The sequence below is a fragment of the Eucalyptus grandis genome, chromosome 8, assembly GCF_016545825.1.
Source record: "Eucalyptus grandis isolate ANBG69807.140 chromosome 8, ASM1654582v1, whole genome shotgun sequence".
NCBI classification, from domain to species: domain Eukaryota; kingdom Viridiplantae; phylum Streptophyta; class Magnoliopsida; order Myrtales; family Myrtaceae; genus Eucalyptus; species Eucalyptus grandis.
In genome coordinates this window covers 55,289,404-55,427,444 of record NC_052619.1, presented here as the reverse complement: position 1 = coordinate 55,427,444, position 138,041 = coordinate 55,289,404, and the positions used below count along the sequence as shown (strand labels likewise).

At 40.5% G+C, this 138,041-nt stretch overlaps 14 protein-coding genes and 1 pseudogene across 32 annotated transcripts in view; 4 read left to right on the top strand and 11 right to left on the bottom strand.

Annotated features, from left to right (window-relative positions):
- Positions 1–12,866: 12,866 nt before the first annotated feature.
- LOC104417506 lies at positions 12,867–16,620 on the bottom strand (annotated as a pseudogene).
- A 4,747-nt stretch (positions 16,621–21,367) lies between these two features.
- LOC104417505 (potassium transporter 19) lies at positions 21,368–24,381 on the bottom strand. Its single transcript, XM_010028768.2, has 7 exons — positions 24,205–24,381; positions 23,837–24,062; positions 23,461–23,709; positions 22,967–23,278; positions 22,715–22,882; positions 22,375–22,629; positions 21,368–22,239 (listed from the first exon to the last, which is right to left on the bottom strand). Exons 1-7 carry the CDS (start codon positions 24,379–24,381, stop codon positions 21,368–21,370), a joined length of 2,259 nt encoding a protein of 752 aa, XP_010027070.1.
- An 8,784-nt stretch (positions 24,382–33,165) lies between these two features.
- On the top strand, positions 33,166–42,444 carry LOC104415121 (cullin-1). The gene is made up of 20 exons (XM_010026376.3): positions 33,166–33,340; positions 33,899–34,066; positions 34,173–34,272; positions 35,252–35,437; positions 35,597–35,644; positions 35,736–35,939; positions 36,026–36,103; positions 36,216–36,305; positions 36,402–36,482; positions 36,566–36,628; positions 39,672–39,707; positions 39,795–39,881; positions 39,958–40,107; positions 40,193–40,248; positions 40,348–40,468; positions 40,563–40,724; positions 40,919–41,062; positions 41,211–41,429; positions 41,519–41,686; positions 41,788–42,444. Exons 2-20 carry the CDS (start codon positions 33,933–33,935, stop codon positions 41,887–41,889), a joined length of 2,229 nt encoding a protein of 742 aa, XP_010024678.1. The 5' UTR covers positions 33,166–33,340; positions 33,899–33,932; the 3' UTR covers positions 41,890–42,444.
- Positions 42,445–48,095: 5,651 nt separating this feature from the next.
- Positions 48,096–49,443, bottom strand: LOC104415118 (protein SRG1). The gene is made up of 4 exons (XM_010026374.3): positions 49,183–49,443; positions 48,851–49,098; positions 48,441–48,768; positions 48,096–48,359 (listed from the first exon to the last, which is right to left on the bottom strand). The coding sequence occupies exons 1-4, from the start codon at positions 49,441–49,443 to the stop codon at positions 48,099–48,101; spliced, it is 1,098 nt and encodes a 365-aa protein (XP_010024676.2). The 3' UTR covers positions 48,096–48,098.
- Positions 49,444–52,747: 3,304 nt separating this feature from the next.
- LOC104417504 (pentatricopeptide repeat-containing protein At4g15720) lies at positions 52,748–54,569 on the top strand. Its single transcript, XM_010028767.3, has one exon. The coding sequence runs from the start codon at positions 52,749–52,751 to the stop codon at positions 54,567–54,569; it is 1,821 nt and encodes a 606-aa protein (XP_010027069.2). The 5' UTR covers position 52,748.
- A 1,040-nt stretch (positions 54,570–55,609) lies between these two features.
- LOC104415116 (cysteine-tryptophan domain-containing zinc finger protein 7) lies at positions 55,610–66,212 on the bottom strand. The gene is made up of 14 exons (XM_039300146.1): positions 66,056–66,212; positions 64,859–64,931; positions 64,639–64,766; positions 64,144–64,527; positions 62,675–64,029; positions 62,616–62,626; positions 62,210–62,584; positions 60,099–62,047; positions 59,836–59,993; positions 59,083–59,243; positions 58,131–58,288; positions 57,361–57,556; positions 56,122–56,398; positions 55,610–56,027 (listed from the first exon to the last, which is right to left on the bottom strand). Exons 1-13 carry the CDS (start codon positions 66,161–66,163, stop codon positions 56,235–56,237), a joined length of 5,220 nt encoding a protein of 1,739 aa, XP_039156080.1. The 5' UTR covers positions 66,164–66,212; the 3' UTR covers positions 55,610–56,027; positions 56,122–56,234.
- Positions 66,213–78,176: 11,964 nt separating this feature from the next.
- On the top strand, positions 78,177–85,970 carry LOC104415115 (sucrose nonfermenting 4-like protein). Of its 2 annotated transcripts, none has more exons than XM_010026368.3 (14): positions 78,177–78,428; positions 78,736–78,972; positions 79,117–79,204; positions 79,889–80,068; positions 80,461–80,595; positions 80,688–80,747; positions 81,175–81,264; positions 81,657–81,791; positions 82,448–82,592; positions 82,671–82,844; positions 83,305–83,368; positions 83,483–83,552; positions 84,557–84,650; positions 85,347–85,970. In XM_010026368.3, the coding sequence occupies exons 2-14, from the start codon at positions 78,863–78,865 to the stop codon at positions 85,442–85,444; spliced, it is 1,443 nt and encodes a 480-aa protein (XP_010024670.2). In that variant the 5' UTR covers positions 78,177–78,428; positions 78,736–78,862; the 3' UTR covers positions 85,445–85,970. The 2 variants fall into 2 exon arrangements, with proteins under 2 accessions (XP_010024670.2, XP_010024669.2); XM_010026367.3 differs by having other exon boundaries at positions 78,178–78,428; positions 80,452–80,595.
- Positions 85,971–87,223: 1,253 nt separating this feature from the next.
- LOC120286757 lies at positions 87,224–90,726 on the bottom strand. Of its 4 annotated transcripts, none has more exons than XM_039299239.1 (4): positions 89,340–90,726; positions 88,940–89,052; positions 88,503–88,714; positions 87,224–87,383 (listed from the first exon to the last, which is right to left on the bottom strand). In XM_039299239.1, exon 1 carries the CDS (start codon positions 90,527–90,529, stop codon positions 89,624–89,626), a length of 906 nt encoding a protein of 301 aa, XP_039155173.1. In that variant the 5' UTR covers positions 90,530–90,726; the 3' UTR covers positions 87,224–87,383; positions 88,503–88,714; positions 88,940–89,052; positions 89,340–89,623. The 4 variants fall into 4 exon arrangements, with proteins under 4 accessions (XP_039155173.1, XP_039155174.1, XP_039155172.1 ...); XM_039299240.1 differs by lacking the exon at positions 87,224–87,383 and adding an exon at positions 87,589–88,327; XM_039299238.1 differs by lacking the exon at positions 87,224–87,383 and having other exon boundaries at positions 87,589–88,714.
- A 6,408-nt stretch (positions 90,727–97,134) lies between these two features.
- Positions 97,135–100,694, bottom strand: LOC104415109. 3 transcript variants are annotated; one of them, XM_018861354.2, is made up of 4 exons: positions 99,334–100,694; positions 98,935–99,047; positions 98,492–98,712; positions 97,135–97,350 (listed from the first exon to the last, which is right to left on the bottom strand). In XM_018861354.2, the coding sequence occupies exon 1, from the start codon at positions 100,512–100,514 to the stop codon at positions 99,381–99,383; it is 1,134 nt and encodes a 377-aa protein (XP_018716899.2). In that variant the 5' UTR covers positions 100,515–100,694; the 3' UTR covers positions 97,135–97,350; positions 98,492–98,712; positions 98,935–99,047; positions 99,334–99,380. The 3 variants fall into 3 exon arrangements, with proteins under 3 accessions (XP_018716899.2, XP_010024653.2, XP_039156431.1); XM_010026351.3 differs by lacking the exon at positions 98,935–99,047 and having other exon boundaries at positions 99,334–100,693; XM_039300497.1 differs by lacking the exon at positions 98,935–99,047 and having other exon boundaries at positions 98,596–98,712; positions 99,334–100,693.
- Positions 100,695–103,206: 2,512 nt separating this feature from the next.
- Positions 103,207–106,846, bottom strand: LOC104415112. Of its 4 annotated transcripts, none has more exons than XM_039300494.1 (4): positions 105,403–106,846; positions 105,005–105,117; positions 104,570–104,781; positions 103,207–103,457 (listed from the first exon to the last, which is right to left on the bottom strand). In XM_039300494.1, the coding sequence occupies exon 1, from the start codon at positions 106,599–106,601 to the stop codon at positions 105,450–105,452; it is 1,152 nt and encodes a 383-aa protein (XP_039156428.1). In that variant the 5' UTR covers positions 106,602–106,846; the 3' UTR covers positions 103,207–103,457; positions 104,570–104,781; positions 105,005–105,117; positions 105,403–105,449. The 4 variants fall into 4 exon arrangements, with proteins under 4 accessions (XP_039156428.1, XP_039156429.1, XP_010024659.2 ...); XM_039300495.1 differs by having other exon boundaries at positions 105,439–106,846; XM_010026357.3 differs by lacking the exon at positions 105,005–105,117.
- Positions 106,847–109,619: 2,773 nt separating this feature from the next.
- Positions 109,620–113,258, bottom strand: LOC104415114 (transcription termination factor MTERF9, chloroplastic). Of its 6 annotated transcripts, none has more exons than XR_005545730.1 (4): positions 111,848–113,258; positions 111,449–111,561; positions 111,014–111,225; positions 109,620–109,868 (listed from the first exon to the last, which is right to left on the bottom strand). XR_005545730.1 is itself a non-coding variant. In XM_039300498.1 (2 exons), exon 1 carries the CDS (start codon positions 113,020–113,022, stop codon positions 111,895–111,897), a length of 1,128 nt encoding a protein of 375 aa, XP_039156432.1. In that variant the 5' UTR covers positions 113,023–113,258; the 3' UTR covers positions 109,620–109,868; positions 111,884–111,894. The 6 variants fall into 6 exon arrangements, 1 of the variants encoding a protein (XP_039156432.1); XR_005545729.1 differs by having other exon boundaries at positions 111,884–113,258; XR_005545728.1 differs by having other exon boundaries at positions 111,449–113,258.
- A 4,381-nt stretch (positions 113,259–117,639) lies between these two features.
- On the bottom strand, positions 117,640–119,322 carry LOC120285858. The gene has a single exon (XM_039300496.1). The coding sequence runs from the start codon at positions 119,129–119,131 to the stop codon at positions 117,986–117,988; it is 1,146 nt and encodes a 381-aa protein (XP_039156430.1). The 5' UTR covers positions 119,132–119,322; the 3' UTR covers positions 117,640–117,985.
- Positions 119,323–123,216: 3,894 nt separating this feature from the next.
- On the bottom strand, positions 123,217–125,703 carry LOC104417503 (transcription termination factor MTERF9, chloroplastic). 3 transcript variants are annotated; one of them, XR_005545726.1, is made up of 2 exons: positions 123,773–125,702; positions 123,217–123,703 (listed from the first exon to the last, which is right to left on the bottom strand). XR_005545726.1 is itself a non-coding variant. In XM_010028766.3 (2 exons), the coding sequence occupies exon 1, from the start codon at positions 125,495–125,497 to the stop codon at positions 124,364–124,366; it is 1,134 nt and encodes a 377-aa protein (XP_010027068.2). In that variant the 5' UTR covers positions 125,498–125,703; the 3' UTR covers positions 123,217–123,703; positions 124,317–124,363. The 3 variants fall into 3 exon arrangements, 1 of the variants encoding a protein (XP_010027068.2); XR_005545727.1 differs by having other exon boundaries at positions 123,217–123,683; XM_010028766.3 differs by having other exon boundaries at positions 124,317–125,703.
- A 5,820-nt stretch (positions 125,704–131,523) lies between these two features.
- Positions 131,524–134,178, bottom strand: LOC104415107. Of its 2 annotated transcripts, none has more exons than XM_010026347.3 (2): positions 132,896–134,178; positions 131,524–132,343 (listed from the first exon to the last, which is right to left on the bottom strand). In XM_010026347.3, the coding sequence occupies exon 1, from the start codon at positions 134,105–134,107 to the stop codon at positions 132,965–132,967; it is 1,143 nt and encodes a 380-aa protein (XP_010024649.2). In that variant the 5' UTR covers positions 134,108–134,178; the 3' UTR covers positions 131,524–132,343; positions 132,896–132,964. The 2 variants fall into 2 exon arrangements, with proteins under 2 accessions (XP_010024649.2, XP_039154957.1); XM_039299023.1 differs by having other exon boundaries at positions 131,524–132,227.
- A 2,385-nt stretch (positions 134,179–136,563) lies between these two features.
- The window catches only part of LOC104415106 (zinc finger CCCH domain-containing protein 34), a 17,086-nt gene continuing 15,608 nt past the window's right edge, over positions 136,564–138,041 (top strand). The window contains exons 1-4 of one of the 2 annotated variants that reach the window (XM_018861358.2): positions 136,566–137,066; positions 137,181–137,353; positions 137,674–137,881; positions 138,024–138,041. The exon at positions 138,024–138,041 is cut by the window's right edge and continues 140 nt beyond it. In XM_018861358.2, the coding sequence (XP_018716903.2) occupies positions 136,976–137,066; positions 137,181–137,353; positions 137,674–137,881; positions 138,024–138,041 (490 nt within the window). In that variant the 5' untranslated portion in view covers positions 136,566–136,975. Of the gene's footprint in view, positions 137,067–137,180; positions 137,354–137,673; positions 137,882–138,023 lie in introns of both variants that reach the window. The other variant, XM_018861362.2, reaches the window with a different exon arrangement.

Below are 138,041 nucleotides of genomic sequence, written 5' to 3'. Positions count from 1 at the left end.
TCACTAGAGCGTCGCCGGCCCTTGTCGGTTGAGCCGTGGCTAGGCGAGCGGCCTCGCCCAGATCTAGTAAGGCCGAGCTCGCCCAGCCATGGCTCAACTGAGCCTCGTGGTGGCCCGGCGAGGTTGAGCCCCGTTAGCGGTTGGGCAAGTTTGGCCTCGCCAGATCTGGGTGAGGTCAAGCCTCGACGAGGCTAGGCGAGCCTTGCCTGATTAAGCAAGCCTCGTCAATGGCCGAGGAAGCCCGCCTGGCCACCGGTGAGCTCGCTGGACCTCGCCCTAGCCTAGCGAGCCTCCAACGAGCTCACCGAACCGGTTGTCGGTGACCGACGGTGGACGGCAGCGAACGGCAATGATGGCGGTGGTAGCAGATGAAAAAGAAGAAAGAGGGAAGAAGAACAAGAAAAAATAAAAGAAAAAGAAAAAATAGGTGCTTGATTCTAGAATTGTTCCCGGGAACAAGATTCAACTTTTTGTTTATTCTCGATTCTACTTAAAATTTGTTCTCGGGAACAAAAATTTTATCAAACGCATTTTTGTTCCAAATATACTCCTGGAAACAAAAAAATAGAAATAAGCACGGTTTGACAAGTTGCCAAACAGGCCCTAAGTAACCATGTGACACAATCCTCCTTGGAAAGGGTTGATTTCACGTGCGAATTCCGCCCTCTTAGCACAATCGTGTTCTTATTGATATTGTTAGTGTGCAAATCCGTTGACCAATATATCAAAAAGATATCAGTATAAAGGCAAACTGTGAACAATATAAAGAGAGAAATACTAACACTAAAATATAAATTCGTTGGCAAAAAGAGGTGGCGAATCCTTTTCACTTATAAGATTGTAAATTTAGCATGGAAAAGCAACACGTGATCTCTTCTAAGAGTGCATTCATCATCATCATAAGAGTGCATTCATCATCATCATCATCATCATCATCATCATCATCATCATCATCATCGAAAGTAAGTTACGATTAGCTAATAGCCATGACTTAATCATCATTGTCACTAGGAATTTTGTCAAAAAAATTTTAGAACTATTATACAACAGTCAATTTAGTTCTAAAATTTTCAGTTTAGTCAATTAGTCATAAATCTTTTGACGATTTTTTTTAATGTGGTCTTAAAGGTTTTTTCCACAAATTGTGGCTAAAAATCACTAAAATGGCAGTCTAGTCAATGCTGCACATCCTACATTGCAAGATTGATGCTAAGCTCAATGATTTTAACAATTTTTTAAAATTTTTAATTTTTTTTTCCATTTCCCTCCACTAGTCAATGGGGGCCTCAACAGAGGGAAATAGGGGGAAAAGAGAAAAGAGAAAAGAAAGGAAAATAATCAGAAATTTATAATAAAAAAAATTGCAAATTCCTACTAAAAATAGTCAAAAAAGTACATAAACGAATCGTCAAAAAGGTTTAAGGTTTAATTAACCAAATTGAAGAATTTAGGATGGAATTGACCGTCGTATAGTAGATTTAAGACTTTTTAAACCATTATCCCTCGTCACCATTTCTATCCATCAAAAGAAAACCTACTCACTGAACTTTATTACTTTCATTAGAGAGCGATATCTTAATATCTGTCTCTTTAGATTTTAATTTAATAAAATTAAGGGAAGGTTAATGCAAGTGTTTGCCTATGGCTTCTTGTAGTTTTTGAAAGATAATATTTTTTATAGTTGAATCCCTTATAATCTCTCCATATCGATTTATAGTATGTCTTTTATGAGTTGAAATGTTGGCAGGTACTTTTTACAGATAGTAAACTTCATCATGTAGTATAAACTTTTGTTTTAAAGTGATTGAAGACTTTGAAAATTTTATTATCTGCTAAATATTGAAAGCTTCTTTTTCTCATCTTTTTTTCCTTTTAATTTTGCAAGGATATATAAGCATCTTCTAAAAGAATGTTATTAGAATGGTTTAATAAAGTGTAATTAAGTCATATAACTTTTGAGATCATTCTGACAATCCTTAACCCTTCGCCATTGGCATTTAGCAGCCAAAAAACTCAGACCCCTTACAAAATTAAGCAAGTGTGAAAAAGAGTTTCTGTTGATCATTAATCATCTGACACGATACAATGGATCAATTGAAAAAAAAAAGCTCAAATTTTGGCTAAATTCTCGTGTGAATAAGGTTTTAAGTAGAATTTTAACCAAAACTTAATGAAACCTAAAGTTGAACTATCGAACTTTGGAACCGTAATATAAGGCCATTAATTCAACCCATATAATCTGTTATCCGAGCCCTCAGCCCAGCCCATGTCTCCTATATCCCAAGCTCAGCCCATCTTCATTTTTCTCTTCAACAGATCGTGCGTAAGAGGAAGAAGACCAGCGACATTACCAAAGAAGGGAGATCTCCGCGAGAAGGAAAGAAGGGAGAAAAGAGAGAAAATTTTCGCACGCTCACAATCCTCACGACTTGTCAAGCCGAATCAACACCATTTTGCAATGCCTGATAAGTAATCAAAGCCTCTATTCATCTAATCAAAGTCATTGTCGAAGTTATCGCATGAAATTCAAATTTATGTCAATTTGGAGTTGTTGCGTTTGATTGAGGACTTGTTAGGCTACGTATATATATATATGAATAGTCTAGGATGTTGTGAATTTATAGCAATTTACGGATTTCAATTTGAACTTACGGTTTGTTCAAAACGAAATCTTGAAATTGGCCACACATACTTAACATATTTTTTCTTTTAGTCGAAAATGCTTCTACTTTTCATTTACTTGGATAAGTTTGGGGCAATTACATTAATAACATCAGCGCTAAGTAAATCAATTAAGCCAATTGGAGGGTAGCTTACCCAGTTTGGAGGGAGGTAATGCTGTCGTTAGGCCCTTGCAAGCCAGTCGGCGGGCCTATTAGCATCTCTGCTGCAGTGGGCCAAAGTCAGGCCCGGAAATCTTTTCCTTTTCTCTCGGATCCGATCCACCAGCCCTACCACTTCCCAGTTCGGTGTTGTCTCTTCCTCAACAGCTTGCACGAGCAACAATGAGTCGAAGTGTACTTCAAAGCCTTTGTTCGGGCAGTTTGGAAGGAAGTCTAGGGTTTCCAGAAGTGCCGTTGCTTCCGCTTGTTCAGCTGAGGCAGCTGTTACCGTCTTCGCGCATCTGTCCACCAAGCAGCCCCGATAGTCTCGGCAGATGCAGGCTATGGCGCTCCTGTGCTCAATTCTGCCTCTGTTTCGTTTGAGATCTGGTGCTATTGAGTTCGATCTGGGTGCCGTGGCTCCTTCTTCCTCCAAATCTGGTGAGTTTTCTGTAATCTCGATAAAGGGGGCTCCGTTTTCATTCCTGTTCGTCATCCCTTCAGCTTCGGCCTCGAGAGCGTGGGTTGTGCAATTTTGACCCTCCTCTATTATTTCTTCCAGTTCTAGATCTGCTCGGTTCAATCTGGTCACCGTGTCCCCATATTCCTCCAGATCTGGTAAGTTTCCTGCTGTCCCGACCAAGGGGGCTCTGTTTGCATTTCTGTTTTTGGCCCCTGCAGATGCAGCCTCGAGAGTGTGGGATATGGGATTTTGACCCTCCTCTGATGTTTCTTCCAGCTCCGTTTCGCTATCCAAGGCTCTGTTCGAAGATCCTGCCCAACCTTCCTCAGTAGATATTATTGGGCAATTCTGGTTCTCTGCACTATCATCTTCCGATTATGGAGCACCAACAACAGAGGAGTCGAGAGCACCCCTGTTCTCAACCATATCTCGCTCCTCTCTATTCTCGTCCATTTGGTTGCTCTCTTCCCCAACAACAGAGGAGTCGAGCGCACCCCTATTCTCAACCATTTCTCGCGCCTCTCTGTTCTTGGCCATTTGGTTTCTCTCCAAGTCTGGTAGTTCAACTCTCTCCCCCACATATGAGGCGTTTATATTTATGCTCAGAGTATTTAGTGGTGGCAGTTTCCATCTCGGCTTTTGAGAAGTTTTGGTTTTTGCTGCAACTCGTTTACTGTTACAACTCGTGTAGCTCTCATGTAGTGCGATTGCTTTGGATAGGGTTTGCTGTGAAGACAGGGGATGGTGCTCGAAAATAAACCAGTTTCGATCTTTCCAAATACACCACATGACCGTGGCAATTAAGTTAATATCTCGATCTCTGTTTGAGTCTTCTCTTTGGGAGCGTAGCCATTCATCAACTCGTGTTAACCCAATTCTGGATATCTTTACTTGCAGGGGACTTGCTCGCCATAACTGGGTAGTCCAAGGACATAACGGGAGCGCATGTTCAGCAGTCTCAGCTTCTTTCTTACAGATTGGGCATATAGGATCAGGTACAATTCTCCTCATGTGCAGGTTTTCCACTGTAGGAAGTGCATTCTGGCAAGCATTCCATAGAAACTATTTAACTCTAGGAAGAGTATTTGATTGCCAAATAAAGTTCCAGAGGTCTGGCTTTGTTTGATGAGAGGAAGATGCTATTGTGTGGAGAGTGTTGGCTATTTGATTTCTGATGTGGATATATCCGCTTTTCACCAAATAGTCCCCTGATTTGTTGCTCATCCATACTTGCTTATCTGCTGTAGAAGGTAATCCAATGGGAGTTTCCAGTATTTCCTTGACTCTTTAATCATCAAACATTGTCCGTAACATACTCTCTTTCCATTTCCCATCTCGTTGTTCTATTAATGCCTCCACTTTTTGTGGTTCATTTCTTGTCGTTGGCCCTCCAATAATGCCGCTTCTTAGCCATTTATCTTCTCTTATTAAAATAGATTGTCCATTGCCAACAGCTCACATCACTTGCGGAGTGATCGAGTCTCTCCCCGAAACAATGATTTGTCATTCCCAAGACGGTCTACTACCTTTTCCAGCTTGCCAAAAGTCACATTGCGGGTAGTAAAGACCCTTCATTAGTTGGCTTAGAAGTGAAGATGGCTGCTAAGAAATCCGCCAAGCTTGCTTGCCTAACATTACCTTATTGAAATCTAAAAGATCTTTAAAGCCGAGCCCTCCTTCCCCTTTTCTGAGTTTTAAGTTCTCTCATTTCTGCCAATAAATTCCAGCAGCTTTGTTCCCATTCCTCCACCAAAAGTTGGCAATTTTCTTCTCAATGGTTTTACAAATTGACACAGGGAGTTTGAAAATGGACATAGCATATTGTGGGATGGCCTGTACTATTGCTTTAATCAATATTTCTTTCCCAGATTTTGACAGCAAGTTATCCTTCCAACTCTCTAACTTCATGTTGACTCTCGCAAGAATCCATGCAAATATTTCTTTTTTCGATCCTCCCCAATCCGATAGAATTCCTAGATACTTCCCTGTTTTCTCTATTTCTTGGAATCTTAGCATCTCAGCCATATTTCTTCTCAGATTCATAAGGCAATTTTTACTGAAATGGATACCAGATTTGTTGAGATTAATGGCCTGTCTTGAGGCAAAACAATATTGGTGTAGTATAGCTGCCAAATTCTGACATTCCACAACAGTGCCATGGAGAAAAAAAAATTGAATCATCCGCAAATAGCAGGTGTGATAGGCTAGGACAGCATCTGTTTAGCTTAATTCCACGTAGAGTGCCATCTATAATTGCTTGTTTCATGAGGAAGGATAGTACATTGGCCACTAGAATGAATAGATATGGGGAGATTGGGTCACCTTGTCGTAGTCCTCTGGTAGGCTTGAAATAAGGTAGGGATTTGCCATTGAAGTTTATGTTGAAAGAGACTGTGGACACACACTGCATCACCCATGTGACCCATTGTTCACTAAATCCCATTTTCCTCAAGCAAGCTTGTAAAAAGTTCCATTCGATTCTATCATATGCTTTTTGCATATCAAGTTTAAGAACATCTTGGAACTTACTCTTCCTCTTATGTGTTCTCAGCTTATGTAACACCTCCTGAACAATCAAAATATTGTCTTGAATTTGTCTTCCCCCCACAAAGGCACTTTGTTCTTCGGCTATGAGGTCTGGTAGTAATTGTTTTAATCGATTGGTCATGACTTTGGAAATGATTTTGTATATGAAATTGCACAGGCTGATGGGACAGAATTGTTCTAGCTTTTCGGGGTTTTGGACTTTGGGAATAAGGGTGATTTGGGTTCTATTCATGACTGGGTTTAGCTGTCCTGTTTCAAAAAATTGCTTTACTTCGCTGAAAATCCCCTGCCTTACATCTGGCCAATGCTTTTTGTAAAACAGCCCATTTAGACCATCCGGTCCTGGAGTCTTGTTAGCTCATAATTGCTGCATTACCTCTGTGACCTCCTCTATTGTAACAGATTTTACCAACCTCTGGTTCATTCTTTCATCTACTAAGGTTGGAATTTGTTGGATGACAGGTTGAAAGTCACACGCCCCCACAGACAAGTACAGACTTTTGAAGAAAGTTTTAGTCATCTCCTTCAAGTGCTGGTCTCCTTGCACCCATTCATCAGTTGCATTTTTGAGTAAGGTGATTATGTTTCTATTTCTTCTCTAAATAGTTGTTGCATGGAAAAACTTTGTGTTTCTATCACCCCACTTTAACCAGTTGATTCGTGAGCGCATCCCCCAAAACATCTCCTCTTGCCGCCAAAGCTTTTCTATTTCCTGATTAATCCATTTTGCTGTCTCAGCTTCGTTATGTACACCTTTTCCATTAGACAGCCTTCGTAATACATTTTTCAGCTCATCAATTTTCTGTTTAGCATTATGAAATCTGTGACTGCTCCACCGTGCCAACTGTTTAGCTACCATCTACAACTTTTGAGCTAGATTCAGCCCTTGGGATTCTCCTTCAGCCCATACCTATTTAACTAGCAGCATACTGTCCTCATCTTCTGCCCAGAAAGCTTCATAGCGAAAGACCTTCCTTTTCTTATTTTTCCGTGCGTGTAGGGATATAATAATAGGGTTATGATCAAACCTTATAGCTGGTAGTGCGATACTCTCTGCATTAGGATAAGATATTCTCCAATCTAAATTGCAAAGACCCCTGTCAAGTCTCTCTTTGACGAATTGATCTCCTGATCAGTTGTTGGTCCAGGTGAAGGCGCAGCCTTTGGATTCCAAATCCATTAGTGAGCACTTGTCGAGAAAGTCCTAGAATGCTTTTGGTCGGTAGTTTTCCGCTCGTTTGCTACCTACTTTCTCCCAATGGTGCAATACCTCGTTGAAGTCCCCAACACAAAGCCATGGTAAGTGGTAACTTCTGCTGGCCCTGAAAATATCCTCCCACAGTTGAACTCTTTCACGAAATATGTTAGGGGCGTGGATGAAGGTGATCTGCATTTGCTTTATGTTTTCCTTAACTTGACATAGAACACTTATATAATTCTTTGAGAATGAGTTGATTGATAGCACTACCTATTCATCCCAAAAATAGCCGACCCCACCCCCTCTCCCCCCCCGCGGCAATTCCTTCGGGTTCACTACAAAACAATTCTAGAATTTCAGCCTCCTCTTTAGCTGATGAACTTTTTGCTCCCGATTTTTGTCTCCATTAAAAATAAAATACTAGGCCTTTCTTGAGTCACTAAGACTCGTAAAGCTGAAATTGTCGAGGGTGTGCCCAACCCCTGACAATTTCAACTCAATAATTTCATGACTCTTTCGGTGGCTTATTAGGGCTAGCCACCAAAGCCCATTGATAAGACTTCTCTGCCACCTCAATCGGTATCTCTATCAGCTGAGTACTATTTAACTCCAATGCTTTCGAACTTTGCGCGCCATATGGGCAGAAACGCTTTCCTCTCTTTGCTAAGTTGTGCTTAGTACCTATTTTCGCCTGATTATCCCTTCCTCCCCTGTTTCAGCCTCCAACATATTGATTTCTGCTTCCTTTTGTTGTTTTTTGTAAAATATCATCATAGATTCTTCATCAATGTAGCAACTCCCTCTCTTTTGTGGGCTTTTATTTCCCATAATTTGTATTTCTAACTGCTGTGTGGCTGGATTATTATCCTTTTGAGTCATTTGTTCAACATTGTTCTGTCCCCCTATAATGTTGAAATGTTGACCCTGCTACTGGTTGTTTGATGTAGAGTGCATGGGGGTTTCTGGCACACTTTCTGTTTCTTCAAGGATTGGCTCTTGTTTGTCATAAAAGATTTTCTCGTTTAGTTCATGCACATCCACTCGGAGCCAATTCCCAAATCTTCCTAGTAAGTCATCCGGCAGCCTTGACTTTTCATAAGGAATATCCTTGCATGCAATAGCGTAATGCCCTATTTTGCCACATGAGTAGCAATAGTGAGGAAGTCTCTCATATTTAAATTCAATCCATAACTTTGTCCTTTCTAAATTCACAAGAACTCCCGTCTTTAACGGATTTTCCAGATTCAGCATCACCTTTGCTTTTCCAATTTTGTAATGACTATTGCCTCTAGCTTCCTATTTCACCTCAATGACTTCCCCCAATTTAGAAGCTATGTCCCAGATAACTTCATCAGTGACTGTCCCGAACGGTAGGCCATATAGATTAACCCAAAATGCACAGTGGGTAAACTCATAGCAAATTTCAGGGGTATCTGGATCACATTCCTGTAGTACTGATAAATTACTAGAGAAACACCATGACCCGATATTTAGCACCCTCTGTTTTTCCTCTTCCGATTAGAAAGCAAATGAAAAATACCCTGGTCCGAGTTAAGTGCGTGTAACCTTATCAACTTTCCATACCCGTGTCATAGTGCTCACAAAGGCTGGGAAATTCACATTTGGTCTAGAGTATAGCTTGCCAAACACAGTTCTCCGGTATTCATTCAATTTTTCTTCTGAGATAGCACTCTTGATATCTACAACATCATCTTCAGACCATAACTCACCTAAGCTTTTGCACAGGGCAGCTAGACGCCGTTCTTCCGCTAGATGGCCTTCCATTTCTTATCTCCTGGATTCGATTGAAGGGAGCTCCTAATGGGAAGTGGCATCAATGGGTTGGGGGGATATGAGGGTGAGATGGTTATTAGGGTTATTGTGGGGGTGAATGTTCAATAGGTGTTTAAGAGTTGGGTTTCTTTGGGTGTGTTCGGATTAAGGGGACTCGACTATTACAGCCGACTGAATGTTGGGATGGAGATGAGGTTTGGGGAAAGGATTAGGTTTTGGCAGCGAAGACAGGGAACGGGCCTTGGAGATGGGGACTTCTACCCAGCTGGTAGCAGAGGGTTCACCATTCCGCATCTCATGAGGGGGGAGATAGGGTTTAACATTGGAGGAGACAGATCTTACCGTGAAGATGAGGGGGACTACCCATCTGGTAGGGAAGAACTCGCCATTGCAATAAGAGCAGAGCGGAAAACAGCCCGCAGAGCTTTTTTCTTCCTCAAAGATAGGGTTTAACACTTGAGGAGACAGATCTTACCGTGAAGATGAGGGGGACTACCCATCTAGTAGAAAAGAACTCGCCATTGCAGCAAGAGCAGAGCGGAAAACAGCCCGCAGAGCTTTTTTCCCCTTGTCTCAATACTTAATAGATTATGAATAGTAGATTTGGGGCTAAATTTCATCTATTTTTGGCAAGATTTTGGGTTGGCCAAGTTGGGATTCATGTAGTACATTGAAAAGAATTTCATTGACTATAAGTTTGTCTAAAATTGAGTATGGTAGATGAAACTATGGCACCAACAAGTTCAATGCGTGAGCTGTGCATTGTAGACACCAATGGTTGAGCTTTTCGTTGGCGCGTTGGTGTCATTTATCAACAAATAGGCATAGTTTAGTCAATCATTTGTTAGAATATTGTTTTACTCAATTTTTGATATCGTTTCTAAATTAGTTGTTAGAAATTCAAGTGCATCAGCTTGAGTAACTATAGATTGGTTATCAGCTTTCTCAAGTGAGTGATATTATTTCTTCTATAAATTTACAAAACTCGTGCTTGATAAATGATAAAGTTTTAATATAATATGAGTTATTGAGAGCATGTTTCTCGCTAAAATGGGACCAAACTTTTACTACAAATTGAAAAGGCATTGGAAAGTCTTATGAAGTAGTTTTTTTCTTTTTTTTGTTGGTCCTACTCTACGTATATTCTAACTCTCATTCTCACACTTTTGTTCTGCCTCTTTGCAAGACATGGAAGTCGAAACTCATATCTAAAACTAAATCATCCCCACCCAAATCCTTCTGATAAAATAGGAATTCGAACCCCAAACCTCCCATTCTCATATGACAAGGATGGCCACTAGGGCAAATCCTAGTAGTTTTATGGAGTAGTTTGCAAGACCATTTACGAATGCTTTAGCTAAATGTTTTGTGAAGGGAATTGCCAAAAGCAATTCGTATCAGTTGCGAAATGTTTTATGAAATAGTTTTCTAATGTTGATTATGAGTTGCTGGAGAAAGATTTTGGTTGATATTGTTCATATCACTATGATGAGAACCCTTGGGGGGGGGAGAGTATGCCTACTATTTTAGGACGTCCTTTTGGACCGAACCACTAGTTAATATAAGTGGTAGACCTAGCCAAAGGGGGTAAACGTGGTCGCCTTTGTCACAACGTTAAACATGACTATAGTTTGATGATGGGCATTAGATTAGTTGATGGAATAAACCATTGATGTGCGATTTAATTAAATTTGTCAATGAACTAGACTATTGATATTTTTTATTGTTGAGCAGGTTTTGCTAACTAATCTTGTACGTATAAAGTTTTGTTGCAAAGCTATCATACATTTTCGAAATTTTATGTATATTGAATATTGAATTTGAGATGGTAAGTAATGACATACTTTTATGATAATACATAGTGATTGTTCGATCCACTTGAAGGAAATAAATTATTCACTGAGCCATGATAGCTCATTCATTTCATCAACTTACTTTTCCGATTCTTCAACGAGCCGCAAGTAAATGGTAATCATTATTGATAGCAATAGGAGGACTTTCGGATAGTGGAAATTTTTCGGTACAATTTGTATGTAGCTAATGAGCTTCTAAGTTAGTTTTGTTGACTATGTGTATATATCATATCATATAGGTGAATTGTAGAAAATTCAAATATTACAATCAACTGATTTTTTTGTTGTATATATATGGATATATATATATATATATAGTTATGTTAAAGCTACGTCCTTTGGAGAAAGGACCGCTGTGTCATGCCCCTATCCTTATGAAAATCGGGATGTGATAGGAATAGTCACGGCCCAAGTTAAGTCATGCATAGACCGCTCTTTTGAAACGAACAAGAAGAAAGGGGGTGGAAAGAAGGGTCATGATTCTGCATGACCAAAAGCTAACCCCCAAAACATTTTCCCCGTTCATCGTATTCCCTCTCTCTCCCATTCTCAGGCTGGTCTCGCTGCAATTGCGAGTTTGTTCTTCTCTTCGTCGTCGTGGCATCAGGTCTGTTTCACTGTTACACGAACCAGGTCACTCCTTCTCTCCCTGTGCCCTCTTTACACAGCATATCGCATTTGCATATTTCAGTTTAAAGTGGTTACGTGTTTAGAATAAGGTGTCGCTTATGATGTCCTGTCTCAAGGCATCATAATAAGACCCTATTTTGTTATTACATAATACGGCTCGGCTTATCTACTTTTCGTGATGCGTACTTTACTGCTTTATCCTAGCTTTTTATGTTTTTTAATATCTTGATCGTGATTGTTTATTTATTTGGTTGCCCACCATGCGTGGTCACTATTTGGTGGTTTAGGAAAATAAAATGGATCAAAATCACATGCAAATATCTCCGAAATAACACAAAAAATGTACCAAAAGGGCACCAAATAGACTTAGCATAACAAAGTACCTGTTCCTAGGATCTCTAGTCTATTGGAAAGTGAAATAACCTCCCACATTTCACTTGGCTCCTAACCAGCCTAAAATAGATTAGTAGCAACTCCATAGAAGTGAAAAAACATATTAATCATAATGAATCAAGTCAACAAAATGTCGTGGAATAGTAGGATTTGAGAAAACTCGTGCTCACAACTTCGTGTAAGGCTCTAAATGCTCTCACATGAAACGTTACCATCATAACGAAAACCCTATCTACCATTCCAAGGAGGATTGCAACTATACATACTAACAAAACAAAATTCAAAACATATTAACAGATGACTAATGATGTTTGAAAACATGAATCTAGAAGATAAGATACATGTAAATAAATTAAAGGACAAGGATGTGCGTGAAATTTGTAATTAAAAAGAAAATGTTTGAAAAAATGATACTTTAGTGAACAAGTTTTAGATGGAAATGAGATAAGCATATATTAACATATTATAAGTAATGATCATCTTGACTTTTCTAGAATTCCATTTTCCCATTACAACGATGAACTATCATAGTTCAACTCATTATATATAGGATGGACAATCATCATCGTATTTTAAAAAATAATTTCTGATTTTTTTAAGGGAAAGTCTCTTTCTTGTGTTTAATTAGAAGTTTTTTGTTGGTAAAAAAAAAATTGGTTGACTCATTTCAAAGCAATTCAAACACTACATACAAAGGAAGATATTCTTCAATAGTAAATTTTCACCGAAACAAATCGTGGTTGATATATATCTCAAAGGACATCAAACGGGACTACAATTATACATTAGAATGTGGAAATCATTCATCCATAGCTGTAGAAAGGCATAAAAAGCTACTTACATTCTGCACGCAAATATTACCTAATTTCATCAAATAAATGTAAGTTGCATTTAATACCGACAGTATGTTTAAAACAAATGCGTGTTGGAGAACAATTTCACAAAATATGAAATTAAACACTCGCTATAGTTTGAATACCGTGAGGTAAGTATAATAAAGTAACACAAACTTTGCTTAAATAGTCCCGAAAAGAACAAAGTAGATAACCGAAATAATTCACGAAGTTGCTCAAATAGTCTCTAGGCGTACAAAGTAAACTACCGAATATAAATTTTCAGTTTCAACTATATCATACACTACTAATTAAAGTCATGGACATTGATCACTAGATCTCATAAGTGATCCCTACTTTCAGCAGCCTTTTATGGGGAATGCCGAACACTTCCTCTTGCTGCCTCACGTTCCTCTTCAGCCAGTTGGACAGGTAATTGATTACAAACCTTTCTGAGCAGCTTGAACCACTCGACGCTATGACCTCACTCTGAGCCATTAGGTACTTGATCCCTCCAATCTTGATTGCTTCATCCAGCAATCCAATCTCTCTCTGCACTCTCCCTTCATCGACCGTTGCCATTCCATGGTCATTAGTCTCGCCTCGCTGGTCGGTGGCGGGTAGCGCGTCGTTCCAAATGAAATCCTTCAATCGGTCGATCAAGACCCTCTCGAATGATTGCTGCTCCATCTTGGCATCCCGATATCCATATCTCACAACGCAACGATATATGCCCAACTCCTCAGGCTCCACCTGTCGAAAGACGAACCGCTCCTCGAGGGGCACCTTGCTTATGGGTAGCGACTTGATTGAGACGAAAACAAGGATCGAGTGCAATGCAGGTACATTGGCGACGTATTGGGTGAACACTGGGGAACGCCATGGACGAGCTCGGTGTAGAACAGAGCGACCGCAGGGGCCCGACGGATGTTTGTCTTCGACATGATCGTGACAAGGGTTTCTCTCGAGACCTTGTTCTCAAGCTCATACTCGTACTTCTTTCGGTATCCATAATTCCATACCAACATGATGGTGACCATCACGACAGCGAAGACAAGTGGGACGTAACCCCCATCCACAAATTTGTAGAGGACCGAACTTAGAAACACATACTCCGTGAGCCCGATGGTGAGGATGTAGAGGATTACAAGGAGTATGTCGGTCTTCCAAATCATGACCATCACAATAACAAGGAATGTGGACGTGATAGTGAAAACAAATGCAACCGCAATTCCTGTAATAGAGATTTATGAATAAATGTGAATTTTTCTTTCGATAACCCCAGTTAGGTAGCTTAATGAATTAGGGAATCTGCATAAGTAGACTAAATGTGTGTGTGTATAGTATCATCCTTTTTGCTTACCATAAGCATTGCCCAACTGCAATGTCGTCTTGAAGCCAAGGGTGACGCCAACACAGGCCAACATGAGGAGGGTGTTGACCTCAGGTATGTAGATCTGACCCTCGTGGTCTTTCGAAGTGTGCACTATCTTTACGCGGGGGAAGCACCCGAGCGCAACCGATTGCTTCACTATGGCATACGTGGCCAATATCATGGCTTGACTTGCTATTATCGCCGCCAACACCGCGATCACAAACATTGGCCGATACACTGGTTCTGCATCAAACCAATAGATGGATTCATTCTATGACCTGGCAGAATAAATTCTACGCATCAGATGAAGTAGCATGAGGAAGCTTACTCGGTATCGAACTGTAGAAAGTGCTAGCAACATCTTCAGTGTGCTTTCGGAGATACGCCACTTGACCAAAATAGGCAAGGATGATTGAAGGCAAGACAACTATGCATGAACTCAATTGAATTGAGAGAATATTAAAGTGTCCCAGATCAGCAAACAATGCTTCAGAACCTATAATCAAAGGCTCAGAGCGTAAACCCACAGTCAATTCATTGAAAAAAAAAAGTTACATATCTTGGTTAAAATGAAAAAAGAATTGACTAATAGATTATTTATTTCAGTGATGTTTAGCTATATGTTACCAATTATCAATAATTAATCAATGAGAAGATTAAACATTTGGATTACCGGTTAGGCAAAGAATGACCCCTCCAAGAGAAATCCATGCATCCTTTTTGTTCCTCATGAAGTAATGGACAATGTAGAGCGGATTGACGGCTCTGATCACTCCCGGGTCATGTTTCGCAAAATTGTAGATACCAATGAGTGCAATACTGAGGAACCATAAAGAGATAATTGGGGCAAAGCTGTATCCGACTTTGTGAGTCCCGAACCTTTGGGCTTGAAACAAAAGGATCAAGATCACCACAGAGATCCACATAATTTGATCGTCTCCAAGTGAACTTGCAGCTTCTCTTACACCGCTGATAGCCGACAATACTGCCTCAAAAAAAGGAGAAAATAATTAGAACCATCTATCAAAAATTAACCAAGAGAACTAATTAGATCAATAGAGAAGCCAAGACAGTAAATATTGTCGTTCTATATTGTAATGTCACCTAGTACTGAATGTACTATGAAAAGACATTAGGATAGAGATATTTATTCATTTGTTTTATATATTAAGGAAAAATAAAAAAAACCTATTGGTTCATCATTTTCTTATTTTAAAAAAAAAACATATCGATGATAAATTACTGCCGGATATGCATGGTGTGAGGATCCCATCTCCTATGACCATGGAGGTGCCTAACATAGTTACAAACAAGAGCAAGTACTTGGCTGCTTTTCGGGATAAGTACACTAATGGTGCCAAAAGTTGTGTATGGCGCTCACTTTGGTGCCAAAAGTTTCTGTCGGATCACTTAAGTGCCAAATCGGAGGAAAAACGCTCACTTTGGTGCCACCGGCGAAAGATTCCGGCCTCCGGCGAAAGATTCCTGCCAAAATGATTTTTTTTTTTAAAAAAAAAAAATTGATAAGCCTTTAAATGACGTCGTTTCGGTCCTCCTTAAGAAAACGACGTCGTTTTGCCGTCCTACGTGGATGGCTTCATGGAAACGACGCCGTTTAGCTCACATGGGGAAGAAATTAGGGTTTCGGCGAGGTTGAAGCCGTGGCCGTCGTCGGGGTGAAGCTGCGGCCGCCGAGTGGCCATCATCGAGGTTGGGGTCAAGGTCGGGGTCGAAGCTACGACCGTCGAGTGGCCATCGTCGGGGTCGGGGTCGGGGTTTGAGCCGCGGCCATCGAGTGGCCATCGTCGCGGTCGGGGTCGAGGCGAGGTCGGAGCTACGGCCGCCGAGTGGCCATCGTCGGGGTCGGGGTCGGGTCGAGGTCGGAGCCGCTGCCGTTGAGTGGCCATCGTCGCGGTTGGGGTCAAGGTCGGGGTCGAAGCCATGGCCGCCGAGCGCGAGGACCGTCGAGGACGGCGACGGCCGGAGATTAGGGTTTTGAATTGGGGGAGACACCAAACGGCATCGTTTTGGTGTTTGGATGCTGACTCAGCTCTCCGACGAGCCACGTCGGATTTCCGGCCAATTTCGTCGGAGTTGGCACCAAAGTGAGCGTTTTTCAAATTTTTTGGTACTTAAGTGATCCGACGGAAACTTTTGGCACCAAAGTGAGCGCCGTACACAACTTATGGCACCATTAGTGTACTTCCCCCGCTGCTTTTCTATTCTCGAGTATGGACTTCATGGCAGAGGCCCAATGGAGGCGGCGGCTTGGCACCTCAAGGCAGTACTTCGAGACTTCCTTGTCTTCGGCTTGTTGGTTTGGGGTCAAGTTCACCTTGGCATAGCGGCATATCAGAGAGTACAAAACAAATGTCCCTCCTATATTGTCATAGCCAAAGACCTAACTACATTAGCACAAGATTTTGGTATAGAGAGAAAAAAACTATTATGTCAAATGAATTTTGTGGTGAAATGGTGAGAGAGAAATTGCTTACCATTGCCATTGTCATTTGCCGATAAAACAATAAAGACATACTTGATCAAGAAAATGAGGATGATCGAGTAGAAGATCAGAGATAGTGCTCCAAGAAGATCTTCTTCATGTTTTATCCCGTTTGAAAAAATTCCTGGCAAGACATAGAGAGGGGACGTGCCTAAATCGTCATACACCACCCCGATGCTTTGAATCGCAATCTTTATTATCACCCCCATGCCAAATTCTGCACTTGGAAAGACCATAACCAAATCATGATCATGAAAGCATTCCCTATTTTCACTCTTGCTACCATTTTCTTAAAATTTTGGATTGGTTACAATACATAGTCCAAAAACACAGGAAACGAAAAATGTAAACAATCAATTCGAGAGAATTTCAATTTTTCCCTATGGGTCTTTACATCTAGCTAATTCGAGTGATAATGCCACTTTCAAATTACAAACGTGATACCCCTTTAAAAATTTAAATCAAAATATTTTTAATCAGAGGCAACCAATTTCCGGGGAACAAGTGCTTTTGTCCATCTTTTCTTGCGGTAGAGTGTTTCTAGAATCCATTTGGCATATTTTCAATTTGTAAAACCCCTTTCATGGGGTAATAATCATTCAAATCTAAATCCTTAAAACTATGGAAGTCGTTAGAGAATTTTCCGGATCCCTACGCATTGACTTTTTCCCTCTTTAATATTTGCACACATTCATGCAATAAGAGTGTGCTACGACTCGCAGAATTGAAAGAAAATGATAAAAAAATGCATACCATTCCAATTAATCTATTTCTTCAAGGATAAATTCTCTACAGAATTTTAAAAGTTTTACTACGTGCACGTTCATGCAAAAAAAAAAAAAAAAAGGAACAGTAGCCCGAATAGTAATTTGCCAATATTATCTTTTCAACCGGAGTATTTTTGTTGAAAGGAACAACGTTTTCTCTTTCTTTTTTTTTTTCTAGGAAAAACGATAAACACCGACCTGGTTCGATGAATGGCCTTGGTCTGACTTGAGCCGGGTGATCTCTGCGTTGAAGGAATCGATTTTCCTGATTTTCCTCAATCCGTTGTCTCCCTCTGCACCACCATCGCTGTGTCAATCGGTCGAGTCGACTTCGACGACCTTCGGCCTCCTTCCTTCAGCTGCACCATCGGGCTCCATTGAAGAATCAGAGAGAGAAGAAGAAGAAGAAGAAGGAATGTGTGAAGGGGAACAGTTACGTGACCGCCTGCTTCAGAGGAGAAATACACAGTTAAAAGACGAACCGATAAATCCGAGCGATGGTTTCGTCGTGCAAGGCGAAATCCAGAAGAGGAGAAAGAGAATGTACTTGCATTGCCTAAAAAGAAGGAAGTGTGGAACCTCTCGTTCCGACGCATACCAAATGGAATGGAATGGAATGGAGTAGATCTTGAAGAGAGAATGATGGATGGACGCACTCAAATTGGAAAGAACTAATCAAAAGAGTCAAAATTATGAGTGAGAAGAGGGTACGTGTTTCTCCCGCGTTTATGGGTTAATGCGAATAGGAAGTTTATCAAAGAGAGGTACTAAATAGTTTGCGCATGGAGACCCGCCTATTTTTCCATGTGAATCTCTCCCGCAATATTGTGTGCACCTATTTAATAGATATTAAAAAAAAAAAGCATTTAGTTTAATACCTTGATGATTCATCTCGTTTCGCGCCAATCCTTATTTTTTTTCTTTTTGTTTTTGCAATAGGGTCTCTTTTCTCGTTCGGGAAAAAGGCATCCGCGCACGTGTTCTTCTGTTGTTAATCGGGGAAAGTTTTTGTCCAAGCAATCTTTCTGATTTGTAGGTTCTAAGTTATTCGTCCATTTTTTTGTGTTGAGTTAATTTGCATGATCGGTCAGAAGTATGATTAGAGGAAATTTCCTCCACTCTCCCACAAATAGCTATTATAACATTTCATTTGTGCCCGCTTAAATCTAGAGAAATCACTTATATTATGCTAATAATGTGAATACTAGGATAGGTAAGTCTCAAACTGCTGTAGACCATAAACTACTCAATTAGACTCATAATATTTTACATTGCTAATTATATAAAAAGATGAACCAATTCCCACCTCTTTAATTTTTGGTTGGAAAACGGTTGTTCACTTAACGAAGTTCTGTGAATGCACGTCTAAAGCGTCAGAACATAATAAATCAAAAAGTGCAGGCAGGGGATTGACGACCCAATTACAAGGTAAACAATTCGTCAAAAGTCGGACTTTGGTGATCCAATCCCACCTGTTAACTAGACTCATTTTTCTCTGGTCTAAAAGAAAAACAGGACTTATTTATATATATATGTTCTGTCTCTGGAAGCAAAAGATACCATATTTAATGGTCAATAATTCATTGATGTCGTGGATGTGTGTTTCTTTTTTTAGCTATAAATGAGTGAAAGGACTAAACAAGACATACGTTAATAACGGAGATCCGTCATCTTACCCCATTTTCGAGCAAGGAGAGGACTTCGTTACTAAATTTTATCTGCTAAGTTAAATTAAGAACTTTCTTAATGACTCCATGAATTGTAAGTATAACGCTTCAATAAGAGAGAGACATATTCAACCAAATAGAGTTGTTACATACTCTACGAATCAATTTTGCTAATCAATAGTTTGTCCTCTCTCTTAGATTCCATTTGTTTGGTGGAAAATTTAACAACTCTAGAAAATATTTTTCAATAAGTAATTTTCTAGGAAAATGACAATATTTTTTGGTGTCTTGCTAAATCCTAATATGAACTGAAAATTATTTTCTTTCAATTTTAAATGAAAACTTGATTTTATTTTTCTTGAAGATACATGCACTACTCATGTAATATAAGAGATATTAAGGGTGTGTATGGTAACGTTTTTATTCTTGAGAATAATTTATGTTCAGAAATAATTTTTTCTATTCTTACTCCATGGACATGTTTTGAGCATTTGAAAGCGTTTAATAATTGTACAAATTTTGTTCTCATAGCAAAATGAATTTGATATGACCCCAAATATTTTTCTAGCTTAGAATTTCATTTAATTTATTTATAATTTATTTTTTTTCTTTTTCCTTATTCCTTTAGTTGGCGATTGGCCAGATGGGGGCTAGCAAGGCTAGGCGAGGCTTCGCTTGGTGGTGGTCGGGTGAGACTTGAGGGGGCCTCGCCGGTGCCCAATGAGCTCAAGGTCACCTTGCCAAGGGCCTGCGAGGACACCGAGCCTCATCTAGCCAGTTGTCAGCTATCACCAAGGCTAGCAACCAATTAAGAGGAAGAAGAGAGGAAGAGAAAAGAAAGAAAAGAAAAGAGAAAAGGCTTATTTCTTGAGTTGTTCCCACGAACAAAGAAGTAATTTTTTTCTTATTTCTATTCAAAATCAATTCTCAAGAATAAATTTGTTCCCAAGAACCAAAAAAATTATCAAATGCGTTTATATTCTATTTTTGTTCCGAGGAACAAAAGCACAAAAAAAAAAAAAAAAAAAGGTTCCCTGGAGCATTAACAAATAGCACCTAAGCCACCTAGATGTAGGGATTTCCTAAGCCTAACCATTGAGAATTCAAGCATGGGTGCCGAGGAACTAGGGTTGGACATTAGGGTCCTAAGCGTGACCTATGTTTACCCGATCCCTACAATCAAGGACTCGTGCACTAGCGTTGTCAGGTTTCCTATGTTCAAGCGTCAAGGTCTCCAATCCAAACACCATAATCTAGTCATATTAAGGAAAATGATTATGAAAATGCTTTTCAAAGAAGGAAATCATTTTCCTAAATTTTCACATGAGTTTTCCGTTGACTATAAAAAGATTTTCTATACCCATTTTCCTAACCGATTCGAATGTCGGAAAATGACGAAAAAAAATTCAATATAAAATCTTTTATGAAACTAATGGAGCCTCACAGAAAATGAGTATTTGCAAAATATTTTCATAAATATGATTATCTACATTGCTTACAAAAATGAATAAACGAAAATATTTTCATTATCCACAAAATGTCTAGATATAAATTGTTGCCGATAATAAAAATATTTTTCATTAGCTAATTATTTTAACCGATATAAGCAATTATATTTTGGGAAAATATTTTCAATAATCATTCAACTTGATCACCATTATTGCTATCAACATAGAGTAGACATTGGCCGTGGCCGGGCGGCCCGCTGTATTGGGGATATGTGAAGCCCTAAGTGTGCAGATGGGCAAGCTTAGACAAGTGATTTTCCTTGGATTGAATCGGCGGAGTCCGTCCAAATTTATGGTGATGAGTTAGCTCAGTTTCAATGAGGTGGAGGCATGGTGAGTATATATACCTTAAGTAACAGCAATAGAGATAAGTACTTTGTAAAATATCCTTACATTATATATCAGTGTATATATTATCTAATCATGCGTTAAATATGTTGGTCATAAATGTTTCATAAGATTGAAATGACATCAACGTATTAGAGCACTACTTGACCATACGGTTCAATAATTAGACAAGAACCAAACAAAGTTATAGTAGTTCTTGCCAAATTCGGAAAAACTATAACGTGTATATACGATAAATTTATATTAAACTCGAACTCAAGCAGCCGATGGAAGGTTGGTGATACAGCTAAGGTCTTCTACATCCGATTTCTGTCAAGCCCTTCTCAAAAGCTACTTACATTCAGCACTCATATGTTACCTAATTTCATCAAATATATGTAAGTCGCAATCAATACCGACGGTATGTTTAAAACAAATATGTGTTGGAGAACAATTTCACAAAATATGAAATCAAACCCTCCCACTATATTTTGAATAGGGTGAGGAAAGTATAATAAAGTAACAAAAACTCTGGTCAAATAGTCCCTAAAAGGACAAGGAAGACAACCGAAGTAATTGGCGAACTTTGCTCAAATTGTCTCTAGGAGGACAAAGCAAACCACCGAATATAAATTTTCAGTTTCAACCATATCATATACTACTAATTAAAGTCATGGACGTTAACCACTAGATCTCGTAAGTGATTCCTACTTTGAGCAGCCTCTTGTGGGGAATGCCGAACACTTCCTCTTGCTGCCTCACGTTCCTCTTCAACCAGCTGTACAGATAATTGATTACAAACCTTTTTGAGCAGCCTGAACCACTTGAAGCTATGACCTCACTCTGAGCCATTAGGTACTTGATCCCTCCATTCTCGATTGCTTCATCCACCAATCCAATCTCTTTCTGCGCTCTCGCTTCATTGACCATTGCCATTCCATGGTCACTACCGTCGTTCCGGATAAAATCCTTCAATCGGTCAATCAAGACCTTCTCGAAGAATTGCTGCTCCATCCTCGCATCTCGATATCCATATCTCACAACGCAACGATATATGCCCGACGCCTCAGGCTCCACCTGTCGAAAGATGAACCGCTCCTCGGAGGGCACCTTGCTTATGGGTAGCGACTTGATTGAGACGAAAATAAGGACCGAGTGCAATGCAGGTACATTGGCGACGTATTGGTTGAATACTGGGGAAATGCCTTGGACGAGCTCGGTGTAGAACAGGGCGACCGCGGGGACCTGGCGTATGTTTGTGTTCGACATGATCGTGACAAGGGCTTCTCTCGAGACCTTGTTCTCAAACTCATACTCGTACTTCTTTCGGTACCCGTAATTCCATACCAACATGATGGTGACCATCACGACAGCGAAGACTAGTGGGACGTAACCCCCATCCACAAATTTGTAGAGGACCGAACTTAGAAACACATACTCCGCGAGCCCGATGGTGAGGATGTAGAGGACTACGAGGAGTATGTTGGTCTTCCAAATCATGATCATCACAATAACAAGGAATGTGGACGTGATAGTGAAAACAAATACAACCGCAATTCCTGTAACAGAGATTTATGAATAAACGTGAATTTTTCTTTCGATAACCCCAGTTAGGTAGCTTAATGAATTAGGGAATCTGCATAAGTAGACTAAATGTGTGTGTATATAGTAATAGTATCATCCTTTTTGCTTACCATAAGCGTTGCCCAACTGCAATGTCGTCTTGAAGCCAAGGGTGACGCCAACACAGGCCAACATGAGGAGGGTGTTGACCTCAGGTATGTAGATCTGACCCTCGTGGTCTTTCGAAGTGTGCACTACCTTTACGCTTGGGAAGCACCCGAGCGCAACCGATTGCTTCACTATGGAATACGTGGCCGATATCATGGCTTGACTTGCTATTATCGCCGCCAACACCGCAATCACAAACATTGGCCAATACATTGGTTCTGCATCAAACCATTAGATAGATTCATTGTACGACTCGACAGGATAAATTCTGTGCATCAGATGAAGTAACATGAGGAAGCTTACTCGGTATCGAACTGTAGAAAGTGCTAGCAACATCTTCAGTGTGCTTTCGGAGATACGCCGCTTGACCAAAGTAGGCGAGGATGATTGAAGGAAAGACAACTAGGCATGAACTCAATTGAATTGACAGGATATTAAAATGCCCCAGATCAGCAAACAATGCTTCAGAACCTATATTGAAAGGGTCAGAGCCTAAAACCACACTGAGAAGTTACATATCTTGGTTAAAATGAAAATATTAAATGTTTGTATTACCAGTTAGGCAGAGAATGACCCCTCCAAGAGAAATCCATGCATCCTTTTTGTTCCTCATGAAGTAATGGATGATGTAGAGCGGATTAACGGCTCTTATCACTCCCGGGTCATGTTTCGCGAAATTGTAGATGCCAATTAGTGCGATACAGAGGAACCATAAAGAGAGAATCGGGGCAAAGCTGTATCCAACTTTTTGAGTCCCAAACCTTTGGACTTGAAACAGAAGGATCAAGATCACCACAGATATCCACATGACTTGATCATTTCCAAATGAACTTGCAGCTTCTCTTATGCCCCCAATAGCCGACAATACTGCCCCCAAAAAAGGATAAAAGAGTCATAACCATCTGTCGAAATTCAACCAAGTAGATCAACTACAGTCTGTCATTTTATCTTGTAATATTACCTAAGATTGAATGTACTATGAAAACCACTAGGATAAAGATGTATATTCATTTCCTTTATAGATCAAGGGAAAAATAAACAATTACTACCGGATATGCATGGCGTGAGGATCCCGTCTCCAATGACCATGGCAGTGCCCAACATAGTTACAAACAAGAGCAAGTACTTGGCTGCTTTCCTATTCTCAAGCAAGGACTTCACAGCGGACGCCCACCGGAGGCGGCGGCTTGGCACCTCAAGGCGGTAGTTTGAGACTTCCTTATCTTCGGCTTGTTCGTTAGGGGTCAAGCTTGCCTTGGCATAGCGGCATATTAGAGAGTACAAAGCAAACGTCCCTCCTATATTATCATAGCCAAAACCCTTATTACATTAGTACAAGATTTGGTATAGAGAGAAAAAAGAAAAAAGAAAACCTGCTATGTCAAATGAATTTTGTGGTGAAATAGCTAGAGAGAAGTCACTCACCATCACCATTGTCATTCGCCGATAGAACAATGAAGACATACTTGATCATGTAAATGAGGATCATTGAGTAAAAGATCAGAGATAGTGCTCCAAGGATATCTTCTTCGTTTTTTATCCCGTTAGGAAAAACTCCTGTCATGACATAAAGAGGGGACGTGCCTATATCGCCGTACACCACCCCGATGCTTTGAATTGCAAGCTTGATTATCACCCCCCATGGCAAATTCTGCATTTAGAAAGACGTAACCAAATCATTATCATGAAAGCATTTCCTAGTTTCGCTCTTGCTACGATTCTGTTGAACTTTCAATTGGTGATAATAAATAGTCCCAAAACAAACATAGGAAACAGAAGATGTGATTACTGACCTGGTTTGATGAATGGCCTTGGTGGGAGTTGAACTGAGCAGTCTCCACGTCAAATGGATCAGATTTCTTGATTTTCCTCAATCCCTTGTCTCCCTCTGCCCGACCATCATCTCCGTCGGTCGAGTCATCTTTGATGACCTTCGGCCTCTCTTCTTCAGCTATATCATTGCGCTCCATTGAAGAATCACAGCGAGAGAGGGAGAGATAAAGATTGGTGAAAGGGAACAATTACGTGGTCATCTGCTTCAAAGGAGAAACAGAGTCACGCGCCACAAAGAAAAAGAAACGACAAAGATGGACCTAGGAATCCGAACGACGGAATTTATAATTCATCGTGTTAAGTGAAACCCAAACAAGAAGAAGGAGAATCTAGCGGCATTCCTAAAATAAGGTATGTGACAGAATTTCTCGTCCTCGTGTATGGACCAAATGGAGGAGACGTTGAAGGGAGAACGACGGTTGGACGTCCAGACAGATTCCAGCATGGTGAGTGAAAAGGTTACGCCTTCCTTGCGTGTGTTTGGGTACATTTAGTTCAGCATTTTGCAGTTTAACCTAAATGATTTTAGGCAAATGCAAAAGTCATTTGGTAAACTAAGCTTTGAGAAGCAATTTTGAGAAAAATGTCATTTTGTAGAAAACACATTTGAAAAGCTCTTTGGTGATTAATATTAGTTTTTAAAATTTTATTTGCTTAAAATTGAAAAAAAATGATGTATGCAACTTTTTAAATATAAATTTTCACAATAATGCTAAAAAAATCGAATACATATATATAATTTTTTTTTAAAAAAAAGACCAAATCCTTCGTGGAAATTTTTTAATTTTTCTTTGTTCAAAATTAAAATATATATATATGCAACTTTTTAAATATAAATTTGAAAATAATGCCAAAAAAACCATATACATATATATATATATATATTTTTTTTTTTTAAAAAGACCAAACCCTTCATCAAAATTTTAAAATTTTTAATTTTTTAATTGTTTAAAATTGAAAAAAAAAAATAATGTATGGAACTTTTTAAATATAAATTTTCACAATAATATTATATATATTTATTAAAAAAAGACCAAATCCTTCGTTGAAATTTTTTATATTTGAAAAAATAATGTATGAGACTTTTTAAATATAAATTTGGATGTCCCATTCAATTAAGTAGTGCATAAATCGCTCTCAAGTGTTCAAAATTTTTTAATAAAACAATCTCAATAGCTTTGTGATAAAGTTGAGCTTTGAAAATGCTCAGAGTTCGAGGCGACTTCCTCCCAATTTTAGGCTTTCAACATTTTCAAGATACTAGATCAGTGACAAAATTTTTCTTCTAAACTTGCCCTCGCTAGTACATTAACATTCCTATTTTACCTGCTCGGACAAAGGCAAAGCTACGAAGCTTTTGCGAAGGATGTCGCGGGAAGTCGGTTGTCGCCCGGCCTAGGATTGCGAGACACCGGCGTGGTCTCACCGAGGGTCGCCCCACAAGGGACGACGGAATTGCTTTTTGAGCGTATTTCACATTGATCATGAGAATAATATTTGCAGTTAGTAAAAGCCCGTGGAGTCAAATTCCTTCGTCCCCATGTAAAGTCAACCTCTCTCTCTCTCTCTCAAGCACACTATGAATTTGTATTTTGGACTTTTCCCCTAAACTTCTCCTATACAGATGAATCCCTAATCTAACTCAACCTCTTTTCTCAGTCGTCGATTTTTTTTTTTATATTAAAAAGAAAAGCCTATCCTTCACATATTCATTTATATATATAACGAAGGAAGAGTAGACTCGAAGAACTCAAAGTTTCATTTTTAATGCATTCTATGATTTATTCTTACTCTTGGTTTGTTTTAATTAATTAAAGGCGGGTGGAACGATCCGTGAAGGATCCGAGACCTGAGACGGAGCCCCGAGCGATGAAATAAAATAAAAATTAAAAAATAAAAATCAACCCCGCAAAAAGTTTCTCTACTTATAGTCCTTTCCCTTCTTCCCTCCCCTCGACTGATTTCGCTGCGATTGCGAGCGAGAGAAGCGTTCCTTCGCTTTCGCAGTCGCGTCGGTGGGATCCTGCCACTCCGATCGCCGCCTCCTCCTCCTCCTCCTCCTCCTCTCGCTGCTCCACCGAATCAGGCTGGGCTCTTCTCCTCCTCCGTCGGCGCAGCGCGGCGTGGTGTTGCCGGCGTCATCGTCTGTAGTTGTATCTTCTTCCATGGAACTTCAATTTCCAGAGCAGTTTTAAATTATCACCATATCTTGCATATTTCTCATATACCCACATGAAACTACATGAAAAGCGCCCAAACAACACGGTTTCGAATCTCTCACCATTGAAGTGATGTACTCTTCAAAGGATTCTTTGTATTTGTCGTACAGTTGCTGAGAGTAGTCATGAGGAGGCTTTTGAATACACATATTGTAAATCGTTCTGCAGATAGCATCAACAAAGTCAACAACTGTCGACAAAAGATATGATGTTGCAGCTCGGCGAGCAGGCATGCGTGGAAAAGGAGCAGACGAGAGGGGCTAAATACGTGTAAAGCATCATGTAGTCTTCCGAACTGAATTGGGTCTCCTCGAGCCCCTCGAGGAGGTTCTTCAGCTTTGTGATGCCCTTCTGCATGAAATCCCATCCTTGCTCTAGGTCGATGGTCTTCCTGTCGTTCATCCTTGTAGAGACATGTTGGAAGATACGCAGAAGATAGGAAAATATTGTAAATTGATATGTAATATTGTCTATCTTAGGCCTAGAAAGATAGGGATAATTATTTTCCTTTATTATTTCTTCCTTTGTAGTTAAATACAATGTATTGTGCTCATATTACAATATAGAGAAATACACAGAAATTCCTACACCTCATCTCTCTCGATCTACCTTTCCCTTCACATTTTGACATGGTATCAGAGCTTTGACTCTGACATTACTTCCGCACCATCTTTGTTGATTGCCTACAGGAACCCTATCCTGCAAAAGGGTTACCGAGAGGAATCAAATTCTTTTGAAATGAATTTTTTTGTCAAATATGAACCACCAGAAAACCAACCAGAGAATCTCACCTTCAATCCAGATGAACCAATGTCGACAACTCCTCAGACCTCCACTTCTGTGACCGAACAACAACTCGGCCAGATCCAAAATCCACATGCGTATTGGCAGAATGCTCCGGCTCAGTTTAATCTGGGTCAGCCATTTTCGGCGTATCCCTACCAATGGATGCCATATCCATGGATCCCAGGGATGAATCCAGTCACATCATCGCCGGGTAGTATGCCGAGCAACGGAGGTCCACTAGCCAATATTGGGGCAGACGCGACCATCGGCCGGAGCGGACGGGCGCATCGAATTTTTCTCTGAACAAGATCTCGGGGACAATGCGGTGCGGGACTTCGAGGACAATCCCGGGAATACCACCTGGTTTTCTTAATTTTCCGTTCGCGGCCGCCATGGGACGACCAGAGCCCGGCGACGCGCTCTATGTTTCCACTTCCGACGGACCGGAGTTGCGGCTCATCAGCCACCCTCTCATAGGTCCAGAGAATTACTCAACCTGGGCGTGAGAATTTCGGCGAGCCCTAATCACCAAAGACAAAGAGGGTTTCGTCGACGGGACCGTTCCGATCCCGACCAACGAAAAAATGGGAAAACAATGGAGAAAATGCAACCAATTAGTCAGAACATGGATCGGTAACTGCATCAACCCGAAATCGCAGTGGGTTACCACCAACAGAGGATTCAAAAATTATTTGGGACAAAGATCCGAGAAATGTACGGCAAATTGGATCGGGCAAAAAAAAATTTCGCTCCATCAAGCGCTCGCCGAATCAAAGCAAGGAAACACATCGGTGACGACGTGCTTCAACAGCTTTCGCACTCGGAACGAGTTGGAAGCCGCTGAAGAAAAACTGGAAGGGTCCGAATCAACCCTCCAAAGGCGGTACAAGGCTATAAAAGACGGGGAGAAAGCGACTCGGTTCTTACGATTTTGAACGATTCGTATCTCACCTTCCGATCGCAGATCCTAGCGATGGAACCACCGCCAACCCTCGGCCGAATCTTCCAGCTTGCGGTGCAAGAGGAGAATCAAAGGCTTACTTCGTCGGACAGCAAGATCTCCGAAACCCTAGCGCTGGCGGCAAGAGTAGAAAAGGAGAAGGAGAAAACCCTAGATCGAAAAGGAGGAGAGAATAAGGAGCAGCTAGGGTTCGCGGAGAACCGAGGGCTGCTAGGGTTCGCGGATCAAAAGCCCTATAAATGGGGCAGCTCGGACGGCTCAGATCGAATGTCACGATCCGACGGCTCCAGAGGCACGCGAGCTTTGGATCATCTGGACGGTGGAGATACGTCCGCTTTAAGAGGATCCAATGGTCCTCAAAATTCGAAAGGATATGGGCAAAATTTTCGAAATAAAGGCAAATTATTTTGCGATTTTTGCAAGCAGCCTCACCATACCATCGATACCGCTGGAAATTACATGGCGGGCCGGAGAAAAGGAAAAAGAGGAAAAGAAATATCTGCAGCCTACCAAATTTCAGGATCGATGAATTCTACTAATCAGCCTATTACACATGGGGAATATCGGCAACTTATGTAGGCCTTGCGAAATTGGATGTCCGAAAAAGGGAAGCAGACTTTACGGTATTTCATATTGCACGGCAAGTACTATTTCTAGAAATACCTGGATTATAGACTCGGGAGCCGGTGATCATATAGCATGTGATAGAAGATTATTTTCTACTGTTAATGAAGAGTTAGAAAAACCTGTCACTGTGCAATTACCCAATGGAAGTGTTGCCTATGTCACTACAACAGGAACAGTGGAACTTAATCCCCATATTGTCCTTACTAATGTCCTCTATATTCCGGACTTCCAATTTAATCTGGTTTCAGTGTCTAGAGCCTGTAAGGACAACTCATGTCGAGTTCTTTTCAACACTGATACATGTCTGTTTCAGGCCCTTTCGACCGGGACACCGATGGGGGGGTAGTCTCTCCGAAGATTGTTTTTCGGAAAAGCTTGCCCGCAAATTTCAATTTTCCTTGTAATAAGAAATCATTGTGTAACTCAATTTCCAATGATAGAAATTTCCTTTTGCATTCCAGATTGGGTCATAGTTCTCAATTTCCTTATCCTCATTGTCAAATTTGCCTTCTTGCAAAGCAATCGCGTAATTCTTTCCCTTTAAGTCAAAGTCGTTCGAGAAATATCATTTCCTTACTACATATTGATGTCTGGGGACCCTACCATACAGTAAATCATGATGGATCTCGTTTTTTCCTTACTATTGTGGATGATCATTCCAGAGCCACCTGGATCTTCCTCATGCAATCTAAAAGTCAAGTTGTGTCCCACTTGAAAACCTTTCTTTCCTTATCCAAAACTCAGTTTGGAAAACCTGTGCAAAAAATAAGGACAGACAATGGGAAGGAATTCTTTAATCATAAATGTGCGGATCTCCTTTCATCTCAAGGAATTCTACATGAGAGCTCATGTACTTATACACCACAACAAAATGGAGTGGTGGAAAGAAAGCATCGTCATCTCTTAGAGGTTGCCAGAGCTTTGAAGTTTCAAGCTTCTATTCCAGATACATTTTGGGGCGATTGCATATTGACTCGCTGCTTATTTAATAAATCGAATGCCGACCAAAGTTACGGATGGACAGTCTCCCTTCCGGTACTTTTTGGAAAGAAGCCTACTTGAGCCACTTAAGAGTTTTTGGCTGTCTCGCTCGCTGCTATTGTCGGGCCCAAAGATAAGATGGGTCCACGTGCTCGCTACTACATATTCATGGGATATTCTACCTTACAAAAGGATATCGAATTTATGATCCGAGTCTTGGAGAATTTTCTCATCACAGAGATATTATATTCCAAGAAACTATTTTCCCTTTTGTCCACCAGAACAAAAGTGGCACTGAACCAGGGCATTCTCCGACTTATTTTGCTGACGATGGATCTGCAGGTTCCAGATATATATTTATTCCTCCGCCGACGGATACACAAAGTGTTTTCAACTCCACTAACAACACAACACCTTTCGAGGAAGCCCAGGATGAAAGACTGAATGATAATGAGATTTCTTCAGATCTACCTATCCCAGACTCACTTCCAGTGGAAATCCCAGTGGAAATCCCAAACAATACATCTTCAGGGGATGATCCACCCAGACGTTCTGGACGTGCTACTCGACCTCCTACATGGACTAAAGACTATATATGTGGAGTCAGGAATTCACCAGGTATTCCATTTCCAATCTCCTCTTATGTTTCATTCGATCGTTTATCCCCAATGCATCGATGTTGCATTGCTCGTATTTACGAAGACCAAGAACCATCCAACTTTCATGAGGCAAGCACGATCCACGATGGCAAACGGCAATGGAGGCGAATGAAAGCCCTCGTGGATAACCATACATGGGATCTTGTTGCTTTACCTCCACATCGTAAAGCAATTGGATGTAAATGGGTCTACAAGATAAAATATCGAGCGAGATGGATCGATTGAACGATACAAGGCGCGACTTGTGGCTAAAGGCTTCACACAGAAGGAAGGTTTCGATTATCACGAGACTTTTTCTCCCGTGGCCAAAGATGTCACAGTTCGCTCTTTTCTCTCTGTAGCAGCTTCTCATGACTGGTCGTTACATCATATGGATGTTCATAATGCATTTCTCCATGGTGATTTAGACGAGGAGCTATATATGGAAATACCTCAAGGATTACGGAGACAGGGGGAGAATAAAGTATGTCGTCTCCGCAAATCCTTGTACGGACTCAAGCAAGCATCCAAACAGTGGTACGTGAAATTTGCTGAATCACTAATAGCTGCTGGTTTTCAGCAATCCAGATTTGATTATGCTGTGTTCACATGGACTCAAGGTACGTCGTCTATCTACTTGATGATATATGTAGATGACATACTCATTATGGGGAATGATGAAATAGCTATCAAAGGCCTTAAAGGATACTTGTATTCTACTTTCCATATTAAAGATCTGGGATCGCCAAAGTATTTTCTTGGGATTGAAATTGCTCGATCTAGCCAAGGAATCTCTCTCAGTCAGAGAAAATTTGCATTGGAGATCATTTCATAAGCAGGATTATCTGGGTGTAAGCCAGCTGTAGTGCCTATTGAACAAAATGTCAAGCTGACAACCGCTGATTATGATGTTGAAGTGCCTCAGGAGGCAGACCCTACTCTCAAAGATCCTTTGGGCTATCAGAAGCTTGTCGGGAAGCTCATATATTTGACTATGACTAGACCAGACATAAGTTACGCTGTGCAAACACTTAGTCAGTTCATGCATAAGCCAAAACAGTCTCATATGAATGCCGCGCTAAAAGTCGTGAGGTACTTGAAGAAATGTCCCGGTCTTGGGATTCTTCTCTCTAGGAAGTGTGACATGAAAATGATCGCATATTGCGATGCGAGATTATGCAACCCGTCCTATGAGCGAAGGTCAATAACCGGTTTTTGTATCAAATTGGGGGATTCTTTACTTTCCTAGAGAACGAAGAAACAACCAATTGTCTCGTTATCTTCGGCGAGAGACGAATATCGAGCCATGGCTAAAACCACATGTGAAATAGTGTGGTTGAGAGGATTACTTCAAGATCTTGGAGTGCATGTCAAGGGACCAACAAGATTGTTCTGCGACAATGATGCAGCTCTCAAACTTGCATCCAATCCTATCGTGCATGAGAGAACAAAGCACATTGAAGTCGATTGTCATTTCACCCGAGAAAAAATCCAGGAAGGGATGATTGAAACACAAGGGATTGGAATGCAAGAACAACCGGCGGATGTCTTCATCAAACCTCTGTGTCAAAAACAACATGCGTATCTCTTGAGCAAGCTAGGCGTCTTGGACATCTACAAGCCACCAGCTTGAGGGGGAGTGTTGGAAGATACGCATAAGATAGGAAAGTATTGTAAATTGATATGTAATATTGTCTATCTTAGGCCTAGAAAGATAGGGATAATTATTTTCCTTTATTATTTCTTCCTTTGTAGTTAAATACAATGTATTGTGCTCATATTACAATATAGAGAAATACACAGAAATTCCTACACCTCATCTCTCTCGATCTACCTTTCCCTTCACATTTTGACAAGACACAACTCAACTCTCAAATTCCTCTGCAGGAAGAAGAACAAATCCACAGGCTAAGAATCCCGCCAATGCACAACCACCAACAAAACTAAAACCCGCAAAGGTGGGCAACGTAAGACGCAGGTAACAAGCTTTCCATTTCGTAGAGCACCGATGAATAACCGCAGGCCCTAATAAGAAGCAATGCAGCTACGTCCCTTCTTTTCACCCGAAATTAAACCCCATGCGTAACGGCGGCAACCTCAGCCGACGATTGCTAGCGCCAAATCTGCTCGCCGCCGGCCGTAGGCCTTCGCCGGTCCAACAAAGGATTTAATTTAATTTTAAAAAAGAGATATATATATATATATATATATATATAGATGTACACACATATTATATCCATTAAAACCCACTATGAAAGTTTTTTTAATCAAACGCACATTCAATTTAAAGTCTATTTACAAAAGAATTTTACTAAATACAATTATATTTCTCCAAATAATTTTGGGCCTTCAGCATTTGCATTAGATTCAAAACCCCCTTATAAATGCTAAACCAACCTAAATGTGTTATAGTTTGTAAAGTTGGAGATTTTTCATGTTACAAAAAAAGTTTGGATAAATTTATTATTTTGAACAAAATTTGAGGTTTTTGATAGTTTTTTTCTTTAATATAAAAGGTAAGGCGATGAAATAAATAAAAAATAAAAAATAATGAAAAATAAAAATCAGCCCTCCAAAAGTTCCCCCTGTTGCTTTGGACTGGACAGCTCCTTAAGAGTTCCCCCTGTTGCTTTGGACTGGACAGCTCCTTAAAAGGCTCTGATCACGACTGCAGAGGCCCGGTTAGGAGGTGGTACAAGAAAATGAAGAGGCCCGGCCACTGGCCGCGGTCGTCTTTCCCCTTTCCCTCTTTCTCTCTCCGGATTTCGCCGCGATTGCGAACGAGCTCCGCCCGTTCCGTCGCTTTCGCCGTCGCGCCGGCGGGGTCCTGCCGCTCCGATCGCCGCCTCCTCCTCCTCCTCCTATCGCCGCTCCAACGAATCAGGTCGGGCTCTTCTCCTCCTCCGTCCGCGCGGCGCTGCGTCGCCGGCGTCGTCGTCCGTCTGTAGTTGCATCTTCTTCCGCGTTTCTTTTGCCTCCTTTTGGATTCGGCCGCACCGGCGGAGCTCCAGCCGCCGCTTCTTAGGGTTGCCTCCATTCTCGTTGCTGCGCGAGTTCTATTTCGGTCGCGGCCGTGATCTGTTAGGCGATTGCCGCCGCTGCGTCTGGGAGTCGTTTGGTTGGCTTGGTGCGGTGGTGGCGGTGGGCCGGCGGGGGGAGGCTTCCCGCTTCGTGTCTCTTGTGCTGGCGTTAGGAAGGAAGCGTGTGGGGGGATGTGGTGGGACGAGGAGGCTTCTCCTTGGGGAGTGATGATGGTTTTGATTAGGGCTTGAACGCATGGAGTTTAATTTCGGGGAGGGCTTGCGGTTATTCATCGGTGCTCTACGAAATGGAAAGCTTGTTGTTGCCCGTCTTACGTTGCCCACCTTTGCGGGTTTTAGTGTTGTTGGTGGTTGTGCATTGGCGGGATTCTTAGCCTGTGGATTTGTTCTTCTTCCTGCAGAGGAATTTAAGAGTTGAGTTGTGGCTCTACAAGGATGAACGACAGGAAGACCATCGACCTAGAGCAAGGATGGGATTTCATGCAGAAGGGCATCACAAAGCTGAAGAACCTCCTCGAGGGGCTCGGGGAGACCCAATTCAACTCGGAAGACTACATAATGCTTTACACGTATTTAGCCCCTCTCGTCTGCTCCTTTTCCACGCATGCCTGCTCGCCGAGCTGCATGATCGTATCTTTTGTCGACAGTTGTTGACTTTGTTGATGTTATCTGCAGAACGATTTACAATATGTGTACTCAAAAGCCTCCTCACGACTACTCCCAGCAACTGTACGACAAATACAGAGAATCCTTTGAAGAGTATATCACTTCAATGGTGAGAGATTAGAAACTGTGTTGTTTGGGCGCTTTTCATGTAGTTTCATGTGGGTATATGAGAAATATGCAAGATATGGTGATAGTTTAAAACTGCTCTGGATATTGAAGTTCCATCTGTTTATCGTATAGCCTATGAGCACAAAGAGTTGCCATTAATGTATGTTAAAAAAATGTTCCAGGTGATGTTCCTCAAAATTAATGCTAGTTTTGAGGTGCTAGTGGGCATTTGTTCCAATGATTGAGGTTTGGGGATTGTGAATGATTGAGAAGAAATTTTTGACCAGAAAAACTTTCATAGCAAAAAGGCATCAGATTCTTAGATATGATGGAAACTCCTTTTTCCAGTGAAAAACTGGATCTTTTTTTTTTGTAGTTGAAGTAGGAATACTATGCCAAGATAAAATCATCAATTCGAAATGATCTGAGAAAAGTACAACACTAATGAGCAATAAGTTTTGAGTTATATGGCAGAGCTATCAAGAAGCCATGTACTCTAAAATGAAGTGATCAAATTTGAATGCTGTCTCCTTGTGCAACATGAGAAATAACCAAGAGTTGTTCATAAATTCAATATCCACCAAGAAGTGTTTTCTATTACACCAATTAGTTATTTGGTGTAAATCTGATATAATTAGTGTGACTGATTAATTGACTCTTCTGATGAAGATAAGGAATGAAATCGGTGTACTTGTGAAGTCCTTGTTGACCTCTTGAAATGCCATATGAAGCTTTCTCCCTTTCCTTTAATCATTCCTTTTAGAGGTAGAAACTATTTCAATCATACTTAATCACCCTGATGGTTGAAACAGAGATGGTAGTATTCATGACATGGACATCCTTCCCTGAGAATATAAGGCTTAGAAGTTTCATAATTAACCCTTCCTGGTTGGAATACAAACTTTTTACTGTTTACAACATATGCTTTGGGTTCTTGATTATTTTATCTCCATTAATTTCGAGGTCTGTCTTTGATTTAGGTATTGCCGTCACTGAGGGAGAAGCATGATGAGTTTATGCTGAGAGAACTTGTTAAAAGGTGGGCAAACCATAAGGTGATGGTTAGGTGGTTATCTCGTTTCTTCCATTATCTGGATCGGTACTTCATTGCTCGAAGATCATTGCCGCCCCTTAATGAAGTTGGCCTGACTTGCTTTCGTGATCTGGTACGTCTTCAGTGACCTATCGTGTGTGATGTCATCTTTCTGCTGAGCATCCACAGAAAAGTTCATGGTTGAAATATGCCAGAATTACGCTTGCTGCAGTTTCACTTTATTATTTTTCATATGTTATTGACCAGTTCATTTCATTGATGATGTTTTCAGGTATACAGGGAGTTATTTGCAAAAGTGAGGGATGCTGTTATCTCTCTGGTATGATCATACACAATCCCCTCTAATTCTTGACAGGTTTTCTAATTCTAGAAATCTCGTTAGTTCTTATACTGGCTTGAATTTTGATTAGATTGATCAAGAACGTGAGGGAGAACAAATTGACCGAGCTTTACTGAAGAATGTTTTGGATATATTTGTTGAAATTGGGATGGGACAAATGGATCGTTATGAAAGTGACTTTGAAGCATCACTGCTTGAAGATACTGCTGCCTATTATTCTAGGAAGGCTTCAATTTGGATACTAGAAGACTCTTGTCCAGATTACATGCTGAAGGCAATGCTTACACTTTATACCATTAGTCTGAAATGTTGCAGCGGATAGTTTCTATCGTTATTAATCCATGTTATTGGCAATCACAGGCTGAAGAGTGTTTAAAACGTGAGAGAGACAGGGTTTCTCATTACCTGCATTCAAGTAGTGAAACGAAGTTACTTGAGGTTGGTAATTGGTGGTACTTTTGAGATGAGAATTCTGGATGGAGTTGCGGATTAACATTTTTATTCAGTCTATCAAGTCTGATTTGCAAGTTTTACTTCCTGTTTTCTGCAGAAAGTTCAACATGAACTATTGTCTGTCTATGCAAACCAACTACTTGAAAAAGATTACTCTGGATGTCATGCATTGCTTAGAGATGATAAGGTGGTTTCTTTGCTCTACTTGATATTTTCCCATTTGGAACTTATAGTTTGTGTAAAGGGAGATGCTTTATTGCTGACTCAAATGTTTGTTTTTCAGGTGGAGGACTTGTCTAGAATGTTCAGGCTGTTTTCTAAAATACCTAGGGGCTTGGATCCTGTTGCAAATATATTTAAACAGGTAATTAACTGTGGACTCGTGCTTTCTCTAGGGAAGTAGATTTTTTTATGTTTTCTCAAACTTATTTTCGTTATATTGCACAGCATGTTACTGCTGAAGGTACGGCCTTGGTCAAACAAGCTGAAGATGCAGCAAGCAACAAGAAGGTATGCACATTTTTTATGATTCTTGTACTTGTTTAGCTTTTCAAACTGCTAAAGTGCATGCTTTTATAAAGCTTCATAAGGTATAGAATCTTAGTAAGTGTTAGAAAATTGTCTGCTTTGAAGGAAATCCTATTTCACTCACCTCTGAGGATTTTTACTAGTAGATTATGGATTTTAGTATCCGAGAAGGCACTTCATCTTTAGTAAAATCACAGAAAGAGTACAAGTCAACACAGTGAAGTGACAGGATTGTAAACATTTTGTGAAACATATATCACAAACGAATAGAGGCATTTATATGTGTGTTGATACACCTCTCTGATTTGGAAAAACAGAAGACACTTCATGATGAACCATTTTGGTCATTGTTTTTAATTAGTCATGAGAAAGCAAGTTTAAGAGGTGATTAGAGGTCATCTAATGCATGCTCCTATTTGAACTTAATTTGGCACATCCTATAGGATTTTCTTTTTCTTTTTCTGGTAAGGGTAAGAATTGTATAGACTATGCCAGAAGGATATACAAGAAAGGAGGCGCGGCACCTACAACAGGTAGACACTCAAGAAGACAGTAGAGTCAAAAAGAGTGTAAGGGTGCTGTGGTTCCAAAAAGAGAAACAAAAGGCGAACTAAACAAAGGAAGCCAAAACCAACAAACGGAAAAGGGGCAACCAACATCAATCAAAAATAGACGAATGGAAACCCCAGCTTCGTTGTAGTCTTCTGTTCCTAGGAGTGTCTGGAACATGTTTGAAGGTCAAAGCCTTATCCTTGATAGCCTTGTGCAAGTGCATCTTCAAAGCCGGGAGGTAGAGGGTCTGATTACGGAAGATAATGTTGTTCCTCTCTTTCCAAATGATGTAGCATAAAGCTCCAAATGCAAAACGAGTCAAAGACTGGTGAAAGCTTCGATCAATAATATTGTTGGTAGCCCAATCTAAATTTTCCAACCAAGATTTGTTTTGCCAAGCAAAGTTACATTTTGCTGCCCAATACAAGGCAAGACTTCCAGTTATATGACAGCCAAAAAACAAGTGATCTATCGGGTCCGGACAGGATGAACAGAATGCACATACTGCATAAGGGATTCTGCCATAAGAAAGTAAAGAAACCTGGGTTGGCGGTCAGTTGCAAGTGATCAGCCAAAGTAGAGTTTGATAGCGAGGAGGCAGCGAAGAACTCCATATAAAAGATGACCATGGCACCGACTGACCTCTTGGGTGAATTGAGTTCCAAGCTGATGCAGTAGTGAATCTACCCAAGGAATGACCAAGCCATTGGAGGCAGTCATTCTCATGGTTAAGCACCAGGAGAGGTTCTCCCTAGTTCGCAAGAGAGGTAGAAACAAGTGATAAGGGGTCCATGCAAGAGAGACCTTCAGCAACCGAAGCCAGCCGAGCTATTCCTAAACGGTAAATTACCGAATTCGAGAAGGACCTGTAGAGTGGGCCCCTCGGGTGCCAAGGATCAAACCAAAAGGAAACTGATAGGTTGTTACCAATACGCCATTTCAAATGCTGCTGAAAGTTCTCACGAAGGTCCAGCAACTTCTTCCATGCCCAAGAACACAAAGTAGGGTGTGCAGCAATCCAAAAGTTTTTGTCCTTTAAGAACGTAGATTGTATCAACTTGCACCACAAAGACTCTTCATCAGTAAAGAGGAACCAAATATGTTTGAGCATGGCAGCCTTATTACTTTCACGAATAGTACAAATACCCAGGCCGCCCTCATTTTTGGGCAAGCAAACATCTTTCCAAGCAACTTTATCTCCACTGGCGCCTAATTTCGGGCCCTTCCACCGAAATTGTCAAAATATCTGTTCTATATGATTGAGGACCGAGCAAGGTAGGATAAATACACTAGCCCAGTAAATCTGAATAGAATGAAGTACTGACCTGATGAGCTGCAAACACCCTGCAAAGGAGAGGAAACGTTGAGTTTAGGGGTGTCAAAAACTGAATCAAAAACTAAACTGAAAAATTCAACTTTTTCGGTTCGGTTTTCATTAAAAATTGAAATTGTTTTTATTGGTTTTTATTGGTTAACCTAACCGAACCGAACCGACAAACCAATAAGAGCTTATTTCTTGGAAACCAAAAAAAAAAAAAAAAAACAAATGCAAAAGCTGAAAACTAAAAGTTGAAAATCAAAAACCAAAAAACCGAACTGAACCGAACCGAACCAAAATTTCGGTTTGGTTCGGGTTTCATTCGGTTCGGTTCGGAAGTTTTTTTAACATTCAATTCGGTTCGATTCGGTTTTCAAAAAAACCAAACCAAATCGTTGACACCCCTAGTTGAGTCCAGGATTGTACTCTAGCGGTGATAGCCACTAATATTTTCATATTTTTTTTATATTAGCAGGCATGTTTTGCATGCACCATCTGCATTTATTTTTTATCACTTGGTGAAGTGAGTTTCGAGGATTGAAGGATAAAAGGGGCATGCATGCACATAATTGCTCGGTCTGAATGTGCGTATGACAAAATTTCTGGGAACAGTAAATTGATTTTTAGCCGTAAATCAATTTTTCAATTTCTATTTCGAACCGAGAAGCTAAAATTTTAGCTTCCGATTTCTTCTTCAAATTTATTTCGGAATAGAAATCTGTTTCAGAAATAGAGAAATCAAATTGCGTTACCAAACAGATTTCTGTTCCCAACCCGTTATGGAGAACGGAAACGAAAATCAAGAAATATAAATTTTATCATGCGTAGCCTGAAACTCTGAAGTTGGAGTGAGAGACTTGAACTAAGGCCACTGAAACTGGCCATTAAAGCGTCCTGTTGCACCATTGCATATTAGTAGCTTGGAAACTCCATTTTCCTGAATTTCTCTCTCTGGCCTATAAAATTAGAATTGAGATTGTCGGTGCTAAGCATTGTTTCACACTTTCACTGGTAACTGGATAGCTGGAAAACTGTTACATGTACACACTGCATAGTTGCATTGATCTACTGCAATCCACTTCAAGATCTCATTGAACAGTTGGTTTATTTGTTATTTTTTAAGTGGTGATCTGATGACTCTTGGTTTATTTGCAGGCTGAGAAGAAGGATGTGATTGGTCTGCAAGAACAAGTAATTTTATTTGGTTTTTTCATATCTTACTTTGTATAAAGGAGGCTGAATATTGACAGGAAGCTTATATAGGTGTACGTTTTGCAGGTTTTTGTGAGGAAAGTGATTGAATTACATGATAAGTACCTAGCATATGTCAACGATTGTTTCCAGAACCACAATCTTTTTCATAAGGTGTGCTGCTGCTGCTGGTTCTGCCTCTGGGCATCCCGTGTTTATGCTTAATGTCGAGTTCTCTGCTCTTCTATAGGCTCTAAAGGAGGCTTTCGAGGTCTTCTGCAATAAGGGAGTCGGTGGAAGCTCAAGTGCAGAACTGCTGGCCACTTTCTGTGACAATATACTAAAGAAAGGTGGCAGTGAGAAGTTGAGTGATGAAGCGATTGAGGAAACACTTGAAAAGGTATTATTCTGCACTAAGACCCCTATTGAGCTAATCACATTACATTCTACTTCTCCTGAGTCCTTTATCTTTGATCATTGCACAGGTGGTGAAGCTGCTTGCCTATATCAGTGACAAAGATCTATTTGCTGAGTTCTATAGGTTACTTTTTAACCATCTCTCACTATTTCTTGCCTGCAATCAGAAGCTCTCTGTGGGCAAAACATATTGACAGAGTCAGCTTTTGGTGAACTCTGGCAGGAAAAAGCTTGCAAGGCGGCTTCTTTTTGATAAGAGTGCTAATGATGATCATGAGAGAAGTATTTTGACCAAGCTAAAGCAACAATGCGGTGGTCAATTCACCTCAAAGATGGAGGGAATGGTTGGTTGCCCTAGTCGTCCCTGCTGATTGACTTGACTGACTTCCGCTATATTTGATGCTAGTTCCACAATTTGCTGAATCACTCTTCTTTCAGGTGACAGATTTGACATTGGCAAGGGAAAACCAAGCCAATTTTGAAGAGTATCAGAGCAACAATCCTAATGCAAATCCTGGGATTGACTTGACGGTTACTGTTCTGACAACTGGCTTCTGGCCAAGCTACAAATCTTTTGATTTGAACCTTCCAGCAGAGATGGTATGCATGTCAGCCTTTTTTATCTTTCGCTGTTTCTTCAGGAAATAATTCTGTATGGTGGGCGTGCAGGTCTACTTTTGTGTAGCCCTGTACAAGTCTCTGTGTAGGCCCTCCCCCCTTTGTTGCCTCACAAGAAATTGCTTTTTGCAGGAGTTTCTCATATCATTTTTTTTTTTGTTTTTGTGTCAATGTAGGTAAGGTGTGTCGAAGTTTTCAAGGAATTCTATCAGACGAAGACGAAACACAGAAAACTAACGTGGATATACTCCTTGGGTACTTGTAACATCATTGGAAAATTTGAACCAAAAACCATGGAGCTGATAGTCACAACTTATCAGGTTTCTTGAATGGAATTGTTCAACCTCTTTTCGGCCCTTCTCTTTTCCTTTTGTTGCCCCCTCCGCAGTCACCAGGATAGATAGAAGGGGTTACATAGCACAAAGTGATGCAAATGGGTTTAATCTTTTTGTTGTTTTCTATGGATAGGCATCTGCTTTGCTGCTTTTCAACACTTCAGAGAGATTGAGTTATTCAGAGATCATGAACCAGTTAAATCTGAGCGATGACGATGTCGTTAGACTTCTGCACTCTTTGTCATGTGCCAAGTACAAAATTCTTAATAAAGAGCCAAACACGAAGACGATATTATCAACCGATCACTTTGAATTTAATGCAAAATTCACGGACAAAATGAGGAGGATCAAGGTATCTATTGTTGCTCGACATTTTTTAATATTTTTTCCTTAGCTTTCACTTCCTATGCAGTGAAATGACTGCAATCTGCCAATCATCAGATTCCACTCCCACCTGTGGACGAGAAAAAGAAAGTAATTGAAGACGTGGATAAGGATCGGCGCTATGCCATAGATGCATCAATTGTGCGCATCATGAAGAGTCGAAAAGTTTTAGGTTATCAGCAGCTGGTTATGGAATGTGTCGAGCAGTTAGGACGGATGTTTAAGGTCTCTGATGATCTCTATCTTCTCCCTTAGTTATGTTTTTTGGCCAATCTCTGTTGCAAATTTTGGCTTATCTTTATTAACTGTGAACTTGTCCATTGCAGCCTGATTTCAAGGCGATCAAAAAGCGAATAGAAGATTTGATCACTCGGGACTATTTGGAGAGGGACAAAGATAATCCTAATTTGTTAAGATATCTTGCGTGAAAAAGTGCTAGTTGGTTGGTCCAGCTACAGAAATTTCTGCAGATATGGGAGTGATGGAGGTGTTCAATCATTTTCCTTCCAGAGGTTTGCACAACCTTTGTCCACCTGCACCTCTTCCACTTAATTAAATGTGAGTGCACCAGCTAAAAGTCTCTCTATATTTTGCCTTGAGAGCCAAGTACGAATGGTTAAAGAATATGCACCCGTCCTGGAAGATATCATGTAGTGATTGGTTTGGTCTGTTACTTGGAGCGGGACCCTCCATCATCTTCGGCTGGTTGCGAGCATCCAAATGACTAGTGATGTTTTCGGGTTGATTTATCCTTGGTCCCAAAAATTTAAGAATGAGACTTTGTTTTAACACAAGTTGTCATTTCCGATTTCTAACTTTCTTATCTTCCGAACTGGAGCTGCAACTAGGTGTTTTACAGCTTTGTTTTATACGGGTTTATCATGGGAGGGTAATTTTATGGTACTTCGTCTTTGTATATGTGATGGTGAAGTAAACTTCAACAATTCGATCAAAATGTCAGGTTAGACATCGGTTTGAGTGCATCGCCTTACTCATGCGGATTCGTTTATGCGAAGTTTCTGTAGACCTATAAAGCCCCATGATCCCATCAAAAACCACGGGAAATCCCGACAATTTGAGAGCAAGATCAGTGCCTTTAGCACTAAGGGTGAAGTTATGTCTCCCGATGTTGTGTGGAAAAGAGCTTTCAGAGAGATCTGGTGCGGTTTTGAATGAGTCTTCAAGTAGTGTTTGGCAATGCACTTGGCCACACGGCACGGTTTCTCGCTGTCTTGGCTTAAAAATTGTCGAAATGAAGATCGTGATTAGTCAAATGTGGCAAGAACCACGAGGTCAATACGCTGACTAGTTGCCAAGAAGCATTGGCAGAGAGATGATGGGAACTGAGGAAGGTGCCCCCTTAATCATTGGGATCACTTACAGCATTCACGCCACTAACGATTGTTGAGCAATGACTAGCAGCTTCTTGCTTTGTGGGAAGGGCAAATTGAAGGGCTCCATGAAGTTGCTTGTGAGATTTTCCGCCGTTGCTTCTTGGAGAGGGAAAAGAAAAGCCATCGTTTGTGAAACAGGCTCTCCTTTGCTCTTTTTTTCGAATTTCTCGTTTTTGGGTAAAACTAGGAAGAAGAAAAGAGAGGGAGAAGATGAGGAGTGAATGAGAGCCCTTTGCTTCATTAAGTTTTTTAGTTGTTAACCAAGCAAAATTTCCGATGAGAAATAGTCTTAATTGGTTCCACGACCAGTTCAACCTAGAAAGATGGTGATTTTGTTTATTACATAATTGACAGGTTCAACCGTCCCCCGAACTTAACCTAGCCGATAACCCATAATTTTACACACATATTTCGAAAATTGGCCGATTCCCAAACAATTTTCGAGTTGAACCTAGACTGCTATTCACCCCTTGGCATTTTAAATAAAAAGAGACATTTGAGGGTGATGAAAGATTCAATATATATATATGAAGGAAACCTTGAGTTGTACGGATCATGGCTATTGGGGGAAACGGAGTTAACAAGGATGTCATTGGACTCTGTTATATAAATTTCCAGTTGGTATATTTGTAATAAATTTACTTAAAACTAATTTTTTAACTACTAATTCTAAATTGGTGCACATGTAACAAATTTATCCTTCTTTAGTTTTTATTAAATTTTTCTATCAAATTGTTGAGTTATATGACAATGACAATTAATGGGTAGACTAGATTAGGATTTCGCCCTCTGTTTGCCCAGTTTGTGATTTTTTTCGCTATTAGTCTAATATAATAGAAATTAACGGAAAATAAATTTATCACAAATGTATAAATTTGGAGTTTTTGATAGTCAAAAAATTAATTTATGGTAAATTCGTCTGTTATCAGTTTATGCTTTTTTGTAGTTAAAAAATTAGTTTTAGATAGATTTATATATCTATATTAACCTTTAAAAATTATATTTATTCATTACGTCTGTTTATTAAGCTCAAATCCATTGTAGCGGTCAACAAGAAAATAATCTCTCATAAAATCTTTCAATCATAATAACCACCTTGATATTAAAGATCACCTTTGATTTTAACTAGCATTTTCTTATTGGCTCAGCCTATTTCCACCCTTAAAATAGATCTATACCTCACCCTTACAACTTACTTGGTCCAATAGCTCTAGTCGGGACCTCATTAATCGTGAGATTGATGAAAGAGAAAAATATACCTTTAATATAGATCAATCAATATGTTGGTTTTTATCAACCTTTCCTAAACCATTGTTTCTTCTTCTTTTGTGGTTCAAATCGGAAGAGTTTACACGTCCATCGCTTTTTTACCAGAATCATCTAAGATTTGAGTATTTCTATAAATTTAATGATGAAGAGTCTAATTTAAAAGAATACCATTAATAAAAGTCACTTTAAAGTTACACCCCTAAAAACTCCTTGTGAGATAAAAATTTGCAGTTCAAGCTTTTTTAGGGAATTTCTTCGGTTAAAGTTGTGAACTCTTTATGATAATGGTTCAGGGGAAATTATATTTGTACACAAATGAACAACGAAAAAATATTCAGTAATGGAATAAAGCATCAACGTTATGATCAATACCGATAGTCTTGTAACAATTTTTGTGGCTTTTATTTTTTTTTAAAGAAATAGAAACTTTCAATCTTTCCATTTTGTTATTGTGATTACTTAATCCTTTACGGTTATTATTGTTGTTAATTTAATAAATTTTGAAGTACTATAGTCATTTAATAAACAGCGGGAGCCTTTCCTCGTGTATTAACATGAAAGCTTCCGTCTTGCATTTCTCGTTGTCACGATCTCATGCCATGATGTCGACAGCACTGGAGTTTGACATGAACAAAGAAATCAGGGTGCAAGCCTAACACGCCTCTCATCAAATCACTCAAAGGGAGAATCGAAAGGTTATGGTCAGCTATTTTGTCCTCACTGGATTGTAGTGTGGGGGAGATCTTGTGCGTGAAGAATTTGGGATCGCTTGCTACTAGAAGATTCAGTGAACACGCGTGAACAACATGCCAAAAAAGAGAAAAAGAAAGTGCCTTTTTAATGTTGCGTGCGCGAGTGCAGACGGTAGGGAATGAAGCAAAATAGACGGCCATCTTCACATGCTTTTCTGTGTGACAAGATTACAAGTCACTCAATTTCAACTCACAAAGAAAAGGACCAGCCCCAGCAATTCCTTGCTCTAAAGCTCTTTTTGTCTCCCGCAACAAGTACTACTTCCAGTAGTCAAAGTTCTCTCCTCTCCAAATTGAACCAGAATTCTCAACAACACTGGACGATGGCGCACTGCTTTTCTTTATTTTTTCTCATATCATCAATTTTTCAATGAAAATCGAAATGTTTCTTGTTAAGCATGCTTAGCACATGCTCAACAAGTGCTCTGAAGGGGATCGTAAACAAGACTAACATCTAAATGCGAGGTTAGGCATTTGCAACTTGTGAAAAGTTCCATTCTTGAGCATTGAATTTGGGACCCGCTTGCTGATCTCACCCCCCAAAAACACAAAGGTATAAACGGAAAAGTGAAGGGGAGAAATGGAGGGGGGGGATGAAGTTCCCAGATGCAGTGGCAAGTTATTAACAAACGACACTTTGCTTTGAGCACTCTTGTTTAATGAAAAAAAATCATATTTTTAGTGCTTGTCATAGTCCCATCAACACGAGTCAAACCTTTCTTTGGCTTCGAAGATCTTCTATGCTCCTCAGACATGGGGTTCCAGAGTTTCAACTCCCTTGTGGTCCCATCAAGATCAAACCGTGACATTTGAAGTTCTTAATTTAATATTCCCAATTGGGATTTTTGTTTTTATTACTCTCCCTTCCCGTTGAATTACAAGCTGCAAGTGGAAACCCTTCATGTGGATTGAAATTAAGGAGATAGACCAGTACAGATACTTTTAGTAGTAGTCAATAGGGTAGGCAGCGATGGTCAGTCATTCCCACCTCGTTACCAATTAAAAAGACACTTTTTATAGCTTGTTCATTCGTGTAACATGCTTAGGGATGCATTATCCTCGTTCTGCTCCATATTTCCGTTATGCTCAGATAGCACCATCTACATGCCATCAAGTAAAGCTGCATAAAAGTGGCAGATTAATCCAAATATAAAGATCCATGGATCTGAACACGGGATTTTTTTGAATATTTCTTCCCCCCTGTACTTTTGATGATGAAAATGCATCTAGAGTTCACAGTGACTGTCTTAATAATTTACAGAGAAATTGATGGGAGAAATTAGATTCTTGTTGCACGCAGGCTCTGATGAAACAATGGGCAGTGAGGTAATCATTTGAAGCAATTTTGTTTTAGGTGAATAATACAATTTTTATATTCCTCCACTTTCTTCTTGTTTGCATGGCATCATCATCCCCTTTCTTCCTCAAGTGCATTTGATTTTTCCATTCCTGCTCATTTTGCTGATTGCATCATCATTTCAATTGCTTGTTATGTCTCCTGAATTGATCTTTGTGTGCATATTTTAAAGTACTTGGTGTGAGCTGAGCTCTGAGGTGGGACATTGCCACTGAGTATAGTAGCTTGCTTTGTTCATAAGTTTCTTGTGAACCTCCATGTCAGACGGTTCTCCGGTATTTGTTTTTATGCTCAATTTGCTTCGACACTAGCATCATTTCAGCTTAAGAATCAGCGAAGCCCACGCTCAAGTTGCTCGGTTAGTGCTTCCCTGGGCACCAATAATATGAACAACTAAAGATTCAACATATGATTGTGGGCTCTCCCTTTTCATCATTCCACTGAGGAAAAGCCGTTCCTCCCGACTGGCTGAGCCATTTGGGTGGAAAAGAAAAAACAAATTGATGGAATGAATGAACTCACTCAAAACTCACGGAGGCGATGATATAAGCAAACCGAGAAAAGACAAATAAGGCGAGATACTGTGAGGAAGATACAATGGAACAGGAAGCCAATCTCTATTCAATTTTGTTACGGTTCCTATATTATACCAGATCAGTACGCTTAATTTTAGGAAGCCATTCAAAATCTGCTTGCAGTGTAGCAACGTTAAACACATCCTAAATGGTGTGTTGGATTCCTTTTGCTTCCCATAACCCCATAAATCTTTCTTCACATTGTTCCATTAAAGTTTCCGTCTTTAATTAATTGAATTCGATGAATTCTAAAATTAGGCAATGATTGTTTACAATATGTTCTCACTTTATATTTTTATGCATCAATCCTTGTTATTTTGCCAATGGCCCTAGTATTTAAGTCTTGAATAACTACTGAGTATAAAAAAAGCAATTGCTGGCTTAATCATGTTAGGGTCAGTTACAATCAATTATTTCATCATCCCTGAACTTTGATGGTGGAATCTTGCTGAACAGAGAGAAATTTCGACTCGAACTTCAACTATGCAAATTGGATGCTAACAAAAAGAGTCTTGAAATTCAATGGCAAATAGAAGCACTTCTGGGTTAATAATGTCAATCTTCTTAACCATAGAATCTACATTAGCTCCGCACGATCATTCTTAATCATGAAGTGTATATCAGAATTCCCCCGTGACCTTCTCGAGGTCTATCATAACTTGAGCTTAATCTAATGAAAGATCTCCATTATTAACTGTGTCAATTTGGTTCTGTTTCTGGTCAGCTTAACACCTATGCTCAGATGGGTTCTCCTATTTTAGCCTCTGTACGATTTTGCTGTAAACTAGATGGGTACTCATGCAGTTCAGTTTTACTTCAGAGGATGGTGCTTAATGGTGCTTAACGTATATACCATTGAAAATATTCTTTTGTCTCGATGTCTGTGGTATTATCGTCATTTGATGCTTTTTTCAATATTGGCAATCTGGTAGGCCAAAAAGCAACAGTCGTGCTTTACATTGCGTTTCCTCCTTAATGGTGCAAGTGGATCAAACCTCATAGACTCACTAATATGGAGAATGTCAAAGGCAAAAAGTTTTTTATCATAAGACCCCACTCATTTTCAGCATTAATGATACTTTACATATCGGCAATAACTCCCACTAACCATACTGTTCGCAAATGATTACATCTGTTTCTGCTACAAAACACCGTCCCACATGAGCAGTTGCTATGTCATATACAGTGACTAACTGAAGCAATACAGACAGACGGTAATTTACAAGGTACCAGTCTACGCCTCCTCCAATTATAGGAAACCCTACGGTGGCGGACTAAGTGGGGCCGCTTTCAACTTGAGTTCTCGATTTGAACCTTAGCGAACTCGAGGGTCTTTTTCCCTTGCAGCTTGTTGGTCACATAATGCTTGCTGTACTCCCCATGATTGTATCTCCTATACTTGCATGGGTTGCTCTTGTCCACAAATTCTGGCATTGGGCCGAGCTCTACGTCATAGCTGGGGGCATAGAACGTAACGATTGATAGACGGTCCTTTTCCTTATGAGTCACGACTCTATGTTCCACACTCTTGTACTTTCCGTTCGTGAGGACCTGCATAAACTCTTTCGGTCAAAAAGCCTATTTTAATGCCTAGATCAAGATTAACATGAAAATGAGGGCCCGGTTTCTTACTTCAATCGTGTCACCAATGTTGATCACAAAAGCATTCGGAATAGGTTGAACTGGCACCCATTTATTGTCCTTGAGTATCTGTAACCCTACCGAGCCACCTTTATCTTGCTGCAGTACGGTCAGAGCACTTCCATCCGAATGAGGACTCAAACCGAGGACAAGATCAGGCCTCGCACAGGGAGGGTAGTAATTCATCCTGATGGCTTGCACGGCTACCCCGAACATCTCCTCGAACATGTTACCTCTCAACCCAAGGCCTGTGGCTATATATTTCAACAGACTCTGGCACAGCTTCCTTACTTCCATTGAATAAGTCTCCACAAGTTCGCTGAAAAATAAGCTTTGACCATCAGGAAACTTGCAAGCGTGGAAGTAAGGACTGACTAACAAATTAGTACTGTCATCATTACCTAAATTCAGGTGGACTCTTAGGCCATAACTTTGGATCCCGAATGAACTTTGGTTCGATGCCAAGAGCAAACATATTGCACCAATCGAGCTTCTGGTCTTCAGAGAACACAAAGGCCTGACCATACCCCTGAACAGTTCCTGGAGCCATTGGGTATTTCTGCTTTTCCTCCAGAGGCAGCATGAAGAAATCCTTTGCCACCTCCTCTATTCTCTCGAACACACCCAAATCAATACAGTGATTAACCACCTAGCAGAGCAACAAAAATGTTGAGGATATGTATAAACGTCTTGCAACTGCTAAAGAAGTGGAAAAAATTATTTCCATTTGTACCTGAAAAAATCCCCACTCCTGGCAGGCAGCTGCAAGTAGTGATATTTCAGCGTTGCTCACATCTTTTGTTCCACTCATAAGCTTAGACAAATCAACAACTGGAACTTCACAAGGTGGAGGCAGAGCGACAGTCTCTAGAGTTGGTCTCTCATCTATATCCCGGACAAATCTCGTGGGGATTTTCATAGGCTTAGACCTTCTGAGTTCTTGAACATCGTCTACGTGACCGACCTTGATTGGAGTAATAGGTACAGGAGACATCGAATGGTTACAGAGATGGCAATGAGTTTTGTTCAACTTTTTTTAAAGCTCTGGGTATGAAGGTCTAAACCATGAAGGGTCTGAATTTATAGATGGAGGGAAATGCAACATGCCTGCACTTTTATGGGCTCTGTTTATTCATGGTGTGCGGGACCAATTCGGCAGCACTTTAGCATAGTCTACTTACGTGTGCTACATTGGTCTTGCTGTGATGATGTCAGTCGCGATGCTTGGTTGTCCTTGAACCAAGGAACTATATAGCTTAATTCCATTAGGATTGCAGGATCAACCAAAAGATGTAGGCCAGAATATCTTAACTATTATGAATAGTGACTGAGGCTCTGCCTAGTTGTACTGCTCTCACTCTGCCGGCGGCACTGCTCCAACCATCAACTATACCACAAGACCGTGACTGCAGCCACCACAGCCCCAAGCAGAATTAAAGAAACCTCATGTTTTACGTAGTCGGAGATTTAATCACCTTTTCTAACTTTCAATACCATTATAGACCTCCGCTTCAGTTACCTGCCATTTGGCACGAACATTTTGTTTCAAACTTTGATTAGGCCAAAGAGGTATACATGCCACAGAAGAAATCGGTCTCACTATAAGACAGGTTCTTCCCAACTCAGATGGGTATGATAACTGCTCGAGGGTTTGGAATTATGAAAGATGAAGAATAGCTTTCGGCAAAAATGACTCATAATTGAAGTTTTGCAGTTTGCAACTGTCTTCCTTTCCCACATCATGATATTACTCTCCTTCACCTTTGATCCTTTTCTATGACCAATCAATTGTTAGAGAGTGGAGAAAAAGTGACACCACTACATTGTTTTCGTTTTGGTTGATTGGGAAACATTGACAAAAGAGACTAATTCAGTATGCTCAACCTCAATTCATGCAGTTGCTTGGATACTGCTGATCTCAGATATTCCTGGATCAATCTTTTCTTCTCCTCATTTGTTGCTTTCCATGTGTAGATCCAGCGGACATTGGACCCTTGCTATCCTCAGACTAAGTAGAAATCTGCTCATCGACCAACAAGGAGTTGTTCTAATGCAGGTCTGGTTCATTAGGACAAGACTAACACCATGTGTGAGATACGTCACAGCATCATCAATCATTCTTGGTATCTCGTCATATGTACCAGCCTACAGCATTCTTGATTCATTTCTCTCTCTCTCTCTCTCTCTCTCTCTCTCTCTCTCTCTCTCTCTCTCGTATTGTGATATTTCCCCACGGGTGAAATGAACATGGTCAAGAATTGAGGAAGTCCACGCCCTCTTGAAAATGGAATCTTCTGGTACAAGTGAGTGAGTGGCTTTCACTTGGCTCTGATGACAGACTCTTTATCTTTTCCTCTTATGAGTGGTGTGATAGAAGGCAGGGCCCTTCTTGAGTAACTAACAGGTATCTCCATCTCTGTAAGACCAAATCTAGTGTTACTGTCATCATGCCCTTCTCTTTTGCTCTATAACGTGTGTACCATTAGTACCACTAGTGCTACCTCCCCCAATTCAGGGTCCCTCCTTTTTTGTCCCTTTCTTCGGGAACTTCTCGTCAGGACTCCTAAGGCAATTATTGAGCTAACCAGATGTATACAACCAAAAGCTCTTTAAAACTGATACATAATTCTCACGGGGGCAAGCTGAGCAAACGGATACTCGATCTGAATGCTTTCACCTGGCGAAGTTTTGCATTGTTTTCATGTCATTACATGGGGTTTCCGATACCAATTGGCAACCAACTAGTCTCTCACTTGATGTGACCATCTCATCATCTGATACACATCGGACAATTTGCACCCAGAAACGTTCCCTAGAGGATTCATAAGTGCAGCGATTCGAACTCGGAACCTTGAGCAACGATGACGAGTACGCTTGCATTTAAATGTATAGAATAATGACAAGTTGAAAACACAATGATAATGGAATGCGAAAGTTTTCCTGTATGCATGATGGTCGTAGATTCCTCCTAATTTAAAATGCAGTGGGCGGGTGAATGTGGGGAAAAAGAGAGTGGCTGAAGAAACGACTAGGGGCACGAGTACAAGTGACGTTACTGAAATTCTTTGCATTCGAGAAAACCACGGGAGATGGTCCTGGCTCTTTTTCAGATCAGTACAGAGGAACAAAAGAGGCTGTCTTGTAGTGAAGTCGTATATCATTGGACCCTGCACTAGTGGGCCTCACTCTCTCTTTTCTTTCTTTCCCTTTCTCTCCCTCCCCCCTCTTCATTTTGTCTTCTTCCTCCTCTAGTTGAAGGGCAGTGTGCATAACGTGGCCAACTTGCATGATCGACAGAGAGTTGAATTACAAGTCCTAGTCCTAAGTTAAAGCAAGATCCATGTCTGCTCTGACCCAATTTAGAAGGCATAAGTGAAGTGAAAAAATCACAGCATCACAGCTAAAGGACACACTCTCTCTCTCTCTCTCTCTCTCAAACATGCACCAATTATAGCTTACATGATCTCTGAAGAGGGGTTTTTCTTATCTTTTCTTTTTGGGGGTTTGGGTGCATGTGAGTTTGTAAACTACAAAATTATTGCTTTTGGCCTCTTTCAGATCCTGAGGGATGGACTGCCCTTTCCGACTCCTTTTTTTGAGGTGGTTGATGATGACCTCTCTGGAGGCTATTGGCGCTTGTACATGATTTAACCTGAGTTAGGTCTCTAATTTTGACCTAGCTTAGTGGTCCTCCATCTTTTGCCTCTTTTCTATTTTTACTTTTTGCCTTTTCATATTTTCCAATTCGTAACATTCCCTCCTAGACCCATTCTCGTCGCAACAATTCAATGCGAGAGAATTCCACACGGTTTTGCTGCTTTAATGATTCGACCGACCGTTTCATCCAAAAGCTCTTTGGGATTTTATTATTCGACCGACCAATCATGGTATTCAAAAGTTCTTTCGGATTGAATAAAAGATACATTCCAATTCGTTAAAAGAAAGTCAACGATGTTTTATGCTTCCTCCTACTTTAAAGTCGTGATCTCGCAATTCGAGAAAAACCATACAAAAGCACGATGGATAAAACGGGTAGAATTCTATGATGTTGTCCACTCAGCCCAAATCACAAGTCAAGTTTCATCGATAGGTGGCAGGAAATTTTGTTAGTAAGTTGACATTAGCAACTTTTTATATCTATGTTCCTCTAAAAAGCAAAAAAATATACGTGTAGCCGATACAAAAATAATTCGATTTAAATTACAATACACGTCTAAAAACGGCGTCGTGTCAGTCGACCTTCTGACGTTATAAGAAGAGTATGCAAAGCGAGTTGAACTTTGGGAGGCGTCTTTGCATATGAAGACGACGTCGTTCGCGGGGAATCTCCTCTCTGCCCTGAAGAACTCTCGCCGTTGGCGCCAAATTCAACTGTCGAAGTTCCACGGCAGAGCACTCCACGCCCGGAAACTCCGGCAAAGCAACGATCTTTGCGCTGCATTCTCGACACACGCTCGCGCCCTCAAATCCGGCATCCCTGGCAACACCGCCGCCGCGAATCGGCTCATCAACCGCTATGTCGAGCTGCGGGAAATCGAGCACGCCCGCCGGGTGTTCGAGGAATTGCCCGAACCGAACGTGGTGTCGTGGACTTCGCTCATGGCCGGGTACATTGCAGCCGGCAGACCCGCGATGGCTCTTTGGTTATATGGGAGGATGAGGGGGAGCGAGGTGTTGCCTAATGAGTTCACTCTTACGACTGCGGCCAAGGCTTGCTCTGTTCTTGCCGACCTTAGGATGGGTAAAAGAATTCATGCCCACGTCGAGGCGTTTGGTCTGCGGGGTAATGTCGTGGTGTGCTCTTCGCTGGTGGACATGTATGGGAAGTGCAATGAAGTTGATGAGGCCAGGCGGGTTTTCGACTTGATGGTCGATAAGAATATCGTCTCCTGGACATCGATGATCGCGGCGTATGCACAGAGCGGAAAAGGCAGAGAGGCGCTTCGTCTATTTTGGGAGTTCAATCATTTGAGATTGGGTTTTCCGAATCATTTCATGCTGGCTAGTGTTGTGAATGCTTGTTCGAGCTCAGGCTCGCTTGTCTCGGGGAGGATTGCTCATGGAGCAGTGATTCGCTACGGTCACGAGGCTAATGATGTAGTTGCAAGTGCATTGGTGGACATGTATGCCAAGTGCGGGTATTTCAGTTACTGCGAGAAAGTTTTCAGGAGGATGGAGAATCCGTCTGTCGTTCCCTACACCTCCATGATCGTGGGTGCCGCGAAGTATGGACTCGGCATGTTGTCCTTAGGACTGTTGGAAGAGATGGTTGATAGAGGCGTAAAACCCAACGACGTCACCTTTCTCGGGATACTGCATGCATGTAGCCACTCGGGACTTGTTGACAATGGCCTCGAGATCTTGGAATTCATGCCTAAAAAACATGGAATAATCCCAGACGCGAGGCATTACACATGTGTAGTTGATATGCTTGGTCGAATAGGCCGACTTGACAAGGCTTATGAGTTGGCGAAATCTATCCAGGTGAGGCCTGAAGAGGGAGCTCTCTTGTGGGGATCTCTTCTATCGGCAAGTAGGCTACACGGACGGGTCGAGATTGCCACAGAAGCGAGTAACTGGTTAATAAAGTCGAATCAGCAACTTTCTGGTGCATATGTTATGCTTTCTAATGCTCATGCAATGGTTGGCGATTGGAAGAATGCTCATGGTCTTAGATTTCGCATGAAGCATGCAGGAGTTCATAAGGCACGCGGTTGCAGTTGGATCGAGATTAAGAATATGACATATGTATTCTCTGCTGGAGATCTACGGTGTCCAAGGCGCAACGAAGTGGTGAGTTTGCTGAAGGAATTGGAGGGAAAGATGAAGGTGAAGGGATATATGGGTGGGATTGAGGGATTAGTGTTTGTGGAAGTGGAAGAGGAGGGTCAAGAGGAAATAGTGAGCTTGCACAGTGAAAGACTGGCTTTGGCTTTTGGCCTGATAAGCACCCCAAAATGGGTTACCATGAGAATAATGAAGAACTTGAGAATGTGCGGGGCTTGTCATGAGGCCTTCAAGATTATTAGTGAGATTGTGGAAAGAGAATTTATTGTTAGGGATGTGAATAGATTTCATCATTTCAAAAATGGATCCTGTGCATGCAGGGATTTTTGGTGATGTCTGAAGTTGTTTGATCTGTTGCTTAATTCATGGATTTCTGAAATTGCAAAATGACTGACCTTTACAGCTTCTCTGTCAGCTTCTTGATAGAAGGCTGCAATAATGCATCCCCATCCCAAGAATGAATTTGAACTGAAAAGTAATGCTCTCATACACAACTTATCATTCACATTATCTATAATAGCTTTAGGGAAATGTCATGTCATCGTGGATGAAGAAGCATATTATATCGAGAAAGATTTGTACTTAAGGCATCGTAGCTAACCTTCGACTATACCAAGACATCCTCATGAGGCGTCTACCTCAATTTGTCCATCTTCTCTTTCTATATCAGTTTCATTTTTCAATAAAGTATCGAGCATGTTACTTCAATAGCCAAAAAGTCTTCCTATAGCATTAGACCATGTGTCACGGCCCAAAATAATACATGCCCAAAAGAATGCTGATCCAAGAGGGTTCTAAAGAATGGTCGTGACACATTTATGGATCAAGCGACTCTCGACTTGTATCATTTTCTCAAGTTTTCTAGAATACTTCTAAAGACGGGCAATACGGTAAATGTATGTGCTAGGATTTTCTCAAGTCTTCTAAAATACTCCTAGGTCGGGTGATACGGTAAATATGTGTCTTAGATTTTCTCAGTCATCTAGAATACTCCTAGGGACGGGCGATACGGTAAATGTATTCGTATGTAATAAATGCGGATAGTTAGTAGTTGGAAGATGCAATCTCCACCGTTAGATCAATAAGAGATCTACGAATACAATTTTCCATGTATTAGTATATATAGGGTCTTCTCCTCTCATTGTAATCATCTCTAGAGTTTCTCTCAATTCTATTCCTCATTCTCCTCTCATTGTAATCATCTCTAGAGTTTCTCTCAATTCTATTCCTCATTATAATCATCTCCTAGAGTTTCTCTCATCTTTGTGAGTTGAGTGTGTGATCCACTTCAAGTAGGAAATATGTAAATCAATACCCACGGCACTTTTTTATCAAAAATGCAAGAATGTATAGATAAATCAGCCGAGAATTAGTTTTGTCAACTCAAAAAGTAACACCATTAAACAATTGCCTGGTAAATGTATAATGTACAAACAATGTGTCAGATAAATAAGCTGAGATTGCTAGTGAGTTTTGTCAGCTCAATAAGTAAAGTATTGAACAATTGTCTTGTAAACAATGCGTATAATGTACAGAAAAGAAAAATCAGCCAAGATTGCTAGTGAGTTTTGTCAGCTCAAAAAGTAACAATTGTGTAACTTTGGAGGACCTGACATCACATTGCTATCAACCAAAGCCCTCACAACTTCTAGCCCCATCTTCCATCTTCCAAAGATAGGAGTCTCGTAAATTTCCATGTTTGTAGACATTGATTCACGCGACTCATGTTAACATAAGGCTTGCTTGCATTATAGTAAACTAACTTAGGACCGTATAAAAATACATTTGAACCTGCGTGCAACAAGACAAATAGTAGAAATTAAACAACAGACATAGAAAAAATTCATCACAAAGGAAGTTCTCATCTGCAAGCATAATTGCTCACTCTGTTTCTTGAAACAATGGACTGGAGCCAGCATCCGTTCCAGAGAAACAAAGAGCCAGCATCCGTTCCAGAGAAACAAAGAGCCAGCCTCCGTTCCAGAGAACCAAAAAGATTCATTCGTACCTGAGACCAGCACCTTCAAAGAAAACCCAAGAAAACCAAAGAGACATCTCTACTCTGCAGAAGATAGCTGTTAGTTTACCTCTGCATAGATGCTGATGAAGTTGGAAACCATCAGCATAATTCATCCATGAAGGCACAGCAGATCTTTCTTTCCCTGAGTGCATTTAAAGAGAACCAATGGAGGTTAAAAAAAAAATAGCAGATCTTTCTTTCCCTGAGTGCATTTAAAGGGAACCAGGTTAAGAAAAAATAAGTACACATACAGAGAGACCATATAAACATGGAAAAACAAAAGAATATCAAGAGTCAAATTAATTACGCTTCTCAGAAGATCTCATGGAAGATGTAGTGTCATCTGGAGAAGATCTGCAGTATCTTCCCTTCAAATAAAAAATTGAATTGCAAGAATAAAAGTGCAAAGCTCTATAACCAACCTACACAGAAGTAAAAGGTTCAAAACTTGTCTGGGAGAAGAAATAGATTAATGAAGGTGCTGCCGTATTAAGGAAAACTACTTACCCACAGATAGAATGACTGGAGAGTCTACTAATATAAGAGAAAAGCTGAAACAGCACCAACATGCACAGTTCATCGTCTCCAAGAATTGTATTTTCTATTTCCATCAAACTGCTTTGTAAGTTGAAACCAAAAATAAACAATAGAACAGCCACCAATTGTCAGAATCTAGTATAAATGGCCAATTTCACTGCAACAGTAGTGACCCTCCTTTAAAAAGTTGACTTGGTTTTGATCGCAACAATAATTCCCCTTTGCTCCCGGTCGGTGGAGCCAAAAAACAATAAAGATATTTTACATGATTCTGAATTGTACCGCCAGAAAAGCAAAAAACTCATTCCTCGTATCCCAACCGCTGAAACTTAAGGTTGAGAACTGTGTGCCTTATCCACGTCTAGAATTATCTAAACACTAAATTACATTACAAAATTTCAGATCAATCTCACTTTGTACACATGTACAGAGAGGTAACTCTAGGAGACCTGCCTTGCTGCAGGTAGCCAGGTGCTCATGGCAGCATTTTACCCATCTCAATCCTTGCTCCGCAAGGGCAATATAAAAAATGTACAGAGTTGACTTAATCCCTAGCACCATTGATACCTGACCGGCTTATGGCCTCCCTTGCGAGCTGAACCAGTCGCAATAGTTCATCTATATCTTGGAAGCTGAAGTCAATTACCCTTTTAATGCAAGTTATTTGCTCAACATTTTGTGCCTCTTCCAGGTTGGCAGTAGCTGCTGCCAAAGCAACTTGTGATTTTCTTGAGGCTTCCATTGCACAATTAACATCAAATGTCTGCAAAAACACTAGCATGTCACCCATTTATTTCCAACAATGTACCTAGAATTTCATCCCCAAAGGATGGGATATCTAAGTCATGTGATGAGAGAAATCAGGCTCCATCTGAAATAGACAAAATCATTTACAATCCTAACAATACTCATGGTGATTATAGATGGGTATACATGATCCAGCCAGAAAACTTTGTGAGAACATCCAAAAAAGAAGAAACAAAGAGCATCACAATTCCTTGAATATCTCTGCAATACATGATTATCATGGAAAGCACATAGCAGTCTCTGAAAAGGTAGGCAGCCATAACATTTCTTCAGCAACAAAGCATGACTCTAGTATGGCAACCACTCATTCTATCTACAGCTATGTGTATGAAATAGACTGACATCTTCAATACTAATAACGATGTTAGTTACTTTCTGCATCCAGTGTTAGAATTGGACAACAAATTAACTTCACAGCTTCTAGAGTCCTAAAATGCCACAAAAATTTCCAACCTAAATAGGGCAGAAGAGAGTGGCTGTAAGTTAGAAAGTATGACCAAGGAAATGCAATGACTTTTTAGTGAACTTACAAAATCAAGCAACCGAGCCATAGTGAGACGGCTCCGAGCAGCAAGAATGTGATTTCCTGCGGCATGTGTTGCAGCACCCTTCAATAAGTTAGGCTTGTCCGGTGCTGCTTGATTGTTCAAGTTATCAACATCTGATGCCGAAGATGATGGCGATTCACCTAGAAATTAAAAAATAATAAGTATAGAGAGGATTATCACATTCCAGTTCCATCTCCTAAAATCGCACTAGCCTATGTTAGGTAAGATGGTGAAATGAGAGGCAAGAATCGAAAATAGGATTAACTTTGAAAATGTTGAGGGGAGCACTTCAAGTTAAACCCACTCCTATTCCCTCCCCCACCCCACCCCACCCCACCCCCGGGGCCCACCCCACCCCACCCCAAAAAAAAAGTGTTAACAAGCAAAGTGTAAGACGTAGGAAATGCGGGTGAGACTCTGAATCACTTTGAAATAACATTACCACTTCCAATTATGAAGATATCTCTCATGGATACCCCACTCTACAGGGGGAAGAGCAGCAGTCAGAATTTCTAAATAACCTATCTTCCATGACTATATTATTAGCTTAAATGTTGACATCAAGAAATAACGTAATAATATGCAACCAGATTTTACTCCCAAAAGAAGCAAATATAATCACTCAAACTTGAACTTTTTTCCAGATTTAAAAAAATTAAATATCAATGCATCTTCGATTATTCCATACAGATAACTAAAGCATATCAAATACGCTATTTGAACATTTTAGTTTTGAATATACTCTGTCCACTAAGCTAATTTCCTGATAAGACAAACAAGACAGCATCAAAAGATTTGACATTTCCACCTTTCCATTTACTTGAAGTCAGTAGAGACTAGAACCAAGACAGCAAGTCAAAAAGCTTAAAACAACGCAAGGTAGAAGGTGGCTACAAAAAGAGACAGCAAACATGAGAATCCTCAGCTTGAATACCTTGAGGAACCATTTGCAGTGTGGCTTGCAACTCATGCCGATCTCGGCTTGAACTTGAATATTTACAATTGACAACCCTCATATACGCCACCTCCATGCACTTGTAGGCCAATGCAGCAGCACCCATTTCTCGGCTTTTTTCAAATTCATGAGCACATGATCTGCAAACCAAAAGTTTCAGCAGAAGGCCGAAAAGTTCATGCACCATACATAAGACGACCATCCCATTCTCAACCCTACAACCTGCCCTGATAATTTAGACTAGCGACGCATGGCTGCATATTCCAATCAACCCCAGATAAGACAAGGGGGCTTAATAACAGTTACATAGAAGCAATGAATGAAAAGGGCAAAGCTGCTCCATGCAAGCATTTTCTTGTGTACAAGCATAACATATAACAGTTACATAGAAGCAATGAATAAAAGGGCAAAGCTGCTCCATGCAAGCATTTTCTTGTGTACAAGCATAACATACAGCAGATTATTAGTAAATAGCATTTTCTTGGGGTATTAACCTAATATACAGCAGATTATGAGTAAAAACTTCCCATAAAGAATCTAAGCCCAATTTAAATAAGCAATGGAGATAAAAAAATGAAATTATATTAGGTGTTATCTGTTCATACACAAATATCAGAAGTGAGGCAGGTCTCACACAATAGCATGTCTCCCAAAGAAAAAGCACAATGAGATAAATCAAGACTTCTGCTATCCTCAAGAGCTCAAAATTCACCGCTTTTCATTTCCACTTACTCGCAAATTTTGGCAGTAGCATCGTACACTTGCATTGGAGTCATTTCACCATGTTTGCCGCCATCACCATTGCAAGTTTCTAGAAGTGAAGCTCCCTGAAGAAACTTCAGGGCAGCCTGGAAGCATGCCTCGTTACTTTCAAAGCCAAATCCAGAGTTCTACAGGAAATAGTAGAACATCCGTTAAAGAGTCTTCTGACAACAATTAACAGATAACATTATCTGTTTCTGAAAACTAAAAACTAGACCAGTTATAAACACAACCTTAAGACGATCACCATAATTTCTAAGATCTTTTGCTTCTTTCAGAACATCAGCAGCAGTTGGAATGGAAAAATTGGCTCTTAATGGACTTGAAGCAACATCTTTGAGTTCATGCTGTTCAGGCATAGCACACCCAGAACTGTTGTAAGCTCCTTTCTTTTTACCAGCAATATCAAATTTGCTCAATGCCTTCAATGGACCACTACAGCCAGAAGCATCAGGTGGAGATTCAATGCATACACCTTGCTGCAGTCCCTCCGGTAAGGAATCATGAGTAGATATTTGTCGTTTGCCATAATCATTACGACATGAAAATGACATTGACTTCCCACTTCTCATCTCTAACCGCAAGGGATCAGCTTTATTTCCTATCATAGAATCCTGGACCAGCTTTGGCAGTGGAGAAGCCAATACGTTAGTCCCTATTTCAGCATTTAATCTCCCATCTGACAAGTCATGCTGGTTTTTTTTTTTAAGATCATCCCTTGTACTGCCATTTGATAGGTTTCCTAACGATCCCCTCCTGCTAATGTGGTTCTTCTCATTCTTCTCAACAGAACTACATCTATCAACATGCATTGCTTCATGGCTGACTGCAATATGGTCCGGAACGACCACCAAGTCATGCCTTTGGTCCTTAGTTTGATACACAGGCTCCTTCTTTGATGAGAAATCTATGGCCTTTACCTTGTCTCTGTCAAAGTCAGAAGCAGAATCCATGTCACTATCCTTAGTTCGCAAGATAGTAGTATTCCCTTGCTTCTGAGGAAACAAAGTGCTGCCAGCGTACTTTTTGTGCACCCTCTTCTCGTAAGAGCTAGGACTTGAACCATGCATTTCCATGTGAAACTCACCATGCTGTGAATAATCATCTCTTCTATCTAGATGACCATTTCCCAATCCAGATGTTGGCTTAGCATCATCAGTAAACTTGTAGTTAGCACCTCTGTCTCTGTAATCTGCTGTGTCAGACCTTAGAGACTCGGAATTAAAGCCCCCTGAAACTTTCTCTTGCTTTATCTTCACAGGAATTTTGTTACCGCCACTGGCTTTCTCCTCCCCGCTTTTTCTGGCAGCCTCCATCACTAGACCAGTTGCAGCATTACCTTTACCTCTAACATCACTTCCTACAGATCTAAACTTCACTGAGCTGGACAACCTCATAGGGGACGAGGAAACAGATTCTACTGGTGAACCTTTCACTTCCTCATTGTTTCCTTTCATCTTCTGAGAACCCGATACTTTTGAAGAGCTAGAAGCAGCAGCAAGTGGAACCTCTTCATGTCTTCCATTGCCTCTTGTCAAATCATGTTCAGATTGAAGCTTCTTTCTGGTTTTTCTCCGTTTCTGGTCCTTATCTACATTGATTTCCTCTGCACAATCAGCAAAATCACTTCCAAACAAATCTTTCATGACCCTGATTTCTTTTTTGGACTTATTGTTACCATCGCTGCTACCGGACTCTTTTAGGGCAGTCTCTGATCTCCGCAGCTTCTTATCCTTTCTAAGCTCGTGATCACCGATCTCATCAGGTAAAACCTTCAAGTTCTGAACCGAGTGATGAAACGTCCCATCACGATTCTCATCATCCATGCTATCATTAAATTTCCGCTTCCTCTGGGAGTTGCTACCTCCACCCCTAGAATCTACCGATGCACTACCTGCAGAAACCTGAGGTTGATCTCCAAGAGTCTTTATGGAGACCAATATTCTTTTTCTTGAATCTTGCTTTGCCTCCTTTGGAGAAAAGGATCGAAGATGCTTATTCTTCCTAATGTCTGTAGACGATCCCGGAGCCCTTGAGCTAAGATCCATTCTCCCAAGTTCAGCAGCTGAATTTTCTTGTTCAGCAGCATAAATGGATTTATCTGGCTTAATTCTTTTAGTGTCCCCAGAATCATATTGATCAGACATCCTCTTACCCTTCACCTTTATTCGCTTGGCTACACCTGCACATCATAAATTATACAAGTGAATGAGTAAATTGCATACTTCAACAGAAAAACCTGAGATCCATAAAAAACTGCCACTATTCACATCAATACATTCATTTGCGCTATTTTTTTTCAATGTAGGTAACTGTTTCTCCACAACCACAATGCTTGACTTGCCTGACTGAGACATATCACATCTCTTCAATGTTGAATCAGAAGGATGTCCACTCATGTCACTCAAGCTTCTGCTTCTGCCAGGCTCCAAGAATTGGTTCTTCTTGGGGTTGGGAAGCTGAACAGTCCTGCTGCCTGAATGCAGAGAATCCTTCAGACTATGTTTAGTCTTTCCAAGACCATCTGTGGCTTGACCACCGAGATTCTGGTTGCTCTTGCTAAGGGATTGATCATTCGTAGAAATGACTGCTGGTGCAGATACATTAAAATGACTTAGAACTGGGAACTGGAGCATTAAGGGCCCTCGTGGTCTCCTCCTCACTAATGTCACAGTGATTCCATTCCAGGCCTGCAAGATGATAGAAGTTGAGCAAAGTACTGGGTTTATGAATAAAAGAATTAATTATACCATCAGACATACTAATTTTTCATGATTGTCAACAATCAAGAGCTGTATAGAGAACTTACAGCCAGTCAAGCATGCTGCAGACCCACTTCTCAGGTAGGTCATCAGGTCTCCTGCCAAAGGGTAGAAGACGCCATTTCTGACAAAGATCACAACAAACCCAATCTTCCATATATTGTTGAACCACAGCTGGCGCAGTCTCAGCATTGAGTCCACTTCCTGTACCGAAACGTGCAGGACCATCTTTTACTGATACCCCAGATACAGATGTATTTCCACCACTAAATCTTTCCTTGGATTTATTTAAGAGAGTATCATGTGCCACAGGAAGATTGCTAGAGTTGGTTGCCTTCTGCCTTTCAGTGGAAGGCACAGCTATAGATTCCATCTGTTTCTCTGCCTGTCCAATATTTATGCTCCCTAGTGGATCTTTTGGAGTACCAGAAGACTTAACAATATGCTTTTCTGGCCTTAACTTAACCTTTTTATTTTTAACAGGACGGCAAGCATTACTAGTTCCCTTTTTATCTTTTACTCCAGAACCAAGAGCAACCTTTGATTTTTGTATTGATGGAAGATCAGTTGCCCTGCCATTGCTCTCAAGAACCTTTGACTTTTTCTTCACTTCCATTACTGGCTTTTCCTTATGATGAGAAACGTCAGTGTCAGTCTGCTTATCAAATGCAGCATCCTGCACAGCATCCCATCTTGCACGCTCCACAACCCCTGCCTCAAAAGCATCCCTATGTTCACTTAAATGAGGACGACCTTTTGAAAGAATAATTTTTTCACCTTTCCACTCACCATTGACCTTGGATTGACCCGAAACCTCACTTAGGGAGTTTACAGGCCCACATTCTAGTGACTTCTCAGTCATACTGTTCCTTCCATTCTGCACCTGTACATCAGCCTCCTGGCTAGTAATTGGCTTCAATGATGAATCCTTTGCCAAAACTGTTAGTGATCTGTCTTTCACCTTATCCTTTCTGTTCAATTGAAGATTTTCAGATGGCTTGGAAGCCGGCCTCTCAACATCACCAGCATTGCTAGAATCAGCCAAAGGCATCTTTTTGACATTGCCACTGAATGTCTTCTTGCCATCTTCCATCCCATTCTTCAGTTTTTTCTTCAACAATGATGTCTTATTGGCATCAAAATCGGTTCCCACTTCATAACTCTGGTGCATTGAACTTTCGTTCCTATTGTCTAATATCATCTTAATCCCCTTAGACAACTCTTTTTCAGCCGGAAGAATGACTGAATGATCCTCTAATATAGCAACATCTTTTCTGCTGCCCGTAAGAGCTTGAACAGGTTTACTATCCTCGGAGAATTTTTCCTTTCTTGTCAAGGAAAGCAAATTCTCATGAAGAGGTGATATCAAGACAACATTAGCAACTGGAAAGGACGTCATGACCTGTCCCAGAAATAAGTGTAGGCAAAACAGACAAAACATAAGTCCATAAAAATTAATCAACCATCAACCCACTTAGAAAGATTCAAAGAACACCAAAGCAAAAGGGACCTTCACCTGAAGAATGCTAGCAGGAGACACCTCACTAATCTCTCCAGATGATGCTGACAGGTCCTCACTTTCTCCAGAGCTGCTTTCCGATGATGTAGATGGAGAATTGTCAAGCCCAAGACCGCTGTAAATTGCAGCATTTTTCTGGGCATTCCCATCACAACCCACTCTAATTCGAACCTTTAGAGTCCGTTGATCAGATTGATTGCCCAGCTTGTTTGAAATTTCTTCTTTCATTATACAGTTAGGAACCAGCCCAGAGCAAATGGCCAAATCTTGCTTCAAAGGGTCATTTGGCGGAACCTTTGAATTATGCAAAGTTGGTGCACCAGATGCAGTTCCAGGTTTCCCTAAAGGGGACACAGCCACATGGGCTTTAGAATGCACACCCTGCATGGCAACAGAATCCATAACACTAGTTAGCACACTATTTCCAAGGTGAGCACATATGTTCCATCTTCCAACTAAAGATGATGAATTAGGAGCTAAATGTCCGCAAACCTCTGTGGAAACATGATTTGGTGATTTAGTCGTGATCTTGTTTCTCGGTGGAGTCCTTGGATGAGACCGGACAGAATGTGAACGCTCGTAGGCAGGCAGAAATGAGCCATACCCACCAAACTTTGCCCCTGTCAAATTAAATACATGTCACGCCATTACTTTCAGTCATTGACCACTTTGCTGCTTCTATTCCATTATTATAACCATCAACATCACTTACCCAAATTCTCTGCAGTAACACCACCTTCAAAATCCTTCTGGAAATGACCCAGAACGTTTTGAATTTTCTCATCCTTTGGTAAAAAACAGCATTCTCATCAGTTTTGCCACATATTAGGAGCAAAATGAAAAGCAAGAATCAAGATGAGAACTCCATAATTTCTATAAGGACGAGAATCGCTACAGGCATTACAAGACATATCCACTTCTTTACAAAAGCTTTCTTCTCAGAAAAATAAATTGGTTAACTAGTGCACAGTGAAATGAAGCTAGCACAACTTCGCAGTCAACCCAACATAAGTTCAGTCAAGTTCTCACTTCTTGATTAAGATATAACTCTCCAGGGAGTCTACTGAGGCTTACAGAAGTGGATATATCCATTCCTGTCCTCATTTGGGTGAACAAATAAATGGCATGATTGCCATCGTATGGCCACCAACCGCAAGGACTATCAAGCCCCCACAGACATGAACGGCCTAAGGAGCATGATTCCCATTATTTGGCTACCAAACTGAAATGACTGTAGAGATATTTGAACCGTGCATTACAATCCCAGCACTCCAAAAGTCTCCAGTTGTGGGTTTGAATTATGTTCAGGGCTCACTCAAATTTGCATTACAAACTTATGAGAAAAAAGAACATCAAAAAATTTGCAGTTACCAAGGCCTCATTAAAAAAGAATGTTTCATGGCAGCAACTGCCAAAACCGTATGTTTACAATACTGATTTATGAAAAAAGAAATTTAGCTTTATTTCGTGTTGAAAAGCCTATAATTCAAGACCAAACGTGAAGCCCGCACAAGAGAATCCAGAGTTCTCACTATCTCATAGGCACTTTCTACAGGCAGACTTTTCCTGTCCCTCACTTTGCAAATGATTTTCACTTCCAGCAAAACCAATTCAACTGTACTCTGCTTGGCCAACGAGTCTCCTTTCAAGTAAAAGTTCAGTTTGCCAGATTCCAATTAAATTAAGAGCCAAACAATCACACCTCCCTTGTTCCTTTAAGAAAATCAAAGAACTCCAACCAATTCCCGGTGACACTTGACTGATCAAGCACAAAACAACGCATAATCATCAAAGCCAACTTCCCCATAATCTCCACTAACCGAAAGTTCTAGCATCAACCAGGAGCCCCAATCAAGCCAAAATTCAAACTTTACTCGAGCAGGCACGTCAAAAGGCAAAGGGCTCTTACAATGTAAGAGAGGTCAGTATCAGGGTCAATGCTGCCGTCCTCACCGGCGCCTGCAGTGCCATAAGAGCAAGCTTCTCCTTCCTCGAGCTCCGTATTGCTCTCATCCATCTTGCGCCGCCGACTCCCCCCCAAAACCCCAACCGCCACACCTCTGCCCCCGGCCCCTAAAAGCCCACTATCTCCAAAACCCTAACCCTAATCCCCCTCCCTGAAATCCAACATCACTCACGCCCTCCCTCCTCCGAGGCACTAAAAATTCGACCGCCGCCCTCAGAAACGCCGCCGCGGCTCGCCGCCGGCGCCCTAACCCGATCGCACCCCACGCGAGACCCTCATTCGAACGCCCCCGCCAGTAACTGCCCCCACAATAATCACTCGGCGCGGCCCCCAAAAAAATTGGAAAAAAAAAAAAAAAACACCACCACCACCAGAAGTGAAATTATCGGGCGGCGGCAGCGGCGGCGGCGGTTTGGCCGTGGGAATCCGCGGCGGCCGCGCGGGCGATCGGAGGGCCGGGACCGCGGCGGCGATCGGCGGCGGACAGGGAATCGAAGGGCGGGATGCCGGCGAGCTCGCCGATTGCGAAATCTTGTTCGAATTTCTCTCTTCCTCTCTCTCTCTCTCTCTCTCTCTCTCTGGTTTTTCGGCGGAAACAAACAGCGGAGGAGGAGCTGTTCTGTGCCCCCTCCCCTATTTTTTTCTTTTTCGGGCCGGAAATTATAATTAATTAATTACCTTCTCTTTTTTTCCCCCCACCCTAAATATTCTTGCGTTTTATTCCCCTTTCGTTTTCCGTTTTTTCTTTTTCTTTTTCCCCATTTCCTTTTCGGTAATTTTTTGAAATCCGGTTTTCCGGTTTTCCTGTTTTCCGGTTTTTTTTTTTAAATATTCCTCGATAAATATTTTCGCCCGCACGTGCGGCTCCTCCGCTTTGCTTCTGGGACCGGGCGGTGGTGGGGACGCGGAGGATCGAAGACGGCGCGTGGGGAAGCGACGCGTGGTGTTTGGCGGAAGTTGGCGGTTTTTGCTGCGGAACGGCGCCGTTTCGGCGGGGTTCGGCCCGCCGGTTGCGGTTTGCTCGCCTCGGTCGTGAATGGAAGAAACGGGAGATAACGATTTTTCATTTGCCGTTTGAATAAGGTAAAAAGAGGTTTTTTTTTTTTTTTTTCGTCAAAGTTGAAAAGAGGTTAACCACCAACTTATTATTTATCAAAAATTATTTTCATGATCTTTTCTTGACGGAATGATTGAGCCGTTGATTTTTACTTTTTACCAAAAAAAAAATGATTGAGCCGTTAAATACCCCGAAATCTTAAATGATACGGATTCGCCGTTAGAACTCATAAATCCTGTTGCCTTTTTAGAATAAATGAGATCGATCTGCTCAAACAAAAACGGACCTATGGGGATTTTTTCCCTAATGCAGTGGGATATTATCGGTCATTGAATTTATGCCATTTGTCATTGGTTTCATTTAGCTATGGCACCGAAGATTTTTTTTTTTTTTTAGTTGGACTCTGGATAATGGTTAGTAAGCCGGAAACTATGGAAATAATTACCAAAAAGTCCTAAACCTACTATATGGATATCAATTTGATGCTAAACATTTTTTTATTTGATCGATTTAGTCATAAACATTCTTTTGTAAGCTTTTACTTTCTCTTTCTTTCTTTTTTTCCCTATTGTGTGTTGATTTAAAAAATGCAAGAGTTATCAACGTCAATATCAATCAATGGCCTACATATGTTAGTGATTGCTTGCTGAAATTAGCCGAAATGACTTCATTGATAAATTGTCAAAAAATTCAATACTAGATTGGTCAAATTGGAATCCTTACAAAGGTTTATGAATTTTTTAGATTTTCTCGGAAATCATAAATAAAAAAACATAAATATATTATTTTGCTAGATATGAAACTAGGTATAAATTTGAGATATTTGTAAAGTGAGTGTTAATGATGATATTGTATCAAGGTTTGCTATTTATCGAGGAGGAGGATTCTCTTCTTTAAAGGCATCAGAGAGATTGTTTTATTGAGAATATCTACTGAATTTATTTATTTTTAACTATTAGACGACACCTGAAAAATGCTGAAATAAATTCAGTGGGCTGGTAAACCGGTAAACTATGTGCAAGAAGCACAACGCAAATATGCAGTTTTGAAGTACGACCAAAAAAAAAAAAATGCAGTTTTGAAGTCGGATAGATGGGGAAGATTTTGTCAGTGATTCATCATGGTAATTTGATACGACCCATGTATTAATATTAATATAAAGAAAAAGGTATAAAAAAAGTAAAACATGAATAAAAGTTTTCGTTTGTAGATTTGATAGAAGCCAATCTGATGACATTGTTCAAAAAGCGGTTTCATACTTAGATATAAGGATAAGGGAAGATGTATTTATAGGCATTATAAGATGATTATCTAAGGAAAAAAGATATTACTGTATCATCTATAATCGATTATGATCAATTAAAGAATATACGCAATTAAGAGAGATGCATGTATAGAAGATACGGAGAATCTCCAAGATAAATATCTCTAACATCTCTTGTCAGATTTAAGGTGAGATAGAAGAAGTTTTGGAAAATAAAAAATAAAAATAAAAAAACAAAACGCCCAAGTGAATGTGTTTTAGTAAAGATATCAGTGGTTTAATCAATCGATGATAGAGAACAGGATCAGCAAAGTATGCAACAACAAACTGGCGTGATTGCTGACACGGCAAATGTGCATTTAACAACAGGCTAATGAGGCTGCCGATGTGGCGTATACTCTTTTTTAAGTCCTGCATGTGCAGGCTTGTGCATACATACCTAACATTTGGAAAGTGATTCATCATGGTTTCATTTTCTATTTGGACAAATACCTATTCTCGATCTAGGCAATTAAGGATTTGTCTAAATCACCCTTTTAATTTTGCTTTTGACTTAGTCTAAATTCGACAAAACGCCTACTTCGACACATAAATTTACAAATATATTTTTCGTGTTTTTTCGATATTTGAGTAATATCTTAAATTTTGAGGAAAGTTACTTTCATTTAAGTAATGTTTTCTCTAAACTAACTTCTGACAAGTAATTCCATTGACTCCCTTACTATATCAAAACTCACAAAACACGTTCCGAGCATGTAAGAACTGAGCAGGCTCTCAAATATCTTAAGCTCTCCATGGGAAACACGGTCGTCGACCTTAAAGATCTAAGTGTGCCAAAATTAAAAACAAAATACCACACGAAACATTTAGAGCGAGCAATGTTTTTAAATGACCTTATATCTGCATTTCTCACGTCTATTTAATGTCATAAATTAATAAACTTGAAATCAAATTATAATCTTCAAGTAGACCCGGTTTAAATGAACCGGACTCGCAAGCCTACCCAAATCCACTCAGAAAAATAGAGTATGAGTAGACCTTTCCCGACTCGAACAAGGATTTTGTTCAATCTGAACACAAAAATTTTGAGTTTGGTTCTAGTCGACATATTTGTGACCCAACTTAACCCACAATAAGAAAGAATTGGTTTATGTATGTATCATAGTTGAAATAATGGAAGATCCAAATTTTCAGTCTTTTTAGTCAGTATATGAGAAATATCCTAAAAAGAACTACACAATGATTTCAATGCCCTCTCTTTATTCTGGAGAGTCAATGTGAATCATGCAATCACCAAAAGATTTATTTTGAACTTTTAGATTTCAAATAAAGAGAGGATCACATTAATGATCAACTTTTGAAATATCACAGGACCACTTATCTAGCATGTGTTTTCGAGAAGGTAATACATGTGCCATTGGTCAGCAAATTTTGCTTTTAGGCTCCGTTCGTTTCGCGGAAAATAACTTCCAGGAAAATATTTTCCGAAATTTCCGGTGTTCGGATGGCGGAAAATGCACGGTCAACGGAAAATATTTTCCGGTCAACGGAAAATCCCTCATGAAATCGTGGAAAATGATTTCCTCTTTTGAAAAGAGGAAATCATTTTCCGAAACTCTCGCGCAAGCTCTCGCGCTTCCGCTACTTTCTCCTTCCTTCATTAGTTCTCGTTCTCTCTCTCTCTCTTTCTTGCTCTCCCTGCTGTGATGGCTTCGACAACGTCTGGAGAAGGGATCAGCCTCCGCCCTCCTCGGCCGCTCTTGCCCGCCTGCTCCGGCCGGGGCGTCGCCGCCGTCGCGGCGCTCCGCTTCCCCGGCGGCTCGAAGCCGCTCGGGAGGATCCGGCTCAAGAGGGAGCACTGCGGCGCGCGGAGGCTCGCGGAGCCGTCGTCCCAGGCCGCTCGTCGTGCGGCCGCGAGCCGTGAGCTCGTCGGATCCGGCGGGCGGAGCTCGCGGCTCGCCGGATCTAGCGGCGAGCTCGGGCTCCGATCCGGCGAGCTCGAGCTCCCGATCCGGGCGAGCTCGAGCTCTGTCGCCCATCCGGCGCTCGGGTGAGATCGGCCCGAGCCTCGAGCTCGCCGGATCGCGACGGGCTCGCGGCTCGCCGGATCTAGCGGCGAGCTCGAGCTCCCGATCCGGGTGAGCTCGAGCTCGTCGGCGGATCCGCGAGCTCGGGTGACATCGGCCGAGCCTCGAGCTCGCCGATTTGGCCACCGGGTCTTGGTCGGCCGCTGGGCAGCCGACCATCGTCAGGCAGGAAGGAGGTGGCGGCGGCGGAAGGAGGAGGAAGAAGGAGGAGGAAGGAGGCAACGGCGGACGAAGCCGCTCGGGAGGAAGAAGGAGGAGGAAGGAGGAAGGAAAAGAAAAAAAAAAGAAAAAGAAAAATTTCTATTTTAAAAAATATAAATAATTAAAAAAATCATTTTTTAAAAAATATAAATAAATAAAATAAATTTTTTAGTCAATTAAAAATATTAAAATTCAATTTTTGATAATTTTTTCCAAGAAAATGTTTTAGCTAACGAACAGTGGAAAATATTTTCCACTCAAATTTTAGAGTTTGGCCGAACACCGGAAAATAGAGTCATTTTCCCTGGAAAATGACTTCTAGGAAAATGTTTTCCGGAAATATGATATTTTCCGTAAAACGAACGGAGCCTTAGTGTGCTTTCATTTTGCAGAAAATGAGTGATTCGGAAAACATTTTTTCTAAAATAATCACTTATATCGTTTAGAAAAATAAATGAATGGAAAAATTTTCGTCACCCATAAAGATAGTTAGGCATAGATTGTTATTGATGATAAAAATATTTTTTGTTGACTAATTTTTATAAATAACAAAGTAGCCATTTTTCAAAAAATGCTTTCGAAAAAATTCATTTTCCTAGAGGCAAACCACCCTATTCTTCTTAAGACTTCCGAAGCATGTGGTTACCTTTGACTTTGATGTCTTTATTATCTAGAGGCCAAGTGAACACATAGGGACAAGAATACGGTCAAATTCATTGGATTTCGCCCTCACACATAAACATAAGGATCATTGTTAAGTTCACTGCCAATGTAAAATATGCTTCCATATTCAATATTGGATAGGTGGTGTGTGTAATTAGAGTTGGTTTTGTAACTGAATTCTTACGCATGTTAATCAAGATGAAATTGTCTAATCAATGCTAAATTTATAGTACAAATATCAATTCAATTCTAAAATTTTCAATTTTGTCATTTTAGTCATAAATCTTTGCGTAAAGTTATAATATAGCTCTTCCAACCAATTTCTATTGGAAATCACTACGTGCTAGTCCAACACCATCACATAACGCTTTCTTGCATAAACTGATCGGAATGATTACATTGGAATTTTGAACAAAAATTTATGACTAAATTGGCAAAATTGGAAGGATAATAACTCCACAAAATACTTGAACTTTTGTCCATTTTACAATCAAGTACCTAAAACCTTATCCTTTGTATTTCATCAAGTATCCATACTTTATATTCTAGTTCAGCACAAGTCCTCCGTTGAGTAAATTATCAAATGTGACTTGCTTACTTAGCAAAACTTAAGCCCAATTAATAATAGTGACTGACTTCCTAAACAAAAAAATCATGCCCTCCCCATTTAGCTATTGTGTGATGAGGATAGGGAGAATGCGGGCTGAACAATCTTGGTCATTCAATACGTCTATGTTGAAGTGACATGATTTTTCTTTTCTTTTCTTTTTTATCATAAAGTGGCATCAATTCAAAAAGTCACATCGGATGCCAATGTAAATAGTTTACGAGTATTTATCGATGTTAATAAACTATCTGGGGCTTTCCTTTGCAATTTTAAATGAGGTCTCACATTGACCCACATTTGAAAAGTTTAGGTTCTCGATTGGACAAAAGAAAATGTTTAGATACTCGATTGTAAAAAGTGGGATAAAGGATAAAAGTATACTATACTTTGTTTGGAGAGATACCTTCAAATTATTGGGATAAGCTTGTATAAACTATACCACCACCACTGAGTGGTGCTCACTTGACTTATGCCTTTCAACCCCCACCCCAATTCTTTGCATCTTTGATTCTACATTCGGGTTGGCCGACCACTACATAGTTATTGTTGCGTACCCAATCTGGATTTGAGCTCATGTCTCTCTCCACATGCCACGGGGGTTGCCGACGACCATCTCGACTGAGGCAACAATCATGGTGATATTTACTAGGCTGATCACAGTGATTATAGTGGCTCGTGATAGTCTGCCACCTTTAACGTGGAGACTCCAATTTCGACACACTTTTTTAATTATTTTTGTTTTCTTCAATTCTTTTCATCTAAAGTAATATTTCAAACATTTTACTTTTGTTTATTTTATTTTATTATATTCGTCATGATATCCAATGTTTTACTAGACGAAATATGGGATATAACAGGTCCCTACATTTCTCATTATATACATAAAAAAATTTTAATCCATGTCTTGGAGACCAAACATGGTCATAGAGGAGAAAAGAGACATAATACAAGGGCGGGCTGTTTTTACCCCTTTTGGTTGAGACACTTCTTTTTTCAATTAATTGATCGAAAATACCATTCTATCTTTTCAACTTATTGTTTCTTTTGTTTTTATCAACCCAACCAACAAAATTGCCTTTATTTCTAATATCTCTCTTATCTTATTAGTTTCATGATATAAATGCCAAATCATACCCAAAAGTATATTATCTTATCACGCATCTTGTTATCACTTTGCCTGGAGAATGTCGTTAATTTTAATTTATAGTCTCATATTCTAAATCACAAAAGTTACGTGGAAGATTAGAAATTTCTAATTATGACAACTTATGGACACAAAATTATTTGCATATTTTTAATCAAATAGTGTGAGGGAAACTTTATTCAAAGTTGAAACTAAAATCCAATCTAATTATCTAACTAATTTTGACCTTGTGGGTATTTTTTCAAAATAAGGTCACAGGTTTATAAAGTTAAAGATTGTTGATTTGTGCTTTTTTTTTTTAGTTCACATTTCCATATGAATACAAGATAGGCTTGAAATTTTTTTTTGCGCCTTTACTTTCAAACTTACATTGCGTTTTTTCAAAGGGAAGTTTTAAGCATATTCTATGAGATTGAATCTACAATTGATATTAATTACACTTTTCACAGTAGGAGTGGAACAGCGAGAGGTTCCCTTTTCTTTTCCCTTCACATGCTCAACTTCTGTTGATATTTGGTTATGATTTAAATATAAATATGTTTGACATTTGATCATGCTTGTAACAAACAAATTAACCTTTCCCATATTTTTATCACTTTCTTTTCCATTTTTGATCAAGATCAGCTAGATAAATTTTAATTTTTAACTCAGAAATATAGCTTTGCTTACACCATTTGATAAAAAAAAGTAATTAATTCTATGTTCATAAGTTGTCATAAAAAGAAATTTTTTGCAATTGAAATATAATACCATAAATTAAAATTGACAACATTTGCTTGGCAAAATGATAACAAGATTTATAGTAAAATGATTTTTTGTCGAATGTAATGAAGCATTCGTACTATGAAACTAACGAGAGAAATGATAGAAATAAAGACACTTTTGTGGGTTAGCTTGATAATAAAAGAAATAATAAATTGGAGAGAGATATGACAGTATTTCAGTACATTAATTCAGAATAGGGAATATCTTAACTAAAATGGGGGTGGAAATAGTATCAGTACAATATAATGCAATTCAACTTGAGATTGATGATTAATCCCTAGATATTATGAACCTCTCATCAATTTTTTGCAGTACCATTTTCACTATGAAATATAACCCTCTAATAAAAAAGTTCGCTCTTGGCAAGATGATATGATTTGCCACATGGTTGGCTATGGCTATATTTGTACTAGATGAAGCCAACTTTCAAATTTGGAGTCCTCCTTTAAAAAGACTATAATACCCTATATTCATTTTTTTACATGACAAAGGGTAAAGAGTAAATTCAATATCATTAAGGAAAACTAGGCATCTTGGGACTTTTGTCTCATAAATCATTGAAATTTATATCCTATTTTTTTATTAGATTCCATCAAAATCGAAATCGAAATCGAAAATAGTCCGACCTAAATATACCCATTTAACATGTTTTAACTTATTTTGTGTACAATGAAAATTTAGTGACATATAGCCAATCCATACGCCACTTATACATGACTCATATTACTAAAATACTTAATTTAACCAATAAGAAAACCCATATCCAAACTGCTATGAGAATGTGGAGTGAGCAAGTGAGTGATCAAGAAAGGTGAGAGACAATGAAGAGCGAGTTATAAAAGTATGTTGAATTTAAGTAAGTTGTAAACCCATTTACACCCATATTATATTGGGCTCTATCATTGTAAACTTATTATAATCCATTTATTGAATATAACTAACTCATATAGTACCTAAGCCTATCACATATGAGTCTATGACCCATTTTGATATATCTACTCAACATCCTTCTTCAACTTGGGGTGCATATAGTGCAAGAGAATGATCTGATGTGCTCAAAGGGACATCAAAATGTTAACTATTAAAAAAGAACATATATTTAGGTAAAGCATTCATGTCTAGTTTGTACTTTACTTAAGACATGCATGAAATATTTCTGCTCCAAAAATCAATTTTTGGCTATAAATTTCTCAATTTTTGTTCCATAAATGAGTTTCTGAGAAAAGAAACATGTTTGATAATGACTCAAAATTTCTATTTCTAGGAAGGCGGCGGTTGACGTCTGACAACCGACATCTAGCAATCCCCCACGGGCGGTGGGTGAGCGGTGGGCAGTGATAAGAGTGAACAATGAGAATAGTTTTCATTTCTTTTCAAAAATAGAAAATCTAAAAATTTTAGCTTATTATATTTCCTCTAAATCTATTTCTAGAATATAAATCTATTTCAAAAATAGAAAAAAAGAAATTGCGTTACCAAACAAATTTCTGTTTCAATCCCATTCGAGAAATTAAAAAAATAAAAAAATAAAAATTTTGTCATGCGCGCCCTTAATATCGAGACTTGCCCCAATTTGCACAAACTTGTCAAATCCAAGGTCAATTTTACCTAGCTAAGAGAAAATTCAAAGGAAAACTTAAAAAAAAAAGTATTTAAAGTGGTTATTTTCTCATATAAAATGTCAAAATCCAAAGAATAATAGACTTGGGGAAGTAAATGTTCTTTTATATCAATGAAATGGACAAATTTATTAAAGGCAGCAAAATTGGTCTTGTGCACATATTTTACTTTACACTTGTTAAGTTGGGTAAAATATGGGTTCCTTCAAATTTAAATTATCAATCCCATAAAAAGCAAGATCCAATTAATAAAGGGTTCTAATGGGTTTGAAAAGAACCCAACTTCAACCCATTTAATTAAAGAGTAAAACTTTTTTGCACTTTTGCTTAGGTCCTTGAGACATCCATACATGGGTATTCAGCTCCCCTGCCAAGTCATTAGGATCAAGTCCTATTCCTTGTTGGCTGGGTTTAGGTCCATAAGTGGTTGGGCCCAATTCTCTTGAGATTAGGCCTAAGACCCCATGCTTGTGCGTAACTCCATGAAGGTCTGGCTCAAGATCTCAATGTTCATGCATAGGTCCTTGGGGATTATACCTAGGTACCTAACCCTTGCACCTAAGTCACTAGCACCTAGTTGGGGCCATCAATCACTTGCTTGGGTACATTGAGGCCAGACTTAGGTCCACAAGGATGAGGCATAGGTCCTTCACCTTGGTGCATGTGCTTGGGCCTCCAATAGCTATGCTCGAGTATCTAGCTCCCTCGTTCAAGCACTAATGCCCCACTTGGCCTAATCCCAATTCCTCATTGACTCCCATCCATAGAGGCCAAGCACTAGTCCCTTAAGGCCAGGCCCACAACCCTGTACTTTTGCCCATGGTTGGGCTCTCCATGCCTAGGTCCCAGTGGCCTTGCCTAAGCATTTGACTCTCATGCCTAAGTCACTAGCTCTTGACTTGGTTCCAAGAGCTAAGCCCAAGTCCCTCAAGGCTTGGTCAAGGTCTTCAATGCCTTTGCTTGGGTCTCCAGCGGTCATGCCTGGAACCTGACTTTGTGCTAAAGTCATTAGCAACTAGACAAGTTAATCATGCTTGGCCTTAGTTCCACATATGCAAGGCCTAGATCCCTTAAGGTTGGGCCCAAGACCATCATATCCATGCTCAAGTCCATGGAGACCGAGCCCGGGATCTCAGAGGTGGAGCCTAAGTCCCTCAAGGCTTGTCCTAAAGTCCATATTTATCTCATACTTTTGCATGCATTAATAATCAAACCGTGGTCTTCAACGAGGACAAATAACAATGTGGTTACTTAACTAATGTATGTTTTTGTAGTGAAATGATGTAAATTATCTTTGTTATTATAAGAATTCGATTTTTCATCCAAAAACATAAAATGGATTGGCTCCTAGAGAATCGAGAATTGAACAAAAACCTATTGATTTCGAGTTCTAAAGCCTCTTTGTTTTTGTCCATTACACAGCATTTATCCATGTTGCTCATGTGCCATGCAAAGTCTTAACTCACAACTCAATCTAAGCACATGAGCTCTTTCATTGACTCAACTAGTTCAAACTTAAGGAGAAAAAATGGGTAAGAATTAGACTTAGGGCTAGCATGATATCGCATAAAATCAGGTGAAATACACGTTAGACCGATCGATTCAAGTGGGGCCATTTTCGACTAGAATCTAATTCCATCTCTAATAAGAAGACCCCATCCGTCCGACTGGCGTGACATTCATAACAAAAGAAAATGATATCGCATAAAATCAGGCGAAATACACGTTAGACCGATCGATTCAAGTGGGGCCATTTTCGACTAGAATCTAATTCCATCTCTAATAAGAAGACCCCCGTCCGACTGGCGTGACATTCATAACAAAAGAAAATCGAGACCGGAATCCCCAATTAAGTCCAGCCTGGTGGCGGAACATAATTCGAGCCGGAGAACGAAAACTTCAATGGCCATCAATTCGACGCAAATCCGACACGCGGGTGAAACGATTGAACTAGATGGAAAAGAAAAACTTTCACCACACAGAAACTCCACAAAACTAGCGAGAGCTTTCACACCTCGCTATTTGCCCCGCACGCAAGTTTCGTCTTCTCCCCCTTCCCCTCCCGTCTTCCTCCATTGTCTCCGAAAAGCACATCCGCACGTGCGGGCGGACGGAGAGGGGGAAGTGGGCCCACCCCCGTTCGAAACAGAACAAAACACAATCATCTTTTCCCCACTCCGTCCCTCTCCCTGTCTTCCTTTTTTCCTTTTTTTTTTGGTAATCTTTTTCTCTCTCTTTTTTTTTTTTTTTACTGCTTCGCCAATCGCAGGACGCGCTCGCACGCACGCACGCCACGCAAGCGCACACGATCCCTCCCCTTAATTTTCGCATTTGTTTATTTATCTCCCCCTCCCTCTTTTTTTATTATTTTTTTTTTATTTTACCATTCCCCCTTTTTCTTAAAGGAAAAAAATTTGGGGAAAAACAAGGGAAAAAGCTAGGGTTAAATTACTCCCCCCTTCCTCCCTCTCTCTCTCTCTCTCTCTCTCTAAGCTGACGACCCAACAACAACAACAATTATTCAATCATCACCCTTCTAAGAGGAGGAGAAGAGGGTAAAAAAAAAAAAAAAAAACAAAAGAAGGAGAAAGGGGAAGGGAAAAAAAAAATTAGTCCCCTTTTTTTTGTTTTTCCCATCATTTTAGGGCTCGAAAAATTCAGATTCGATCGTATCGCAGCAGCTGGGTTCTCTCTCTCTCTCTCTTCTCTCTCGATCTTCACGTCTTCCTTCGTGCTGCTACTTCTTCCTCCTCTCTTTCTCGCTCGCTCGCGCGTCCAAATCCCTTGAGAAGTTTCCATTAATTCCCGAGCGCCCCGATTCTCCGTCTCGCATTCTCGCGCCCGGATTCGATTCGCCTCCTCCTCCTCCTCCTCCTCCGCCGGCGGATGATGACGTGATTCTGCCGCGGGTGAGCGTTCGTTCCTCTTCTTCTTCTTCTTTCTTTCTTTTTTTTTTTTTTTGGGTGCGCTAATTCCTGCCGTACGAGCTCGTGCATGCGCGCTGCTGGCCGCGATTGACCGGGCGGGAATGGCTTCTTCCCCTCTCCTCCTCCTTAAAGATGGGTTTTTTCCTTCTGGGTCTGGGGAAATGAATGCTGGGTCGGCCTCGGTTCCGGGGTTGAATTCGGAGCTGGGGCGGTTCGGGGGCCCTCGCGGAATTCGGGTCTTGGGTTCTTCGCGGGCGTTGAGGTGTTTCGATTCCTTTTTGTCTTGCAGTGTGGCGAGGGTGATATGAGGCGCGGGCTCCGGCTGCGTCGTGGAGCGTGCTGAAATCTCGGGGGACATCTGTCTGTGTGCGCGCGCGCGCGCGATTGGGAGGTCGGTCGATTCGGGTCCCTGGAGCATGGCCGCCGCGGGGGAATCCGGCGGAATCGCGGGGGTGGTCCTGATTCCGATGAGGTTCGTGTGGCCTTTTGGGGGAACGAACGTGTTTCTGTGCGGTTCCTTTAACAGGTAAGGCTTGAAATCTTTGATTTTTGAATCTGAAGGAGAGGGATTTTCCCTCTGGGTGGGCTCGATGCGGTTGTAATTTCTCTGCTGCTGAATTTGATGAATTGGTTGTCTGTTGCTTTTCTTCTCCTTGTTGATCATGTGAAGATGGTCCCACTTGGTGCAAATGAGTCCAGTTGAGGGTTGTCCCACAGTGTTTCAGGCACTTTGCAGCATACCTCCCGGATACCACCAGGTCAGATTGCCGAACTATGCTTGCTTCTCCTTGTTGTTATCTGGAATGTGTGTTCAGAGGAAAATATGCATTTTTTCACATGCCTGTGGACGCATATATGCTCTGAATTTTCTGCACCATATGTTCGAAGTTTAGTGTAGAGCTATAGTAGTGAAGTTCGATAGTGGACACATTGTTAGGCTCTCAACATGCGACTTTGATCTGTTGTCGTGTAATGACCATTTTTGGAGGTTTTATGCCAATAGGAAGTGTTGGATACAGGAGATTTAGATTTTCTGGAGGAAAACGCCTGAAAGACCCATGAATGCTTCCTCTTGCACATCTCCTTTGAGCTCACAAATCTTTTGTTTGCAGCAGATTTAGATATTCTGAAGGGAGGTGCAGAGGGGTAAAATGTGAGGGGAATAGGGTTGATTTTGGGAACTTTTCTCCACTAGCACTCGCAACAAGTTTGCGGTGTTTGATAAGTGGATTTCATTTTTTCGCTCATTATTGGAAGCATTTTCAATTATGCTAGTGTCATGTGACTGACAATAAGATAATTATGTATGGGGCACCTATGGATTTGTTTATTTGAATTTAACATGTGGTGCGTGCGGGATTTCTTGCATTAGCATAGTTTGTTTCTCTATGTTTCAAAGATGCAGTTCAGCAGAGTAAACATCTCGCACATCTTTGGTGCAGTTTAAATTTTATGTTGATGGAGAATGGAGACACGATGAACACCAACCTCATACAACTAGTGAATTCGGGGTAGTGAACACTATCTTTTTGACTGCGGAGGCTAGTTGTATGCCAGGGACTCCCAGCCCAGCTACCCCCCCGGGTACGAACATGGATGTTGATGACCAAGCACGGCGTATGGTGAGAGCTTGCAAACAACAGCAGTTGTTATTGCTCCTGGCTTCTGTTTTATGTGATTTGATTAAAGTTAAACTGGCTTTTGGGGCACATCTTGTTTCTGGGGGAAAGTATCTATGAAGATCTTTCCATAGAGCTAGGTGCTATCTAATGATGAAATTGAGTGTGTGCATTGCACTTTGTGTTTATTTATTTTTCAGTTGATATGTGCATTACTTAAGAATTTCGTATTTGCCACTACCAGTTCTCTCTCCATGATATTGAATCTCTTAGTTCATGGCCGAAAGGCTACTCCAATTTTCCTTTTTGCTTGTTTTTACATCTGCCTACAGGTTTTTCCTAATATAGCTGGTCTGCAAGTAGACTAATTAGCTTTTTGATTAAAGAGAACTCAGGTCTACGTAACGGATGACCCAATTATTGACGCTGCACCGAGGATCTCAGACACTGACTTAGTGGTTTCTCGTAACCGCGTTTCTGCATTCTTGACTAAACACACTGCATATGAGTTACTTCCGGAGTCAGGCAAGGTTTGGACGCTTGATCTCTGGCTATATGCAACTTCAATTGCCATTTGAGCTTTCTTAGTCAGACTTTCTCCAAATGTATACATGCATGACAGGTAGTTGCTTTGGACATTGATTTACCCGTGAAGCAAGCATTTCATATTTTATACGAGCAGGTATCCTTTTCCACATCTTTTTTCTTCCTTCATTTTTTTGAGTCTTTTCTAGTTAGACTCTATGTATCTTGATCTAGTTGACTGAGGGTATGTAAATGTTGTCTGTGAGGATCCCATGAGGATTGTCCTCAACTGAGTTGGTAGAGTTTGGATAGGAACAAAGCATTCTCTACAGACAATTGAGCATTTTAATAACGACTGTTGCTCTCACCATGTTCTTAAAGTGCTCTTTTTGGGTGATATCTTGAGGGATCAAAGAGCCATTGTATTTGTGCTTTCCAGACAGCTTCTGTTCAGATTTTATATGATGACGTCCATAGCTTAGACTTCTTATGATCATTTGTCTATCGGATCCTGTAAATCATGTTTATCTTTCTGTTGAAGATGAAGAATCTGGAATTACTTTGTTTTCACTTAACTTCTGCAGGGGATCCCTACAGCTCCTCTCTGGGACTTTCGCCAGGGACGATTTGTTGGAGTTTTAAGTGCGATGGATTTTATTTTGATTTTAAGAGAGGCAAGTACCAAATTGAATTGAAATTGATGTTTGCTCAACTTGCATATTTTTCTCTAAGCATATTCTTTTTTCTTTTTTTCTTTTTAGCATTCTTGTTCCTCTTCCAAATGTTCCAATCAACCATTAGGCAGATTTATATGTCCTGAGAGCTGGCTTAAGATTTTTCTTGAATCATCTGAACAAGCCATGTCACGTAATTTATGTTATGATAATTAAGAGGATTCTGTGAATCTTTTCTCCACCATCGACTTTTTAGGACATTGACGAGTTTCAAATATTAGATGGGCATTGAAAGTTGGTATCTCCAGTTGAATGTTAGTCTAACTTTCTTCCTTTTGATTAAGTTTTGCCTCAATTGTTATAGTTTTCATAAGATTGTCCTGCTTTTTCAGCTTGGAAATCATGGATCAAATCTGACAGAGGAGGAGCTTGAAACACACACGATAGCTGCATGGAAAGAGGGGAAAGCATATCTAAACAGACAAATTGATGGGCATGGAAAAGCAATTTCAAGGCCTCTTGTCCACGTGAGTCTTTCAACATCTTGGATCATCAGTCTTGGTCTGGGCTATTGTTCTTTGCAATTTGATTATGTTCTTCTTAGATGCATGTCTTTTAAATCAAGTTGGTTGGTGATAAATTGCTTTTACATAATATCATGTTTCATGGAGCCTTTCCAAAGCCGCTCTTGGAGAAGGGACCTGTCTTATATGGGGAAGGTAGATGAAATAATATATATAATATCAAGTTACATGGGAAACCTACTAGTGGGCCGTCTTGAAAGTTAGCCCGAACACTTAAAAAAATAGTGGCTGGAGTATTGCCTCCTACCACAATAAGGTTGATGTGAACTTCATGTGATACTTACCAGAGTTCGAAATTGTGGCTGGTGTATGATATCCTTATCTTGTCAGTTTTTCTTTTGCAACATGTTCGGCAACAAAGATGGTACTGCCTGATGGCAGGCGGACAATTGTATTTTTGGTTGAACATGATGTTCATGAACTACCTCGTCTCTTGTTTATGAGTTCATGTGTCATTGACCTTTTCATTTGGCTTGTAGAGTGAGTTTGACTGGCACTCACATGGATTCAAACCTTGGGTCTTATACATCTTTGCCGACATTTTTGTTGTGTTTTCTTGTCTGATAAGATTATTCTTTTTTATTTGGTTTATTGCGTAGGCTGGGCCACTCGATAACTTGAAAGATGTCACATTAAAAATATTGCAACATGACGTGGCCTCAGTTCCAGTTATTCATTCTTCTTCTGAAGATGGATCATTTCCGCAGCTACTGCATATGGCTTCTCTTTCTGGGATACTAAAATGTAAGCCGCATCTATTAGTGAGTGTGGTGGCAATAATTCCATTTGTTTGCTGATGGAAATGTTAGTTTCTTTGAACAGGTCTTTGCCGTTATTTCAGACACTGTTCCACTTCATTGCCCGTGCTTCAGTTGCCAATATATGCAATTCGAATAGGCACTTGGATTCCAGAAATTGGCGAACCTAACCGACGGCCTTTAGCCATGTTGAAACCTAGCGATACACTTAGTTCGGCCCTCAATTTGTTAATTCAAGGTATTGCCTTATTCTTTAATAGGTTGAACTGCCCTGGATGATGATTGTTTCAGTTTGGAAAGTATGTGCTTTCTACTGCCAGTTAAGTATGGATACATACTTTTCTGCATTCTCATGATAAAAAAGTTCTCTCCAAACTTTTATTCTACTTAATTGTTCAAAGCTGTTGCTAAGAGGTAGACTTTCTCCCTTCACCTGTGGAAAGGTACTTGGAGGAGGAAAAGCCAGCCTACGGTAAAATGCAAAAAGATTCAAAGTACTTTAAGTCATGCTTGTATTTTGTTTGTTATCAACTTTTTAAAAGCAGAAACTATTGTACGATCCTTGGAAGAGTGTTTTGCATCCGTAATTTCTTGTTTTGGTTGCTGATGTAATGTGGATGTTCTAGAGGTAAAATATTAATCAGGTGCTTTTAGATTTTGGTTTGGTTCTTATGTTATGTAACTGTTTGCTTTGACAGCACAAGTTAGTTCAATTCCCATAGTGGATGACAATGACTCTTTGTTGGACATTTACTCCCGGAGGTATGCACCAGGAGTACATGAATTCCTTCTATACAGAGAAATGACATTAGCATTTCCTGGAATCAATTTCCTCTTTTGCTTTTATGTTAAAACATTTTGCTTTGACTTTGGCAGTGAAATTACTGCTTTGGCGAAGGACAAAGCTTATACTCACATTAATCTCAACGAAATGACCATACATCAGGTATTTCTTTTGTTTGTCTTCTATTTAGCCCTCACAAGTACCTAATCTGTCAATTTTTTAGCAAAGAATAAATCGATTCTGTGTATGCTCGGAGTTGGTATATTTTCGATGATATTAACTGAAAGAAACTTGTTCCAATTGAATGGTGATCATTTTCTGTCCAGTAGGACAGTGCGGATTATCATTGAAGTTTTCTTTTCCCTATGTGAGCCTTGGCTTTGTGTAGTTTGATTGTCTTCTGAGGCTATTTTCCTTGTGTGAGCCATGGGCTTTGGGTAGTTAGATCTTCTTCTAAGGTATTTGTGAAATGTTACGCATTGCTTAAGGTGGCAATGCCGGTTGGAGTACTACTCGCTGCTTGATTTGTGCCTCTTCCTGTTGGGCAGAGAATCACTTCATTCCGTTCTTCTTGTCTGGTTTTTTATTGAAAAAACCAAAATAGTTTTCCTCCAAAGGAAAGCATATCTGATGAAGGATTTTATTTTGTATAGGAAGTGTTGAATATGGATACAAGTGATGGTTATATCCCCATTTCAATGATGACTTATGTTCTCTGTTCCGTTTTTTTATCATGCTTGAAGAGTTTGTACTGGGGACAAAGTGAGCCATGTTAAACCCCCGCATCTCTCTTCATTCTTAAATCAAATTCCTTATAGCTCTGGGGCTAGCGTTTTGATGGAATGTTTAGGAACTACATTGTTGCAGCTGATTTTCTTGAGCTGAACAGATTCAGTAGATATCTATAGGTGGGATTCAGTATGACAGTTACCATTGAATTGTGAAGTGCCATAGGATGTGCGACTACATGAACCTATTTCCAGTTTGCAGCACAGCTTGAGTGCTCTGTTTGCCATGTTGAGCGGAGTACATGTAAAAGTTCTGTTGTTGGATTGTGAAGTTCTCTAATCAATGCATTTAGGAAGTTCTCTTTTCAATCTGTCCAAACTTGAAAACTTTGTTTGAAAATATTCAGGTGCAGTGACTTGCTTATTTTTTATTATCAGGCACTGCAGTTGGGGCAAGATTCTTGCCAAAAATGTCAAATGTGTCTGCCATCCGATTCACTGCACCAGGTGATGGAGCGATTAGCCAATCCAGGTATGTGTGTTTTATCAGTCATATCATGTATTGTCCTTGCTCTCCCTTTTGGACACATGGTTGAGGAGTGAGTTTGGGTCCATCGAGCTATTTGTTGCTTTACTAAACATGCATCAATTTGTCAACACATGTTAGTGCACAAACACATTTGACATGTGTAGAGTGGCCTCATGTCTTGCTTGAGTCTTCCTAATATAAGAAGACTAATCTCATTTTGTGCTTGCGACATGATTGGACGTGCTTTTTTGGCTGAATTTTTCGAAGAAGGAAATATATGTTGCATCTTTTGGAAAATTCATCTTGAGTGTTCATTGCTTGGTCTACTCGGGTTCGTCATTGAGTTGGAATGTGCCCATGGTTACCATGTTGTGGTTGTTCTTGGTTGGCATAGCCGGATAAGCTGTTCTTGTTTCCTCATGCCTGTGTTATAGACAAAGGGAAAATTTGGCTTCCAAATTGATCAGTGTGTTCGCCAGATCGGTTATAGGTTGTGCCCTGGAGATGTAGTTTTCTGCTGTCTTTTCTCTTCCACTATAATTTTTGTACTAAGAAAATTTTGGGCTGCTTCTTGGACAATGACATATTTACTTGGAAAGATGTAGAATGACATGGAAGCATGTAATTGTCATGGACATTACAGCAAGATCTAATTAAGAATCCTGCGTTGTGCTAAAAGGGAGATGGCTGTTACTTCAGGTATCAGACGACTTGTCATCGTTGAGGCTGGCAGCAAGTGCGTGAAAGGTATTGTTACACTCGGTGATGTTTTCAACTTTTTACTTGGTTATAACTGAAAGGCAACAAGTGGAATTATCCGGAAAGGGATTTGTTCCAACCATTCAGAGTTCACGATGTCTAGACTCCAACGGCTGGCCATTCTTCACGAGAAACTTACCACGGCTGACTCGATCAAACTACTCTCCTTCCATCCTTAAAATTGGATCAGCCTCTTGCTAGCTGGCATTTTCAAAATTATTTCAGGCTTAAGATGAAGGCCTTCAGAAAATTTGGAGAATTCATCTCTTTCTCTCTGTCTCTGTCTCTCTCTCGCGCTTTCTCAAGATTTGTGATAATTCCACCCTCCCATGGTGTTTTCTGTCTCCAATGTGCTGATTATTTATGTGGTTGTATATGTTTTGGGAGCATTGGTGCATGTAATAGTCGGGAAAGAGAAGGAAAAAAAAATGCAAATCATATGGAGAGGGACATTGAATTATTAGTCATTGTGTATTTGTTCATACTTTTGATGTCTGTGGGTTACAGGTTTGTGAATATTCTTGTCGCGGTTGAATATGCCAAGGAAACTATTCAACAAATGAACTGAAGATGCATATGCATGTTTGAGTCGGTATCTGCCTGCATTTCGCATTGCGGAACATCCTTAAATCTGTGATGCGTGACTTGCATTTGTCATACGATCCCATTTAACGTTAATTTAAGTAGTTTTAGTCTCGGAAAAGCCGGATGTGGGAAGATCGGGGCAGTCCCAAGTGGACCTGGAGCAACCGGATTTGCCGACGGCACTGAAGATGATGATGCCTCGCTCTCTAAAATGATGGCTAATAGACCACCAGTAGGTGATTTTTTTCCTGCTTTGCTAGAACTGGCAAATGAGAGTTTCATCGGCCAAAAGTTGCAATCGACAAAACCAAAGAAATTTCCATTGAGATTGATCAATCGCCTGATTGAAAGTGGGGATGACAGTTTTCCGCATATGTGGCGAGTATGTACTATAGTCCACCCAAGCCAAAAGGCACAACATCGACGCCTGCACTATAGTCCGCCCAATTTGTGAGGCACAACAGCGTCGTCAATCGGAAGCTTATGTTCTCATGGTCCGATGCAGTTCTTGTATTGCATACTTCTAAAGCTTGCGCGTGCGCCTTGACCACTCTTAGGTTGGATCTGATCAAGCCAGTTCCAACTTCATGCGATGTGGCTGCAAAGCGACCATCTGATTTTGATCCAAGCTCGACAAGAAAGGCGATCCTAAAGTTTCTTCTGAGGTGGCCCTTGTTCGGTTTGTACGGAGCAAACCATAGGTGGTTGCATTGCACGAGCCTCAACTCACGTGTTATGAACAACCTGGTGTCTTGCGATGACTCCGGTATGCCTGGGGATGGGATCTTCTGCATTATGCACCGCCGCAAATGGCACGTTAAGAACTATGAAGAACACTCAGACTCTCGGACTACGACGTGTGGTAAAGGATTGCGCTATTTTCCCTCCACGCAAAGCGATACTTTACGTCAAATCTACACTCTTGATGCCGCTTCTGCATTTAGCATTATTATGCCTAGCCCCCTGCAAGCGTTTTGAAGTGAGGAACTTTCCAAATTTTTCATTATTATGCCTAGACCTAAAACCGACCCTATTGAGCTTGAGCCCGAGGATTGGATTGACCGTGGGCCTAGTCCGATTCTAGGGTTAACCTAGGACCAATAATTTTTTTTTTTTTTTTTTTTAATTTCCTAAACATACAAGCGTATTCTTTCAAATTTCATATCCATCGATAATATGATATTAAGCAATCAAATTATAAATACCATATCAAACATAAATCTAAGATAAGGTAACAATAGAAATCACCACTTGCTAAAAATAACAAATCATAGAAGACAAAACACATGAAATCAAAAAAGACAATACAAGTTAAAATACATAACATAAATCATGAATCATATAACTTCATATCTTGCTCATCACGAAAAGATCGCTTCAACTTCTGAACACCTAAAATAAAACAAACAACATGTAAATTAATATTTAATAATAGTTTTAAATTGAAATCACTATTAGCGCAATTGATAAAACATCTCACCACTTATATTCATTCAACTTGCAAACTCTATTTATCCATGGTAATCTCCTCGGTAAGATTGAGGCAAGAAAACAAAGGCAAGCAAGGCGAGTCAACAAAGCCAGCTACAGACAAGCAAAGACAAAGAGGGTTTCTATTTCTTTTGGTCAAATGATAGTTTCTACTTTACATAGCAAAAGAAAGACAACAAAGTCACCTAGGGCTTGGTTTGAACTAGGGTTGGTCCAATCCCAATCCTAAAATCTCAAGACCGATGATCAATTCAGACAATGCAAGGGTCAAGGGTCCTAGAATTAGGGATCAACCTTGTCTCCCTCGGAACCGGACCAGCCCGCAAGGTTGATCCTAGACCATTGCTCACCCTTGTGATGACAACATTCGTCTCTACGACAAGACATCCCTTGGATATGGACGTTCCAATTGCAACAGTAGGGGACAAGTCGGGTCAGACCCCTTCCACTTTAAAGACGGTAGGAGATCACGTCTTTGGTTGCAACCTAGACAACTACAACAAGTGTCGTGATAAAAACAATTACGTAGCCAGGATATTTAGCTTGGGCTTTAGGCAGGGACAAATCTATATGTAATATGTCAATGAATTGTAAAGGCGGACTCCTCTATTCAAGTGATTTAAAAAAGAGCATTTTCCATCATACTCTTTTCCTCACATGCACACTCTTTATTCTTCGCATTCGTGAGAAAACAAGAAGTGGACCTGCCCGCCTCCGAATCTAATTTTTGTTCATCATCTTATAACGAAGACAGCGAGCAGGAAAGCTTTCACCAGTTCCCAATTTCGCATAATGCCCATTTCCTACTTTAGCTTTATATAGAGCTCTATCCCACAAAATATATTCTGCAAAACAGCAATTATCTTGAACCATTTGCTTTCTTGGGTAGTATCATCCGTCCATATGATGTGAGTGCAATAAGGAGAAATATTAAAAAAATGAAACTTTGATAAGAATTGTTCCATGAAGAGCAGAGAGCGGAGAGCGATGAGGCCACTCTCCGGGCTCTCATCAATGTACCTGAAAAGCAGTGATGACTTTGGCCAGATCATAGTAGGAAAAGCCGAGAGAACACATAATTGAATTTGGGCAAAAGGTTCCCTCCCAGGATTGGCCACGATCACCTGAGGAAGTGTCCCTGATGATCTGTGAGATCTGGTATCGATAGAAGGCCATTGTTCGTGAAGAAGTGAATGACCAAGTCCAGTCTCGTGGTCTTGAAGTTGGCACAGCTGGACACAAACACCACAGATTCAGCAGACACAACCCACACGAACTCAAGAAATAAGAGACCATGAAAGGGGTTGATTCGAGGTGGTGGCACTGGAGATTAATCTTAGCGTGAGAAGTGAAAATGGTGGGCAGTGAAGCAGGGTTTGCCACAGCAAACTTCCAATCTATCTTTGCTGTACAACCATTATGCAGAACATCAAGGCATACTCAAGTCAAATTTTAACCTGTCACTCTGAAGATTGCTGTGTATCAGAAGATTGAGACTTCCAAGCATTCATAGCTACGGTTTCCTTGTTCCTTTTGGCACTTTCCCAAAGCTTCTCAATTTGGAAAAATTCTGAGCAGATAAAGAATTAACCAGCATACATGAGCAACTTAACTTTCTTATCTTATTAAGCCTACAATCAGGGATCATCTAGGCCATGCTTTCATATAAACATTTAACCTTTAAGGCAAGTTATACAGAAAGCCTAAAAATAAAGAGCCAACTTAAAGGGAGAATGCGAAACAATGGACATTTTCCATGATTTCAAAAGATATGGCAGGCGTTCTCCATCGATACACTATACAGTTCAAAAGAATCAGCAGCCAAAAGTTGAGACGCAAAATAAACAGAATGACAACCTTAAATGAAAGAGGGACAAACGAATTATGTGGTACTGTGTGCCATTTCATGGAACCAGTGCCCCCATCACCATATGCTTCTTCTCCCAATATATATCCAGCAATTCTGGAGCTTCCCCTATATGAGGGGTCACGAACTTCACCAGGAAATCTTTATCAGAAATTGTCAACAGGGTAGTCAAGCCAAACTTCGTCTTCATCAAACCATGCGACGACAAATGTTTGAAAACCATACATCGAGGACGAATCCGTTTTTCTAAGCTCAGCAACATCAAGGTAGGATGTCACAGAAGAAATGAAGATTCAAGCCCCATTTCCTTGACAAAGAATCCCATCACTGCGCTTATTTTTTCCTCAGACAATGTCATGCACCAAGGACTCTTCACAAAAGCACTCATGGCATCATCTTTAGACCAACCCCACCTGCTATAAGCATCCAATTTCCTCTCCCACATCGATTCGCTCATTCCCATGACTGGTAGCATAGCCACAGCGAACTTTGCCGCAGAAGGATCATCAAAGCCCATCCCCTTGGTTTTCTCCACAACTTTCTCGAGGTGATCGTACGAAGTCATCAACTTCCTAAAATGATACTTAACTAACCACATAATGCTTGATTCACGCACTCCATTATCTCTCAAAATCTTGACGACACGAAAAACTGTAGCCTCGAAACCATGCAACAATATTCTTGGACTGCGTCTAATAGCTGTAACCGCGCTCTTATCGCACCCAAGGAAGTCCCGCAGCCTACCGAAATTGGGGATGAGGTGCTTCTCTAAGCTCCTAGTCAATAAGTAGGGAGCAAAGGTGATCGTTTGCGCCAGGTCAGAGCCGGAAAAGCCGACAGAGCGCAGATACTTCAATTTGGGCAAAAGGGTCCTCTCAGGACTGGCCAAAATCATCGGAGGCCTCTTCCTAATGATACCCGCGATCTGGGATTGAGAGAAACCATGGCTCTTGAAGACGTTAACGACCGCGTCGGGTCTCGCCGAGGTTTCGAAGGTGACGCGGTTGGAAACGAACAGCGCTGATTCAGGGGACAACCCACATGAATTCACGACATAAGAGAACGCGAAAGAGGTTTGATTCGAGGCGGCGGCGGCGGCGGCGGCGGTCGAGAATAATTTGAGGGTGGTGGGCAAGAACAGCGGGCGGCGAAGAAGGGTTTTAGAGAGCAAACTGAACATGGGACTTGGGCTGAGACACCGACGAGTACAATCGCAAACAAGATCGCATTCGATTCGACCGACCTCTCTTCTTCTTCTTCCTTACTCTCCCTCGCGGAGAGAACTTCCGGTCACCAACGATCAAACGACTCCAGAGCTTCCTGAAAACAGAGTGAGAAAGAACCAGGAGTAGCAAAACTACAGCATATGGAAATTTTCACCTCTGCAGAGGAAATTTACCGTCCTTACAAGTATAATTCATAACAAATAAAGAAAATTTTAGGTTTAATACAATAAAAAATCTAAACCCATATTGGACAAATTTATCATAAACTAATTTTTTGACTATCAAAATCCCCAAATTAATAGACCTCGACAAATTTACCTCAAATTAGTATATTTATGACAATTACCCTCTATTAATTTATGTTAAATTTTATTATCAAAATACTAATGACACGAGACAGTTGATTATTATACTAGTTTGGAATTTTATTATGTGTTCCAGTTTTATGGTTTTTAATTTAATGGATGGTATATATATCACGGAGATATTTTTGGTCAAAAAATTAATTTGGGGTAAATTTGTTTCAAGTGTATTAGCTAGGATTATTTGTTGTCATTTGAGATAATTTTGTGATAAATGTACTGATTTGAGGTTTTTCGTGATATTATTTCAATTTTTAAGAGAATTTTTGGATTTATAAAGAGTCACAAGCCGAAATATGATGTACACAAATAAAAATAAGATAGTTTGCGAATCCACAAGCTAAACTCATGAATTTGGTTTATCATTTATAGTAGGATATGGATATTAAGATCGCAAACAAAACGAGATTCCAAAGTTGATATGTTATAATCACATATCACTAAATAAATATGAGGATTTTACTAGCGAGTAGATCTAGAGTACATGTCACGTACCTAGATAAAAAAAAGTTTGTTATTTGCATCGTCTCTCTCGTGAGTATGATTACTCTAGGGGTGAGCATGGTCCAGGTTGGGCCGGTCCGCCTCCAAACCCTACGATTAATCCGCATAGTATTGGTCCTCAATTTTTGGGACCGAGAACTGACCTTATTGAGTTTGGGACTGAGGACCAAACCGATTCCAAGGTCAATCGAGACCAATCGATAAATTTTTATTTTATTTTTTGTACTCCTTAAAAAAGCAATTGAGGACCGAACCGATCTAATGGGTTCGGTCTAGTTTCAGGGTCAATGCGGGACTAACCAATAATTTTTTATTTCATTTTTTGTACTCCTTAAAAAAAACGATTGAGGACCGAACTGATCCAATCGGTTCTGTCCGATTTTAGAGTCAACTCAGAACCAACCAATAATTTTTTATTTCATTTTTTATGCTTCTTAAAAGGGCAACTGAGGATCATACCAACCCAATGGGTTTGATGATGAGTGAGGTTAGCTAAGAAAGACAAGTGGTGAAGGTCAAGTGAGGCGAGCATTGAACGTAATGAGTGTCAAATGTTGAGCAGGAAGCAACAAGTCAAGTGAACATTGAGCGATAAGTGGCGCAAGTGACCCAAAGCGAGCGAGGCGTGTCAAGTGATAAGCGGAGAAGTTGTTTTTTTTTTTTTTTTTTTTTTTTTTGGCAAATTGAATACTAAGAGAACAAATAAGATAAAAGAGAATAAATACTAGAGAATGATGCCATAAAGAGTTGTTTATGCATTTTTAGATGCTGTAAGAACTCCTCACAAAAACTTTTTCTCATTTTGTAAATTATGACTATTGATGCCGTAAAAGACATTAAAAATCTAAGTTATTAAAGAATAATGTAAAATTATTTGAACTTCTCACTAAAGAACTGTTTAATATTGTTGACGTTGTTTATTTAAGGTTTTCTCTATATAAAAAAAAATTATAAGTAACATTATATATATAGTCAGGATTGATCCAGATTCGACTGACCTGAAACTCTTAGGATCGAGGATCAATCTGCACAGTGCTGGTCCATGAATTCTAGGATCAAAGACTGACCCAATTTCCCTGGGTATATATATATATATATATATATAGTCAGGGTTAGTCCAAGTTGGACCGACATGAAACTCTTAGAACTGAGGACCAACTCGTACAATGTTGGTTCAGGAATTCTAGGACCAATGACCGATCCAATTTCCCTAGGAACCAGACCAGGACTATTAAGATTGGGCTAGTCTAGAGTCGGTCTTGGGTTGACTCTGAACCGATACTCACCCCTAATTACGTCTATTCTAAAAACACTTGCTAACAAAGTTGGGATAAGTGTTTTGAATTAAAGTCCACAATCATAACATCTCAATAACGCATCATAATTGTGATGTTTTTGCAAAGAGAGAGGGAGAGAGAGAGACAAATGGACATGAAGTAATTCATTTCCATATCTTTTGAAATCACAAAAAATTAAAAAAATAATAAGAAATATAAGATTAGTTTAACTCTAAAAAATAGACTCATGTTAGGGTCCGTTTGTTTCGTGAAAATATCACGTTTCTAGAAAATATTTTCTAGGATATCATTTTCTTGGAAAATGACTATATTTTCCGGTGTTTGGCTGAAACTTGAACTTTGAATGAAAAATATTTTCCACCGTTAGTTAGCTAATTTAATTGTTTGGGGAAAATTATCAAAAATGGAATTTTAATATTTTTAATTAGCCAAAAAATTATTTTTATTTTTTTATATTTTTTAGAATGAATTTTTTATTATTTGTATTTTTAAAAAATCGAAATTTTTATTATTTCTTTCTTTCTTTTTCCTTTTCTTTTCCTTCCTCCTTCCTCCTCCTTCTTCCTCCTCATTCCTTCGCCACCGCATGCCCGACGATGGCCGACTACTCGGCGACCGACCAAGACCCGGTCACCGATTTGGTGAGCTCGAGGCTCGGCCGATCTCGCTTGAGCCCCGCCCAGCTCGCCATATCTAACGAGGCTTGAGTTCCACCTTAGGCCGGCGAGAGATCCACCGTGGGGCGAGGCTCAAGCTGGCTCGCGGCCGACTGCCGCCGTGGCCGGCGACTCGCCAAGGCCAAAGAAGAATATGGGAAGGAAAGAAAGAAAAAAAAGGAAAAAATTATAAACTCGATTTTAAAAAGAAAAAGAAAAATAAAGCATAAAAATAAAATGAAAATGTATTGGTGAAAAGACGCAAGGTGGAAGAAGTTATGAATTTTTTTCTACTTTTGAAAAGTGAAAAATATTTTCTTTGACTAATTCATTTTCCGTGAAATGAGCGCTGGAAAATTTGGAAAATGTTTTTCAGGAAGTCATTTTCCGTGAAACGAACGAAACCTTAAATTTGGATTGGCAATGAATTTTCTCTACTTGTAAAGTGCATTGACTAGAGGGCAATTCAATGTATCTGCCACATATGTGCATGAGTTGGTGCATTTATTGTTTTCTCAATCTAGTTTATTAGGGACGAGAAAGGATTAGCTACATTGGGGGATTCTTGTACAATCTATTCCAAAGCGCATACCTAATCTCCAGTGGCTTTCCTCACTTGATTTCTCATTACTACCAAGCCTTATGAAGCCTATAGACTATAGTTCCCGAATCAAGCTCATCCTCACAAATAAATTCGATATCAATCTCTTTCTTAAGAATCTCACTCCAAAAAAAAGATATCAAAAAATCTTTAGTATTTTCCTATCGAGTTTGTGTTCGCCAACTTGAATCCATGGTTTCCTTGGAGTTCAATGAATGGCGCCCTATTTGGTTCGGCATTTGAAATGGGCTTTGAGACTCTAAAGTCCCTTGACCAAATGCAAACGCGTTTGGTTCGTGTTTTTGCTCAACTTTGGGAAAATACAATTGCATCTTCAAAGGACTAAAGGCTTTTAGTCCAAAGTAGGTCTGAGGTACTTTGGAAAGATGCATTTTCGGAATGCAAGTTTTAGCCTCGATTACTATTCATCTTCTTCAATAACCGCCGCACAAAAAAGTTGATTGGAGGCCAATGATCGATGGCCAAGGTTGCTTGTGCCGACGGCCAACGCCTAGGGTCACGCAACCTAGGCAACCTTGCCTAAGGTGGGCGACAGCATTCGGGAGCTAGATCTGGCTGTCCGGCAGCCCGATTCAACAATCCGGCCGATAGTGGCCAGACCTAAAAAATATATATATATACAAATACAATTTTTTTTTTAAAGGTTAATATTTCGAAAAACCCCAAACTGGTACACATGTGATAAATTTACTTCAAATTATTTTTTTGACCATCAAAAACCCAAAACTGATGTACCTTTGACAAATTTACCCCAAATTGATATACTTGTGACAAATTTACCATCAGTTAGTTTACGTTAAATTTTACTATCAAATTATTAAGTTAAATGACACGTGACAATTGATTGGTATACCAATTTAGAATTTTATGTTCCGTTTGTCATAGTTTACAATTTTTGTGATTTTTTTGTGACATTAATCCAATTTAGCGAATGATATATTTGTCACAAATTTATCAGTTTGGGGTTTTTTACGGTCGAATAAATTAATTTGGGATAAACTTGTCATAAATATACCAATTTATGATTTTTTATGGTTAGTCGGGGTAAATTTGTCACAGATGAACCAGTTTGAAGTTTTTCATGGTTAAAAAAATAGTTTGAGGTAAATTTGTCACAGTGTACCGGTTTGGAGTTTTTCAAAGTATTAATCATTTTTTTAATTTTATAAAAGTCCTTTACAAATGCAATTTTTACCAAACAGTCCAAAGTTGTTTCTCAATACACTTTAGAATTACAATTTACTAAATGCTATTTGCATTTCAAAAACTCATTTCACCCAAAGGTATTTGCATTTTTGCAAGAACATTCCCTCAAAGTCGAACAAAATGGGCCTGGGAAGGAGTCCATAGGATGCAACCTTAATGGCCTACGACCTCCGATTAGTAAGTGTAATCTTGGCTCTTCTTTAACCACAATGGCACATAATTTCTGGGAAAAGTGTCAAAAAAGTCCTAAACATTTTGTCTTTGTGCCGATTTAGTCCTAAACCTTTTTTGGTACCGATTTAGTCCTAAACCTTTTTAAATTGTGCAAATTCAGTCCTTTCTAGCCAATTTTGGTCGGATTTTGCTGACTGAACGCTGACCAGCTGACATGACCCGATCGATGCTAACGTGGACAACTTTTAATAATATTATTTTATTGTTTTAATTATTTTTTCTTTTTTCTTTTTCTTTTTTTCTTCTCCTCTTCTTCCTCCAGCCAGTCGCCAGACCTTAGCGATCGGCCAGAGGTGACGACCGACGAGGTCGAGATCAACCTCACCAATGGCCGCGAGGGCGGCCTTGTGTGAGGCAGCGAGGCTTGCCGCTAGGTGCGAGGTTGCCCATAAGGCCTAGGCGGCGAGGCTCGCCCTCGCCGGATCTGCGAGGGTCGACCTCGCTCATGGCCGGCGAGGGCGAACCTCGCTAGCTTGGCATGAGGAGGCTAGCTCGATTCGATCAGCTCCCAAAGCCGATTCCTGATGGAGCCGACATCTCTAACCCTAGCCGGATCCACCGACGCTATGCTGGAGTCGATGCTCCCCAAGGATCTCCGGCACCTGATGGCTCCGCCCTTGGAGAGCGCCAATTCCTTCACGGCGCTCCTTGGGCTCGCCTCGACCCGAGCCATCGAGCTCCTCCATTGGCCTCGACGGCGGCAGGGGCAGCTTCGCTTTCACCGCGGATTCCGACCTCGCGACAAGGTACCCCGCCTTCTTCAAAGAGAAGAACAACTCCCTAAAGATGAGCTAGCAAACGATGAAGAGCAAGTCGTTGACGAAGTCTGACTCGAACCCCAACTCATTGCCAGATTCGGTAAGGTGAGCCTCGTCGCTCAGGCCTCGAGGGCGACCTCGCGCCAGGCGGGCGAGGCTCGCCCTTGCCGCCCTTGCAGCCACTGGCGAGGTGGCCGGCAAGGTCGACCTTGACCTCACCAGCCGTCGCCTCTGGCCAGTTGCCAAGGTTTGGCGACTAGCTGGAGGAAGAAGAGGAGAAGGAAAAAAAAATTAATTAATTAAATAATTAAAAATTAAAAATATTAACATATTAAAAATATTATTAAAAGTTGTCCACGTCAACGCTGATTAGGCTACGTCAACCGGCCGACGTCCAGTTGGTAAAATCCGATCAAAATTGGCTGGAAATAACTAAATTGGCATAATGTAAAAATGTTTAAGACTAAATCGACAAAAAACAAAATATTTATGACTTTTTTGGCACTTTTCCCCATAATTTCTTGATGTATGCAGGTAGTGCCGATACATCGTAGTAAAGTTAAAGATGCACCCATTGCTTCTTTATAAAGCATGATAGCTTTAGCATAAAGCCAATGGAAATCATACAAGTCCTTCCCTTGTGGTATTCCCTTGTTCTTTTACTAAAGAAGCAAAGGTGAGCATGGTTCGAATTGGGCTGGTTCAACACCTAACCCCAGATCAATTTGCCTAATACCGGTTCCCAAATTTTTAGACCGGATACCGACCCTATAGAGCCTAAGACCAAGGATTGGATTGATTATGAGCCTAGTCCGATTCTAGGGTCAACCTGGGATCAATTAATTCTTTTTTTCTTTTTTTAATTTCCTGAACATACAAACATATTCTTACAAATTACATATCCATCGATAATGTGATATTACGCAATTAAATTATAAATATCAATACATATCAATCATAAATCTAAGATAAGGTAATAATAAAAATCGTCACTTGCTAAAAATGACAAATCATAGAAGACAAACATATGAAATAAAAAAAAAGACAACATAAGTTAAAATACATAACATAAACCATAAATTATACAACTTCATATCTTGCTCATCGTGAAAATATCGCTTCAACTTCTGAACACCTAAAAACAAAACAAACAACATGTAAATTAATACTTAGCAATAGTTTTAAATTGAAATTACTATTAGTGCAATCAATAAAATATCTCACCACTTAAATTCATTCAACTTCAATGTGCAAACTCTATTTATCCATGGTAATCTCCTCGGTAAGACAAAGGCAAGAAAACAAAAGCGAGCGACGCAAGTCAACAAAGCTCCTACAAACAAGCGAAGACAGAGGAATTCTATTTCTTTTGGTTAAACGAGAGTTTCTACTTTACATAGCAAAAGAAAGACAACAAAGTCACCTAGGGCTTGGTTTGAACTAGTGTTGGTCCAATCCCAACCCTAAAATCTCAAGACCGATGACCAATTTGAACAATGCAAGGTTCAAAGGTCACACAATTAGGGACCGACCTTGTCTCCCTAGAATCGGACCAAAGACCGGCCAAGTTGGGCTGGTCCAAGGTTGATCCTGAACCACTGCTCACCCCTGTGATGACAACATTCGTCTCTATGACAAGACATCCCTTGGATATGGATGTTCCAATTGCTACAATAGGGGACAAGTCGGGTCAGACCCCTTCCACTTTAAAGACGGTAGGAGATCACGTCTTTGGTTGCAACCTAGACAACTACAACAAGTGTCGTGATAAAAATAATTACATAGCCAGGATATTTAGCTTGGGCTTTGGGCAGGGAGAAATCTATATATAATATGTCAATGAATTGTAAAGATGGACTCCTCTGTTCAAGTAATTTAAAAAAGAGCATTTTCCATCATACTCTTTCCCTGACATGCACACTCTTTATTCTTCGCATTCCTGAGAAAACAAGAAGTGGACCTGCCCGCCTCTGAATCTAATTTTTGTTCATCATCTTATAACGAAGACAGCGAGCAGGAAAGCTGTCACCAGTTCCCAATTTCGCATAATGCCCATTTCCTACTTTAGCTTTATATAGATCTCTATCCCACAAAATATATTTTGCAAAACAGCAATTATCTTGAACCATTTGCTTTCTTGGGTAGTATCGTCCATCCTTATGATGTGAGTGCAGTAAGGATAAATATTAAAAAAATGAAACTCTAATAAGAATTGTTCCATGAAGAGCAGAGAGTGGAGAGCGATGAGGCCGCTCTCCGGGCTCTCATCAATGTACCTGAAAAGCAGTGATGACTTTGGCCAGATCATAGTAGGAAAAGCCAAGAGAACAAATAATTGAATTTGGGCAAAAGGTTCCCTCCCAGGATTGGCCACAATCACCTGAGGAAGTGTCCCTAATGATCCGTGAGATCTGTGAGATCTGGTATCGATAGAAGGCCATTGTTCATGAAGAAGTGAATGACCAAGTCCAGTCTTGCGGTCTTGAAGTTGGCACAGCTGGACACAAACACCACAGATTCAGCAGACAACCCACACAAACTCAAGAAATAAGAGACCGTGAAAGGGGTTGATTCGAGGTGGTGGCACAGAAGATTAATCTTAGCGCGAGAAGTGAAAATGGTGGGCAGTGAAGCAGGGTTTGCCACAGCAAACTTCCAATCTATCTTGCTGTACAACCATTATGCAGAACATCAGGGCATATTCAAGTCAAATTTTAACCTGTCACTCTGAAGATTGCTGTGTATTAGAAGATTGAGACTTCCAAGCATTCATAGCTATGGTTTCCTCGTTCCTTTTGGCACTTTCCCAAAGCTTCTTAATTCGGAAAAATTCTGAGCAGATAAAGAATTAACCAGCATACATGAGCAACTTAACTTTCTTATCTTATTAAGCCTACAATCAGGGATCATCTAGGCCATGCTTTCATATGAACATTTAACCTCAAGGCAAGGTATACAGAAAGCCTACGAATAAAGACCCAACTTAATGGGAGAATGTGAAACAATGGACATTCTCCATGATTTCAAAAGATATGGCACGCGTTCTCCATTGATACACTATACAGTTCAAAAGAATCAGCAGCCAAAAGTTGAGACGCAAAATAAACAGAATGACAACCTTAAATGAAAGAGGGACAAACAAATTATGTGGTATTGTGTGCCATTTCATGGAACCAGTGCCCCCATCGCCATATGCTTCTTCTCCCGATATATATCCAGCAATTCTGGAGCTTCCCTTATATGAGGGGTCACGAACTTTACCAGGAAATCTTTATCAGAAATTGTCAACAGGGTAGTCAAGCAAAACTTCGTCTTCATCAAACCATGCGACGACAAATGTTTAAAAACCATACATCGAGGACAAATCCGTTTTTCTAAGCTCAGCGACATCAAGGTAGGATGTCGCAGAAGAAATGAAGATTGAAGCCCCATTTCCTTGACAAAGAATCCCATCACTGCGCTTATTTTTTCCTCAGACAATGTCATGCACCAAGGCCTCTTCACAAAAGCACTCATGGCGTCATCTTTAGACCAACCCCACCTGCTATAAGCATCCAATTTCCTCTCCCACATTGATTCGCTCATCCCCAAGACCGCTAACATAGCCACAGCGAACTTTGCCGCAGAAGGATCATCAAAGCCCATCCCCTTAGTTTTCTCCACAATTTTCTTGAGGTGATCGTGCGACTTCATCAACTTCCTGAAATGACACTTAACTAACCACATAATGCTTGATTCACGCACTCCATTATCTCTCAAAATCTTGACGACACGATCAACTGTAGCCTCGAAACCATGTAACAATATTCTTGGACTGCGTCTAATAGCTGTAACCGCGCTCTTATTGCACCCAAGGAAGTCCCGCAGCCTACTGAAATTGGGGATGAGGTGCTTCTCTAAGCTCCTAGTCAAAAAGTAGGGAGCAAAGGTGATCATTGGCGCCAGGTCAGAGCCGGAAAAGCCGACAGAGCGCAGATACTTCAATTTGGGCAAGAGGGTCCTCTCAGGTCTCGCCAGAATCAGCGGAGGCCACTTCCTAATGATACCCGAGATCTGGGATTGAGAGAAACCATGGCTCTTGAAGACGTTAACCACCGCGTCGGGTCTTGCCGAGGTTTCGAAGGTGACGCGGTTGGAAACGAACAACGCCGACTCCGGGGACAACCCACATGAATTCACGAGATAAGAGAACGCGAAAGAGGTTCGATTCGAGGCGGCGGTGGCAGTGGAGATTAATCTGAGGGTGGTGGGCAAGAACAGCGGGCGCCGAAGTAGGGTTTTAGAGAGCGAACTGAACATAGGACTTACACTGAGACAACGGTGGGTACAATCACAACCAAGATCACGTTCGATTCGACTGACCTCTCTTCTTCTTCTTCTTCCTCCTTCTCTCCCTCGCAGAGAGAACTTCCAGTCACCAACGATCAAACGACTCCAGAGCTTCCCGAAAACAGAGTGAGAAAGAACCAGGAGTAGCAAAACTACATCATATGGAAATTTTCACCCTCTGCAGAGGAAATTTACCATCCTTCCGAGTATAATTCATAACAAATAAAAAAATTTAGGTTTAATACCATAAAAAATCTAAATCGATATTGGACAAATTTATCATAAACTAATCTTTTAACTATCAAAATCCCCAAATTAGCAGACTTCTGACAAATTTATCTCAAATTGGTATACTTATGATAATTACAATTTATTAATTTCCATTAAATTTTATTGTTAAAATACTAATGACACGAGACAGTTGATTGGTATACTAGTTTGGAATTTTACTCTGCATTTGTCACAATTATACCAGTTTTATGATTTTTAATTTAATGGAGAGTATATATATCACAAACGTATCATGGGTCAAAAAATTAATTTTGAGTAAATTTATTTCAATTATATTAGTTTAGGATTATTTGTGGTCATTTGAGGTAATTTTATGATAAATGTACCAATTTAAGGTTTTTCATGATATAATTTCAATTTTTAAGATAATTTTTAGATTTATAAAAGTCACAAACCAAAATATGATGTACACAAATAAAAATAAGATAGTTTTACGAATCCACAAGCTAAACTCATGAATTTGGTTTATCATTTATAGTACGATATGGATATTAAGAGTCGCAAACCAAACAAGAAGAGATTCCAAAGTTGATATGTTATAATCACATATCACTAAATAAATATGAGAATTTTACTAGCGAGTAGATATAGAGTACATGTCACGTATCTAGATAAAGAAAGTTTGTTATTTGCACCGTCTCCCTCGTGAGTATGATTACGTCTATTCTAAAAACACTTGCTGACAAAAGTTGGGATAAGTGTTTTTAATTAAAGTCCACAATCATAACAGCTCAATAGCGCATTATAATTGTGATGTTTTTGGAGAGAGAGGGAGAGAGAGAGAGATGGACATGAAGCAATTCATTTCCATATCTTCTGAAATCACAAAAAAAAAAAAAGAAAAAAAGAAATATAAGATTAGTTTAACTCTGAAAAAGCAGACTCATGTTAAATTTGGATCGGCAATGAATTTTCTCTACTTGTGAAGTGCACTGACTAGAGGGCAATTCAATGTATCTGCCACATACGTGTATGAGCTGTTGCATTTATTGTTTTCTCAATCTAGTTTATTAGGGATGAGAAAGGATTAGCTTCGTTGGTGGATTATTGTACGATCCATTCCGAAGCGCATACCTAATCTCCAGCGGCTTTCCTCACTTGATTTCTCATTACCGCCAAGCCTTACGAAGCCTATAGACTATAGTTCCAGTATCAAGCTCATCCTCACAGATAAATTTGATATCAATCTCTTTCTTAAGAATCTCGCTCCAAAAGAAATATATCAAAAAATCTTCGATACTTTCCTATCGAGTTTGTGTCTACCAACTTGAATCCACGGTTTCCTTGGAGTTCAATGAATGGGATCCTGTTTGGTTCGGCATTTGGAATGAGCTTTAGGACTCTAAAATTCTTTGGCCAAATGCAAACGCATTTAGTTCGTGTTTTTGCTCAATTTTGAGAAAATATAATTGCATTTTCAAATGACTCTAAAAGCTTTTTAGTCCAAAGCAAGTCCGAGGTACTTTGGTAAGATGCATTTTCGGAATGCAAGTCTTAGCATTGGTTACTGTTCATCTTCTTCAAAGATCGCCGCACAAAAAAGTCGATTGGAGGCTAACGATCACCGGCCAAGGTTGCTTATGCTGACGGCCGATGCTTGGGGTCACGCAACCTCAAGCACGCTTGGGGTCACGCAACCTCAAGCAACCTCGCCTAAAGTGGGCGACAGCATCCGGGGCCAGATCCAACAGTCTGGCCGACAGATCTAGCCAATCGATTGCTAGACTTAAAAAAAAAATATAAATGCAATATTTTTTTAATTTAATAAAAGTCATTTATAAATGCAATTTTTACCAAATAGTATTTTGTTCAAAATTGTTTCTCAATACACTTTAGAATTACAATTTTCAAACACTATTTACATTTTAGAAAACTCTCTTCACCCAAAGGTATTTGCATTTTTACAAATATATCCCCTCAAAGTTGAATGAAATGGGCTTGGGAAGGAGTCCATAGGACACAACCCTAATGGCCTACGACCTTTGATTAGTAAGTGCTATCTTGGTTCTTCTTTAACCGCAATGACACATAATTTCTTGATGGATGCAAGTAGTGTCAATACATTGTAGTAAAGTTAAAGATGCACCCGTTGCTAATTTATAAAGCATGATAGCTTTAGCATAAAGCCAATGGAAATCATACAAGTCCTTCCCTTGTGGTATTCTCCTGTTTTTTAACTAAAGAAGCAAAGGTGAGCATGGTTTGAATTGGGCTGGTCCAACACCTAACCCCAAATCAATTTGTCTAATATTGGCTCCCAATTTTTTAGACCGGATTGGATTGACTATGGGCCTAGTCTTATTATAGGGGTCAACCTAGGGCCAATTAATTCTTTTTTTCTTTTTTTAATTTTTCTAAACATACAAACGTATTCTTTCAAATTATATATCCATCGATAATGCGATATTACGCAATCAAACTATAAATATCGATACATAACAAACATAAATCTAAGATAAGGTAATAATAAAAATCATCACTTGCAAAGAATGACAAATCGTAGAAGACAAACACATGAAATAAAAAAAGACAACATAAGTTAAAATACGTAACATAAACCATAAATTATGCAACTTCATATCTTGGTCTCGTCATGAAAAGATTGCTTCAACTTCATAACACCTAAAAACAAAACAAACAACACGTAAATTAATACTTAACAATAGTTTTTATTAGCGCAATCGATAAAATATCTCACCACTTATATTCATTCCACTTCAATATGTAAAGCTCTATTTATCAATGGTAATCTCCTCAAGACAAGCAATAAAACAAAGGCGAGCGACGCAAGTGAACAAAGCTGGCTACAAAAAGCAAAGACAAAGAGGGTTTCTATCTCTTTTGGTCAAACGAGAGTTTCTACTTTACATAGCAAAAGAAAGACAACAAAGTCACCTAGGGCTTGGTTTGAACTAGGGTTGGTCCAATCCCCACCCTAAAATCTCAAAACCGATGACCAATTCGAACAATGCAAGGTTCAAGGGTCCTAGAATTAGGGACCGACCTTGTCTCCTTGGGAACTGGACCAAGACCGGCCGAGTTGGGCTGGTCCAAGGTTGATCCTGGACCACTGCTCACCTCTCTGATGACAACATTCGTCTCTATGACAAGACATCCTTTGGATATGGACGTTCCAATTGCTACAACAGGGGACAAGTCTGGTCAGACCCCTTCCACTTTCAAGACGGTAGGAGATCACGTCTTTGGTTGCAACCTAGACAACTACAACAAGTGTCGTGATAAAAATAATTACGTAGCCAGGATATTTAGCTTGGGCTTTAGGCAGAGGGAGAAATCTATATGTAATATGTCAATGAATTGTAAAGGCGGACTCCTCTATTCAAGTGATTTAAAAAGAGCATTTTCCATCTTACTCTTTTCCTCACATGCACACTCTTTATTCTTCGCATTCCTGAGAAAACACGCCTCTGAATCTAATTTTTGTTCATCATCTTATAACGAAGACAGCGAGAAGGAAAGCTTTCACCAGTTTGCAATTTCGCATAATGCCCATTTCCTACTTTAGCTTTATATAGAGCTCTATCCCACAAAATATATTCTGCAAAACAGCAATTATCTTGAACCATTTGCTTTCCTGGGTAGTATCGTCCGTCCATATGATGTGAGTGCAGTAAGGAGAAATATTAAAAAAATGAAACTTTGATAAGAATCGTTCCATGCAGAGCAGAGAGCGGAGAGCGATGAGGCCGCTCTCCGGGCTCTCATCAATGTACCTGAAAAGCGGTGATGACTTTGGCCAGATCATAGTAGGAAAAGCCGAGAGAACACATAATTGAATTTGGGCAAAAGGTTCCCTCCCAGGATTGGCCACAATCACCTGAGGAAGTGTCCCTAATGATCTGCGAGATCTGGTATCAATAGAAGGCCATTGTTCATGAAGAAGTGAATGACCAAGTCCAGTCTCGCGGTCTTGAAGTTGGCACAGCTGGACACAAACACCACAGATTCAGCAGACAACCCACACAAACTCAAGAAATAAGAGACCATGAAAGGGGTTGATTCGTGGTGGTGGCACTGGAGATTAATCTTAGCGCGAGAAGTGAAAATGGTGGGCAGTGAAGCAGGGTTTGCCGAAGCAAACTTCCAATCTATCTTTGCTGTACAACCAATATGCAGAACATCAAGGCGCATTCAAGTCAAACTTTAACCTGTCACTCTGAAGATTGCTGTGTATCAGAAGATTGAGACTTCCAAGCATTCATAGCTATGGTTTCCTCGTTCCTTTTGGCACTTTCCCAAAGCTTCTCAATTTGGAAAAATTCTGAGCAGGTAAAGAATTAACCAGCATCCATGAGCAACTTAACTTTCTTACCTTATTAAGCCTACAATCAGGGATCATCTAGGCCATGCTTTCATATGAACATTTAACCTCAAGGCAAGGTCTACAGAAAGCCTAAGAATAAAGAGCTAACTTAAAGGGAGAATGTGAACAATGGACATTTTCCATGATTTCAAAAGATATGGCACGCGTTCTCCATCGATACACTACACAGTTCAAAAGAATCAGCAGCCAAAAGTTGAGAGGCAAAATAAACAGAATGACAACCTTAAATGAAAGAGGGACAAACGAATTATTTGGTACCATGTGCCATTTCATGGAACCAGTGCCCCCATCGCCATATGCTTCTTCTCCTGATATATATCCAGCAATTCTGGAGCTACCCCTATATGAGGGGTCACAAACCTCACCAGGAAATCTTTATCAGAAATCGTCAACAGGGTAGTCAAGCCAAACTTTGTCTTCATCAAACCATGTGACGACAAATGTTTAAAAATCAAACATCGAGGACGAATCCGTTTTTCTAAGCTCAGCGACATCAAGGTAGGATGTTGCAGAAGAAAGGAAGATTCAAACCCCATTTCCTTGACAAAGAATCCCATCACTGCGGTTATTTTTTCCTCAGACAATGTCATGCACCAAGGACTCTTCACAAAAGCACTCATGGCATCATCTCTAGACCAACCCCACCTGCTGTAAGCATCCACTTTCCTCTCCCAAGTTGATTCGCTCATCCCCATGACTGCTACCATAGCCACAGCGAACTTTGCCGCAGAAGGATCATCAAAGCCCATCCCCTTGGTTTTCTCCACAATTTTCTCAAGGTGATCGTACGAATTCATCAACTTCCTTAAATGAAACTTAACTAACCACATAATGCTTGATTCACGCACTCCATTATCTCTCAAAATCTTGACGACACGATCAACTGTAGCCTCGAAACCATGTAACAATATTCTTGGACTGCGTCTAATAGCTGTAACCGCGCTCTTATTGCACCCAAGGAAGTCCCGCAGCCTACTGAAATTGGGGATGAGGTGCTTCTCTAAGCTCCTAGTCAAAAAGTAGGGAGCAAAGGTGATCATTGGCGCCAGGTCAGAGCCGGAAAAGCCGACAGAGCGCAGATACTTCAATTTGGGCAAGAGGGTCCTCTCAGGACTCGCCAGAATCAGCGTAGGGCACTTCCTAATGATACCCGAGATCTGGGATTGAGAGAAACCATGGCTCTTGAAGACGTTAACGGCCGCGTCGGATCTCGCCGAGGTTTCGAAGGTGACGCGGTTGGAAACGAACAGCGCCGATTCCGGGGACAACCCACATGAATTCACGAGATAAGAGAACGCGAAAGAGGTTCGATTCGAGTTGGCGGTGGCGGTGGCGGTGGCGGTGGCGGTGGAGAATAATTTGAGGGTGGTGGGCAAGAACAGCGGGCGGCGAAGTAGGGTTTTAGAGAGCGAACTGAACATGGGACTTGGGCTGAGACACCGGCGAGTATAATCACAATCAAGATCGCATTCGATTCGACTGACCTCTCTTCTTCTTCTTCTTCTTCCTTACTCTCCCTCGCGGAGAGAACTTCCAGTCACCAACGATCAAACGACTCCGGAGCTTCCTGAAAACAGAGTGAGAAAGATCCACGAGTAGCAAAACTACATCATATGGAAATTTTCACCTCTGCAGAGGAAATTTACCATCCTTCCAAGTACATTTCATAACAAATAAGAAAATTTTAGGTTTAATACCATGAAAATTCCAAATTGTGACAGGATAAATTTGTCACAAATTAATTTTTTTACTATCAAAATTCACAATCCTTAAACTAATAACCTTTGATAAATTTATCCAAAGTTAGTATACTTGTAATGATTACCCTCTATTAATTTCCATTAATTTTGTTGTCAGCAACAATATAATTAATTAGTATACCAATTTGAGATTTTATTATGTGTTTATCACAGTTGTACTAATTTTGTGGTTTTGCGCGCGACCCACCTAGAAAGAGCTCTCCTTTATGTTAGGGCCACTCAAATGGAACTTCGATTAGATGTGGGTATCCAATCCCACTCCTAAGATGTCCAGCGTATTCCTAGGACTTTTAGCTGCCATTGCTTTATTGGATGTTGCCCTTGAATTGCTTTCTGTAGCTGCATCGGGAATGTAATAGAAAAGTTTGCCACCGCTCCTTCGGAATTTTTATACAAATTTAATTGAGGGTATATTTATTACAAATATACACCAGTTTGAGGTTTCTTGGATCAAAAAATTAATTTGGAGTAAATTATATATATATATATATAGTTTAGGATTTTTTGGATTTATAAAAGTCACAAACCGAAATATGATGTATACAAATAAAAATAAGATAGTTTGCAAATCCATAAGCTAAACTCATGAATTTGGTTTATCATTTATAGTAAGAAATGGATATTAGGAGTCGCAAACCAAACAAGAAGAGATTCCAAAGTTGATATGTTATAATCGTAGATCACTAAATTAATATGAGGATTTTACTGGCCAGTAGATCTAGAGTACATGTCACGTACCTAGATAAACAAAGTTTGTTATTTGCACCATCTCTCCTGTGAGTATGATTACCGTCTATTCTAAAAACACTTGCTGACAAAGTTGTGATAAGTGTTTTTAATTAAAGTCCACAATCATAGCATCTCAATAGCACATTATAATTGTGATGTTTTTGCAGAGAGAGGGAGAGAGAGATGGACATGAAGCAATTCATTTTCATATCTTCTGAAATCACAAAAAGATAAAAGAAAAAAAGAAATTCAAGATTAGTCCAACTCTGAAAAAGCAAACTCATGTTAAATTTGGATCGACAATGAATCTTCTCTACTTGTAAAGTGCATTAACTAGAGGATAACTCAATGTATCTGCCACATATTGTGCATGAGCTGTTGCATTTATTGTTTTCTCAATCTAGTTTATTAGGGACGAGAAAGGATTAGCTACATTGGGGGATTCTTGTACGATCCATTCCGAAGCGCATACCTAATCTCTAGTGGCTTTCCTCACTTGATTTCTCATTACCGCCAAGCCTTATGAAGCCTATAGACTATAGTTCCGGTATCAAGCTCATCCTCCCAAATAAATTTGATATCAATCTCTTTCTTAAGAATCTCACTCCAGAGAAAGATATCAAGAAAAAATCTTCAGTACTTTCCTATCGAGTTTGTGCCCGCAAACTTGAATCCATGGTTTCCTTGGAGTTCAATAAATGGGGCCCGTTTGGTTCGGTATTTAGAATGAGCTTTGGGACTCTAAAGTCTCTTGGCCAAATACTAACGCGTTTGGTTTGTACTTTTGCTCAACTTTGGGAAAATACAATTATATCTTCAAAGGACTCTAAAGACCTTTAGTCCAAAACAGATCCCAAGATACTTTGGGAAGATGCATTTTCAAAATGCAAGTCTTAACCTTAGTTATTGTTCATCTTCTTCAAAGACCGCTGCATAGAAAAGCCGATTAGACGACTACCGGCCAAGGTTGCTTGCGCCGGCAATCGCCGCCTAAGGGTCGTGCGATCGAAGCGACTAATGGCCTAAATCGCACGACCCTAGGCAATGATCGCCAGGGTCCAGCTAGCCCAGGTGACAGCCGCCTAACATCACGTGAATAGGCGTCGCCCGCTTGGGTTTGGCTGTTGCCTAGGGTTGCCCGAGGTCACGCGACAATTGCCTAGGTCAGGTGACCTCGCCAGAGGTGGGCGAACCTCAGGCAACGGCATCCAACGGCCAGATCTAGTGGTTCAATAGCCAAATCTGGCCGTCCGGCAACCACATCTGGCCGGACTTCAAAAAAAAAAATTTTTTTGTTTTTTTTAATTTAATAAAAGTCTTTTACAAATACAATTTTTATTAAATAGTATTTTGCCCTAAGTTGTTTCTCAATACACTTTAGAATTACAATTCACTAAACCCTATTTACATTTCGAAAAACTCCATTCACCCAAAAGGTATTTGCATTTTTACAAAAACATTCCCTCAAAGTCGAACCAAACGCAACCGAGAAGGAGTCCATAGGACGCAACCCTAATGGCCTACGACCTCTGATTAGTAAGTCTTCTTTGACCACAATGGCACATAATTTGTTGATAGATGCAAGTAGTGTCGATACATCCTTGTCGATACATCCTAGTAATGTTAAAGATGCACCCATTGCTTCTTTATAAAGCATGATAGCTTTAGCATAAAGCCAATGGAAATCATACAAGTCCTTCTCTTGTGGTATTCTCCATTTTTTTACTAAAAAAGCAAAGGTGAGTATGGTTCAAATTGGGCTAGTCCAACACCTAACCCCAGATCAATTCACCTAATATTGGCTCCCAATTTTTTAGACCGGATACCAACCCTATTAAGCCTGAGACCAATGATTGGATTGACTATGGACCTAGTTTGATTCTAGGGGTCAACCTAGGAACAATTAATTCTTTTTTTCTTTTTTTTAATTTTTCTAAACATACAAACGTATTCTTTCAAATTACATATCCATCGATAATGCGATATTACGCAATCAAACTATAAATATCGATACATAACAAACATAAATCTAAGATAAGATAATAATAAAAATCATCACTTGCAAAAAATGACAAATCGTAGAAGACAAACACATGAAATAAAAAAAGACAACATAAGTTAAAATACGTAACATAAACCATAAATTATGCAACTTCATATCTTGCTCGTCATGAAAAGATTGCTTCAACTTCATAACACCTAAAAACAAAACAAACAACACGTAAATTAATATTTAACAATAGTTTTTAATAGCGCAATCGATAAAATATCTCACCACTTATATTCATTCCACTTCAATATGCAAACTCTATTTATCGATGGTAATCTCCTTGGTAAGACAAGCAATAAAACAAAGGCGAGCGACGCAAGTGAACAAAGCCGGCTACAAAAAGCAAAGACAAAGAGGGTTTCTATCTCTTTTGGTCAAACGAGAGTTTCTACTTTACATAGCAAAAGAAAGACAACAAAGTCACCTAGGGCTTGGTTTGAACTAGGTCTTGGTTTGAACTAGGGTTGGTCCAATCCCCACCCTAAAATCTCAAAACCGATGACCAATTCGAACAATGCAAGGTTCAAGGGTCCTAGAATTAGGACCGACCTTGTCTCCTTGGGAACTGGACCAAGACCGGCTGAGTTGGGCTGATCCAAGGTTGATCCTGGACCACTGCTCACCTCTTTGATGACAACATTGGTCTCTACGACAAGACATCCTTTGGTTATGGACGTTCCAATTGCTACAACAGGGGACAAGTCTGGTCAGACACCTTCCACTTTCAAGACGGTAGGAGATCACGTCTTTGGTTGCAACCTAGACAACTACAACAAGTGTCGTGATAAAAATAACTACGTAGTCAGGATATTTAGCTTGGGCTTTAGGCAGGGAGAAATCTATAAGTAAATATGTCAATGAATTGTAAAGGCGGACTCCTCTATTCAAGTGATTTAAAAAAGAGCATTTTCCAGCATACTCTTTTCCTCACATGCACACTCTTTATTCTTTGCATTCCTGAGAAAACAAGAAGCGGACCTGCCCGCCTCTGAATCTAATTTTTGTTCATCATCTTATAACGAAAACAGCGAGCAGGAAAGCTTTCACCAGTTTGCAGTTTCGTATAATGCCCATTTCCTACTTTAGCTTTATATAGAGCTATATCCCACAAAATATATTCTGCAAAACAGCAATTATCTTGAACCATTTGCTTTCTTGGGTAGCATCGTCCATCCTTATGATGTGAGTGCAGTAAGGAGAAATATTAAAAAAATGAAACTCTGATAAGAATTTTTCCATGAAGAGCAGAGAGCGGAGAGCAATGAGGCTGCTCTCCGGGTTCTCATCAATGTACCTGAAAAGCGGTGATGACTTTGGCCAGATCATAGTAGGAAAAGCCAAGAGAGCACATAATTGAATTTGGGCAAAAGGTTTCCTCGCAGGATTGGCCACAATCACCTGAGGAAGTGTCCCTAATGATCTGTGAGATCTGGTATCGATTGAAGGCCATTGTTCGTGAACAAGTGAATGACCAAGTCTAGTCTCGCGGTCTTGAAGTTGGCACAGCTGGACACAAACGCCACTGATTCAGCAGACAACCCACAGAAACTCAATAAATAAGAGACCATGAAAAGGGTTGGTTCGTGGTGGTGGCACTGGAGATTAATCTTAGCGCGAGAAGTGAAAATGGTGGGCAGTGAAGCAGGGTTTGCCACAGCAAACTTCCAATCTATCTTTGCTGTACAACCATTATGCAGAACATCAAGGCACTATCAAGTCAAATTTTAACCTGTCACTCTGAAGATTGCTGTGTATCAGAAGATTGAGACTTCCAAGCATTCATGGCTATGGTTTCCTCGTTCCTTTTGGCACTTTCCCAAAGCTTCTCAATTTGGAAAAATTCTGAGCAGATAAAGAATTAACCAGCATACATGAGCAACTTAACTTTCTTACCTTATTAAGCCTACAATCAGGGATCATCTAGGCCATGCTTTCATATGAACATTTAACCTCAAGGCAAGGTATACAGAAAGCCTAAGAATAAAGAGCCAACTTAAAGGGAGAATGTGAAACAATGGACATTTTCCATGATTTCAAAAGATATGGCAGGCATTCTCCATCGATACACTACACAGTTCAAAAGAATCAGCAGTCAAAAGTTGAGACGCAAAATAAACAGAATGACAACCTTAAATGAAAGAGGGACAAACGAATTATGTGGTACCGTGTGCCATTTCATGGAACCAGTGCCCCCATCGCCATATGCTTCTTCTCCCGATACATATCCAGCAATTCTGGAGCTACCCCTATATGAGGGGTCACGAACTTCACCAGGCAATCTTTATCAGAAATCGTCAACAGGGTAGTCAAGCCAAACTTCGTCTTCATCAAACCATGCGACGACAAATGTTTAAAAACCAAACATCGAGGACGAATCCGTTTTTCTAAGCTCAGTGACATCAAGGTAGGATGTTGCAGAAGAAATGAAGATTCAAACCCCATTTCATTCACAAAAAATCCCATCACTGCCATTATTTTTTCCTCGGATATCGTCATGCACCGAGGACACTTCACAAAAGCACTCATGGCATCATCTTTAGACCAACCCCACCTGCTATAAGCATCCAATTTCCTCTCCCACATCGATTCGCTCATCCCCAAGACCGCTAACATAGCCACAGCGAACTTTGCCGCAGAAGGATCATCAAAGCCCATCCCCTTAATTTTCTCCACAATTTTCTCGAGGTGATCGTACCAATTCATCAACGTCCTAAAATGACACTTAACTAACCACATAATGCTTGATTCACGCACTCCATTATCTCTCAAAATCTTGACAACACGATCAACTGTAGCCTCGAAACCATGTAACAATATTCTTGGACTGCGTCTAATAGCTGTAACTGCGCTCTTATCGCACCCAAGAAAGTCCCGCAGCCTACCGAAAGTGGGGATGAGGCGCTTCTCTAAGCTCCTAGTCAATAAGTAGGGAGCAGCGGTGATCATTGGCGCCAGGTCAGAGCCGGAAAAGCCGACAGAGCGTAGATACTTCAATTTGGGCAAGAGGGTCCTCTCAGGCCTCGCCAGAATCAGCGGAGGGCACTTCCTAATGATACCCGAGATCTGGGATTGAGAGAAACCATGGCTCTTGAAGACGTTAACGACCGCGTCGGGTCTCGCCGAGGTTTCGAAGGTGACGCGGTTGGAAACGAACAGCGCCGATTCCGGGGACAACCCACATGAATTCACAAGATAAGAGAACGCGAAAGAGGGTCGATTCGGGGTGGCGGTGGAGATTAATCTGAGGGTGGTGGGCAAGAACAGCGGGCGGCGTAGTAGGGTTTTAGAGAGCGAACTGAACATGGGACTTACACTGAGACAACGGTAGGTACAGCCACAATCAAGATCACGTTCGATTCGACTGACCTCTATTCTTCTTCTTCCTTCTCTCCCTCGCAGAATCACCTTCGTTGGAGAGAGAACTTCCCGTTCCCGTCACGAACGATCAAGACCAGAGCTTCCTGAATACAGAAAGAGAAACGATGAACAGCAGAATTAAGCTTACCGGGTAGAGGGTCCCTTTTACAGCATATGGTAAAATTTCACCCCTGCTGAGGAAATTTATAATCCATACAAGTGTAATTCACAACAAATAAGCAAATTTTTTAGGATAATTTTTAGAATAGTAAAAAGTTATGAACGGAAATATGATGTACCCAAGTGAAAAGAAGAAATATTTTGCCAATCCAAAAGCTTATTCATGAATTTGGTTTGCTCAAAAAAAAAAAAAAAAAAAAAAAAAGAATTTGGTTTATCATTTATATGGAAATTAACCATTGTGAGCCAAGCCAGAAGAGACTTCAAAGCGGATATGTAATTATCGCAAATTGCTAAACTAATATAAGGATTTTACTAGCGAGTAGATCTAAAATATTTGTCATATACCCAAATAAAAAAAAGTTTGTAATTTGCACCATCTCTTTTTGAGATTTTGTGAGATTACTGTTAGTTATTCTAAAAGTTTAAGTTATTTAATAAAAGTACAGTTTAGTATTTAATTATTTTATAACTCTTTCTCACACTTAATATGATTTTTTTTTACCTGGTATTAAGTATAGATATATTTAATTGGGGAGGCAAATGAAATCTAGAAACATTTACACTTAGGAATTCATGCTCTTATATCATGCGAGATTTTGTGGAACATCATCAATTGTTCTAAATCTTAAATAAGATTAACAATTATCCTAAAATACTAGCTAACAAAGTCATGAACTCCATTTCAGTGGTTTTAATTGTCCACATTCATAGCACTGGGGGTGTGCGACTAACAGGTTCTACTTGAGAACCACATCGGCCCACTTAAAAAATAGGATTGAGAATCGATTCACAAAATTTAAAATTGGTTTGAATCGGTCCGATTCCTATATTTCGAGTGAACATTCACTCGAGAACCGAATTGACCGAATCTGTTTAGGAACCAGTTTTGTAAGCCAAAATGTTCAAAATCTTATCTTTTTTTTCCCTGATCTCTAATCTTAGAACTGTGCTTTTTCCTCTTGCATGGCGCTCCTCCTTCATTGTTCCTCTTCTTCGCTTACTTCCCTCCCTTGCTGGCTCATGGTCGCACCATCCATCACCATCTCCCTCTCACTCTATTTTATCTCATCAATGAAGAAGACCAGCCCTATCTGTGTTTCATGTTAGCCGAGGTTCCTTGTCCGGTGCCTTACTCTAATATTGTTTCGCTCTCTCTCTTGGAGTTTCCATTGAATGTCATGAGTTGCTCTTTCTTGTGCTCGTCGCTGTTTTGTTTTTTTCGATTCGTGAGTTTGATGTTTTTCGGTTTGGACAAGAGGTGGAATTAGATGGCAAAGAGGAGTTTGACTTGCAATGCCTTGTTCGGTCTCGGTGTGCCCGACCTCATCGTCATTGCGGGCATCACTGAGCTAGTGTTTGGGCCCAAGAAGTTGTCGGAAGTCAGGAAGAGATATTCCTACGGAAGCACAAAGAAAACAAACTTGATTGGCATTGTACCTGAGTAAATTAGTTTGCGAAGTCATAGATAGACAAATAAAACTATTTAACATGGTGAAAGTTCACGAATTTCCTTGGTTTTTCTAGACCTTTCTTTCGGATTGAGGCTGGTTCTTCTCTTTTTTTTGGGGAGTGTTTTCCAAGCTGGATTTCTTGTCAGATTGGATGCAAGTTTGCCTCTTTTTAGGATGTTTGGCTGATATGAAGGTGGATAGGTGCTGAGAAATCATTTTTTTTTTTTTTTTTGTCTTGTGGAATTCTTGGCAGATGTTTTTTCGGAGACTAAGCGTGATTGATTCTTCGGAAGCACAGTAATGGGTCTTTTTTGCCATGCTGTTCTTTATCTTAGAGTCCTTTTTTACTATTATGATTATTAATCTAGCCGGTGGGTTAGATCAGATATGTCTATCGTTGTTTAGATGGATCTTGCCGTTGATGTTACTACTTTTGTTGTTGATGGCACTGGATTTGGAATTAATCGTCTGGGGTTGACGTACTCAAGGTACATTCAGTTTTATGGGTTGACTTGTTTCTGGGGTGATTAGCTTTCTCTCGATAGATCTGATCAAGCAGTTCTGCTTATGAAATTTGATTGTGTCCCTTTGTGGGCTTTTGCAAAATCGGTTGGCATTGTACCTGAGTAGACTAGTTAGCGAAGCCATAGATAGACAAATGAAACCACTTAACACATTAAAGCATGGACCTAGAAGACGGTTCAGTGGAAACGAAGTAAACCCTAGAACCGGACCCAAAAAATAGAATAGGTTCCAAAACAGGGTTCAATGTAAACAGGATAGGATACATGATTCAGAAAAAGAGAATCGGTTACAATATGATCGGGTACAGGGTCCAGTTTTGGAACCTACCCACCCTGGACCCTGATCACCCCTACATAGCACCTCCATGGCACGTTATAATTGTGACACATGAGAGAGATATTGACATAAAGCAATTAAATTTCATCCCCCAAAAAAATCAAGACTAGTATAAACTTTGAAAAAGTGGATTTCATCTTAAATCTGGATCATTAACGAATGTTCTCTACTTCTAGAGTGCATTGATAAGAGAGTAAAACAATGTATCTCGCACATGTGTGCATGAGCTACTGCATTTATTATTACCTCAGTGAAGTTTATTAGGAGGTCAAAAGGATTAGCAAAACGGGGGATTCTTGTATAATCCATTCTAAAGCACATATCTAATCTCTAGTAGCATTTCTCACTTAATTTCTCATTACCACCAAGCCTCATGAAGCCTATAGTTCTAGTATCAAGCTCAGCCCCACAAACCAAATTGACATCACTCTCTTTCTTAAGAATCTCACTCTGAAAGAAAGATATCAGAGAATCTCTAGTATTTATCAATCTAATTTGTGTCCACCAACTTGAATCCACAGTTTCCTTACAGTTCAATGGATAGGAAGGAGTCCACAGGACACCACACTAACAGCCTACGGCCTCTAATTAGTAAGTGTAATCTTGGCTGTGCTTTAACCACCTTGTCAATTGGCACATGTCTATATGCTCCAAATTTGTTGATGGATGCGGGTAGTGTTGATTTATGGCAGTAATGTTAAGGATGCATCCGTTACTTCTATATAAGGCAAGACAGGTTTAGCATAAAGTCGGTGGAAATCATGCAAATTCCTTTTCTTGTGGGGTTCCCCTTCGTCTTTGGAGCTTTGTGAAGACGACATTCGGCTCTACAGCAAGATGTACCTTGGATATGGACGTTCAAATTGCTACACCAGGGGATAAGTCGGGTCAGACCCCTTTCACCTTAAGGACGGTAGGAGATACCGTGTTTGGTTGCGGCCTAGACAACTACAACATGTATTGGGATCAAAATAATCACGTAACCAGATTATTTAGATTGGGTTTTGGGCAGCTAGTTATCCATATGTAATATGTCCATGAAATGAAAAGGCAGAAGCCTGCATATAAGTGATTCAAAAAGGAGAATTTTTTCATTACCCTTTTCCTCACATGCACACTTTATATTCTTTGCGTTCTAGAGAAAACATGAATTGGACCTCCCGGCCTTCGAATCTAATTCCTATTCATCATCTCATGACGCAGTCAGCGAGCAGTAAAGCTTTCACTAATTCGCATAATGCCCATTTCCTGCTTACTCTAGCTAAAGTAAAGAGCTCTGTTCTACAAAATTCATCCTGCAGAATACCAATTATCTTGAACCATTCGCTCTTTTGGGCAGTATCGTCCATCCCTATTATGTGAGTGCAGCATGGAGAACTACGAAAAAAATGAAACTCTTGATAAGAATTGTTCCATGAAGAGCGGAGGGTAGAGAGCGATGAGGCCCTTCTCAAGCTCTCATCAACATACCTGAAGAGCAGTGATGACTTTGGCCACGTTATAGTGGGAAAAGCCGAGAGAGCACGAATAGTTGAATTTGGACAAGAGGGTCGGACTGGCCACAATCAGCTGAGGAAAAGTCCCCGGTGATAGTGAGATCTGGGATTGATAGAAGGCCATTGTTCATGAAGAACTGAATGACCAAGTTGGGTCATTGCAGTCTTTAAGTTGACACGGTTGAACACGAACACCAGAGACTCAGGAGACAACCCACACAAACTCACGAATAAGAGGCCGTGAAAGAAGGTTGATTCAAGGTGGTGGTGCTGGAGATTAATCTAAGTGCTGGAGGCAAAAATTGTGGGTGGTGAAGCAGGGTTTGCCAGAGCCAACTTCTAATCTATCTTTGCTGTACAACCATTAAGCAGAACATCAATGCACATCACAATCAAAATATCTTTGCTGTACAACCATTAAGCAGAACATCAATGCACACCACAGTCACAATAGTTGTAACAAAGAACCCAAATTTTAACCTGTCACTCTGAAGATTGCTGCGTATCAGAAGAGTCAGACTTCCAAGCTATGGTTTCCATGTTCTTTTCGGCACTTTCCACAAGCTTCTCAATTTGAAAAACTTTGCTCAAATAAAGATGAACCAGCAGCATACATGAGCAACTTAACTTTTTGATGTTATCAAGCCAACAATCAAGGATCATATAGGCCGTGCTTTCAAATGAACAATATACCTTAAGGCAAGGTATCCAGGAAGCCTACGAATAAGGAACCAACTTGGAGGGAGAATATGAAACAATAGACATTCTCCACGATTTCACAAAATATGGTAGGTGTTCTCTATCAATAAACCATACAGCTCAAAAGAATCAGCAGCCAAAACTTGAGGCGCAGAATAAACAGAATGACAACCTTAAGCGAAAGAGGGGCAAACGAATCATTTGGCACTGTGTGCTATTTCATGGAACCAGTGTCCCCATCGCCATATGCTTCTTCTCCTGATATATATCCAGTAATTCCGGAGCTTCCCCGATATGAGAGGTCACAAACTTTGCCAGGAAATGTTCATCAGACATCGACAACAGGGTGGTAAAGGCAACTTTTTTCTTCATCAAACCATTTGACAGCAGATGTTTAAAAACCAAACATCGAGGACGAATCCGTTTCTCTAAGCTCAGCGGGATCAACCTAGGATGTTGCATAAGATATGAAGATTCAAGCCCCATTTCATTCACAAAAAATCCCATCACTGCTGTTATTTTTTCCTCGGACATCGTCATGCACCGAGGACAATTCACAAAAGCACTCATGGCATCATCTCTAGACCAACCCCACCTGCCATAAGCATTGAATTTCCTCTCCCACACCAATTTGCTCATCCCCATGACCGCTAACATAGCCACAGCGAAATTTGCCGCAGAAGGATCATCAAAGCCCATCCTCTTGGTTTTCTCCACAATTTCCTCGAGTTGATCGTACCAATTTATCATCCTCCTAGAATGACACTGAACTAACCACACAATGCTTGATTCACGCACTCCATTATCTCTCAAAACCTTGACGAAAGGATCGACTGTAGTCTCGAAACCTTTCACCAATATTCTCGGACTGCGTCTAATCGCTGCAACCGCATTCTTATCGGACCTAAGAAAGTCCCGAAGCCTACCGAAATTGGGGATGAGGTGCTTCTCTAAGCTCCTAGTCAATAAGTAAGGAAAACCAGTGATCAGATTCGCCAGGTCAGAGCCGGAAAAGCCGACGGAGCGCAGATACTTCAATTTGGGCAAGAGGGTCTTCTCAGGACTCGCCAAAAGCAGCCGAGGCCCCCTCCCAACGATATTCGAAATCTGGGATTGAGAGAAACCATGGTTCTTGAAGACGTCAATGACCGCGTCGGGCCTCGCCGAGGTTTCGAACGCGACGCGGTTGGAATTGGAAATGGACAACGCCAATTCCGGAGACAACCCACATGAGTTCACGAGATAAGACACTGCGAAAGAGGGTCGACTCGAGCCGGCGGCGGCGGCGGCGGCGGAGCTTAATCTAAGAGCGGCGTTCAAGAACAACGGGCGCCGTAGCAGGGTTTTAGAGAGCGAAATGAACATGGGAGTTGGACTTACACGGAGACAATGGCGGGTACAAACCACAATCGAGATCACGTTCGATGCGACTGACTTCTCTTCTTCCTTCTCTCCCTCGCAGATTCACCTTCGTTGAAGAGAGAACTTCCGGTGAGGAACGACCAAAGACTTCAGAGCTTCCTGAAGAGAGAGAAAAGACAACGAATAATAATAAAATCACGCTAACCAAGTAAAGGACACCGGATCCTCGAGTGTCAAAAGTTGGCACAAATTCACCACTTGACTGCCACAAGTTGCGAAAGTGATATTTAAGTATCAAAATTGAAGTAAAATCGATTATTTAAGTGTTAATTCAGCAAAAATCCAATCAAAACGTTGACGTGTCGATTTTCCGACAAAGTATGTCTTAAACGGTGTTGTTTTGGTGCTGACGTGATAAAAAATTAATATAAAAATTAATTAAATTAAATTTAAAATTTATTTATTTAAAATGTTTATAAAAAATACAAATATTAAAAAATTAAAAAAATTAAAAAGTTTTTTAAAAAATGGAGGCAGTTGAGGGCTGAGCCCTAAGCCACCGCCGACAAAGGCAATCGCCGGTGGGCGGCGGCCCTTGGCTCGGCCGAGCGAGGGCCGTCGACCCTCGCCGATCTAGGTAAGGGGCTGCGAGCTTCGCCTCAGATCGGGGCAGGGCTCACGGGCCCTCACCACCGGCCTCGGTCCTTCCCCCCTCCGTCACTGGCCCTTGTTGGGCACGGCTATGGGCTCAGCCCTTAGCTGCCTCCCATTTTTCTTTTTTTTCTTCTTTTTAATTTTTTTTTAAAAATTTTAAATATTTTAAAATTTTGTATTTGTATTTTTAAATGCTTTAAATAAATTTAGTTTAAAATTAAATTAAATTAATTTTTATATTAATTTGTTACCACGTTAGCACCAAAACAACTTCATTTTTGTATTGTTTGGCGATGTCAACGTGCAAAACGACATCGTTTTACACTTACTTCGCCGGAAATTGCACACATCAGAATTTTGGCCAAATTGACATTTAAGAGGTTGGGACACCTAGGGTACCAAAACTTGGCACGGAGAGATACTTAAGTACCGATACTTTGGAAAGATATACTTAAGTGCTAAAATCGAAATAAAATGGATTATTTAAGTGTCACTCCAGCCAAATTGCTGACGTGGCAATTTTACGCGATGTGAGTGCAAAACGACGTCGTTTTGCATGCGACATGGCGAGAAAATGCAAAAAAAGACGTCTTTTTGTATTTGCTGTGTAAATAATTATTGTAAAAATTAATTAAATTAAATTAAAACTTAAATTTATTTAAAATATTCTAAAAAACTTTTTATAAAAAGGGCGGGGGAGACCGAAAGAGGCGGGCGAGGGCCGAGGGGAAGGGCCGGCAACGGAGGGGGAGGGTCGGCCCCTCACCGCCGATCGGCCAGGGCCGGCCGACCCTCCCCCTTCGTCGTCGCTCTTCTGGTGGCAAGGGCTCGGCCCTCAACCGCCTCCTTGGCCCCCTTTTTAAAATTTCAAGTTTTTTTATTTTTAGAATATTTTAAATAAATATAAGTTTAAATTTAATTTAATTAATTTTTATATTAATTATTTACACATTTTTTTTTTTAGAATATTTTAGTTGGTAGTTTAATTTTTGTTTTGCGGACGACGTCGTTTCGGGTTATTTTGAGCCGAGTCGGCCCTCGGCGAGCCATATAAGCAAGTAAAAATAATAAAATATTACCACGTAGGATTTCCAATAAGATTTGCCGAAGGTGGCACTTAAGTGTCCCACTTTTTAAAGAAAGTGACACTTAAATATATATTTTTCAAAGTTTTGGCACTTAAGTGTTCTTTCGTGCCAAGTTTTGGCATGAGTTGTACTTCAGCCGACATTTAAGTGATCTTTATTCCGATTTTGGTACTTAAGTGTTACTTTCGTAACTTATTAAGTGTCACTTTGTGTCAACTTTTGATACTTGAAGCGCACTTTTGCCCCAAGTAAAGGGTCCCGTCTCCAGCATGTGGAAACTTTCACTGCTGCTAAGGAAATTCATAGTTCGTATAAAGATAAATTCACAACAAGTAAGAATCTCTTAAGAAATTTTGGGATTTATAAAAAGTTACGAAACCAATATATGATGTACTCAGTTGAGGTGAGCACGGTTCCAAGTTTTGGAATGAAAAATTGTGTAAACCTATCGAATTCTAAGTTTTAAGGTGTGTAAAGTAAGTTCTAAATTTTAAAAATTGGAAAACTGTTTCGATGGATATGTTATACATTTTAGATAGGTGAAACATGGAACTTGAAATCTAGAATAATTTTTTGTGTTGTTCTTAGTCTAAGCCTTTGCGCAATCTTGTGATATTCCATAACATTCAATGATAAGTGTATAATTCAGAACCAATTACTAAGGCTTTACTTTGTTAATATTTAATATTATCCATGTGTCTAAATATAAGTTGTGATTAATGGATTGTAATAGTGAGTGGTAGTCATTAATAATAATAATTCATTGTAATCGTTCAATTAATAATACTGGCAGAACCTATGTAGAAGCTACAATCCATCCTAGAACTTATGACAAGATAGATTACACATTCCAAGGTATGTAGGTAGGTTTTAGATGAAACCGCTCACCCCTAGTACATAGATGGAAAATATATATATTTTGCGATTACAAAAACTAATTCATGAATTTGGTTGATCATTTATAGTACAGGAATTAGCAGTCACGAGCCAAATAAGAAGAGATTCCAAAATAAATATATAATAATCACAAATCACTAAATTAATATGAAGATTTTACTAGCAAGTAGATCTAAAGTGCTTGTGACATACCTAGATAAAAAAGTTTGTTATTTGTATGGTCTCTCTCGTGTGTATGATTAACGATTATCCTAAAAACATTTGTTGACAAAGTCGTGATATGAAACTTTGTTTAGTGTTTTTAATTGAAGTCCACATTCATAGCACCTCAATACCAACATTATAATTGTGACGTTTTTGCACAAAGAGAAATGGATATGATTCAGAGTTAAAACTAATCTTGATTTTTTATTTTTTATTTTTGGCAATTGTGAGAAAGCAGATTGCATGTGAAATATGGATTATTAACGAATCTTCTCTACTTCTAGAATGCATTAACTAGAGATTAATTCAATGTAACTATCACATGTGTGCATGACCCATTGCATATATTGTTTTCTCAGCGTATTTTATTAGGGGTGAGAAAGGATTAGCAACATGGGGGAATTCTTGTATGATCCATTCCCAAGTGCATAATGCATATCTATCTCTAGTGGCTTCTTTTCACTTTATTTCTCATTACCACCCTATGGTTCCGGTATTAAGCTCATCGACGTAAACCGATTTGACATCCCTCTCTATCTTAAAAATCTCATTCTAGAAGAAAGATACCAAAGAATCTCCGAAATTTCCCAATCGAGTTTGTGTCTGCCAACTCAAATCCACGGTTTCGTCGGAGTTCAATGGATAGGAAGGAGTCCACAAAATGGAACCCTAATGGCCTGCGGCCTCTCATTGGTAGATGTAATCTTTACTATTCTTTAACCACCTTCTCAGTCGGTACATGCCCATATGCTGTGAATTTATTGATGGATGCGGGTAAAGTTGATATATGGTAGTAATGTCGAGAATGAACCCGTTGCTTCTATGTAAGGCAAGACAGCTTTAGCACAAAGTTGAATGAAAATCATACGAGTCCTTCCCTTGTGACGGTCTAAGCTATGTGGAGACGACATTCATCTCTGCAATAAGATGTACCTTGGATATGGACGTAGAATTTCTACGGCGGGGGACAAGTTGAGTTGGACCCCTTTACCTGGAAATATCATGTTTGGTTGCGGCCTAGACAACCACATGTATTGGGGGAGGAGCGAACAAATTAATTACGTAGCCGGGATATTTAGCTTGGGCTTGGGGTTAGCGAGTTACCTATATGTAGTATGTCGATGAAATGAAAAGACAGAATCCTCTATATAAGTGATTCAAAAAAGAGAAGTTTCCATTAGACTCTTTTCGTCACACGCACACTCTTTATTATTCGCTTTCTAGAGAAAACAAGAGGTGGACCTGTTGGCCTCCGAATCTAATTCTATTCATAATCTCCTGAAGAAGACAGCGAGCAGTAAAGCTCTCACCAATTCGCATAATGCCCATTTCCTACCTACTCTAGCTCATATAAAGGGCTCTGTTCTACAAAATACATTCAGCAAAATAGCAATTATCTTGACCCATTTGCTCTTTTGGGTAGTATCGTTCCTCCTTATGATGCGAGTGCAGCATGGAGAGAGATGAGGCCTTCTCCAAGCTCTCATCAACAACCCTGAAAAAGCAGTGAAGACTTTGGCAAGGTTATAGTGGGAGAAGCCGAGAGAGCACAAATAATTGAATTTGGACAAGAGGGCCCTCCCAGGACTGGCCACAAATCAGCTGAGGAAGTGTCCCTAATGATCTGTGAAATCTGGGAACGATAGAAGGCCATAAGTGAATGATCAAGTTGGGCCTCGCGGTCTTGAAGTTGACACGGTTGGACACAAACACTGCAGATTCAGGATACAACCTACATGAACTCGTGAAATAAGAGACCATGAAAGAGGGTTGATTCGAAGTGGTGGCGCTGGAGATTAACCTGAGTGTGGGAGGCAAAAATGGTGGGCGGTGAAGCAGGGTTTGCCAGAGCAAACTTACAATCTATCTTTGATGTGCAACCACAATGCAGAACATCAATGCACATTACAGTCACAATAGTTGTGACAGAGCACCCAAATTTTAACCTGTCACTCAGAAGATTGCTGTGTATCAGAAGATTCAGACTTCCAAGCATTTGAAGCTATGGTTTCCTCATTCTTTTTGGCGCTTTCCACAAGCTTCTCAATTTGGAATAACTTTGCGCAAATAAAGAATGAACCAGCATACATGAGCAACTTAACTTCTTGATCTTATTAATTCAATAATCAAGGATCATATAGGCCATGCTTTCAAATGAACGTTAAACGTCAAGGCAAGGTATCCAGGAAGCCTGCGAATAAGAAACCAACTTAAAGGGAGAATATGAAACCATGGACATTCTCCACGATTTCACAAAATATGGTAGGCGTTCTCTATCAATACACCGTAAAGTTCAAAAGAATCAGCAGCCAAAAGTTGAGACGCGGAATGAACAGAATGATAACCTTAAATGAAAGAGGGACAGGTGAATTATTTGGTACCCTGTGCTATTTCATGGAACCACTGTCCCCATCGCCATATGCTTCTTCTCCCTATATATATCCAGCAATTCCGGAACTTCCCCAATATGAGGGGTCAGGAACTTCACTAAGAAATCTTCATCAGAAACTGTCAACAGGGTAGTCAATCCAATCTTCGTCTTCATCAAACCATGCGACGACAGATGTTTAAAAACCAAACCTCGAGGACGAATCCGTTTTTCTAAGCTCATCGAAATCAACCTAGGATGTTGCAGAAGAAAAGAAGATTCAAACCCCAATTCATTGACAAAAAATCCCATCACTGCCATTATTTTTTCCTCGGACATCGTCATGCACCGAGGACACTTCACAAAAGCACTCATGGCATCATCTCTAGACCAACCCCACCTGCCGTAAGCATCGAATTTCCTCTCCCACTTCGATTCACTCATCGCCATGACCGCCAACATAGCCACAGGGAACTTTGCCGCGGAAGGATCATCAAAGCCCATCCTCTTGGTTTTCTCCACAGTTCCCTCGAGGCGATCATACCAATGTATCATCGTCCTAGAATGACACTTAACTAACCACATAATGCTTGATTCACGCACTCCATGATCTCTCAAAATCTTGACGAAAGGATCAACTGTAGCCTCGAAACCTTTGAACAATATTTTCGGACTGCGTCCAATAGCTGCAACGGCATTCTTATCGGACCCAAGAAAGTCCCGAAGCCTACCGAAATTGGGGATGAGGTGCTTCTCTAAGCTCCTAGTCAATAAGTAGGGAGAAGCAGAGATCAGATTCGCCAGGTCAGAGACGGAAAACCCGACAGAGCTCAGATACTTCAATTTGGGCAAAAGGGTCCTCTCAGGATTCGCCAAAAGCAGGTGAGGCCCCTTCCCAATCAAACGCGAAATCTGGGATTGAGAGAAACCATGGCTCTTCAAGACGTTAACGACCGCGTCGGGTCTCGCCGAGGTTCGGAATACGACGCGGTTGAAAACGGACGACGCCGATTCCGGAGACAACCCACATGAATTGACGAGATAAGACACCGTGAAAGAGGGCCGACTCGGGGCGGCGGCGGCGGTGGAGATTAATCTGAGGGTGGCGGGCAAGAACAGCGGGCGCCGAAGTAGGGTTTTAGAGAGCGAACTGAACATGGGAGTTGGACTGATACAACGGCGACTACGATCACAATCAAGATCCCGTTCGATTCGACCGACCTCTCTTCTTCTTCTTCTTCTTCTTCTTCTTCCTTGTCTCCCTCGCAGAAAGAAGTTCCAGTCACGAACAATCAAACGACTCCAGAGCTTGAAAGCAGAGAAAACGAAGAGGAGTAAAATTACGGTGACCGCGTAAAGGATACCTTCTACAGCATATGGAAATTTTCACCCCTGCCGAGGAAATTTAGAGCGCGTTTGGTAACGATTACATTAGGAGCGATTACGATAAAACCGATTCTTTTTTATTCTGTTAGGAACGATTCTCAGTAAAAACACGTGTTTGGTAAGCGTTCGAAATTTTTATTCTGGAATAGAATTGCGTTTGAGTGCAGTATTAATTGATTACTTCCAAATTAATTTCTTTTGATTTTTAAATAAATTTTAAATAATTTCTTTTGATTTTTAAATAAATTTTAAATAATTTCTTTACTTTTTTCTTTTTTTTTTTCCTTTTCTTTTCTTTTTTTCTTTTTCTTTTTCTTTTTTTCCCATTTTTCCTATTCTTCTTCTTCTTCATTTGGCCGGTCGCCGGGGGCCAGCGGCCAGCGAGGCCGGCGACGCTCACCGAGCGCCGCCGCCCTCGGCGAGGTCGGCCTTCGTCGGCCGAGCCTCGGCCGCCAAGGGCGAGGCTCGCCCGGCCACGCCTGAGGCTCGGCCTCGCCCGGATGGGCGAGGCCGAGCCTCGCCGTGGCCAGCCGGCCTCGCCCGGCCTCGGCGGGCCCGGCTTGGCCACCGGCGGGCCGAGCGAGCCTCGCCGATGGCCGGCGAGCCTCACCCGGCACCGGGCGAGGCTCGCCCGGCCCACCGGCGAGGCTCGACCTCGCCCGACCCGGCGAGGCTCGCTGGCCACCCGGCGAGGCTTGCCCGGCCCCGTCGGTGGCCGGGTTGGCCTCGCCGGTCTTGGCGAGGCCGGCTGCCACCGGCGGGCCGGCCTCGCTCGCCAGATCTGCGAGGCCGAGCCTCGCCATCCGGCGAGCCGAGCCTCGCCGTGGGCGGGCTTGCCTCCCGGCGAGCTCGCCGGACCTCGCCCCCGGCTTTGGCGAGCCTCCGGCGGCGGACGGCGGCGGCCGGCGGGCGGCGGCGGACGGCGGCGGACGGCGGCGGCGATGGCGAATGGCAACCGAGATGATAAAAGAGAACAACAAGGTTTTACCGTTTTGATTCTTTTTTCGATTCTCTTCCAAGAATCAAATTTTTAGATTCTCAAACCTTGTCCGAAACTTTCGGAACAAATTTGTTCCCAGGAACAAAAATTTTACCAAACGCGTTTCTCGTCCCAAGCGATTAAGGAACAAAAAATCGAAATTATTCTTGTTGGGCAAGTTGCCAAGCAGAGCCTTACAATCCATATACAGATAATTCACAACAAATATGAAACTTTTTTATATAAAAAAATTGAATTTATGAAAAAGTTACAAACCGACATATGATGTACAAAAATGAAATGAAAATATTTAATTCATGAATTTGGTTCATCATTTATAGCACGATACGAATATTAGCAATTGAGGACCAAATGAAATTAATATGAGGATTTTACTGATAAGTAGACGTAGAGTACTTGTCAGTTGTCACGGACTCGGATAGAGAAAGGTTGGTATTTACACTGTGTCCCTCGTGAGTATGATTAACGACTATCTTGAAAACACTCGCAAACAAAGCCGCGAGTATTGGGCTCTACCCATCCATGGGCAGCCGCACTGATATTGATTCTCCTCTGCTTCGATGCAATCGAGAGTTCGAATCCTGTTGTGCTAGCGATTTAAGTAGGGGCTCTGACGATGGGTTACTGAGTTAATTTCTCCTGAGATATAGTCGCTATTAGACTTCCATCGCGAAGTGAGACCCCGAATCGGCATAAGTTGACAAGTGCATGCTCCGGTAGATCATAAGTCACTAAAAAATAAAAAGCCGTGAGTGTTTTTAATTAAAGTCCACATTAATAGCAACTCAATAGCACATTATAGGTGTGATGTTTTTGCAGGGAGGGATATGGACATGAAGTAATAAATTGCATATCTTCTGAATATGATGAAAAAATTTAAGTTTAGTTTAACTTTGAAAGAGCAAATTTCATTTTAAATTCGAATCGTTAGCTAATTTTCTCTACTTCTAGAGTGCATTAATGAAGGGTTGTTTAACAATCGGCATTTGCCCAAATAGGCACTCTTTCCACATGAAAAGGGGAAGTTGAGGAGTTCAATTTATCACATTCTTTAGGGACGTGTGATGGAACCTTTATGGTGCATTTGACAACTTACCAAATAGTATTTAACATATTTTTTTTGTTCCCAATAATAGATTTGTAATAGAAATTCATTTGGTAAATATTTTGTTTTGAGAAATAAATTTGTTCCCTGGAATAGATTTGGAATAGAATCAAGAAATAAAAGATTTTTTTTTTTTTTTGTTTCCAAGAACAATTACAGAATCAAGTTAACCCAAAATTATTATTTCTCTTTTCTCTTCTTCTTTTTTTCTTGTTCTTCTTCCTTCTCCCTTCTTCTTCAATTGCCGCCACCGTTAACTACCGTCAGTCACCGGCAACCTGTTAGGCAAGGTCTGGCACCTCATTGGAGGCTCTCTCAACCATCGGCAGACCTCGCATGGTCAAGTGAGGCTCGACTGAGCCATGGCTATGTGCTAGACTTAGCCCAGATCTAGCGATGCCAAGCTCACCCAGCCGCCACCAAGCGAGACTTGGCCGACAAGGTGCGGCAACCGACCTCACGATGGCTTAGTGAGGTCGAGCCACATCGATGGCTGGATGAGCTTAGCATCGCTAGACTTGGGCTAGGTTGGCGTTGGCGAGGTGCGGCCTTGCCAAGGGTTGATGACACTTCGGCAAGGTTGCCAGCCCTCGTTTGATCGATCGCTAGTCATCCTAAGGCTCACCATTGGTCAAAGCTTAAAGAAGATGAGAAAAAAAGAAAAAAAAAAGTAATTAAATTATTTTAAAAATTAAAAGAAAATGGTTTGAACTAGAAATTTTGAGGAATGTATCAAACGCAATTCTATTATGAGAATAGAAATTTTGGGTAGTCACCAAATACCTTCAAAAGCTTTGAAATTGTTCTCGGAGACAAAATAAAAAAAGAATAATTTATGATAAAAAATTATTATCAAGAATAAAATGGTTACCAAATGCATCATAATTATCTCACTTGAAAACTTCTCATTGGCCAGCTTTTCACAAGGATATCATCCCCTTTGGACTGACATTTATATTTTACATTTTACTTATTTTGTTAAAAACTTGAGATATACGCATTTTGATTTTTGATTTTTAATATAAAATGCTCGAAACACTTAGAAATGGTCTTATATTAACATGTAGTTTCTTTGATATATATATATATAAGGTATAATGTTGATATTATTTATAATTTTGACGAGAAAATTAAGAAGCTTCTTTTGACTTTTCAGAAGTAGAAACTAAGGGTGTGCATGGTCCGAGTGGGCGGTTCCTAACCTAGAACCGGAAACCGCCGGCTAAGGACCGATTCCAAATTTTTGGAACCGAGAACCACTCATTAGTTGCATGGATCCACTCGAGAACCGGACTGCCGGTCTAGTTCGGTTCCTGGGTGGATCAATGGAACCGATCTCACCAATAATAATATCATTTTCCAAATCCTGTCGTGAGTACTTTTCATATCGAATAATATTTTTCTTTAAATTGAATCGGCTTAATTAAGGGTATCATTTTTCTTTATTTTATTGGAAAACACTACCAAAGAAGTGAACTATGTTTTGTTTTTTTTCATGTTTTTGAATCATTTCAGTTGAAATTTAAAATATTCTTTAAGCTCAAGGTTCTGGACGATTGTCATATGTAGATCGTCTTTTCCTTTATCCCTTAATAATACTCAATCTCTTACAACCTTTACTTTACTAAATTCTTTTTATAGAAACAATTCCACCGAAACTTCACATTTTCTTGAATATAATGTCCTATGTAAGTCCCGAAAACATCCTTTGCATGAACCATTTGTTGAGTTGCTGAAAAGCAACTTACACACTATACTCAATTCTTATAAAAACATGGAAACCATGGGAGGAGATAGAGCCATAAAATTTAGGTTTGCTAATTAGTAATTTAGAAATTTATTTTAATATTAAAAATTAATATATTATTATAATATAATCCGTCCGGTCCAGGTGGGCAGATCCACCCATGGAACTGGGAACCAGACCGGTACCCACCGGTTCCCTCAAGAACCACCGGTTTCGGGCAGTTCCGGTTCGGTTTCAAGCAATCCAGGCGGGTCCCAGTTCTTTTGCACACCCCTAGTAGAAATAAGTTATAAGTCTTCACACCAAAGGTTTGACCTGAAAATGCAACATGCATCATGTCGAAGTGAGAAATACTGGAAAACGATGCATTATATAGGAAATGCCTTCTCGAGCAATTAATAAGTAAGACTTCCATCAAAGTAAGAATGATGCATGGCTCTCAACCTATGCTCTAATCTTTTCCAAAGACAAATGACATCTCAATGAACGCAATTATAAGTAGATTAGATGATTTGCAAGCTAAGAGAACCCCATGATCATGCATATGATCCAAAAGGAGCCTAATATTCATAAAATGAGAAATTCTTCCATGAGAATGTTGTTATGGTTCTCAACCCTTACTATAATCTTTCCCAAAGACTAATAACATCTAAATGAACACAATTATAAGTAAATTAGATGATTTGCAAGCTCAGAAAACCCCACAATCAAGCATATAGCCCAAAAGAAGCCAAACAATCTCAGAATGGCAAATTCTTCCATTAGAATGATGTTATATCTCTCAACCTCTGCTCTGATCTTTCCCAATGACTAGCACCATCAAAATGAACACAATTATATGTAAATTAGATAATTTGCAAGCTAGGAGAACCCCATGATCATGCATATGAACCAAAAGGAGTCTTAACATTCTTGAAAGGTGAAGTTTTTTCATTAGAATGATGTTGTAACTCTCAATCTTTGCTCTAATCTTTCCCAAGGACTAATACCATCTAAAATGAACACGATTATAAGTAAATTAGATGATTTGCAAGCTAGGAAACCCCACGATCTTGCATATAACCCAAAAGGAGCCTGACATTCTTAAAGTGGGCAGTTCTTCCATAAGAATGATACCATGAGTCTCAACCTTTGCTCTAGTCTTTCCCAAGGACTAATGCCATCCAAATGAACATAATTATAAGTAAAATAGATGATTTGGAAGCTAGGAAAACCACATGATCAAGCACATGATGCAAACGAAGCCAAACAATCTTAGAACGAGAAGAAAATCCAGTAGAATGATGTTATGGCTCTCAATCTTTGCTCTAATCTTTCCCAAAAACTAATGGCATCTAAATGAACACAATTATAAGTAAATTAGATGGTTTGCATATGATCCCAAAAAAAAAGCTAAACAATCTTAGAATAGGAAGTCCTTCCATTAGAATGATGTTATGTCTCTCATTTTTTACTCTAATAATTCCCCATGATTAATACGCTCTAAATGAACACATCCATAAGAAAATTAGATAATTTGCAAGATGAGCATGCCCCGTCATCAAGCATATGATCCAAAAGGAGCCTAACATTCTTAAAATGAAAACTTCTTACATAAGATTGTTCATCACAACTCATTTTTCATGATTCAATCACAAACAGCATCAATAGACTGATAATTATGTGCACATGCTGATATCGAGCGATAAAAAGCTTTGTATCGTTCTAATATCAAGTCTTGGGAGATGCTATTGAACGCGCTGATATGAAATTACCAACTCTTACTTGAGTGACTTATTTTATTTATCAACTTCTGTTAAATGATAGGTTGATGGTGTGACCACTGTTGTCGCCTGATCAAGTAAAGCAACCGTCTCCGCCGTCAACATTGACTATATCTGCGAAATAGACTCAGGAGAACGATGAAACAAAATGGATCAACTGGACATGTAATTGCGTTTGTTATGTAGCAGCCGCAACGACCATCGTCTCAATTCATGCCGCCTCATCCCAACTCCAGCAAGAAAAACTAAAACTCGATTTTCAGTTTCAATTCATTCTTATAAGCTTTGTCAAAATACCACCTTTTAATTTCTAATAGCCTTGGCGAGCCATAGAAAAGGAAAATATTCGAAGGTACATGGTTGAGAAGCCAATGAACCAACATTATCTGCACAAGCTTGAACGATGGCCAGGAAAATCAGGTCCGTCGCAAGATGGACAAATCAGTTGGCAACTTACAGCACAGCGCTTCTCCTCTTTTAGCATCTCCCACAAAGACAAGCGCACATCCAAAAGCATTAATGCTGGTAACACCGATCGGTCCATCGCATCATCAAACACATCTGTGTTTTGACAGGAGTTTGAGATATAAGGATTGAACCATAGCAAATGAAGTCCCACTTGAGGAAGCTTTCGGTTGAGAAGATCAAGAAACCCGCCACCTCAAGTGTCTTTCTGACTCTGCAGCAGCTAACATGATTCGATCTTCAAGAGACGCAATCACAAAACAGGACGTGCTTAGCAGTGCCAGCCAGTACTAATATAGTCTGAAAGCTCCAAAGAATCCAGGTGATCCTTCTATCAACTGCTCAGCAGATAATTCAGACACTTTCTACAATGCAAGTTCTGGCAGCTTAACAATGGAAAAGAGGAAACATTCCCTACAGTTCTGGCAAGATAGATGAATGTGAATCAGTTGGGGCATTTCCACCATTTTCTCCTCCAGTCCGTAGCATCCAGCACACTTGCATCATGCAAATTCAAGTTGAAAAAACTTCTGGCCTCCTATGATACAACATCATAGCGAAACCAACATCGGTATTTCAGAAACCTCATGTATTCCTAAAATTGTATTTTAAGACTCCATAATCATGAGGGACAAGTAACTTCAGATCAGGATCAGGGAAGTATGCGACACAGCAACATAGTAATGCAGACTTTCAAAAAGTCAGAACATCAGAAATTCAATGGACTAGTATGCGCAGCGACATCCTCATTAAAAGATGCTGCAGATCACTTTGTTTCAGTACAAAAAACAAGTTCCCACTCATCGATTTAAGAGATGCCGTCAGGCACCGATCACTTCTGTTTCACTTCATTAAAATGCAGGCACAATTAAGAATTTCCTCCATCGAAAACTGATTAGATATGGGCTATCCCTCAAATAAGTGAACTCAAAAATAAAAATGCATCAGGGGAAACAAGCTAATAGGAGAGAATCCAAATCAGCGAGCTAGCAACTTAAATTGAATGCAGAGAGAAGGAAAAACAAGACACATCCCTGCTACACCTCAAGCTGCCATCTTTAGTATCCAAAGGGCTTTCACAAAGGAGTACCTTTCCATCGGATTCATGATCATCGGAATCATCTGGTTTCACAAAGTACTCGTAGTTAGGATCGTAGAACTAGGACGCATACGTGAGACCCATCTTCTCATTATACAGATCCAACAACTCAGGTGCTCGCCCCAAATTAGCAGTCACAATCTTCTCCAGGAACAACTTCTCAGGAACACCAAGGAATCCATTCAAGCTACGCGTTGTCCTGATCAAACCTTTGGACAGCAGAACACGAAACACCCAACACCGAGGAACGATTCGCTTCTGCAAGCTCAACATCATCATCGTCGGACGCCGCGCCATATATAAAGGGTCGAGCCCCATCTCGTTCACGAAGACGTCCATCACCGCCGCGATTTTACTCTCCGACATCGTCATACACCCCGGATTTCTCTTAAAAGCCAAGACAACGTCCTCCTCGGACCAACCCCAATTGCCGAAAGCGTCGACCTTCCTCCTCCACGTCGACTCGTTCATCCCCCGGACCACCTGCAAAGCCAGGAGGAAATTCGTCCGCAGAGGATCGAAACCCATCGCCTTCACCCGACTCACCGCGTCCTCGAACCTCACGTTCGACCTCAAGGAGAAGGCGCCCGGCAGGGACAGGACCGACCACCTAATCTTCGCTTCGGGCACTCCGCAATCCCGTAGAATCCCAATGCTGGGAACCAGCAGCACTTTCGGGTCGTGATACAGAATCCTCGGGCTCCTCTTGATGGACCTCACGGCCTTCGCCTCGGACTGCAGCAGCCCGCTCAGGTACTCGAAAGTGGGCATCAAATGACAGCCCAAGCTCCTGGTCAGGACCCCCGGGACCGCGACCACGAGCCTGACCAGGTCTCGACCCGAGATGCCTCGGGAGCACAAGAACTCGAGCTTCGCGGAGAGGTTGTCGGGCCTCGAGATGAGCATCCTGGGGTACCTCCTGACGACGGACGAGACTTGGGTCGGCGACAGGCCTCGGTTCCGGAAGACCTCAAGGACGGAATCCGGCCGCGACGGGGCCGCGAACTGGACGGCCTTGGCGGCGGCGAGGGCGGATTCCGGGGACAGCCCGCAGGAGCCGACGAGGTAGGAGACCGTGAAGGAGTGCGCCTTCTTGGAGGAGGTCGAGGCCGGTCTGAGCAGCAGGCGGAGGGCTCGAGCTTGCTGAGGAGGAAGGGAAGAAGCCCCGAGACGAAGGAGGGCTCTGCGAGCGAGGCCGAGCATGGGGCTTGAAGCCGGCGACCGACGGCGGGGACGAGGACGAGGACGAGGAAGAGGACGATTTTGCTGTTTCGGCGGATTGACCCCCCGCTCGAGATAAGCAGCCCTTAAATTTAAGTTAAATATGAATTTGTCATTTTTAAAATTTTAATTTATTTGAGGATTAATACCATAAAAAACTATTTTTACCAAAAAAAAAAAAATACCATAAAAAACTCAAATTAATATACTTATTATAAATTTATCTCTAATTAATTTTTTGACTATGAAAACTTTCAAACTGATACATTTATAATAAATTTATTTGAAATTAATTTTTTAACTACAAAAAACATCAAACTTGTATATTTGTAATAAATTTATCCTCCTTTAATTTTTACTAAATTGAATTAATACCATAAAAAATTACAAACTAAAAAAAGAAAGTAAAACTCCAAATTAATATACCTATTAACCGTCAAATGTTATTTAATTCAACAATTTAATGATAAAATTTAACGGACACTAATGAATGGTAAATTAGTTACTAATTTGAGATTTTTTTGTTTATCGCAAATATAATAATTTGATATTTTTCGTGATGTTAGTTCTATATAAAATATTTCTTAAATTTCAATCTAGTGTCTACATTTCCAATTTTTTCAATTTAGTCTATCAACTACCCACAACAAAGTCAATTCAGTAATTTGACGCTATTCAAAAACTTTCATAATTTATCACATTGTGCATATTTTAAAATATTTTTTATTCCAATCCATTTCATAAATAAATAAATAAAATATGTGTCTTTTTATTCTTGTTTTACCTTTATGTCTTTATAAATATTACCGTAGTTCTATTTAAGTATATTTTAACTTATGATCTCTACATTAGTAAAACTATAACCTCATTTAGAGTTATATCGCATTCATATTCCTTTTATTTTAAAAAATCTTGTACTTAAATTAATTTAAATCTTGTTTCCCATTTTTTAGATAGGTAGAATTTTCAAGTTTTGTGTTTCGTCTTTTCTTAATTAACATAGTTAAATTTGTAAAGTAGAAAATTAGAAAATTAAAATGGTGGGGACAGCAACCCAGGATAACTCTCAATGAAATTCTACTTTTACTGTCATATGTCGTGAGCTAAAATAAAGTAAATGGAACTCTCCGAATAGGTATAACAGATTTAGTGTTTTTTGGACAATTTTCCCCTTCTCTTTGCTGCCCTAAAGTCACGGCCCATTATCAATCGAACGCCCAGCCTAAATTCGCACAGGAAACGAACTTGGGCTTAGCCGAATTCATCTTTTGTTTCCATTCTACTTTTCTCCCCTTTGCATTTCCAATCCCATGTAGTTTCCTTTCCATCATGTAATATCACTCCCAATGCAAATTCACATTTCATCGCGTTTGAATTCATGCGCATCCATCGCTCCACCCCGAGCCCCATTTCGCCTATTATGAGCTCGAGCATAGAATCGAGAAGCGATTTCAAAAGCTCTTTCCTATCTTTTGAAGTTCGAACAGTCCTAGCGCATGTCGATCTCTGTCGATAGCCCCACATCGAGCCTCTAGCTCGATCCGTGTTGACATGATTGGCTTCACATCGTTGATGAGTCTTGCTCGGGAATTCAAATGATTACACTCTTTCAAGCAAAAAATGCGCTTATACTTCATTCATAGAAAAGATCATGTAGACAGTGATTAATGTAGTCATATATCAATATTTCATCCTTACTAATAAGATTTCCGAAATTGTCCCTTAAAAGTAAGATTCTAGCGGTGATGAAATTTCATTTTCATTTAATTAAAGAAAAAGATTCTTTTTTTCAATCTTAATATATATCATGATAAGCTAAGATATCTTCATTTTGAGATTTTATTTATAATCATTGTAGATGAATGGCATATCAGCATGTGTAATTTTCAGTGGTTGAGACTTGGTTCTTCTCATCTGTTGCTTTTCTCCTTTTGTTCCTCGACTTTTCTTTCTCCATATCGAGTGTCAAGAGGTCACCGGCATTCCGTGAGATCCCGAATTAGATCCTCAAGAAAGAAAAAAAAAACAAAAATTCCAGGTCGAGAGCGTAGTAGTGACTTGAGAAGCACTCGACCCTAAAAATATATATATATTAAAATGACTCTTGGCCCGTTCTCTAGTACACACGCACGCACGCCCGTCCATTCGACGGCCCGAGATCTTTCCCCCGTAGAGGAAGACGGATCCGCCTTTACACTACCGTCCCCCCGCGCCCGCCCCCAAAAAAAAAAAAGCCCAAATCGCCGGCGAAATGACGGATCTGCCCCGGATCCCCGCGCGGGCGGGCCACTGAGGGCCGGGGGCCATTTCTGACATTTCATCGACGCCCGACCAGAACACCAAACAGCGCTCGTCGGTGAAGAGAGAGAGAGAGCGAGAGAGAGAGGACATCAAAAGAACCCACAAAAAACCAAAACAAGAACTCCCAAAGAGGAGAGAGAGAGAGAGCACAGTGCTTGTGCGTGTGTGTAAGGATAGGAGGACCTGAAGCTGAACGCGAGAAACCAACCAATCCCCTCCTTCCCTCTGCCTCTCTCTCTCTCTCTCTCTCTCTCTCTCTCTCTCTGTTTCTGTCTTTCCATCTCTGTCTGTCTGGGTCTGTGCGTGTGTCTGCGTCTAAGAAAGCAGTAATTCTCTTGGGAGGGAGCGAGGGAGAGAGAGAGGGCGGAATTTGGAGCCTACCCATTTGATCGGAACCCTTTTTCCTTGTGCACCAGCTGAGGAGCGCTCGTGCTCATTCAGTGCGTATTTCGTCTCTCTCTCTCTCTCTCTCTCTCTCTGGCTGGAGGGTCTGGTGGGTCGTCTTGGTTTTCTTTGGAGAAGATCGTCGTTCGTCCATCCGTCCGTACGATGAATGGGTACGCTGGGGCCCACGAGGGCTCGGGGTCGGATTCTTCGCCGGAACGGCGCGACGACTCCGGGGCCGACACGGGCCTCGAAGGTGAGTTCTGTCCCCGCTCTGCATTCTTGGGTTTCGGAGGGTGAGAGAGAAAGTTTGGATTTTTGTGATCGGTGGTGTGGGGTGTTTGATCCTTTGATTTGCGCCGAAATGCAGCGCCCATGTGGCAGCTGGGATTGGGGAGAGACGGCGGCGGCGGCGGCGGCGGCGAATCCGGCCCGGCTTACCCGGAGCGGCCCGGTGTAGCCGATTGTCTCCACTACCTCAGGACGGGTTATTGCGGGTACGGCGCGGGGTGTCGCTACAACCATCCCCGTGATCGGAGCACGGTAACTCTGTCGGAATTGCTTTTTGTTGCCATTTATCGTCTTTCTGGGTTGATCTTCGGCTTTTCGATGTGATCACTGGGCTTTGTGAAGCCACTTTGGGGGCGATCTTGTAGTTTTTGTTACGGTGGTGCTGCGATTAGATTTGTTGGGGATTTTGGATTATTACTAGAATCGACAAGTTGGGATTGTCCATTGTTGTCAAACTTACTAAATTTGATTTTAATGGCGATGCATTTGAAAGTGATCTCAAAGCATTGTTAGAAGATCTATATGGTTTGGTGATTATTACTATTAAAATGTGGATGTCGAATGCTGCGCAGGTCGTAGGAGTGACGAGAGCTGGTGGTGCAGAGTACCCAGAACGAGCAGGCCAGCCGACCCATCGTCTCGGTTTGCTTGAGAGAAGATTGTTGTTCGTTCGTCCGCCTGTCCGCAGGATGAATGGGTACCCTGGGGCCCAAGAGGGCCCACGGTTGAATCCTTTGCCGGAATGGCCCGACGACCCCAGGGCCGAGACGGGCCTCGAAGGTGAGTTGTGTCCCTGCTCTGCATTCTTGGGTTTCGTAGGGGTGGGCGAGAGAAAGTTTGGATTTTTGTGATCGGGGGTGTGGGTTGTGTCGAGGGGGATGAAATGGGGGTGTTTGATCCTTAGATTTGAACCGAAATGCAGAGCCCATGTGGCAGCTGG

Coding starts and splice junctions, on each gene's coding strand:
- LOC104417505 (XM_010028768.2), bottom strand. CDS start 24,381: ATGGAGCGCAATGATATAGCTGAAGAAGAGAGGCCGAAGGTCATCAAA. Junction 24,063..24,204: donor AAGGCCATTCATCAAACCAG/GTCAGTAATCAC, acceptor TTCTAAATGCAG/AATTTGCCATGGGGGGTGAT. Junction 22,240..22,374: donor GCAGTTGGGCAACGCTTATG/GTAAGCAAAAAG, acceptor TCTCTGTTACAG/GAATTGCGGTTGTATTTGTT.
- LOC104415121 (XM_010026376.3), top strand. CDS start 33,933: ATGAACGACAGGAAGACCATCGACCTAGAGCAAGGATGGGATTTCATG. Junction 34,067..34,172: donor GACTACATAATGCTTTACAC/GTATTTAGCCCC, acceptor TGTTATCTGCAG/AACGATTTACAATATGTGTA. Junction 34,273..35,251: donor AAGAGTATATCACTTCAATG/GTGAGAGATTAG, acceptor TCTTTGATTTAG/GTATTGCCGTCACTGAGGGA.
- LOC104415118 (XM_010026374.3), bottom strand. CDS start 49,443: ATGTCTCCTGTACCTATTACTCCAATCAAGGTCGGTCACGTAGACGAT. Junction 48,769..48,850: donor AAGAGTCCACCTGAATTTAG/GTAATGATGACA, acceptor CTTATTTTTCAG/CGAACTTGTGGAGACTTATT. Junction 48,360..48,440: donor ACATTGGTGACACGATTGAA/GTAAGAAACCGG, acceptor GAGTTTATGCAG/GTCCTCACGAACGGAAAGTA.
- LOC104417504 (XM_010028767.3), top strand. CDS start 52,749: ATGAAGACGACGTCGTTCGCGGGGAATCTCCTCTCTGCCCTGAAGAAC.
- LOC104415116 (XM_039300146.1), bottom strand. CDS start 66,163: ATGGATGAGAGCAATACGGAGCTCGAGGAAGGAGAAGCTTGCTCTTAT. Junction 62,048..62,209: donor ATGTGATATGTCTCAGTCAG/GCAAGTCAAGCA, acceptor TATGATGTGCAG/GTGTAGCCAAGCGAATAAAG. Junction 59,244..59,835: donor GCTACTGCCAAAATTTGCGA/GTAAGTGGAAAT, acceptor TTTGGTTTGCAG/ATCATGTGCTCATGAATTTG.
- LOC104415115 (XM_010026367.3), top strand. CDS start 78,863: ATGGCCGCCGCGGGGGAATCCGGCGGAATCGCGGGGGTGGTCCTGATT. Junction 80,748..81,174: donor TTCATATTTTATACGAGCAG/GTATCCTTTTCC, acceptor TAACTTCTGCAG/GGGATCCCTACAGCTCCTCT. Junction 81,792..82,447: donor TTTCAAGGCCTCTTGTCCAC/GTGAGTCTTTCA, acceptor TTTATTGCGTAG/GCTGGGCCACTCGATAACTT.
- LOC120286757 (XM_039299239.1), bottom strand. CDS start 90,529: ATGTTCAGTTTGCTCTCTAAAACCCTTCTTCGCCGCCCGCTGTTCTTG.
- LOC104415109 (XM_018861354.2), bottom strand. CDS start 100,514: ATGTTCAGTTCGCTCTCTAAAACCCTACTTCGGCGCCCGCTGTTCTTG.
- LOC104415112 (XM_039300494.1), bottom strand. CDS start 106,601: ATGTTCAGTTCGCTCTCTAAAACCCTACTTCGCCGCCCGCTGTTCTTG.
- LOC104415114 (XM_039300498.1), bottom strand. CDS start 113,022: ATGTTCAGTTCGCTCTCTAAAACCCTACTACGCCGCCCGCTGTTCTTG.
- LOC120285858 (XM_039300496.1), bottom strand. CDS start 119,131: ATGTTCATTTCGCTCTCTAAAACCCTGCTACGGCGCCCGTTGTTCTTG.
- LOC104417503 (XM_010028766.3), bottom strand. CDS start 125,497: ATGTTCAGTTCGCTCTCTAAAACCCTACTTCGGCGCCCGCTGTTCTTG.
- LOC104415107 (XM_010026347.3), bottom strand. CDS start 134,107: ATGCTCGGCCTCGCTCGCAGAGCCCTCCTTCGTCTCGGGGCTTCTTCC.